General features: G+C 38.1%; 5 protein-coding genes and 3 long non-coding RNA genes across 11 annotated transcripts; 5 read left to right on the plus strand and 3 right to left on the minus strand.

The window, feature by feature from the left end:
- Positions 1-23,802: 23,802 nt before the first annotated feature.
- Positions 23,803-24,933, minus strand: LOC127101799 (uncharacterized). Its single transcript, XM_051039241.1, has 2 exons — positions 24,732-24,933; positions 23,803-24,128 (listed from the first exon to the last, which is right to left on the minus strand). The coding sequence occupies exons 1-2, from the start codon at positions 24,931-24,933 to the stop codon at positions 23,803-23,805; spliced, it is 528 nt and encodes a 175-aa protein (XP_050895198.1).
- A 39,297-nt stretch (positions 24,934-64,230) lies between these two features.
- LOC127105831 (uncharacterized) lies at positions 64,231-80,113 on the plus strand. Of its 2 annotated transcripts, XR_007795142.1 has the most exons (7): positions 64,231-64,337; positions 76,905-77,626; positions 77,789-78,895; positions 79,060-79,169; positions 79,256-79,459; positions 79,578-79,793; positions 79,933-80,113. It is a non-coding gene; the product is annotated as an uncharacterized LOC127105831 (long non-coding RNA). The 2 variants fall into 2 exon arrangements; XR_007795143.1 differs by lacking the exons at positions 64,231-64,337; positions 76,905-77,626; positions 77,789-78,895; positions 79,060-79,169 and adding an exon at positions 66,668-66,701 and having other exon boundaries at positions 79,175-79,459.
- An 8,847-nt stretch (positions 80,114-88,960) lies between these two features.
- Positions 88,961-91,350, plus strand: LOC127101800 (aldehyde dehydrogenase family 2 member C4). Its single transcript, XM_051039242.1, has 8 exons — positions 88,961-89,019; positions 89,142-89,589; positions 89,690-89,779; positions 89,993-90,166; positions 90,255-90,392; positions 90,542-90,679; positions 90,774-90,835; positions 90,942-91,350. The coding sequence occupies exons 1-8, from the start codon at positions 88,961-88,963 to the stop codon at positions 91,213-91,215; spliced, it is 1,383 nt and encodes a 460-aa protein (XP_050895199.1). The 3' UTR covers positions 91,216-91,350.
- Positions 91,351-92,794: 1,444 nt separating this feature from the next.
- LOC127101801 (RNA-dependent RNA polymerase 1) lies at positions 92,795-93,663 on the minus strand. Its single transcript, XM_051039243.1, has 2 exons — positions 93,079-93,663; positions 92,795-92,938 (listed from the first exon to the last, which is right to left on the minus strand). Exons 1-2 carry the CDS (start codon positions 93,661-93,663, stop codon positions 92,795-92,797), a joined length of 729 nt encoding a protein of 242 aa, XP_050895200.1.
- A 241-nt stretch (positions 93,664-93,904) lies between these two features.
- Positions 93,905-94,618, plus strand: LOC127101802 (zinc finger BED domain-containing protein DAYSLEEPER). The gene has a single exon (XM_051039244.1). The coding sequence runs from the start codon at positions 93,905-93,907 to the stop codon at positions 94,616-94,618; it is 714 nt and encodes a 237-aa protein (XP_050895201.1).
- A 6,621-nt stretch (positions 94,619-101,239) lies between these two features.
- LOC127106759 (uncharacterized) lies at positions 101,240-103,125 on the plus strand. Its single transcript, XR_007795483.1, has 2 exons — positions 101,240-101,802; positions 102,816-103,125. It is a non-coding gene; the product is annotated as an uncharacterized LOC127106759 (long non-coding RNA).
- Positions 103,126-136,346: 33,221 nt separating this feature from the next.
- Positions 136,347-140,822, plus strand: LOC127101437 (aldehyde dehydrogenase family 2 member C4). The gene is made up of 9 exons (XM_051038869.1): positions 136,347-136,558; positions 138,316-138,458; positions 138,555-138,938; positions 139,195-139,284; positions 139,379-139,552; positions 139,660-139,797; positions 139,880-140,017; positions 140,125-140,186; positions 140,297-140,822. The coding sequence occupies exons 1-9, from the start codon at positions 136,456-136,458 to the stop codon at positions 140,568-140,570; spliced, it is 1,506 nt and encodes a 501-aa protein (XP_050894826.1). The 5' UTR covers positions 136,347-136,455; the 3' UTR covers positions 140,571-140,822.
- LOC127101438 (uncharacterized) lies at positions 138,127-144,170 on the minus strand. 3 transcript variants are annotated; one of them, XR_007794633.1, is made up of 7 exons: positions 143,855-144,170; positions 142,345-142,428; positions 141,196-141,362; positions 139,848-139,994; positions 139,229-139,774; positions 138,676-138,885; positions 138,127-138,521 (listed from the first exon to the last, which is right to left on the minus strand). It is a non-coding gene; the product is annotated as an uncharacterized LOC127101438 (long non-coding RNA). The 3 variants fall into 3 exon arrangements; XR_007794631.1 differs by having other exon boundaries at positions 139,229-139,994; XR_007794632.1 differs by having other exon boundaries at positions 138,676-138,888; positions 139,229-139,994.
- Positions 144,171-144,179: the final 9 nt, after the last annotated feature.

The raw sequence follows: 144,179 nt of genomic DNA on the forward strand, positions 1-144,179 counted from the left end.
ACGCTGAATGATAAATGACATACCTGAGAAGATGATCGGAGAATCTACCGGTAAGCTTCCTGTCGCAACCTGAAAAATACAGTGCGCGAAAAAAACAACCGGCGAAAGAGAATGACAGGAGAGTCGCCACCGTGCGTTATTCATCCCAAAGGAGGGAAAGGAAACGCTCGAAGTAAACCTGAAAAAAGGAAAGGACAAGACGGGGTCTCGCAACCAAATATTGGGTTCAGGAGTCGGTTATGCGAAGGGAAGGTATTAGCACCCCTACGCATCCATAGTACTCTACGGGATCCACTTTTGTAGTTTTTTTTGTCTAAAGGGTGCGGGTTTACCTAATGTGTTTATTTACTAAAAAGGTTAAGAGAAATGACTCGCGCGGATGTCGCATCCACTGCATACGTATCTCATCTGAATATGAGAATCAGAGTCTTCGTAGCTCGGCTGACCTATGGGTTAGGGGATGTGTGCTCGCTAAGACATCGCGTCTTATGCCTACGTATCTCATCTGGAATGAGAATCAGAGCAAGCCGTAGTTCGGCTAACTACGGGGTTATGGATTGGGTTTTGGACGAACGACGTCACTACGCAATCTACCGGATGCTCGACCTTCGGAGACTTACTCGCCTGTAGTAGAAGGAGTAAACATGTTGCTTTGGGGTTTTAGGGTTTGGGATGCTCGAGGGCAAACAGGCAGTCCTTGACGAAGGAACCGCGCTACATGTGGGGATATGAATACAAAACACAAAACATGTATCTCAAAGTAAAATGCCACCCAGGGGCTCAAACATTGCCTCTTATCGAGGTCTTCCAGCTAAGAAAGCGATAAAGTATGAGAAAGGGAAAAAATTACCACACGGATAAAGATCCGAAGCTATAGCAGTTAAAGGGGCAAGAAACCCTGAAATGTCTCCAGCTGGACCGTCAAAGGAAATCAGTTAACACGAATAATCAGAATAAAACTCCAGGGGGTATCCCACAAATAAAGTGGGAAACCACGCGAGTGTCTCTACGAAAGCCATGTGAGCCCTCACAAAACTCGACAAAGGGTTAGAGCAGCAGGATGAAATCAAGAGAAAACAATGCCATGGAAACACAAGACAGGTTAGAATAAACAAAATAGGGTAACCCAGAGTTGCCCCTAAATCAAAATGTAACCACATGAATAATTCCATCAAAATTCACAAAAGGCTCACAAAAAAGGTATCAAATTCACCCATAATACCTCATACATTTAGAGCATTCAAATTAAAGGCATAAAGATGATGGATATAGGGCAAACCTGATTGGAGAGCTTGATTGAAATTGAGTTGCACCCGTGAGGTTTACAAGTTGATTTCCCTTCAGGGTTTGGAGGCTGCTCTGAACTCTGTTAGTTCTTCTCTCACTATCTTTTTCCTCGGGGTTTTGTTCCAAAGAAACCTCAGAGTATTTTGCTTCTCCTCAAAATCCCCCTTTGTTCTGTCTTCTTTCTCTCACTATCTTTTTCCAGTGAATCTCCCAGTGTAACTTCAAGTGTGTTTTCCTCTACTGAAACTTCAGTATTTATAGACTGATTTTCGTGGGTAATGGGCTCAAATGAGGGAGACCCAAGTCCAAAATAATTTGTTATATTTTATTTATTTATTTTATTTATTTATTTAATTAATTAATTAATTAATTAAATAATTAATTAATTAAATAATTTTTTTTTCTTTTTTTTTTTTCGTTTTTTTTTTCTTTCTTTTTTTCGTTTTTTTTTCCAGGAAAAATGAAGGGTAAATTTTGGGGTATTACAGCTACCCCTATTCAATCAACTGGAGACCCGGAAAGAAGATGGCAGCTGCTTTCGTGCTTTCGAGGTATCAAGGGATTGAATACAATAAAAGCCCAAAAATTTGCACTGAAGTGAAGTGAAGTAACAATGTCTGTCAGAATCGGCAAAGAGGTGGTCTTGAAAGAAGAATCCGTCTGGTACGGTGAGAGTCAGTCTGAATATCGAAAAAGAATGTTAAACTGGATACCAAAATAAATGGTAACACAGAAATAACCATGGCCTGAATGCCGCTCATCAGTCTGAATACTGGAAAGGATTTCGATCTGAACATCGGAAACTTGGCCTGAATGCCACAAGTCGCATCGACCTGAACGTCAGAAACTTCTTCGATCTAAACATCGGAAAGACTTGGCCTGAATGCCACTTCGATCTGAATATCGGAAAATTGGCCTGAATGCCACTTCGGTCTGGATACCGGAAAACTGGCCTGAATGCCACTTCGATATGAATATCGGAAAACTGGCCTGAATGCCACAAGTCGCATCGACCTGAACGTCGGAAACTTCTTCGATCTGAACATCGGAACACTGGCCTGAATGCCACTTCGGTCTGGATACCGGAAAACTGGCCTGAATGCCACTTCGGTCTGGATACCGGAAAACTGGCCTGAATGCCACAAGTTGCATCGACCTGAACGTCGGAAACTTCTTCGATCTGAATATCGGAAAATTGGCCTGAATGCCACTTCGGTCTGGATACCGGAAAACTGGCCTGAATGCCACTTCGGTCTGGATACCGGAAAACTGGCCTGAATGCCACTTCGGTCTGGATACCGGAAAACTTCATGCCTGTCAGCATTGGCAGAAATAGGGAATGATAATAGAGGCGGCGCATGGGCCAATGACACTTGCTGGGGATAACAAAGGTAAGTCATGAACAATCTTCAGTCTGAGTACTGGAAACAACTTCTAGCTTATCACTTGGGATACCGAGAATGTTTTATGCTTACATGCGTATGTTTGAATTTTTCAATGGCGTAATGCTCCATGAAAATGGAAATGCTACGCGATTTGGAAGGATGCAATGCAATATGATTCTACATGCAGGGATGCGAAATGCTGGGTAGAATGCCAAGCTGAGGCAAGGGGATCTACTGGGGAAATGATCACCATCTTTTGGACCCTGGCAAGGCTGTTGGAGATGCACATCGCAAAGAACTCTGTGGGGAGATGACTAGCCATGCGGTGTTCTGGCCATACCGAGACTCTGATCGGGGAAAGAATGACATTGGAAGCCTGCTGCTGAGGAAAGCTACAATGGTTCTGGCAACCACGATTTGCGAGAGATGACTCAGCAGGGGGAGCAAACACTGATACGGTACCGAGGTTCTGCTTCAAGGAAAGAAACCATGGATCTGGCATTGGGATTATCGATCTGGCATCGAACTCTAAGGAGCAGCCACTTCTGCTGGGAAGATACAGTCTGGCACTGTCAACTCCGCTGGGGATATATAGTCTGGCACTGTCAACTCTACTGGGGAGTGTATGTCCTGAAACAAACGCTTGGGGAAGTACAGTGGTGAGAACCTGCTGGGGATTGAAGAATCCAACACTCTGATCAGCTCTGCAGGGATAAGACACCAGATTCGTCTGTTGGCGACTTCACTGGGGAAGATATTCACGATCGTCGCAGGGGATTTTAATGGAATGCCCCGAGGGTATCTGTTCTGAATAGACGATCCAAAACACTTAAAATTTACAGCAATTTTAAATGTTTATTAAGCATGTACCTGTAAAGCCCTTATGTGTCATGATGCAATGTTTATCAAAAATTCGGACGTCATTTTTGCAAACAAAATAGTAAAATGAAAATGAAAACAGAGATATACTGAATAACATGATTTTATTGATTGAATGGCCTCTGAATAGGCATTTACACTAAGAAGCAATCCCTGGAAAGAGGTAATCGCACAATAGATAAAAACAGAAATTAATCTAATGGCAATGTGAAATGGATTTCTATTGGGTTCCAATTCTGCTATGACTTGCCCGTCTTCAAGATCCTCCAGATGATCAGCTTTCTGAAAGAGTGATTGGATTGTTTCCTATCCTTCAAAAATTTCCAGTCATTGGCACGAGATGAGATTCAGAACTACTCAGAACGCAGTCATTCGCTTAATCCCTAACTTCTGCCTGGATCGCCCTTTTCGGGTTTTCAATCCACCGGGATACCCATTTTTGCCTAAGTTGCCTTTTCAGGTTTTCAACTTACCGGGTGTACAATCTTTTCACTTTTAATCCCTAATTTTTGCCCGAACCTTTTCATTTTCTTGGTTCGTCGGGATGCCAATTTTTTTGCCTGGACTATTCTTTTTACTGTCCAACGGGTCTATTTTATGCGAAGTATTTTTTAAATGCGTCTGAGTTCACAGGGGAAGTGAAGTTTTCACCATCCATAGTTGCAAGCATTAAAGCCCCACCATCAAAAACCTTGGTGACAATATACGGTCCATCATAGTTAGGAGTCCACTTGCCCATGTGATCTGTCTGAGGAGGAAGGATCCTTTTCAACACTAAATCTCCGACTTGGAAACAACGAGGATGCACTTTCTGATCAAAGGATCTCGTCATCCGACTCTGATACAACTGCCCATGACAAATGGCTGCCATTCGCTTCTCTTCGATAAGACTCAACTCATTGAACCTTGTCCGAATCCATTCAGCTTCGTCTAGCTTGACATCCAACAAGACTCTTAGGGAAGGAATCTCCACTTCAACAGGTAGGACTGCTTCCATACCATACACAAGGGAGTAAAGGGTTGCCCCGGTCGATGTACGTACTGAAGTGCGGTACCCATATAAGGCGAAAGGTAGCATCTCATGCCAATCTCTGTACGTGACGACCATCTTCTGCACAATCTTCTTTATGTTCTTATTTGCCGCCTCAACAGCGCCGTTCATCTTAGGGCGGTAAGGGGAAGAATTGTGATGCTGAATGTTGAAGTTCTGACACAACTCCTTCATCATTTTGTTGTTGAGATTAGAACCATTATCAGTAATGATTCTTTCGGGAATCCCATAGCGACAAATGATTTCTTTCTTGATGAAACGGGAAACCACATGTCTGGTGACATTCGCGAACGACGCTGCCTTGACCCACTTGGTGAAATAGTCGATGGCAACAAGGATGAAGCGATGCCCATTGGAAGCAGTCGGCTCAATCTTTCCAATCATGTCAATGCCCCACATGGCAAACGGCCACGGCGAAGACATCACATTCAGAGGATTCGGCGGTACATGCACCTTATCAGCATAAATCTGGCATTTATGACACTTCCGAGCATACTTTAAACAATCTGATTCCATGGTCATCCAATAATAACCCGCTCTCAACAATTTCTTAGCCATTGCATGTTCGCCGGCATGAGTACCGAAGGAACCTTCATGAACTTCCTGCATTAACATGTCCGCCTCGTGTCTGTCCACACATCTGAGCAAAACCATGTTGAAGTTCCTCTTATACAACACATCGTCTTTGTTCAAGAAGAAACTGCCTGCCAATCTTCTCAAAGTCTTTCTGTCATTGTTGGATGCCCCTGCAGGGTACTCTTGATTCTTCAGAAAGCACTTGATATCGTGATACCAGGGCTTGTCATCGACTACCAGTTCAGCAGCAAACACATACGCGGCCCTGTCAAGGCGCATCACATCGATCCTGGGAGCATGGTTCCAACGAATTACCTTGATCATGGAGGATAGAGTAGCAAGTGCGTCTGCCATCTGGTTGTCATCACGAGGTATATGATACAATTTTACCGTTGTGAAGAAAGTCAAAAGTCTTCTCGTGTAATCTCTGTAGGGGACCAGAGTGGGCTGGAGAGTATTCCAATCACCACTCACTTGATTGATCACCAGAGCTGAATCTCCGAAGATGTCCAGAGTCTTGATTCTCAGATCAATGGCTTGCTCAATACCCAAGATACAGGCCTCGTACTCAGCTTCATTATTTGTGCACTCAAAAGTCAAACGAGCGGTGAAAGGCATGTGGGCACCCTTCGGAGTAGTAATGACAGCGCCAATTCCACTTCCTCTAGCATTGACAGCCCCATCAAACAACAAAGTCCACTTTTCGTTTGGATCAGGTCCCTCCTCAACAACTGGCTCTTCACAGTCTTTTATCTTGAGGAACATGATGTCTTCATCAGGGAATTCAAACTTCATTGGCTCATAATCATCAATCGGTTGCTCGGCAAGGTAGTCTGACAGAATACTCCCTTTGATGGCCTTCTGTGACGTGTACTGAATATCATACTCTGTTAAAATCATTTGCCAACGAGCGACCCTTCCGGTGAGAGTTGGCTTCTCGAATATGTATTTCACTGGATCCATCTTAGAAATCAACAAGGTAGTATGGTTCAACATATACTGTCTCAGTCGGCGAGCAGCCCAGGCCAAAGCACAGCAAGTTTTCTCAAGCTGCGAATATTTGATTTCACAGTCGGTAAACTTTTTGCTAAGGTAGTATATGGCATGCTCTTTTCGACCAGACTCGTCATGCTGTCCCAATACACACCCCATCGAGTTCTCGGTCACTGACAGGTACATTATCAGAGGTCTCTCAGGAACTGGAGGTATAAGGATTGGAGGTTTCTGTAGATACTCTTTTATCTTCTCGAAATCCCTTTGACAATCTTCATTCCACCTGATAGCCTGATCTTTCCTCAGCAATTTGAAAATTGGCTCACACGTGGTTGTTAGGTGAGAGATGAACCTTGCAATGTAGTTCAACCTCCCTAAGAAACTACGGACTTGCTTCTCTGTTCTTGGCTCTGGCATTTCCTGTATCGCTTTTACTTTGTCGGGATCCACCTCAATCCCTTTTCTGCTAACGATAAAACCCAGCAATTTTCCCGATCTCACCCCGAAAGTGCACTTGTTCGGGTTAAGTCTCAGTTTGAATTTCCTCAAACGCTCAAACAGTTTCTGCAAATTCAACAAATGTTCTTCTTCTGTCTGAGATTTGGCAATCATATCGTCCACATAAACCTCGATTTCATGATGAATCATATCATGGAACAGAGTCACCATTGCTCGCTGATGTGTTGCTCCGGCATTTTTCAGACCAAACGGCATCACCTTGTAGCAGAAGGTGCCCCATGGGGTTATGAAAGTTGTCTTTTCCATGTCTTCTGGTGCCATCTTGATTTGGTTATAGCCAGAAAAGCCATCCATGAAGGAGAATACCGAGAACTGAGCTGTATTATCCACCAAAACGTCGATGTGAGGTAATGGGAAATCATCTTTAGGGCTAGCTCTGTTCAGATCCCGGTAGTCGACACACATCCGTACCTTTCCATCCTTCTTAGGTACTGTGACGATGTTTGCAACCCATGGCGGATAATTGGTGACTGCTAGAAACCCTGCATCCAACTGCTTTTGCACTTCTTCCTTTATCTTGACAGCCATCTATGGTCTTGTTCTTCTGAGCTTCTGCTTGACCGGAGGACAACCTTCTTTGAGAGGCAAGCGGTGTACCACGATGTCTGTGTCCAGCCCAGGCATGTCCTGATAAGACCAGGCGAAGATGTCAACGTATTCTTGCAGCAATTCAATCAGCCCTTTCTTCACATTATCTTCCAAAGCAGCCCCTATTTTGATTTCTCTCTTGGCGTCTTCGGTGCCGAGATTAATCACTTCAACAGACTCTTGATGCGGTTGAATAACCCTTTCCTCTTGTTTTAATAACCTGGTAAGTTCTTCAGGGAGTTCACAGTCTTCATCACCCTCTTCTTCAGCTTGAAAGATTGGATTTTCAAAGTCGAAACGAGCCATAGCAGAACCGTTATCAATAGGATCCGGTGTTGTGCATCTGCATGAGTGATGGTATGTGCTTATGAGTGTGAACAAGAAGTGAAAACTAAACGAAACATTGCCATTTTTTTTTTATTTATTTTGAAAAACTGCAAAAATAGAAAGACAGGGAACGAAATATTTGAATGCAAAAAGATGTCCTTTATTTATGATAAAAAATGCAAGCGTCACATAGATGGGCCCTACAATGAGTCATTACGCCCTAGGCGGAACATAAGACTTGGACATGCATGAATAAACAAAGAAAATTACTCCTTCAGAAAAGTGACTTGGATAATCTCTTCAGAAGACCAATTGTTGATGACTTCACCCGGGATCCTCGGACGCACCCAGTTGTCAATGTCACAATCACTATCCCCATCTTCTTCGTTGACTGCAGAGACTTGACCATACTGAATGATGCCAGCACTGGAGAAAGTAATCGGCCCCTGATGAGTCTGAGGCGTTGAAGTACACACATCCGAAACATCGGAATCCATTTCAGTTACATCATGGATTACAGAATCAGTAGGAACAACATCTGCGAATTCATCAGTAGCATCTTCAAACCCTTCTTCCTCAACCCCTTCCGCAGACTCTTGGACAGACAGACCCTCAACCTGGAGGATACCTTTGTCGAGCAAGGCCTGAATACCCTGCTGTAACTTCAAACAACCTCCGCCCTGAGTAGCACAATCCAAACAACCCTTCCCACAACCGGGGAAAACGTCGGCCTTCAGCAAGCATCTTTTGACATCCGACAATGGAGTCTTCAGCTTCAACACATCCTTAATGGACTTGGCTTCTCCCTCTACCAAATTAACGTTCGCACCACCATGCTGGGGCATGGGATTGTTGACGACATTCGGAGCTGGTGCAAGGTCGATGGCCTTTGAATCTATGAGGTCCTGAACTACGTGCTTAAAAGCTTTGCAGTTCTCAATGTCATGGTCAGGTGCCCCAGAGTGGAAGCTACACCTAGCGTTGGCGTCGTAACCCACCGGAAGTCTACCAATAGGAGGAGCCAGAGTGCACAGTTGCACAAGTTGTAGCTGTTGAAGACTAGAAAGCAACTGAGCGTACGACATAGGAAGGGTGTCGAAACGCCGGTCCATCATCCTTTGCCTCTGTTGACAAGCGGGTCTGTTACCCGGTTGTTGCTGCTGTTGATACTGAGCTGGTTGACGTTGTGATTGTTGTTGTAATAGTGGTGTTGCAGCTGGAATGGTCACAGCCGCAACATACGGTTGCTGATGATAATTCTGAAAATTATTCCTCCGGTTATCCCTGTTCTGATAAGAAGATATGGCACTTGCATCCCCTTCTCTCCTCTTCTGTCCCTGAATGAACGACTTCTTCATCCCTGATGAGGATCCACCTCCACTTTGGATCTTGTATGTCTTTAGGTAATTCTCCACCCTTTCTCCAGTAGAGACCACATCAGCAAAGTTGGAAGCATTGCAACCTACCAGACGCTCCAAGTAAGGTTCAGGCAGCGTATTCATGAACATGTTGGCCATTTCCTTTTCCAACATAGGAGGCTGAACACGGGAAGCTGTATCCCTCCAGCGTTGAGCGTATTCCCTGAAGCACTCATTGCTTTTAAGAGACAGATTCTGAAGTTGAGTTCTGTCCGGAGCCATGTCTGCATTATACTGATACTGCTTCACGAAAGCCTCTGCCAAATCCCTCCAGCAACGGATGTGGGCTCTGTCCAGCCTCATATACCATTCCAAGGATGCCCCAGCTAGGCTATCCTGGAAGAAGTACATAAGTAGCTTCTCGTCATCAGAGTATGCAACCATTTTACGGAAATAGGCTTGCACGTGAGTTTTGGGGCAAGAGCTGCCATTGTATTTGTCGAATATTGGGACCTTGAATTTCGGTGGCACCCTCACACCTGGGACCAGCCCCAAGTCTGCAACATCTACTCCCAGAGGATTCTGTCCTTCCACTACCTTCAACCTTTCTTCCAATCTTCTAAACATGGGGTCCATGCCAAAGTCTTTCTGAAGCAAGGGGAACTGATCATCCTGACCATCCTGAATGGGTTGTTGACCGGAGGTGACATGTAGGATTGGGATAGGCCCCGGTCCATTGGGACCATTAGCCTCTCCAGCTGGAGGATCAACCAACGTCTCCGGTTGAGTAATAGGGGGATCCCTTTGTACCAACAATCTAAGCTTTTGCTGTCCTTGAGCCACCCCTTGAACCAAATCCATGAATTGATTCATGCGAATCTTCATCTCGGCGAGCTCTGCTTGTAGACTCTCCATCGCTCTCTGTTGATTCCTTCGGGTACCATATCGGTGAATGCCTGAGTCAGCTATCCTGCTAGTGGGACACCAAACAAACTGAGAACACTGTGGCGGTACCTGTTATGCAAGACATGCGGATGACTATGCAAATGCAATGACATGTTTATCAATTCCAAAAGTATTCTACCCCCTTGATTCCAGTCTCACATTTGATAAACAGTGTAAGAAGAAAACCCCGACTAGAATCAAGAAGAAGATTTAAACCTCCTTGAAAAGGATAAACATGTGTTAAATGATATGAATGCAAATGATGTGATGATGTGAATGCAATGCAGTGGCATGTCAATCAGGATTGCTGTATCTGCTTGAACATCTGTCAGGTTGCACTGTCTGGAGAGAAATCAAGAGCACACCAAACAAAGGTCATGGGATGGATCATGTTATCCTTAATATCAACCACCCATTTCGGCGGATTATGGTTTACACCTTATCAACACCCGAGTTTCATTGATATTAAGGATACCTGATCGGATCAACCATGAATCAAGGGTTTGTCACAAGTCACGAGCATGGAGTTTAGGTTAAGAACCACCCAAAAGGAGTGTACTAAGGTTTAAACCTGCCAAACATGTTCTACAAAAGGTTCCCGTAGTCATAATCCCATCTTTCGGATATTATTAGAGGAACGACTACTCGTATTCCAACAATATTCTCAAGAGAGACTCTTATGAGTGTAGTATCGCGTAACAATCGTATCAAATCTTACACTTGAACGACTTTCGCACTACGTCCTACGAATAGGCCAAGATGGGTTAGGTAAACTAAGGTCCTTGGCTTCTTAGGTCTATATTGGAACAAGTAATGTCTAACCACAACTTACTTATGTGACATTATTGATCTCAACATGACCTCCACCAAGTGAATGGGCTTGCAAGTCAACTCGCTAAGGAATACTCCACACAAGTTGACAGGACTATGCCATTCTCCTATCTTAAGTGCACTCGAGTTCGGGTATAGAACTCATCTCACAAAGATCACCAAGCAGCCATAGCCAACCAACAGATACAACAATGATATGTACACAATGTAATAAGGTAAACCAGGTAAATAAATAACTGTACAAAAGCATGAACACCCAATACACAAACAAACTACAAAAGCTAGGAGGGACTCGCTTAGGGAAGATGGACCAGCAAGAGGTCAACTTCTTAGGGTCCCCAGCAGAGTCGCTAGCTGTCGCAACCTGAAAAATACAGTGCGCGAAAAAAACAACCGGCGAAAGAGAATGACAGGAGAGTCGCCACCGTGCGTTATTCATCCCAAAGGAGGGAAAGGAAACGCTCAAAGTAAACCTGAAAAAAGGAAAGGACAAGACGGGGTCTCGCAACCAAATATTGGGTTCGAGAGTCGGTTATGCGAAGGGAAGGTATTAGCACCCCTACGCATCCATAGTACTCTACGGGATCCACTTTTGTAGTTTTTTTTTGTCTAAAGGGTGCGGGTTTACCTAATGTGTTTATTTACTAAAAAGGTTAAGAGAAATGACTCGCGCGGATGTCGCATCCACTGCATACGTATCTCATTTGAATATGAGAATCAGAGTCTTCGTAGCTCGGCTGACCTATGGGTTATGGGGATGTGTGCTCGCTAAGACATCGCGTCTTATGCCTACGTATCTCATCTGGAATGAGAATCAGAGCAAGCCGTAGTTCGGCTAACTACGGGGTTATGGATTGGGTTTTGGACGAACGACGTCACTACGCAATCTACCGGATGCTCGACCTTCAGAGACTTACTCGCCTGTAGTAGAAGGAGTAAACGTGTTGCTTTGGAGTTTTAGGGTTTGGGATGCTCGAGGGCAAACAGGCAGTCCTTGACGAAGGAACCGCGCTACATGTGGGGATATGAATACAAAACACAAAACATGTATCTCAAAGTAAAATGCCACCCAGGGGCTCAAACTAGGGGTGTTCAAAAATTTGGTTAACTGATCCAAATACTTAATATGAATTGAATTGAACCATAAAATACTTAAACCATTTAAATGGTTAGTAGATTGAATTGTTTATTTTAACCAATTCAATTAATCTAATTGAATTTAAAAACCAGTTTAAACTCTTATAAACTCTTTCCACAATTTTATCTAAAATATAAATACTATTATTTCTCAAATTCAATAAACTTAATAAATCATTATATTAAAATGATAAATATTTTAATTATAATCTTTTAATATTTTTTAGTCAGTTACTATTATCATAACATTTTCATTTTCACATTACGTGTTCTTCCCCAAATATGAAATATGAACCCTAAATCATCTTCTTTCCAATTCAAACTCAACATCAATTTCAATTTCACCTTCTATTTGTTTTGAATCGATTTCAAAATGATTCATAATTGTCTCTATATATTTTACCTTCTATTAAATGTTTATATATAACTGTTTCTATATATTTTACCTTCTATTAAATGCTTATATATATCAAAATCAATTTCACATTATATATATAGTTTAATAAATGATTATTAAATGTTAAATAAAATTAAATAATCAATGTCAATTCTAATTGAAAAATTCTAAATATATCAAGATCAATGTTTCTATATTAAGACTTATGAATCCAAATACGTACCAAAATTTCTAATACGAAGTATATACTAAAACTGATACAATAACACCTTTTTATTTTTGATTCTTTTTGTAATCACAAGTTTATGTAGTGTTTTTAAATGTGAAGTCAAATGTTCTGATATGATATAAGTGCATAACAGAAAAAGTTGTCGGCTGTGGCATTCGCTGTGATGAATATGAATTCAATTTTTTTTAAAACAAAAAAGAAACAATTTTTAAAAAATCCAGATTTGAATTCAATTTTTAAATTCAATTTTATTATAAAAACAAAAAAGAAACAGTTTTTTTAAATATATAAAAAAACCAGTTTGGAATTTGGTGAAAAAATTAATCTAATTTTTTAAAAAATTGGTTTTAAACTGGTTTAAATAAATTAAACTGGTTTAAAATTATGAACCAGTTCTGAATTGGTTTTAAACCGAATTGAATTGATTAAACAGATTAACCACTTTTTGCTAAAGTGGTTTTTAAAAACTGGATTGAACCATTAATATGGTTCGGTTCAATTCAATTCATGAACCACGAACACCCCTAGCTCAAACATTGCCTCCTATCGAGGTCTTCCAGCTAAGAAAGCGATAAAGTATGAGAAAGGGAAAAAATTACCACACGGATAAAGATCCGAAGCTATAGCAGTTAAAGGGGCAAGAAACCCTGAAATGTCTCCAACTGGACCGTCAAAGGAAATCAGTCAACATGAATAATCAGAATAAAACTCTAGGGGGTATCCCACAAATAAAGTGGGAAACCACGCGAGTGTCTCTGCGAAAGCCATGTGAGCCCTCACAAAACTCGACAAAGGGTTAGAGCAGCAGGATGAAATCAAGAGAAAACAATGCCATGGAAACACAAGACAGGTTATAATAAACAAAATAGGGTAACCCAGAGTTGCCCCTAAATCAAAATGTAACCACATGAATAATTCCATCAAAATTCACAAAAGGCTCACAAAAAAGGTATCAAATTCACCCATAATACCTCATACATTTAGAGCATTCAAATTAAAGGCATAAAGATGATGGATATAGGGCAAACCTGATTGGAGAGCTTGATTGAAATTGAGTTGCACCCGTGAGGTTTACAAGTTGATTTCCCTTCAGGGTTTGGAGGCTGCTCTGAACTCTGTTAGTTCTTCTCTCACTATCTTTTTCCTCGGGGTTTTGTTCCAAGGAAACCTCAGAGTATTTTGCTTCTCCTCAAAATCCCCCTTTGTTTTGTCTTCTTTCTCTCACTATCTTTTTCCAGTGAATCTCCCAGTGTAACTTCAAGTGTGTTTTCCTCTACTGAAACTTCAGTATTTATAGACTGATTTTCGTGGGTAATGGGCTCAAATGAGGGAGACCCAAGTCCAAAATAATTTGTTAGACAACTCATGAGAGAGAGAATTTTGACTGCTAGCTGTAACGTGTGAGTTGTCAGTTTGCAAAAGAAATCCAATGCTCAAATATATTTTGCTTTGAAAATAATAATAATAATTTATTATTAAAGAAAATGTGCTCATCAAAAATTTCTACTCAATATTTCAAATTAAATAATTAAAAAATCTCTAATTACTTAATTTGAATATTTGAACAAATAAATAAAATGACCAATTATAAATAGAAGTCGGATATAAATTTACTCGAAAAATTAAATTGAGTGCATTAAGATGATCAACGCGAAATATACTTATTGAAAAAATACAACGTTTCTTTAAATTTTGAAATAAATTTTCACCGGTTAAAAGGCTCTGACGATCAAAATGCGACTGAAAAAGTCGTCGAAAAATATAACGAGCATACCAGGTTAAACTACGCGAACTGTAGATTAATAATATTGGCGTCTGCAAGCTTGATTTCGAAACTTTTTACCCACTGGTTTTGTCCGTACTTGAGGAATGATTTAACTAATTTGTCTTTATTTTCAATAATTTATTCCAATTGATATTTTAGGTATTATTCATGATGAAATGCATGTGAATGATGCAAACTAAAATTAAAATCGAATTTATGGAAATTTAAGATGCCCAGACAAAATTGGGGTATGACAGACCAGTCCGGTGAGGTCCACCGGAGAAAAAGATCGGAGCCCTAGCTCCGGTGGTGTGGTGGCATGCTCCATCCATCAGATCTTCTCTCCATCTTCTAATCTCGGCCTTCGCTTCTGATTACCACGCGTGTACACACATTGACTGTGGTACATGATGGAGCGCGCATTTTGGGCATCAGATATGCCACCTCTATTAATGAGGGATATCTGATGGTCCTTGTTTTTTTGTATTTTCTGATTTTTCATTTAATTTCTTTATTTTGATTAATTCATAGTAATTTCATTTTTAATCCAAAAAATATAAGACTTTCACCAAAAATCTTTAAATATTTTTCTCTTTCATTTTATGAATTAAAATTATTTTTTGGATTAATTTTGATATTTTTCATGAATTAAATGTTTTTGTGCATATTCTTAATTGTTTAAAAATACTTCTACTTTTCAAAACTCATGAAATTTTTTGTCTAAGGTCCTTTGACCTTGTTTGACCTAGGATAAATCTCTTGGCCATTTATTTGGTGTTTTGAAGAGGTTTTAGGTTTTGACCAAACTAATTTGTATATTAATGTATTTTTAATTTGATTTTTAATTGATTAATTGTGTAAAAATTACGTTGAGCCATTGTTGGATTAAAATTATTGGATTTAGGGGATGGATGAAATGTACATTTCATCTCCAAAAATGAATAAATGATTTTAATTTGATAAAATCCTCCCCTGACCAATTTGTGTTTCTCTCATTTCCCTCCCCCTTCATCTTCATCCCTATTCTTCCCCATTCCTTTCATTGACCAATGAAATCGTAAGTATCCTAAGGCTAATTGGTTCATCAATGACCTTGTGTCAGATGAACCAATATAAGTATGGATGAGATAGGTCCATCCCTTTTGATCTTTTCTTTTAGTGTGTGGTATGTTTTAGGAGTTTGGTTCATTATACCAAATCTCTAACATGCATTAACACCTAAAGTTTTATTGCTCGACCTCAGATAGTTGTGACTTTTACATAAGTCCAATTACGATTGCTTGACATAGAGCTAAATTTGACACAAAAAAGGCATAGCATTCTAGTAAGTGAGATTATAAGTCTCCCATCTTTCATGGTATTGTATGGAAACTTGGTCTTTTTCTCCTCCTATGGAAGATGTCTTGGTTCAAGGATCCATGCTTGTGAATAGATGGTTGAGTGTTCTCCAAAGAATGACTTAATCAATTAAAAAGCAAAACACTACTAACAATCAATTAACCTTGACTAACATTTGACTAACTCTTATTAATAATTGCTTTACTTTAAAGTCATTTACTTTATGCAATTTAATTTTTAGTCATTTATCATTCATTGCCATTTACATTTCATTAAACTTGTTTATGTTTATGCCATTTTCACTTTGCTCATTTGAGCCATATCTTGTGATTGTATACATTTGTTTGTGCATTTTGATTTTGTTTGTACTCTTAGGACTTTAAAATACTTAATAAACAACAAATAACCCTAAAAAATGTTTGGTGGACTGTTGATCTTAATCCGAACTTTTGGACTTAGAAATAGGCAACATTCCCTGTGCAAAAAGGACTTGGCCAATGCCAACATTCTGAAACCAAGCTATTGTGTATTGAGCCTTCATTTGTGTCAAGCCCTGAACCCTATTTTCATTTGTTACTTTGTCTTGATGCTAATGGTTATTTTGATCTTGTGTCCGATGCTTTCTTCTGAGTTGTACAAGGAGTATTTCATCTGATACATGAGAAGACAAAGAAGACTGCTAGCTATGGGATTTTCTTGCTTGGATGTGGCTATATTTATTTGATGCCTTGATCTTCATGATGTTTGATATTGCTAATTGTCTGATTGATTATTGCTTGATTCAAAGTCCAAAGGGAAAATGGGTTTTCTATATGACATACTTGTCTGTTGGATTGCATCCCATTGGTCAGATCTTTTCAACTCTTAACTTTTAATTTTATGCTGAGGATTAGTCTATTCATCTCCTCTCACTTCTTAAATTTCAAAATATATCCCCCTTTTCAAAAAAAAAATCTTTGCTTGTGATTTCAAACTTAGACCTTATTTCAAATAGAAACTTTGGCCTTATGCCAATGAATTTTCAAACTCTTTTTCTTAAATCAAACTTGTAAATAAATCTAATCATATTGACTTAAAATTTCAAAAGACAAAAGGAACTAACAGCTTCATTCAAACTTTTGGGCCTTTTGTGCCTTTCTTATTAACCTTTTATTAAAAGCAACCCACTCATTGTGAAATTGTTACCACGAACTACGAGGTTTTGATCCCTCATTTTTATGTTGGTACGTAGGCACAAGTCTGAAGGTCTTGTCAAACACACAAATATAATCAATGAATTCTTTTCTCATCCCCACACTCTATTTTTCTCAAACATCATTTTATACCAAAAACACATACACACATAAAAAAGGACTCCCTAGGAGTACCTAGGACACTTTGGGTGCTAACACCTTCCCTTATTGCAACCAACCCTCTTACCTGTAATCTCTGACATTTTATTAGTTTTGATTTGAAAATTTATTATCTTTGGGTTTTGTTCATACTTTTCCCTTTTCCTTTGGAAACAATAAAAGCGCGGTGGCGACTCTGGTTTTATTGACGTCAAGTTTACCCATAGCTTGATGGTCATGACTTTACCGTTACATAAACGATAATGTACTCGGCCTCACAAGATGAGAGTGCAAATATTGATTCCTTCTTCGAACACCATGAGATTGGTGTCGCACCAAACATAAAGATGTATCCAGTTGTAGAATTTTAATCATATTTATCTCCACACTAATTAGAATCGGTAAAATCGAGCAAATTGCATTTTCTATCTGTATCTGCTACGGTAAAGAGAATTCCGCAGCCAATAAAACCTTTGACATAACGTAGGATCCTCTTGATTGTTTCCAAGTGAGATAACTCTGGCCTCCTTATGAATCTAATCACAATACTGACACTAAACGCCAATCCCGGTCGCGTATTCCACAAGTAACGCAAGGATCCAATCAACCTCCTATATTAAGTTGGATCAACATCTTGCTCATCCTCATTCTTGGACAACTATAACATTGGTTCAACTAGAGAAATGACAGCATTGCAATGCTCCATTTCAAACTTCGTCAATGTCTCAAAAGAATACCTTCTTTAGTGCATAAGCAGTCTTCTTTTGGACTTGTGGAACTCAATGCCAAGGAAGTATGTCATGAGGCCAAGGTCGATCATCTCAAGTTTTTCCATAAGTTCACTCTTGAACTTTGAAATACACTTTTCATTTTTTCCGTAATCAATTGGTCGTCCACATATAGACAAATGATAATTACTCAATCACTCGTATACTTCTTCACATACACTCAAAGCTCGAATACACACTTCTTGAAGCCAACATCCTTTAGAAAAGCATCAATTATTTTATTCCAAGATCTTTGAGCTTTCTTCAAACCATATAATGCTTTCTTCAACTTGTAGAATTTCTGCTCTTTGTCTTTTAACAATAAAACCAGAGGGTTGTCCTACATATACCTCCTCTTCAAGTGGTCCATTCAAAAATGCGTATTTAACATCCATTTGCTAGATAGGACAATTGTGGTTATTAGAAATACCAACAACAAGCCTAATGGTTTCAATCCTAGAAACTTGTGCAAAACCCTCATCAAAGTCCATGCATTCTCTTTGTTAAAAAACTTTAGCAACCAATCGAGTCGTATGCTTGATTATCTCACCTTAGGATTTGGTTTCACTTTGAACACCCACTTCACACTAATCGAATTATTTCCTTTTGGTAGATCAACTAACTCCCAAGTATTGTTCTTCTCAATGGATTCCGGCTCATCTTTCATAACACAAATCCACTTTGGATCACTCAAGGCCTCTTCTGTTTTAACGAGTTTAGATTCGTCCATAAGTGCAAACTGGATGAAATCACCATCATCATTGACTTTGTTGTCTTGGAACAGCTCAGAATCTTGGATTCTCTGAGGCAACCCTCTTTTCCTTGTTGACCTTCTAACATTTTCTTTATTTTGGGCTTCGACGACATGTTGTTTCTGGTCTTCCACTTTCCTCAAAATTGGAAATTTCGAATTTGTAACCAGTTACAGCTTTCTGGTAACCGGTTAGAGTCTGCATGTAACCGATTAACATTTGTTGGTAACCTATTACACCATGCTTCACTTGCTTCAATTCATCGATTACGGCATCCCGACTGATCATGTCCTCCTGTTTACAACATCAAATAGTTTGTAACCACCGGTAGAGTGATATCCAACAAGTATAATCACTTCTCCCTTGTCATCCAACTTATTTATAAGCTGACCCGGAACATATCGGTATGCAACGAAACCAAAGACTCTCAAATGGTTCAGATTCAGTTTGAATCTTGATCATGCTTCCTCCGGTGTTACATTTTCAAGCTTCTTTATAGGGAACCTATTCAATAAATAGGCAACTGTGGATACCGCTTCTCCCCATAAATCCTTTGGCAAGTTATTCCCCTTCAACATACTTCTAACTATGTTCTTGGTCGATCAATTATTCCTTTCGACCACACCGTTTTGTTACGGTGTATAGGGTGGTACTACCTCGTGTACAATCCCTTCTTGATCACCCCAAATTCATTTGAAACATATTCGCCTCCACCATCCGTTTTGAGCACTTTGAATTTTTGACCACTTTGCCTTTCAACCATGGACTTGAACTTCTTAAACACTTCGAATACCTCATCCTTTCTCTTGATTAGGTATGTCCGTAGCTTTCTACTATGATCGTTGATAAATGTGACAAAATACCTATTGCTACCAATAGAATCTACTTGCATCGGTCCACACACATCTGAATACACAACCTCAAGGTGATTCTTGGTCCTTCTGTCTGCATCCTTGTGTAATACCCCAAAATTTACCCTTCATTTTTCCTGGAAGCATGGGATTATGTTTTACACTTCATTAGCATCATATTAGGTCATACTCATTTGCATACTGCATTAGTGACATGGAGATCAGGTTTTGATCGATCACTCCTTAACAGAAGGAGCCCACACAAAGCAAGATTGAGAATTGGACTTCATTTTCTAAGTATACAAGTCTCAAGGGTCTCAGGGGGGTCCAAGTATCTTATTATGGTCCTCAGTTTATCAGTGAAGGATTCAAAGCTATCAGAGTGTTCGTCTGGATTTAATCAGAAATTACGGTTTCATGGCTACCTGCAACAGGAAATGTTTGGTTGGAAGTAGAGGAGCTCATCCAGGTCATGGTTAGAGAGGCATCTTGGCCTAGGAAGATTCACAATTATCTCAGAAAGACCCATTGGCAATCAGTGCAATCACTTCCTAATCATTTTGCCATAGAACTAGGGTTTGGTATAAAATCAATTTATTTATGATTCTTTGGGTGAAACTATTTTCCATGGCCCTCCATATGTCCACAAGGGTCTACATACAAAAAATCAGCTTTTTATTTGAGCTAGAAGTGCTTCAATTGATCAATGGAATCAGGAATCAGACAGTTTGGGAAAAGTCAACTGTGGGGCCAGAAAAGTCAACTCCTGACATTTTGAGAGTGGAATCTCAAAATCCATACCTAGGGGATCCTACATGTGAAATTTGATCAAGGTTGGATCATGGATTCATCATTTAATCAGGAATTGGAAAAGTTACTTAATTTGGAAATGGTTGACTTTCCATTTAGGGCAAGTTTTCATGATCGTTGCACTCACTTTAAGCCCATTTTTCATCAAGATAAAAGCTCCATTTGAAGATTTCTACAGCATGAAAGTTGTTCCTCTTGTTCCAAGCTTTCTAGAGATATAAAGTTTTCTCCATTTGGATTAGAATTGAGAAAGTTATGCTTAGTCAAAGTGAGACATTTTTTTAGGACACTTGGAAAAATTTCTATGTCCAAAATCTTCAAAATTTGTCAAGACTTCTTGGCCAGTTTTCTTGCACTTCAAGGCATTATTTGAAAATACTTTCTTCAAAATAATTGTATCTTGCCATGTCCTATTTCACATCCTTTTGGAATCATCTCATTTGGATCCATGGTTTGAGAGATACATCGATTTAAAGTGGGCACCATGACTTGATTTTCTAGGCAGATTTTGGGTCTGGCTGGCCCAATCAGATTTTCTAAGCATGCTGCACAAACCAGTCACGTTTTATTTTACCTCTTTTGGCCATGCATTGGACATCCATTCACTTAAGTTTGGCCCAAAATAACAACATTTTACACCTCACTTCACACTTTTATTCTTATGGATAAATCACTTATTAAAAAGCCCATGAGAACACCTAATCCACCCTATTTAAGAAGCTGAAACCCTAACCCTAAAGGAGCATTGGAATTTCATGGCAAGGAGGCAAATCTTCATCACATATCAGATTTCATTCCACTTCTATTTTCCATTAGGTAATCATCTCTTCCATGGCCATGTTTTGATATATCTACGCTTGCTTACCACGTTCATCACCATTAATCCTTCCATTTTCATATTTCTTTTTCTTATTTAAAATATTTTCTTCGTCCATAAAATTACCCAAAAATATTTTTCACTTTTCTTAACGTTTTATTTAATTTTATATAATTTTTATTTTCGTATTTTTTTAATATTAATATTTTATTTTAATTATTTATTCTAAATGGTCCATTTTAACACACTTTTTTTTATTGATTTTATTTTTATGATTTAAAATTATTATTAGCATTTGATTTTTGGGATGAAGGTTGACCACTGTCTCATGGTCAACCTAACCTTTTCTTGGAATTTTGTTTCACACTTTCAATTTATTCTTGATTTATTTCTAACCTAGTCTTATTAATTGACTTTTGGTTTGACCTATGTTTTGTTTTAATTAATTCACGTGCCAATTTTCATTATTTTTAAAATATTTTTGACGGATGATGATGTCCTGACCCCACCTTATTTAGTTTAATTTTTCATAATTTTCTTGATTAATTTGCTATTTATTCTTGATTTATTTCTAACCTAGTCTTATTAATTGACTTTTGGTTTGACCTATGTTTTGTTTTAATTAATTCACGTGCCAAATTTCATTATTTTTAAAATATTTTTGGGGGATGATGATTTCCTGATCCCATCTTATTTAGTTTAATTTTTCATAATTTTCTTGATTAATTTACTATTTATTCTTGATTTATTTCTAACCTAGTCTTATTAATTGACTTTTAATTTGACTTCTGTTTTATTTTAATTAATTCACGTGCCAATTTTCATTATTTTTAAAATATTTTTGGGGGATGATGATGTCCTGACCCCACCTTATTTAGTTTAATTTTTCATAATTTTCTTGATTAATTTATTATTTATTCTTGATTTATTTCTAACCTAGTCTTATTAATTGACTTTTGGTTTGACCTATGTTTTGTTTTAATTAATTCACGTGCCAATTTTCATTATTTTTAAAATATTTTTGGGGGATGATGATGTCCTGACCCCATATTATTTAGTTTAATTTTTCATAATTTTCTTGATTAATTTGCTATTTATTAGTTATTTTTTAAGTTGACTTGAATTTTCAGTTGACTTCTTTATGATCGATGTTTGACTTAGGGATTGCTTATGGAAATTGAAGAGATCTTTTGATCCTCCCTCGTTCATCTCATATGCCGTGTATTAGAGGCCTTTACCTTGATTTTATTTGGTCCTTACCTTATTTCCTGATTAAATTATTCAGTGGACCATTCGTGTGCATATTTTCATCTGTTTGATTCATCTGTTATCTTTTATACTTGTTTCTCTCATTCATGCTTTCTATTGCTTGATTATTTAACATGTTCATACTCCCATGCATTGTTTAAATGCTCCATTATTTGATTCTTTGGTTTGATTATATATTGTTTATTTATCCGATCTGATTGATAAATGTTGCCTACTTGTATGATGTATGAGGCATATATTCTTATTGTTTGTCTGCCATGAACAATCCCCATTCATAACAAATGTACCCCTCTCCCATAAAGTGTATAATATTTATTTCTTTATTTCTTTAGTCACCTGTTAATAATAGAATTAAAACGAACATCCGATAACCATTTCAAAATAAGATCAAAAGCTCGATCCAACGTCGAGTAATCATTTTCAAAACTTAACAGAACCAACACGCATTCATCCATCCTCTTGTAAGTCGATTGCCTCAGGCATCGCCATCTACCTATAAGTCGATTGCCTCTAGCATCGCCATCTACCCTTATCCGTAACTCCTCTCCGCGCTCCATCCGTCGACTCTTGTTCCGTTTAGGTAGCACCCATTAGGTAGAACCCTTTGTATGATAACATAGGTAGAATTCCCTTATTCTTTGCATGCTAACATTAGGTAGATGTCCCCCTTTGTAAATCCTAACACATAGGTCCATATTGCATGACAACTCTAGAGCAGAGCTTCCCCACTTTTAGACCTTCCGTGCGCCTCCGATCTTGTGGCATGTTAGTCCGTTCTATTGCAAAGAGGTAACTGCCTAAGACTCGATTCAGCGAGCTGCGACACCTATTGCTAGGACGTTGAACACACTGCCCACCCTCCTTTGACACAGCTGGTGTCCTCTTTTGTAAGTCCATGTTCAGATGGAGATCCTTAACCCCTAGTTAGCCGAACTACGTTTTGCTTTGATTCTCATTCCAGATGAGATACGTAGGCATAAGACGCGACGTCTTACCGAGCACACTTCTCTTTAACCCATAGGTAGCCGAGCTACGAAGACTCTGATTCTCATACTCAGATGAGATACGTAGGCAGTGGATGCGACATCCTTGCGAGTCATTTTCTTTTAACCTTCCTTTTAGTAAATAGTACTTTAGATATACCTACACCCCTTAGACTAGAACAACACTTATGAAAAGGGCTCCCTAGGAGTACCTAGGATGTTTTGGGTGCTTAAAACCTTCTCATTGCATAACCAACCCCCTTACCCAGATCTCTGACATTTTTACTAGTTTTTGATTCGATAAAACTTTTAGGTTTTTGTTCGCTTTCTAACCATTCCTTTGGATAAATAGAAGTGCGGTGGCGACTCGACTTGTATGGTTTACCTTGGATTTAGTCAATATCTATAATGGTAACGAAACCCCGCTACACCTTGCTGAATTTTCCCCTATGTTACTTCAGTTTCACACATTCTTCACAAATTTCAGCCGGTATATCGATCGATGGCAGCCCCGTTACCATTCTGTTCTTTTGAAAGTCTTTGAGATCTCTAAAGTTGAGATGCCTAAGACGATATTGCAACATCCACTCTACTCTACTTGCTGTAGTAGCAAGACATCAATGCTCCATAACCTTCAACTCAACCTTGAAGGTTCTATTGGCATCCATAGGCGCTTTAAGGACTAAAACTCCATTTGCATCCATAACACGCAATCCCTTATTTTCCATGTGAATCTTGTAACCCTTCTCAAGCAATTGGCCAATACTTAGAAGGTTACATTTGATTCCTTGAATGTACAATATATATTTGATCAAGGAATTTCCACCATCCCTTCTCATGATTAAAACATCACTGATCCCATCGGCCATTAGAATGGTGTCATTCGCTAACTTTACTTTGTTCTTCATGGCACGATTGATTTTGATAAACCAATCCTTTCTTCCTGTCATATGAGTTGAAAAAACCGAGTCCAAATATCATTCCTCACTGCATTTAAATCCTTTCAAACTCATCATTGCATCTTCCTCTTCATGCACCCGATTAACTGTATCATTCAACCGGCCACAACTCAATTTTTCAGCACTCTTTGAGCTGCTACAACTGTTGTCCCGCACCTATTTGCTGCTACAATTCCCTTTTGTGATCATGACCAAGACTGTATTTTCTTCATTGAACTCTTGTCTTGCAATCTCAACTTCATTCCCTTGATATTCCTTCCTGCTCACATTGCGTTCTTTTGCAAAATGACTGAACCGTTGGTACTTATAGCACTGCTCCTTGCTCTTGTCAAACTTCTTCCTTTCACCTCTAAAATTGCCTTGACCATTGTGTTTGTTGTAGTTGCTCTCACCCCTTTGACAAGACTAATTCTTTGAATTTTGGTAGTCTCTTCCACCAAAATCATGAAAATTTGGTTGGCTCTTCATGGGTCATTTTCTTTTCGATCTCTTGTCCTTCTCATTGAAATGAACTTGCAAAGCGATCTCTGCATTTGCCTTATCATTATTCCTATATTAAATCCTTTGCTCATGAGCCTCAAGAGAACTTTGTAGCTCCTCTTTGCTCATCGGCGCAAGATCCTTCGACTCCTCAATCGCCACAACTATATTGCCAAATATTGGTGTTAAAGAACACAAGATTTTAGTGACAACATATTGCTCCATAACATTTTCTCTGCATGCCTTCACTTTATTCACAAACCGAGTGATTCTCGTTGTGAAATTGTTGATTGTATCATTTTCCTCCATTTGAATCAATTCGAGCTGACGTTTGTAAGTTTGTAACCTCACCACCTTTGCCTTGTCAGCCCCTGCATAGGCCTTCTCTAAGATCTCCCATGCTTACTTTGACGATTCGCAATCACCAACTGTCACAAAGTTGTCGCCATCAACACATTGATGAATCAAGAACAGCGCTTTAAAGTCTTTCTTCTTCTCTTCTTTATGCATTGCTTGATGCGCTTCTGTTACATTCTGAACAAGAGAAGTGACATCATTCTTGATTACTTCAAGAACATCTTGGTAGCCAAACAACACTTTCATTTACTCGCACCATTTGTCGTAGTTCTTTGCAGCAAGGATGGGTAGGATTGCATGGATTCTTTCATTTGAAACGGAATTCATGTTGCACGCTAGGTGTTTGTGGATCTGAACTAAGTTCTTGATGCCAAATGTTGGAACAAGACACCACAAAATTGGTGAATAATGGTGGAAAAACTTCGGATGTGGAGAGTGAAATAGGAGAATTGAGAGAGAGAGAGAGAGAGAGAGAGAGAGAGAGAGAGAGAGAGAGAGAGAGAATTGAGGGTGAGATATTGGTGTTGCATTAACCTGGATGAGTATGCATCCATAACACTTATATATGAGATACAATACAATTGAGAATTGAAATGACCAAGTAAAATAACATAAATTACAAAATATCACGCTTGTAACCGGTTACACCTGACATTGAATTAAATTGGAATTTAAATCAGCTTCAGTGGTAACCAGTTAACCAAAACCGTTAATCGATTACACCTGCGAAAACATAATATTTCTGCTATTAGAATGAATCTCAAGTCTTACTGTGACCGATTACCTACACGTGTTAATCGGTTACAACACTTGAATTACTTGAAAAACATCAACATCTTCTTCTCTGGATGAGGAGTATTCGAAGCTTAAGTTATTGGAATCCATAGAAATTTCGTTACTGAATTGGTTGAAAGAAGACACGCCAATGCAAAAGGAAAAAACAGGGTGAAGAAAATTGAGTCATTATTTGAGTGCATTTTATACTAAAACTACGTGCTATAACTACTAATGTGTTTTGATCCAAAATAAAGAAAAGTCATGTCATCAAAGTGAGTCATTAAAATGATTATAGAAAAGAGACACTTGTCGCTTGATCTAACATTTAAGAGAATAAAGTTAACAACCATAGAAGAGAGCATTGATTTATAAAAAAAAGGCATACAAGAAAATTGATGAAGTCACCCTTCTCTCTCTTTAGTACTCTCATTAAGAGTAATAACTAAGTCTTATGCATGATTTTCTTCCACCTCACTCCATCTTTAAATTTAGAATTTGATTATTGATCCATTTGTTATCATATTATTTCTTTTTGGGTTGTTCATAAAATCACAATCCTTATATAATGCGATAACAAAAAGTTTTACTTCTCCATCCAACGCGGAAACCATGGTCCTCAAAAATTCGGTATGAGTTCCCAACCATGAATACCTTCAAGTATTTTCGCATTTCCAGGAAGTAATGCCAACAAAAGTGCAGATACTCCATCGATTATCCTAACAAAATTGTTCAATAACTAACAAGTAACAACTTTCACTAACCTGTAACAAAGTAACAAATTAAGCAATATTTTGGGCAAATCTTTTAGATTAGCAATTAATTAACACAAAAGAAAAACATGCTTAAACATTGGTGGATTGGATTGAAGTATAATAGAACCAAAAGGGAAATTTAACTTCATTAAACAATCAAATGATACCAATTAAGCATTCAACATAATATAATATCCTCAAAAACCCTCTTCATAATAATCTAATTACACTACAAAACTTCATACATAAACAAAAACAAATGTCCAACTTACTCTTTAGTGACGACAAGGACATGATCAACCAAACGTTGCATCATGGGGTTATTTTTTTTCATCAAAAGTTTTATTCTTTCTTGAAACCTCTTTCAAATCCAATCTTTACAATAACAAATCCCAAAAAAAAATGCAAACTCATTTTGTAAGCTCAAACACCACAATTAGCCTGTCATGTTGAATGGCATCTACATGACCGAGTTGCCCCTTATGAACAACAATCTCATGAATTAGAAAAACAACAGAAAAAACACAAATAATTAATAAATAATTTCAAAATGATAATAGAACTTAATATTCATATCTCGACGCTTTTCCATGTATAGAAACATCTTTCAATGTTCAATACAAGAATCGACAAGATAACAAATCCATGAAACCACACAAAAAATGAACACAACAACTCTTGCAAAACAGTTACAAAAATTGTTACAGTTAAGAAATTTTAAACACAAATCAGAACATAGAAGAGAGAATTGTTGATGCATAAGATGAAAAAGATGAAGATGGAAGAAGAGAGAGAATTGAATAACAAACTTCTACTACTTTTGCAAAACAGTTACAATGAATGATTATATACACTATTGAAAGTTACATTTATTTATATACATAAACAATAATGCCACGTATGCGAAAATAGTAACCTACACTAGCAATGTTAAGCTTAACAAAACAAATACTACTATTGAATATGGATTACTTCTAACACCATCTCTTAATTCATGTTCAACTAATCAAAATTAGCAACACCAGTTCCATCCCTAAAGTGGAAAAATTGATCAGTCTTGATCGCTTTCGTCAGAACATCTGCCAGCTGCTTATCGGTACTATAGTGGATAACTTCTAGCACTCCAATTTGATCCTGACTTTTCAGAAAGTGATACTTAGTCTCAATATGCTTGCTTATCCCATGCAGCACTGGATTCTTGGCAAGATTGATTGTAGACTTGTAACCAGTCATCAGCTTCAGAGATTTGTTTACCTTGATCTTCAGATCCTGTAGTAAATTCAGAAGTCAAATAGCTTGACATGCAGCCACATCACCTGCAATGTATTCAGCTTCACAGGTTGATAAAGCAACAACTAGTTGCTTCTTGGAACACTAAGAAATATGACATCCCAGATACTTAAACAAATATCCAGAAGTACTTCTTCTATCAACTCTGTCTCTACACCAATCAAAGTCTGAGTAACACATCAGCTCTGAATTAGCTTTTTCACCAGAAGAAAACAACACTCCATACTTCAGAGTTCCCTTAATATACCCCAGAACCCTGATAACAGTTTGGTAATGAGACCACTTTGGTTTACTCATGAACCTACTAACAATTCCAACTGCATAGAAAGTATTATGTCTGGTATTACAATACCTCAGAGATCCAACCAACTGCTTGAAAATTGTAGCATCTAAACCATCACCCTCAGGTTCAGAATCCAATTTGTGATTCGTTTCTGAAGGTATGACAACAACATTAAAATTCAGCAACTCAAATATCTTCAGAAGCTCAAGTTTATACTTCAGCTGATGCAAAATTATACCTGTCTCAGAGTACATAATCTTAATCCCTCAAAAATATGTCATATTTCCTATATTAGTCATCTCAACCTCATTCATCAACACCTTATTGAACTTAGTTATCTCATGTTCACAACTCTTTGTTAGCAATATGTCATCAACATATAGACATACCAGAATCACATTGCCTTCAGAAGTATGCTGAATACAAATGCCATATTCCATCTCACACTTTCATAAATGAAGATTTCACATCCAGATGCATCAAAGGCCAATTTCTATTTGTAGCTATAGCAATCACCAATCTGATTGTTTCATGTCTAGCTACAAGCGTAAACACTTCAAAGTAATCTAATCCAGGTTTCTGTAGAAATCCTATTGCTACTAACCTTGCTTTGTGTTTTCAAATTGATACATCTACCTTCAGTTTCACCTTGAAAACCCATATGACGATGATGGATTTCTTGTTCTTTGGAAGCTCAGTCAACTCTCAAGTCTTGTTTCTTTATATAGCCTCAAGTTATTCTTCCATGGCTTTCAGCCACCCTTTCTTCTTGAGCGCTCCTTCAGTACTAATTGGTTCAAAGTCTACTAACATGGCACATTGAATGACTTCTCCCTCGGAGTCTACTTCAGTGTCTTATAACATGTCAAACTCTACAAATCTCCTTGGTATTTTTCTGATTCTTTGTGGCCTCTGAACTTGTTCAGGATTTTATTCAGATGCTTGACCAACAAAATATGCTTGACCACCTCCAGAAGTTGGACCATCTTCAGAAGCTCCACCTTCAGGAGTTTTTCCTTCTCGAAAGTCTTGACCACCAGAGTCTAGATCATCATCAGAATCTGAATCAAAATTAGATCCACCTTCAGAGTCAGACTCGTCTTCAGCATCATAGTCACTTTCAGACTCCGAATCTCCTTTAGAAGTAGATTCCTTTTTAGACTCTGCTGTCATACGGTGAACTGACTTTTGTGTGTTTTGCTTTGGAAAGCAAATGTCGCGGATAGCAAGAGTCGCCACCGACTTTTCTTTTATCCAATAAGGAAAGGTGGAAAAGAACAGGAAAGACCTTAATTAGATTTTGGGTTCGGGAGGTACATTATACAAAGGGAAGGTGTTAGCACCCTTTGTATCCATGGTTATCCATGGGCTCTTAATTGCTGGATCACTTATGTCTGTCTGAAAAAATGTTTGTGAATTGCTTAAAAAATGTTTTGAAAAGAGAGTTTAACTTTGTAATGATTCTTGTACGAATGTATACAAAGTATTTATCTCGTTTAATTTTGAAAGCGGTTTAGAAAAATGTAACTTGGCAATGATTCTAGTACGAATGTATACCAAGTGGTGGTTTTCTAGTATTTGCAAAGTGTGAGGTATGAAAAATGTTTTAGGTTGTGGGCCAGCAATTAAGAGTTATACCCACCCAAGGTCTTTATGGGCATTTCCTATCCTTATGAGGGTAAAACTGTCCTTACTATTGAGAAGTAAGTAGTCTTATCCCTTTGGATGTAAAGGGACATCGTAGGGTCATCGTTTGGTCATTGAAGGCAATATTTGTAAGGATACCTTAGCATTCGAAGGGACGATCATCATTTAACCGCAGGCTACAACGACGGGACATCGCGGGACAAAATCATATATTCGAAGGCAACATCCGAGGGACTATGATTTATTTTATAGGGATATGATGATTTAACCGAAGGGTCTTTGCTAAGTGTATCCCCACGTTCGCGGGACATGACCATAATACCGTAATATCGTAAGGCAACAGAGAGAGGTCCAAGATCACATATTCAAAGGTAATGTTTTACAATCAATTAGGCAATTAGGGTGAATCCCCCATATTATAATCAATTAGGTAATTAGGTCCACATTAAGATCAATTAAATAAGTAGGATGAATCTCCACATTAAAATCAATTAGGTAATTAGGATGAATCTCCACATTAAAATCAATTAGGTAATTAAGATGAATCTCCACATGGGTATCCCACAAATAAAGTGGAATACCTAACAAGCTACCTTCTCCGGGAGCATGTGAGCCCTTACAAAACTCAGCAAACAGGTCAGAATACCAAATCAGGGTGCAATCGAGAATTGCACCAAACAAAAGGAACACAACGGTAGGACAGAATAAAACAGAATAGAAAAATCATAGAATAAAACAGATCCGATAAACATAGAACAGAACAGAAAAATCAGCGACTGCCACGTTCGCTGCTGCCTCGCCTAGCGAAGGCTTAGCGAACGCTCGCTACATGCTCGCTTAGCGATGGGCTAGCGAGCGGCTGCGGGTTTTGGTTTTGATAACAGTACAATTTCAGCAAGCTGCACACCCTATGGCATTCAATTACAGAAATAACATGGTCAAACATTCAGGATATTCAGGCATACTTAAACTCACATGCAAAATCTAATTACATATCTAAAAATTCAATCATGATGCATTATGTATTTAGAGATTACAAATTGGAAGCATAAAATAGTAGTGATGCGCAAACCTGTTTGCAATTGAATTGCAACGTTGAATTGGCAGATCACTTTTGGTATCGGATTGAGTCGGGCGGAGGTAACCTTTGTGCAGATGAATTGCCTTCAGGGTTTCCTTTAGGGTTGCTCTGAATTCTCTTGGTTAACCTCCAAGGTTTGATTGCTAGGGTTCCGATTCGTCTCCTTCTGTCTTCGTTCCCCTTTTTCTGACTGAAGTGGTGGTATTTATAATGCTCTTTTTGTGACCTAATGGGCTCAGAATGAAGCCCAGAATTTTCTGGTATTCGCAAGCTTCGCTAGGCGAGTGGCGTAGCGAAGGGTTCGCTAGGTGAAGGAATTGCTCGCCTAGCGAGCAAGCCAGTTTAGGCTATTTTTTGGATTTAGTCATCTGTGTGCTGGGTCTTTGTTCCTTTAAGGTCAATGTCTTGAACAATGAGTTGGAGTGCCTTGAAAAATGCCTGGTAATATTAACGGGCAAATTTTGGGGTATGACATCTGCAATATCTTTAGAAACTAACTCAGGTGTTCACACCGCACCAGAGTTGGATTGAGACTTGTTCCAATCTCACGCTTCTGATTCTTTCACAATGACATCTCTACTAAATTCATCCTTGTTAGTGATAGGACAATATAGCTTATAAACACATGCATTATGGTACCCTAGAAGCAACATGACTCTACTTCTATCATCTAACTTCCTTCTCTTAGCATCTGGGACATGTTTGTAACAAATAGAGTCAAAAATCGTAAGATGCTTCACATTTTGCTTATCTCCAGTCCACTTCTCTAAAGGAGATATTTCCTTCAGTTTCTTGGTTGGAAACCTGTTGAACACATATGATACAGTGGCAACAGCTTCTCCCTACAAGGTGTGACGTGGCTTCTTCTCTTTCAACATGCTTCTTGTCATATCAAGCAAAGTTCTATTTCTTCTTTCATCAAAACCATTCTGTTGAGGAATATATGGAGCAGTTACCTCATGCTTAATTCCATTCTCCTTACCGAAATTCTTTAACTCTGTAGAGTTGTACCCACTTGCACCATTAGTTCTGAGAACTTTCAGCTTCTGACCACTCTGTTTTTTAGCCTTCACCTTGAAATTCTGAAACTCATCAAACACTTAATGCTTAAACTTGATGAGTGTTACCCATGTCATTCTTGTGAACTCATCCGCAAACGACACAAAATATTTGTCTCCTCCAAGTGAAGATACTTTAAATGGTCCGCAAACATCATAATGTACTACTCCTAAAACATGCTTTGCTCTTGAGTCTACTTCTGATGAAAATGAAAATCTAGGTTGCTTGCCTTTCATACATATCTCACATGACTTCTCTGGCTTCACGATCTTGGGAATGACATATACCAACTTCTTAGAATTCAGATGTCATAAGTTTCTGAAATTAAGATGCTTCAATCTCTCGTGCCATAGCTCACTGTCACCATCAGCGCCTTCTATACTAAGGAATTTAGTTTTATATATCTCCATATTCACCTTGAATGTTCATTTGCTTCCCTGCTCATATTGCATAATCATCTTCTGATCAGAATCATACAACTTCAAGAGATTGTTTTCTATAGTAACTGAGAAACCTTTCTGAATGAGCTGACCTACACTCATCAAATTGTTCTTCATGCAAGGAACATACCAAACATCCTTGATCAGAACAATTTTACCATTCTTTACCTTGACTTTGACATTTCCCATACCTTCAGTGTTGAGATATTTATCATCAACGCATCTGATTTTTTCCTCTTGCTAGAGTCAAAATCAACCAGCCATTGTTTGTTAACAGTTAGGTGATTTGAGCAGCCAATATCCATATACCACCAGTCTACCAAATACGCATTATACGTCTCAGAAGCCATCAGTCGCTACCTGGATTTTCACAATAACGAAAACCGGGACCGAAAGAAATGCCAAAAAGATGGCAAGATCAGAAGAGTCTCCGCCGAATTTTACTTATGTGCCTCTATTAGAGAGGTGAAGGGAAATAGTCGATAAAACCCTAGAAAGAGATACACGCACATGAAGCGCTAGAAGGGGATAAGGAATCAGTCTCGCGTTCGAGACTTGGGTTCGGAAGTCGGTTACGCAAGGGGAAGGTATTAGCACCCCTCACGTCCATGGTACTCCATGGGAACCATTTAGGTTGTTTACGTATGCGGGGATTTATCTCATTATTGTTTTATTTTCTAAAAGAATGTGTTAAAGAGAGGGATTTTTTGGTTTTTTGTCATTGTGCTCGCCAAGGATTGTGGCTCTTATGCCTACATATCACTCATCGAGGATGAGGAATCAGAGCTTCGTAGTTCGGACTAGAAAATGTTTATGTGTTGGTTGATTTTACCTCGGAGAAAATGGTTTTTGGGATGGGTGCCCTAAGGCACAAAAATTAGGTTTGATGAGTTATGTTAATTTTACCTTGAACAAGGGTTTATGAAAAGAATGTTTGGGATTAGATCGCACTAAAGTCTAAGGGCGGAGGTGAATATTCTAGAGAACAAGCCAAGCATCTTGCATTCAAAATAATTCGAGTGAGGGTAGGAATGCTCTATTCTCACTCATTCTCCACCACTTAAGGCTCATGGTGCATAATACTAATCGTAGTTATTAAGTGTTTTAAATTTGATTAGGAAAATGCCGCTTGAAGTTGGATCAAGGGTTTGCTTATTTGATTGAGAAATTCGGCTTATGCAACATGAATGCAAAGTAACCAACTAGAAAATAAAGGGGCTTATTGTAAGGTAGCCCAAGAGAAAGACTTATGTGTGCAAAAAGTGACTTAAGCTAAACAAAGGATAATGATCTTACAAACATGTCCCCCTAGGGTGGTGCCATGATGCCATTCTTATAACCGGAATGCAAGTGCAGATGAAACCCAAAGTTCATAAAGTATCACAAAGATAATGAAAAAGGCCTCCAAGCAAAGGTCCTAGGATGAGATCCTCCAAGTCCAAGTGGATTAAATGAAATGAATTGTTTTTGGTCTTATAATTTTATCATGTTTTTGTTTTTTTTAAATGTAATGATAACAATAAAGTAAAGACAAATAATAAAATATGCATGATGAGTTTGTACAACGTAAATGATAATGAGTGCTTAAATGTAAATGACATAAAAGTAAATAACAATGAATAAAACAATAATAATAATAATAACAAAAGGTTAGCTATAATCAAAAGTTAGTAAAGTTAGGTTAAGTTAGGATTATGAACAATGGACCAACATTTGAGGGTTATCTATCCTTAGGTTAATAGATTCAAAATATGGCGCATCAACGGATAACTGATCAATTGATGCAAAGTATGGAACATGATCAATGGATCAACTTACCATAGATTTGTAAAAATGAAAGTTATTCAACCCTAAGTCCATCTATCAATAGATTGACAAAAGGAAGACTATGCAAAACTCAAGGTTGAAAGCTTAATGATTGGTTAAGTTAAGTTAGCAAGTTATAAGGACAAGGTATAATATTAACAAGGTCATAAGAGTTATTGTATGGTATAAACAAGTAAGTATTGGGTGTTAGTGGGTTAGTATAAACTAAGAGAAACAACAATGTATCAAATGAAATCACAAGTTAACAAATGCAAGGCCTCATCTACATGTCCAATGACCCAAATTGGTTTATGTAGGGACAACATATCCATGCTTAAAAGTACCATGGATGAACACTTGATCATCCAATGGTAGGTTTGAAGTATGGAAGATTTAATCAACCTTAACCAAACCAACATCATGACAAAAAGTAGATTTCATTGGTCCTAAGGTTCAAGACCTCATAAGTCCCTAAAAAATATCCAAATGACTTGAAATAAGACAAAATCAAATACTAGAGACAAAAATAACATGGGTCTATGTTGAACATTTTTTCAGAATAAATAAAATAAGTGGCATAAAAAATAAAATGGAAATAAAATGGTAAAATAAATAAATAAAATAAGTGGAATGGAAAAATAAAACAAGGGATTTGCACATGCCGGGGGTTAAACCCCTGACCTTGGGGTCATGGGGGAATCATTCCCCTCACCCACTGGGTCAAGCGCTCGGTGGTGTTAATAACCACCCCGAAACAAATAAATAATAAACATACTAAATAAATGGGATTCGCGCGCTAGCCATCCAATCAGAACACGACAACATGAACATTTGAATTCAAAAACGCGGGTATAACTTCGTCTTCTTCCTCGAACCACCTCAAAATCAAAACCTCCAAATACACATTTTTCATTAGATTTGATTTTGGAAACATCTTGCAAACATATATTTGAATCAACCTCCACACTCAGGAGCCATTGATTGGCTCTAAGTGTGGAGTATTTTCAAAAATTTCAGATGAACAAGTTAACCTAATTTAAAAATTAAATTCAAAATATGGTGTAATCAAAGATGGAAACTTAGGGTTAATGATCAGAAGAACATTATGAGTTGAATGGTAACTTGTTTGGATGACGGGGTGAATGGAACTACCTAATCAGAAATAACTCAGAGAGGTTTTTCGATGACACAGCTCATCTCAGGTGAGGCTTAGAGAAGATGAGTTAGGGCTTTGGAAAGTTTAAATGAATGTTGGTGAAGGTTTCTAGGTGATTGTTTATGGTTAAAATACTTTGAAAATCGAAAATGCAAACTCTGCTTTGGGAGCTTTGGTTCAAAAGTGCAGTAGAGGTTCTAGGGATTTTCAAGCTTGGAAAATGAAGGGGACACCTTCCTTTATTTATAGGGAAGGTGTGTGGATGGTTAGGTGAGAGGAAGAGTGAGGTTTGATCAGAAATGTGGAGTGGCTCAAAGCATGCTTTGGATTGACTCGGGGAAGCATGAAATAGTTGTGTTATGACCTTACTTGGAGCTCAGACCACTTTATCTTGGTCCCTTGCAACGATTTGGAACAACCAAAGGACTGGGTTTGGTCCCTTGCAATGATATGGGCTTAAAAAGAGAGAGAAGAAAGAGAATTGAATAAAAAACTTCTACTCTTCTTGCAAAACGGTTACAGTGGATGGTTATATACACTATTGAAAGTTACACTTGTTTATATACATAAACAATATTGTTATGTAGACAAAAATGCTAACCTACACTAACTAGGTTAAACTTAAAAAAAACAAATACTACTACTACTAAATATGGACTACTTCTAACAAGAACAACCTATGAAAAATAGTGGTGGAGAAACAGTGGTGTGGTGCTTCACCGGCCTACAGTTTGAAAGAATGAGAGTTAAAGACATTTTACTATACATACGAGAAGAGTGGTGATTTTGATGCTTCAATCTTTTTTATATGTTAAGTATTTTATTTTATGAAAATATTTTTGGCCTATTATTTTAATTTGATATAAAAATGTTTTATGAAGGGTACCAGGATCAATTCTCTCATGGCATACATTGTAACTTATAATTTTAGAAATAAATAAAACTTCTTATGTCAGGTGGACGACAACTGACTTAATAAATAGATTTCTTAAGTCAGTTAATGAACACAAGCGACTTAGGAAGTTTAATGCAAATCATATATTTTTATTTAATCTTTGTTAAGGAAGTTTTAAATGCACCCGGCCTAACTAAGTTACAAATATTTACGAAACTGTCACTGCGTCACTTTTTAAGTTAGGTGGCAAGTGAACAGACTTAAAAACCTATGCTAAAAATGTATTTGTGTACTAGTGGATCGTGTCTTCACTAGTAAGTTATGGCGTGAATTTTTCTATTTCATGGGACTTATTTGGATTTTAGAATGTGTATCACCCAGAGACCGGCAGTCAAATTGAAGTGCTAAATCATATCCACTAGTCTATAATTTGCACGACTCCATTTGAGGTGTGTTATGGTTATACTCTTCCTTTCATCACTTTTTATCTTCACGGGTCAACTTAGATCGCATCTTTGGACGACTCCCTCGTATAATGCAACCAATTACTTAGGGTGATTTGTTTCAACCTCACTAAGGCTCAAATACAAATGTGATCCTTGGCTAATGAGCATCGATCTAATCGTGCGTTCTTAGTGGGAGATTGGATCCTCCCGCTATAACCTTATCGCCAAGCATCTTTTGGTGGTCCTCCTCCTCCTAAGTTGAGTCATCGTTACGAGGATAGTGAATTCACCCGATCTTTCACATTTTGAAGTTGAAACCTTTCCATGGCATTCTTCCCTTAGCCTTAAATGTGTTTCCTTCCACCATTACGAGTACAACTATGACATCGGAACATGCTATGATTTTGGGAGCTCGTACTCTTCATACCACTATGCACACTAGTAAACAAGTGTTGGTACAATAGGCGGAAATTGTCATACCCCAAAATTCAGCATACCCTTCACAAGTTCATCTAGGTCACTAACCCTAAGCATTTGCATCTCCTGATAAGCATTCATCTCATCTACATATCCATTGTATCATAACACATTCCACTTGCATTTAAAAAGCATAAAATCATGGATTCAAGGGTTTTTATCACACATGAAATTGAATAGAATGTGAGTATTTCATCCTGGTTAAAATTCATCATGGAGCATAGCTTGAAGCCCTAAGTGTTGGGTGTAAGCATCATCAAGATCATTTCAAGTCCCTGAAACCCTAGTTATTGATTATGGCATTATCATCTATGGTGTGTGCATTCAAGATTGAGGATTCATCTGGTTCTTCTGGTCCATTATGGATATTTCATTTACTGGATAGAAATTCATGGTTTCGATTCATTGGTTAGGATTCATTCAAGGTGTTACGATTCGTGGCTGGATCAAGTATCATTTGGTTGGTTTGGCATGATTGAACTTCAAGTCTTGGAACTTGGCATATTTCGTCTGGTCTGAAGGCACTGTGTTGTTCAGTCAAGTCCATTTTCATTCATTCTATCGAGTCATTATTCAAGTCAATTCCATACAAGTCATTACACATCATCTCATCCAGAAATACACATTTTTACATAAGTTGACTTTTGGTCAACTATTGACTTTTTGGTCAACCAGTTGACCAAAGTCAACCACCTAGCCAAAGTCCATTTTAATCTTGGACCATTTTCAATTGTTTAAGCCAACTTTCATTCTTTAAAACCTTGATTCAAGTTTCAATTTCCATATTCATTTTTAATACAACCAGATTCCATAAACCATTACACTTTCAATTTCAAAATTTCATTCATACAAAAATTACAAACAAAATTCCCAATTAACCATTTCCATTCATTGACAATAATGACCATTCAATTCCAAATCCACTCATAAATACAATATTCCAATATTCCATACATGGTCAAAGTTACATAACCATTTCAAATATCATCCCGCTTTCCCTAACCTCCTCCCCTAAAACATAATTCTAACAATCCTGTCAACCACCCTTTCCGACAGATTCAACTTCTATAGTGAATTTATGCAGGATCCTCCTGTGGGACCTGTACAGGATCCTCCTGTGGAGCCTACAAAAGCAGCATCTACAGATCCACTGATAGGGAAGAAAGTCTACTAGATGGTCGGAGCATAACAGTCGTCTTTATGATGTTTACATAGTTGAGTATGACCCTGCCAATACAAACGACCAAACCAAGAACCTACATAAACCACACAAAAAACCTGCATAATTCCAAATCAATAAAAACTCCAAGCACAAAACTGAATTTCACAATCATAATAGATAACAGAAATCCAAACTAACTAACTTCCAGTTAAATAATTCATAACATAATTTTCTAACAAACTATAACAGAATTTCTAACCTTCTGAAAAAGGCTCCAACAGAACTTGAAATCCGATAACAGAAACAAAACAAAAAACCATTTTTCATAACGCAACCGGAAAGGGCCAACTTCGCAACTTCTCAACCTGCTTCCAAAGAAAATCTTCTTCACCCCTCTATCATCACATAACAGCTCTCATATAGCAGAACTTGCAATCAACCTTTTTCCAACCAAAACCGGCATTACTCCAAACCTCCCCAAACGAACTTCAACCACTTCAACCAATTTCATAACAAAATTCGATTTTTTCCAACTGAAAACCAAAACCTCTCGTAACAGAATTCCTAATAAACTTTCAACTGAATCAACAACCACAACAACTAGTTCTCAATAACCCATTCTCAATAGCCAACTCCAATTACAACCTTCCCTTTAACAACCATTTTTAACTTCAATCACATTATAGAACCGAGCTCTAAAAAAAACTCCCTCATGAATCTCCTTCAAAAAACGACATCACATTACAACATAACTCATCATCCTCACTTCTAACAACCGGTAGTATCGAATCTGCGACCAACTGAATCTTTCCATTCTAATCCCCCTCAACCTCCAACAATTCCCTCCTAACCTGTAAACACATAACTGTCATTGATTAATCCACTACCATTTGAATCGATTTTAACCATTGAGTATGTTTACATATTGTTGTATCATTCTCATTCATTTGACTTAATACCATTCTAACCCATTTGTTGCTTTGTGTTTCCGCATGTGATTTTGAGATTTAAGCTCACTCCTAGCTAGTCATGCTCCTAACCATTTCATTCTCATTCAATAACCTTGTATTGTTTGAAGTACCATGCCACTTGTACTCTTTAGGCATGATACATGGTTTAATAGTTTGTAACTTGTATTTTCTTTTCATTCCCTTATGTTGTATTGTGTGGATCCATCCCCCAATTGTGGGTCAAATGTCCCCCTACCCCATGGTCAAATGTCCCCCTACCCCAATTGTGGGTCAAAAAAGATAAAATATAAAATGATAAACAAAGCATTTCGAAAGAAACAAAAGGTACTTGATTCAACGTCAAGTTGTTTTCCGAATAAAACTCACACCATTGCAACATGAATACTTGATCCAACATCAAGTATCTCCCATCCATCCCATGCCTAATTATTCTATCATCTCTTCTCCATTCTCTTCTCAACCTCATTCTATCTCTCTCTTCCATTCTTTCACACACTATTTTCATAATAAATTCAAATACTTGATCCAACGTCAAGTTTCTTTTTCAAAACCATTTTCATAACAAATTGGAATGCAAAATGGGGTGTACGTGTTTGTACACAACATTCAAGTACTTGAGTTGTCGGCCGTACCTAGCCGGAGGACCCGACACTTGACTTTCCCCCTTAAAACATCTAATGATTCAAACAAGTTAGATCTATGTGCTATGAGGGAGAAAAAGAGTAGTTAGGACTCCATGGTCCTCTCGATTCCCAAGTACTCTGACTATTTCAGATACTTGTCTCCCTCTAAGTTCCAATGATTAGACTTGCCAAACTCTTTTCACAATTCAAATCTCTTTTTGGATGAAAAAGAGTGGTTAGGATAACATTATCGTCTCAACTTCCGAGTTATTGGACTGTTGACTATATCTAGCCTAGGGTCTGATGCTTATCTTCGTACATAAAATCAACCCCAACAAATCAAATCATCTTTTGCCTTGGTGCACTCATCAAAACCTTTCAATAAGAACATGTTATTTCCGTTCTACCGTGAACGAAGCTTAAGCCTCCATGTGCGAGCAAGTAATGTTTAACTGCTAGAGTGCGAACCAAGCATATCCACTTTACCGCAAACAAGCAAATACTTTCCGCTCCCATGACAGAGTATACAAGCAAGTGAACAGTAGCACATGAACGTTAATATTGTTTAGTAAAAACAACCAAACAAATGTTCCGTTTGTGAGCCGAACTACGGAACTTTGACTTTCTTATTGCACGTATGAGGATACGTACGCACAAAGACCCAAATCCTTGGCGAGCACACTAATTTAAAACTTATTTTCCCCCATCTTATTCTTTCATCCCATTCTTTCATCTCATTCTCGATAGCAAGCAACATACAGATAAACAACATCCATACGCATTTGATACGAGCAAGTGGTTCCCATGGAGTATCATGGATGTAAGGGGTGCTAATACCTTTCCCTTGCATAACCGACTTCTGAATCCGCTCTTGATTGCAAGACCATTTCTCTTATTTGGGGTTTTATCGATATTTTCTCTTTCCTTTGGAATAAATAAAATCTGGTGGCGACTCTATATTTTTCAAGACGCTTCAAGAATGACCGCAAATGAAGCTACTTAGGAGGATCTGGATAACTTCGTATGTATGTGACTGACATTAAACCTTAACAACAAGGTTGTCTTAGAAGGGGTAGAGATAATACACGTACAAGGGCTTCCAACAAGGATAAGAACCAAGTCTCCGATTCAATTTTGGGTCGAAGAAAACGAGCAACAAAAAGATTCATCTTATTTAATGACTTCAATTAAGGGCGAACATAAGTGTAGCTCGTACTTTTCACCTTATTGTGCTTCTAGAAGGATTTTACTCTTATTTGTTAATGAGTTAGTTTTATTCTTTACCACAATGACAGTAGATCCCATTGTTTAGAAGATTTACACTTATTTTTATTTAGTAATGATTGTCGCATTACGCGAAAAACCGGCGGGAAAACAAGAACAACAGAGCCGCCACCGTGCGTTATTTATCCCAAAAGAGGGAAAGGAAACGCTCAGAGTAAACCTGGAAAAAGCATGGTCTCGCGACCAAAGAGAATGGGATCGGGAGTCGGTTATGCGAAGGGAAGGTATTAGCACCCCTACGCATCCGTCGTACTCGACGGGATCCACGCACAATAGGAAGGACAATGGTTGCTAAAACACTGCTCAAAACACACACACTGGCTGAAAGAGACACAAGAAAACAAACAAGACTGACTCGGCAGGATATCGCATCCTGGGCCTACTTAGTCTATCAGGCATAGACATCAGAGTCAAAGTAGTTCGGACTGGGGAAACAACACATGCTCGCTAGGATATCGCATCCTATGCATACGTATCTCCTTTGGACGGAGGAGAATCAGAGCATGCGTAGCTCGGCTAACACGCACACAAACAAACACAGGCAAAGGCAAACGTGGAGCCCGAAAGCCAATCACTGGACTTACATCAGCATCCGAACCAACAAACACACACAAGGAGGCAAACGTGGAGCCTGAATGCCAATCACTGGGCTTACATCAGCATCCGAACCAAAAACACACACAAGGAGGCAAACGTGGAGCCTGAATGCCAATCACTGGACTTACATCAGCATCCGAACCAAAACGCACACAAGAAGGCAAACGTGGAGCCTGAATGCCAATCACTGGGCTTACATCAGCATCCGAACCAAAACACGCACACTGGAACCCGAATGCCACTCGATGGACTTACATCAGCTTCCAAGCACACAACAGCACAAAACAAAGACACAGGCAGAAGAAAGGTCTCGATTGCAACTAGGGCAAGAGAAAAGAATTAGTGTTAGTTGTTAGTCAAACTCGACAAGACATCGCATCTCGTGCCTACGTATCTCATCTGAACATGAGAATCAGAGTTGCCGTAGTTCGGCTAAACTATTCCTGTTGGTTTGTGTTTTTTAAGTGGACAACGTCACTACGCAATCTACCGGATGCTCGACCTTTGGAGACTTACTCACCTGTAGTAGAAGGAGTGGACGTATCCTTACGAGGGGATAATGTTTGTTTGTGTTTTAGGAAGGCTCAAGCAAGAAAGGAAGTCCTATATGAAGGAACCGTGCTACCTTAATTGACATGCAAACGAGACTACGCGGAGTCTAGCAAACCTAGGGGATACAATCACACCACACAAACATATACAGCATGAAATAAACACACCAACAAGGGGCTCAAACATCAAGGCTAGGCTTTAGTCGAGGGGTCATATCAACCTCAACAAACAAGCCTCTGTATCGGGGTAAGGTTAGCTCTTAACCTTGCCATTGAGGGGCTAAGGTGAAGCTGATGAAGGGTGAGTGAAGATAAGACTTCACAGCTCTTATCCCTGGCCAGGGAGAGCTTCAGACAAAGGAGCGTGGGTCCAGAATGGAGGGACCCTTCTACGCTCAAGACTCTGACTCGATTGTGCAACAGCACAAGATCTTGGGTTTGTGTCCCAATGCGTCAACACACAGCCGTGTGAGCAGAGGGACGACTCACAGAATAGTGGGGGATAGATTGCATATTCCTTTGATCCACCAATTGCCTCATAGAGGTCTTCACCTGCTTGGCACAAATGTAAACAACCACAAACATCGCCTCTTAAGGAGGACTTCAGACAGTTGCCTGGCCAAGTAACAGGCCAGGTCTTCCAGACTACATGGAGAATAGAAGTCCTACCTCAAGTGGTTTAAAAACCAAGCAGCTGCAAGCAAGTTCTTAGAGAACTGTAAGCGACTAAATGTACCTGAAATCAATCAAGTATCATCAGTACTCAGACAAACCAACAATAAACAACAAAAGTCAATCTATACAGACAACACAAGTTAATGCACATAAGTGCAAGCTATAAGCTCAAGCTCAAGCATCAATCCCTACAAAACAAATATATGTTAGTTTATAAACATCAACCAAACTCAATTCAAATTGCCTTGAAGCAATCTCCTTAAGCATTGTGCATTTCATCCTGAAAATCCACACCAAATGTGAGAAACAAGACCACTAGGCCAAGCCTAGGGTCCAAAGGGGAGAAAAAAATCTAAACAGCAAGTGATTCTACACTAAAATCAAATTCAAACAAATTAAAAGCAAATGCAATTGGTCCCATGCTCATACCATTCACCATTATCATTTCATGCACATTTTAACATCAAACTAGGTCAAATACAACACCAAAAGTCCAAACAGAATGACTTCAATACAAAGCATACCAAAACAACTCCAAAAATCCTCAAATAATTCACACCTAAACAGGACACATTCAAGGTATAGCATGTCAATTTTAAGCTCAATTGGACAAAAGGAACTAGGTCAATGAAAATCAAGAAATCCAGACACAATTATTCAAGCCAATTCATAGCATCAACACAAGCATTCACTTCAAAAATTCATAAAACAGTGACAACATATTAGAAATGAATGGGACCAAAACAGGGATGTCCTACAATGTGTCTACAACCAGCATACCAAATTTCACATTCATCCAAAACCATAGGAGAATTTCACACAAGATTAACAAACATGTGTCACACAAGGTTGCATAATGAACCAACAGAGAAGAAAAATATCAATCAAATTGAAAATGCCATAGAAAAATCCAGAAAAATTCACCATCAAACATTATATGTAAATCACCATCAACATGTCTAGAATGAGCTCAAAAAATTCCAGGAATTTCTTTTAATGTATGAGCATTTCACAATGAAAATGGCAAAACATGTAAAAAATACACACAAGTCAAAGATCCCTAAGCCAGGTCAACATTTCACCATGCACAACTTTTGAAACCATGCCTATAAAAAACTAGAGGGAATTTGGGAGCTATCAAAAAAATCCTCACTATTTTTGGACTTGTAAATATTTTTTTATGAATTTTCTAAGATCAAATGAATTATGTAATATTTATTTAGGTGTTTTATTAATTAAATGAAATCAGTGGCAATTCCGTAATTATCTCCTGCCTGGCCAAAACGCAGGCGTTTCACTAAACGTGCTGTCACGCGCTGATTGGTTGGATTTTGCGGGAAACATGAATTCAAATTGGAACAAGCCTGGCACGGATCTACGCATGAAAATTTCCAGAAAATCTTCATCATCAACATCATTTTTCCAGAAACGCCATGAACATCAAGAACATCCAATCTCAACGAAAATTTACAAATGGATAGTCATTGGAAAGGTCTCATCATCAGGATTCCAAATACGTACACGATTTATCCTAATTCTTCCTAAATCTCCTGGATCGAGCGAATTAGGTTTTAACATCAACTCTTAAAATCAACATAACTCATCCTATGTTTCACCAATCCAAAAACTAATTGCAGCATGATTACCTACGTATAATACTCTACCAAACGCATATAATAACTCATCAAATCATGAGATTCGAAATCTCACCTTAAAGTGAAGGCAGTAGTGATTCTCGATGTTACAAGGCGTGGCTGGCAAAAACAGATGAAGCACGAAGCTGAGGAAGATGACTGGAGTGTTTAGCTTGATCCAATGTAGCTTCTAGTGGACAAAATTTCATTTTGCCATGGATGCATCAAGAATGGACAGTGGAGATTCGTGGAGATTTTGATGTTGCTTTTCCAAAACAGTTGAAGAAGAAGAAGAATGGAGATGGCAGCAAAAAGAATCACACGATTTGATGGAGAATTCGTGGAGAAATCTTGAAAAGTAGTGATGAAGTTCTTGATGAATCTTGGAGAAAATGGAGAGGTTTTTGGAGAATTTTTGGAACTGGATCTGAGAATTGTGATTATCTTTAGCATTTCAGTTATAATTAGAGCTTTATACTCTTGCTTAATCACTTTGTTAATCACCAATTAACCAAATGCACTTGATTAGCATAATGTCATTTTTCAATGCAAGGGCAAAATTGGTATTTCACATAAGGGCTCATGACAGCTGTGTGACAGCTCAGACATCTTCTAAATATCATTTGTGATGTGTTGGCTTTGGTTCCATGGCAATTGGCATTGTATTTCTCATTTTCCATATGCTATGCCAAAAAATGCATTTTCAAGTGAAGTTCAAAAGTGACCTAGCCAAATATTGGACCTTGAACACTTATGACCATTCAAACCATTTCTAATTGGCATATGTGAGGTGTTGCAAAAACTCCCATGCCAAAATTCCAATTATTTCTCAACTTGGACCATTTTGCCCTTGGACTTTTAATTGTACACTTGAAAATTGACCTTTTGCATTGACCATTTTTGATGAATTCCAATTATGCACCATGAAAGTACATGTCAAATGGAGTTTGCTCATAAAAAGATCATCCAATTTGGACACTCCATGTGAAAGTTATGCCACTTTGATTTCGGGAATTTTCTGAAAATGATTGGACCATATCTTGCTAACCACACATGGGAATTTCAAGTTCTTGGACTTTTTGGAATGGTGAGATCAAGATCTTCAACTTTAATGTTGGACAAAATTCCATTTGAAGCTTGTATGATGAAGTAATTTTGAGGAGAAAAAGTTTCCATTTTGGGCAGCTGAAATTACAGGTCACCTACCATTTTAGGAAACTTCTTGTCTGACCTCCAATTCTTCAACCTTGGTCTTTGATATGTCAAATGAGACTTGTATGGACATGAATGAGGCCTTTCAAACCATCTCACACCTTCCAATCCATAAAATCAGGCACAGTTGACCACAGTTGACCATAGTTGACTTTCTAGGGTTTCTGAAGAAATTCAGCTTGACTGTTGAGCTTGATAAATCCACCCTAGGGCTTTGTCTCAATGAAAATGGCACTTGCTTGCTTGCTCAACTAAATCTCCTGACCAGTTGACCTAATCTTGTCAGTGGGCTTGCACTTGGGCAAAGGACAATGCAATGTTATGCAATGGACTATGTTATGTTAATGACCTAATATGAAAATGAATGTACAAAAGGTAGGGTGCAAATTTGAGGTGCTACAGCTGCCCCTATTCAATCAACTGGGAACCCGAATGGATGAGAGCAACGGCTGTCAGACTTTCAGGGTAAACAGGGATTGAATACCAAGTACCGTAGAAATTTGCACACTGCTGGGAATTTTCTTCTTGTTTTTGTTGTTTTCTTCAGGGTAAAGCACATCCAGACATCGACACACGATGAATGGGAACAGAAATCATCTCAACTAGATGCCAACGGACAACTAGGAAACACTCAACGTTTACCAAAACCAACGGAGAGGTAACTTAACTCTACTGGGGATAACCAGGAAAGGATACAACCATACGTCAGCGGACGCAATGGGAAAAACTCAACGTTTACCAAAACCAACGGAGAGGTAACCAATCATTAATGAATGACTGGAAGGATAATGATACAACCATACGTCAGCGGACGAAATGGGAAAGACTCAACGTTTACCAAAACCAACGGAGAGGTAACCAATCATTAATGAATGACCGAAAGGATAGTGATACAACCATACGTCAGCGGACGAAATGGGAAAGACTCAACGTTTACCAAGACCAACGGAGAGGTAACCAAACATCATAGGATGAATGGGAAGACTCGACCAGACGTCATAGGACGAAAGGGAGAAGCTCGACGTTTATCGACACCAACGGAGAAGGAGAAAACTCAGCCAGACGTCATAGGACGAAAGGGAGACTCAACGTTTATCGACACCAACGGAGAAGGAGAAAACTCAACCAGACGTCATAGGACGAAAGGGAGACTCAACGTTTATCGACACCAACGGAGAAGGAGAAAACTCAACCAGACGCCAGCGGACGAAAGGGAGACTCAACGTTTATCGACACCAACGGAGAAGGAGAAAACTCAACCAAACGCCAACGGACGAAAGGGAGACTCAACGTTTATCGACACCAACGGAGAAGGAGGAAACTCAACCAGACGTCATAGGACGAAAGGGAGACTCAACGTTTATCGACACCAACGGAGAAGGAGAAAACTCAACCAGACGCCAGCGGACGAAAGGGAGACTCAACGTTTATCGACACCAACGGAGAAGGAGAAAACTCAACCAGACGTCATAGGACGAAAGGGAGACTCAACGTTTATCGACACCAACGGAGAAGGAGAAAACTCAGCCAGACGTCATAGGACGAAAGGGAGACTCAACGTTTATCGACACCAACGGAGAAGGAGAAAACTCAACCAGACGTCATAGGACGAAAGGGAGACCACAACCGGACACCAAATAGGACGTCTACTGGGGATTCTGGCTGGGAAATCAACCAGACATTAATGAATGACTGGGAATAGGGTATACAATCAGACGTCATCGGACGAATGAGAAAAACATAACGTTTATCGAAACCAACGGGGAGGTAAATCCACTTGGGGAAGGGTACAACTAGACGTCATAGGACGAATAGGAAAAACTCGACGTTTATCGACACCAACGGAGAGGAGGAAACTTCACTAGGGAAGGGACGACGTTACGCACATCGAAGGATGATGTTTATCGACACCAAAGACGACCAGACACTACGCATGACTGGGAAAGCACCGAAAGATGGTGTTTACCGACACCAAAGAAGCAACACACGCGGGTGCTGACAGGATACTGACATCTACATGTGTCAAGGCAAGGCTAAAACACTTGCAGGGGATCTCACTGGGGATCAAGGTCACAACAGCGAGCAAACAGGAAGGAACACCAAGGATACCGGGTTGTAGGTATGAAAAAGGTGATCGACCAAAGCGTGAATTGGTTTGTGTTCCAAAACACTCAACATCCTGAAGAGGGCTAGAAAAGCAGTCTTGTTAAAGGATGGATATCCGATTCCACAAGGAATACGAATCTTACTCGACTGGGGAGGACGACTTCGACCCAAGAGCGCATGAGACATATTACCTACAGCCGTCGGAACGTAGATAACATACTCGCATGGAAGATTGTCCATAACCGGGTTGGTTGTTAAATGGATAAATCAACCGACATCATCCTGAAGAGAGCAAAAGCAAACTTGTTAAAGGATGGACATTCGATTCCACAAGGAATACGAATCTTACTCTGCTGGAGAAAACAATCAAAAGACTGACCAGAGAGTGCATGAGATATATTATCTATAGCCGTCGAAACGTAGACAACATACTCGCATGGAAGATTATCCATAACCGGATTGGAGGTTGTTAAATGGATAAACGACTGACATCATCCTGAAGAGTGCAAAGGCAAACTTGTTAAAGGATGGACATTCGATTCCGAACAAAGGAATACGAATCTTACTCGACTGGGGAGGACGACTTCGACCCAAGAGCGCATGAGATATATTATATATAGCCGTCAAAACGTAGATAATACACTCGCATGGAAGATTATCCATAACCGGGTTGCAGGTTGTTAAATGGATAAATCGACCGACATCATCCTGAAGAGAGCGAAAGCAAACTTGTTAAAGGATGAACATTCGATTCCGAACAAAGGAATACGAATCTTACTCGACTGGGGAGGACGACTTCGACCCAAGAGCGCATGAGATATATTATCTATAGCCGTCGAAACGTAGATAACATACTCGCATGGAAGGTTATCCATAACTGGGTGGGTTGTTAAATGGATAAGCGACCGAAAAAGAAAGGCATCGGGGTACCAGGAATAGGTATGCAAAGATGACCAATCAAAAGAGGATGAAGTTGCTTACTCGGAGCAAATATCCAAAAGGAAGGGGAAGACCCATTGGGGACAATACTGCTTGATCAAGGCCAGTATCCAGAGGGGAAAAGAATATCAATACCGAAAACCGGATACTGATAACTGCAAAGAGGGGATTACATCTACCGGTTAGTAGGCAGAAAACCACGGAAAAGTAACCAGTCATCGATAAGATGAGCACACAGGGTTAACTCCACCAAGGGGATGAAAGTGGGATTTTACAACTACCGATTTGTAGGTAGAAAACCACAAAGATAGGACTTACAACTACCGGGTTGTAGGTAGAAGCCAACATACAGTCAACGGGGACCCAAAAGGCAGACTGAAACAAGACTCATCCTAATGAGGAAAGAACTCAATAGGGAAAACCCATCCCATTAGGGAGGGAACGGAAGCAACCGTCACCCACGAGGATGTATCTCAGTGGGGAAATGGCAGGAAAGGATTGACACTTTCTGCTTAAGGGGTAGACTCTACATGGAGAGATCAGACACACCCACATCTGCTAGGAGACTACTGGGGGGAGAAACAAGTTTTTCTTTCACCAACGGATGAGGAAATAAACCTCTCTGGGGGTACCAATCCTGAGTGTCGTCAGGAGCAACTGTAGCGAAAGCGCTGTACAGACGTCGAACAAGAAGCTGCCTCTGCCGGGGAGACGGTCTGATCGGGTTAACACATGAATGCATATGTTTGAATTTTTCTATGGCGTAATGCTCCATTATGAATGGAAATGCTACGCCTTTGAGGATGCAATGATTACTATATGCAAAATGCAAAATAAACTCCGGCTAGGGAGCCGAACTGATCAGATACTCCAACTCTGTGGGGAGACTTTGCTGAGGAAATCTGCTTGAAGAATACTCCACGGGGAAAGCCTTGTTGGGGAAATGCTTTGCGGAGAAAGCACCGACTTCTCACTCATGCTGGAGAAAACAAAACTGATGCCGGGACAGGATAAACTCTGCTGGGGAGCATCCTTCACAATCCAAATCCACTCGGGGACTCTGCTCGGGAAGCAAATAAACAATACTCCGCTGGGGAAGTAGACCAGGCAACTCTTCAGGGATAGTACTCGCCAGGGAGTAACAAGACATCTTTACCAGAGATTGATAAAGCGACTTCACTGGGGAAGATTCCACCAAACATTAGGTAGAATAGCTCTGCTTCGGGGAATAACCACTACTCCACTGGGAACGACCCATCTAATCCACAAATGGGGATAAACTCAGCTGGGGATGCAACTCTGCTACGGGAACTTGCCCAATCCACTGATGGGATAACTCTGCTGGAGAAATATTTCATGAAACCCGCTCCACTCGGGGAACTGCTGAGGAAAAACCCACACCTTCCTGATAAGGAGAACCACTCTGGTGGGGAGAGTAACAACTCTGTTGGGGAATGATGACACATCATGTCATACTGGAAATAAACTTCCACAACCCTGCTGGGGAGAAACACTCACGGCCATGCTGGGGATAACCACATCACAAACCCGACTGCTGGGAAACAACATCCTCATGACAAACTCCGCTGGGGAAACCCTCCTGGGGAAAACATCTACCAGTCACTCAGCGGGGATCCTCAACTGGGGAAACCTGCCAACACAGGCCTGCTGGGGGTATGCAATCCTTACATCTGCTGAGGAAAGAAGATACCATCCACAGACACCTCTGCAGGGGAACACAGCTCTGACAGATATCAAACTCGCTCGAAGAAGGACCTGCTGGGGAACATGCTCACAGATGACGACCTGCAATACAGCAAAACACAATGCCCCAGGGGTACATGGACAAGAGACGCTCAAGTGTCCTCAACATTCAAAATGACTTTCAAATGTTTCATCCTTCTGCAAGTTATTGTTAAGCCTTCATGTTTTATTATATGCAATGTTTATCAAAAATTCGGACGTTTTTGCAAACAAAACAGTAAAAATAAAAAACAAGCGAGCTATTTATCTGAATAACAACTTTTATTGATTGAAAATGTGCCTGAAAAGGCAAATACATTGGGAAGCAATCCCTAGAAAGAGGTAATTGCGCACAAAAGGAAAACACACTATCCTAATGGCAATGTGAATACGGCATCCACTATTTCCCAATTCTGTTATAACCCACAGATCATCAGTTCTCCTCCCAGCTTCCTTGCTTTCTGAGAAGACTGACTGGACCGATCACATCTTTCGAGATGGCAGACGAATGAAGCGCGATGAAGTACAGACAACTCAGACTGTAGTCTTCGCTTTAATCCCTCTTTTGGCTGGATCGCCCTTTCGGGTTTTCAATCCACCGGGATACCCATTTTTGCCTAAGCCGCCCTTGCGGGTTTTCGACTTACCGGGTGTACACATTCTTTTCATTTTATTCCCTAATTTTTGCCCGAACCCTTTTCTTTCTGTTTTTTTTTTTTTTTTTTTGGTTCGCCGGGATGCCCCTTTTTGCTTGGACTCTTTTATTCTTTTCGTCCAGCGGGTCAATTCATGCGAAGTATTTTTTGACTACATCTGAGTTAACAGGGGACGGGAAATCTGCACCATCCATAGTTGTAAGCATCAAGGCTCCACCGGAGAAGACCTTCTTAACAACATATGGACCTTCGTAATTAGGAGTCCACTTGCCCCTGTTATCTGTACCGGGAGGAAGGATCCTCTTCAAAACTAGATCACCAGTTTGAAATGTCCGAGGACGCACTTTCTGATCAAAGGCTCGCTTCATCCTTCTCTGATACAACTGCCCATGGCACACAGCTGCTAGCCGTCTCTCTTCGATAAGGCTTAACTCATTAAACCTTGTACGAATCCACTCGGCTTCGTCCAGCTTGACATCCAATAATACCCTCAGAGAAGGGATCTCCACTTCAACTGGTAGGACTGCTTCCATACCATACACAAGGGAGTACGGGGTTGCCCCGGTCGACGTACGCACTGAAGTACGGTATCCATGCAAAGCGAAAGGCAGCATCTCATGCCAATCCTTGTACGTAACGACCATCTTCTGCACAATCTTCTTGATATTCTTGTTTGCCGCCTCTACAGCACCGTTCATCTTCGGTCTGTAAGGAGAAGAATTGTGATGTTCAATCTTGAAATCTCTGCACAGTTCTTTCATCATCTTGTTGTTGAGATTCAAACCATTGTCAGTGATGATTCTCTCAGGGACTCCGTAACGACAGATGATTTCTTTCTTGATGAACCGGGCAACCACTTGTTTGGTAACATTGGTATAGGAAGCCGCTTCCACCCACTTGGTGAAGTAGTCAATCGCAACCAGGATGAAGCGATGTCCATTCGAAGCAGTAGGCTCGATCTTCCCAATCATATCAATGCCCCACATGGCAAACGGCCAATGCGAGTTCATGACATTCAGCGGGCTTGGTGGTACATGCACCTTATCAGCATAAATTTGACACTTATGGCACTTCCAAGCATACTTGAAGCAATCGGATTCCATAGTCATCCAGTAATAACCGGCTCTCAACAGTTTCTTTGACATTGCATGACCACCAGCATGGGTACCAAACGAACCCTCGTGCACTTCTTGCATCAACATGTCTGCTTCGTGTCTATCCACGCATCTGAGCAAGACCATGTCGAAGTTCCTCTTGTACAGCACATCATCCTGATTCAAGTAAAAGCTTCCAGCTAGCCTTCTCAGGGTTTTCTTATCATTCTTCGATGCACCTTCAGGATACTCCTGAGTCTTGAGGAAGTTCTTGATGTCATAGTACCACGGTTTCTCATCAATCACAACAGACTCGGCTGCAAACACATACGCAGGCCTCTCGAGTCGATTCACCGCGACATGTGGCACATGATTCCACCAATGAACTTTTATCATAGAGGATAAGATAGCCAAAGCATCCGCCATCTGATTCTCATCCCGGGGGACATGATACAATTTAACCTTCTTGAAGAACGTCAGTATTCTTCTGGTGTAATCTCTATACGGAATCAAATGCGGCTGGTTTGTATTCCAATCTCCATTGACCTGATTGATCACTAGAGCGGAATCTCCAAAAATGTCAAGCGTTTTGATTCTCAAATCAATGGCTTCCTCTATTCCCATGATACAAGCCTCATACTCAGCTTCGTTGTTGGTGACATCAAACGTCAATCTGGCAGAAAAAGGTATATGAGCACCTTTGGGATTGATCAACACTGCACCAACACCATTACCATTCACATTCACAGCCCCATCAAACATCAATGTCCACTTGTCATCAGGATCCGGTCCTTCCTCGACAAGAGGCTCTTCACAGTCTTTCATCTTCAGATACATGATGTCTTCATCAGGGAACTCAAACATCATTGGCTGATAGTCGTCGATTGGTTGCTCGGCAAGGTAGTCTGACAGGATACTACCTTTGATGGCCTTCTGTGACGTGTACTGAATGTCGTATTCTGTTAAAATCATCTGCCATCGAGCAACGCGCCCGGTGAGAGCTGGCTTCTCAAAGATGTACTTCACTGGATCCATCTTAGAAATCAACAAGGTAGTATGGTTCAACATATACTGCCTCAGTCGGCGAGCAGCCCAGGCCAAAGCACAGCAAGTTTTCTCAAGCTGTGAATATTTGATTTCATAGTCGGTAAACTTTTTGCTAAGGTAGTATATGGCATGCTCTTTTCGACCAGACTCGTCATGCTGTCCCAATACACACCCCATCGAGTTCTCGGTCACTGACAGGTACATTATCAATGGTCTCCCTGGAACTGGAGGAATCAGGATTGGAGGTTTCTGTAAATACTCTTTAATCTTGTCAAAAGCTTTCTGACAATCATCATTCCACTTGATCGCCTGATTCTTTCTAAGCAATTTGAATATTGGTTCACACGTGGCAGTTAGGTGAGATACAAACCTTGCAATGTAGTTCAATCTCCCTAAAAACCCACGAACCTGCTTTTCTGTTTTCGGTTCAGGCATCTCCTGAATAGCTTTGACTTTTGCTGGATCGACCTCAATCCCTTTCTCACTGACAATGAAGCCTAACAGCTTCCCTGATCTCACCCCGAATGTACACTTGTTCGGATTCAGCCTCAGTTTGAACTTGACCAATCTGTCAAATAACTTCTGCAAATTTACCAAGTGCCCCTCTTCTGTCTGCGACTTCGCAATCATATCATCCACGTACACTTCAATTTCTTTGTGCATCATGTCATGAAAGAGAGTCGTCATTGCCCTCTGATAAGTAGCACCGGCATTCTTCAGCCCAAATGGCATCACCTTATAGCAGAACGTGCCCCAAGGTGTAATGAATGTCGTCTTTTCCATGTCCTCTGGCGCCATCTTGATCTGATTATAGCCCGAGAAACCATCCATGAAAGAGAATACCGAGGATTGAGCCGTATTATCCACCAATACATCAATGTGAGGTAATGGGAAATCATCTTTCGGACTTGCCCTGTTCAAATCCCGGTAGTCGACACACATTCTGACTTTGCCATCCTTCTTCGGCACCGGAACGATGTTGGCTACCCACGGTGGGTAAGTGGTTACTGACAAAAACCCAGTATCGAACTGCTTCTGAACCTCTTCCTTGATTTTAACTGCCATATCAAGACTCGTTCTACGAAGCTTCTGCTTGACCGATGGACAATCATCTCTGAGAGGTAGTCTATGAACCACAATATCAGTATTCAGCCCAGACATATCTTGATAAGACCAGGCGAATATCTCAATATACTCTCTCAGCATCTCAATTAACCTGCTCTTGACCTCAGGTTTCAAAGCAGCCCCAATCTTGATGTCTCTTCTGGCGTCCTCAGTACCAAGATTCACAATCTCCAACTCCTCCTGATGAGGTTGGATGACCCTTTCCTCCTGTTTCAACAATCTAGCCAATTCTTTCGGGAGTTCACTGTCTTCATCAATCTCCTCTTCAGCTTGGTAGACGGGATTGTCGAAATCATACTGAGCCATAACAGATTCGTTCATAGTGGATGCCATAAGATCACTTCTGCATGTTTAATGCTTTATTTTAGAAAAAGAGTTCAAAAAAGTCACAAAAACAAAAACATTGCCATTTTTATTTTTTGAAAATGAAAAACAAAAATAGAAAGACAGGGATCACAAAATTGTTTGCAAAACGTCCTTTATTAATGATAAAAATTGAAAACATGTGGCCCTACAATGAACCACTACGCCTTGGGCAGAACGTAGGGTTTTATGCAGAATGAAAAAACAAAAGAAAATTACTCTGTCTGAAGAGTAACTTGGACTATATCCTCTGCAGTCCAGTTGTTGATCAGCTCCCCTGGCGCACTCGGGCGGACCCAGCAGTCGAGATCAATATCACTGTCGACATCTTCACCCTCAGTAGCAAAGACATCACCATGGTTCATCAGCCCAGCGCTGGTAAAAGTACTCGGACCTGCTGCCCCCTGCTCTGCTCGGAGAGGCTCATAACCAATGCCAAATTTATCTTCTTTGACAGGCAAGTCCACCATCTTGCCCCAGCCCTCGGCCTTACCAGAGTCAACCACCTCCTTAGCCTGCTTGTAGGAAGTGATAGAAGCACATGGCTTCCTCTGCTCAGCATAGGCTACCTTTTCAAGCGCTACAGTCTCAAACGCCTGGCACAAAGTCTCATGGATCTCGCCATCCACCTCGACATATTTGAACGAGGACAGATGACTCACCAAGATGTCCTCTTCACCGCACACGGTCACAATCTGACCGTTCCAGACGTATTTGAGCTTTTGATGGAGAGTCGACGAGACTGCCCCAGCTGCATGTATCCATGGACGTCCCAAAAGACAACTGTAAGCAGGCTGGATGTCCATGACATAGAAGACGATATCAAACTCCTCCGGACCTATCCTTATAGGCAAAGTGATTTCACCAAAGACAGAACGCTTGGATCCATCAAATGCCCGAACCACTAGGTCGCTTGGCGTCAGCACAACCCCTTCAATCGGTATCTTCTTCAGTATCTGCTTCGGCAGCACATTCAACGAAGAACCCGTGTCCATCAAGACGTGAGACAGTACAGCCCCCTTGCATTCCATAGTGATGTGCAAGGCCTTGTTGTGATTCCGGCCCTCGGGTGTCAAATTAAGATCTGTGAACCCCACACCATGTCGGGTACTCACATTGGCCATTACACCCTCAAGCTGATTGACAGAAATCTCCTGAGGTACGTACGCCATATTCAACATCTTCAGCAAGGCGTCTCTATGTGCCTCAGAGCACAACAGCAGGGAAAGGATAGAGATCTTGGAGGGAGTTTGATTGAGCTGATCTACAATCTTGTAGTCACTCTTCTTGATTATCCGCATAAACTCTTCCACGTCCTTCTCAAACGAGCCACCAGGCACATTTGCTTGGGTAGGAGTTTCATCAACTACGGTCTATTTGCCCTTAGCTCTAGCAGATGCCTCAGCATTGGCATCCCTCAACTGTTGAGGCGCAAACAGCCGACCACTGCGAGTAAAACCTCCTGGTCCACCCACATTGTCCACAGCTGGACTCACAACCACAGGAGCTTTACTGGATGGCGCACTAATTGTCACAGGCGCTTGATTCAAAGGCTTGACCCTGTTCTCAGCCCTTCTGTTGCTTCGGTAGGCATTGTCGTACCTCCAAGGCACGGCATTAATGTTCTCGGCCCTTCTAACCGGAGCGATGATTGTTGTTGGAGTATTGGTAGCAACTGGTACCGATATGGTAACTGGAGTACCACTTGTTGTAGGTGCACGCCCTTCAGATGGTTTGAAGAAGATTGTGACAGTAGACACTGCCCCACGCTCTCTGTTATCAACCCGGCCAAACTGAACACAGCCTCGATCCATCAAACTCTGGATACCAGCTCTCAGTATTTCACACCCATCAACTGACTCTGCAAAGCTCAAACAGTCTTCACCACAGCCCGGATGAACACCACCACTCAGCAGACGACCCTTAACCACCATCAGAGAAGTCTGAATCTCACTGACATTGACAACCAAATCCTCAGATTCGACCCCTTCAATACAGTTCACCCGGTGAGCACCATGTGTCGGCATAGGATTGTTAACAACATTGGGCACGGGAGCAAAGTTGATCGTCTTAGCATCGATCAGGTCTTGGACTTTATGCTGAAAAGCCCGGCATTTCTCAATATTATGCCCTGGTGCTCCCGAATGGAAATCGCACCGGACATTTGCATCATACCCTGGTGGCAAAACAGTTGGTGGAGCCATGGTTCTCAATTCCATAAAACCCAATCTGAGCAACTCAGGCAGTAGCTCAGCATAGGTCATGGGCAAAGGATCAAAACGTCTATCAGGCTGCAGCCTCTGCCTCGGCTGATAAGGACGTTGCTGCTGTTGCTGTTGTTGTTGTCTAGGTTGTTGCGGCGGTTGACGCTGTTGAGGTGCAGGGATGGTCACTGCAACAACCTGCCTGTATTGATGCTGATTTCTGTTCGGACCTCGGCGGTGTTGAACAGCGCTAGTTTCACCTTCTCTACGGCGAGGTGCCCCAGAGAAAGGTTTCTTGGATGAAGAGGAACCCACATCAGTGATTTTCCCAGCCTTAATCAAACTCTCGGTCCTTTCACCACAAATCACTACATCAGAAAAGCTCCCAAATGGGCAACTCCCCATTCGGTCCATAAAGACACCCTGCAGTGTGCCAATGAACATATCTGTCAACTCCCTTTCCAGCATAGGGGGTTGAACTCTTGCAGCAAGTTCACGCCACCTCTGGGCGTACTCTTTGAAGCTCTCATTATTCTTCTGGCATAGACTCTGCAGTTGAGTCCGGCTAGGTTCCATGTCCATGTTGTGCTTATATTGTCTGAGAAAAGCTTCTCCCAGATCCCTCCAACACCGGATAGAATCCCGCTTGAGTTCCATGTACCAATCCAAAGATGCCCCAGATAGGCTATCTTGGAAAAAATACATCCACATTTTCTCGTCATCTGTATATGCCGAGATCTTCCGATAGTATGCCTGTACGTGGGTGCGAGGGCAAGAAGTACCGTTGTACTTGTCGAAGGTGGGTGCTTTGAATTTGTGGGGAATCCTCAGACCTTCAACCAACCCCATGTTCGTGACATCGAACCCAAGAGAGTTCTGGCATTCCATCGCTCTAATTTTCTCAGCCAGGGCATCAACCTTCCTATCCCTGTCTTCCATCCTACCAACATCTCCATCATCTTCACTCATCATTGTGAACATGTCCTCTTGTCTGTCGACAAGAGGAGCTGGATGACGCACCGGAGCCCTGGCAGCTCTGGCATTAACCTCTGCAGCAAGAGGCTGACCATCAACTCTTATCCCCCTGAGTTCTTCTCCTGTAGCATAACCATGAAAGGGAGCAGCAGCGACATTAACAGTTTCATAACCAGGTGGAGCAACAGGTGAACCACGGTTAGACGCCTGAATAACCGTTTCCTGTCTCTGAACCAAAGCACGGAGCTCCTCTTGACCCTGAGCAACCCCTTGCATCATAGTCAAAAACTGGGCCATGTTCGCCCTCATCTCAGCTAGTTCAGTCTGAACCTGATCCATACTTCTGCGCTGATTTAGTCTTGTAGAATACTGGTGAGGTCGCTGATCCGCTATCCTGTCTGACACAGGAACCAGAGTGAGAAGTCGGCACAAGAACACCTGTTATGCAAATGTTATGATCATGATGCTAATGCATATGATGCACATGATAATGATCATTTCTCAGGCATTCAAAGAGCCTGATTCATCTCAAGAAACGACAACCTGCAACAACACAAAAGGATATAAGGCTCAAAATTTATTTTTTACCCACCCCTTCTTCTTGATGATCTCCAATTCCTATGTTCAGTTAATTCAATACACGCATTCGACTTCCAAGAGGGTTCGAAGGTGTGATGAGGATTCAAGACGAATTTTCTTGAAATGGCAGTCACCTTATTTTTTGTTTTGTTGAGGATTTAATGACCTCTTTTGATTGATTTTCTTTATCCCTAATTTTGCCTGGACCGCTTCTTTGAAGCTTTTGGTCCATCGGGATGCCCTAACTTTTGCCTAAGTCATCTTGTGGTATTTGACCTAAGGGCTTTTATTATTTTTTTTTTTAAAGGTATTGACTGCCACATTATTGGTGGATAAGGATCAACCAACACTAATTTTAGCTTTTCTCAACTTCTTCGACACTTCAACATGTGCGCGAAGGATAACATGTGGTTGAACCTAATTGGAGGGTGTTCATATGGACGGTTTTTTTTGAAAGATCGGATGCATGATCAAACTATCTGAACACAACTACCCTGCCCCAGGTTAAGATTAAGGGTTTTAGATCCGAAATAAACACCAACTTCTAGGCTCAAAGTGGTTGACTAGGGATTAACTCCTTATCTCTTCGGTGTTTGGGGATTTGAAACAATGCCTTACATCATCGACAAGGTTTTACTCAAAAGCATACCACAACAATTTCAGGTGTTTCGTTTTCATCATCCTCCCTCCAATCTTTGTTAACACAACAGTTTGATGAACAAAAGTGAATGAGAGGAGTATTTTTGTTTTTTTAACATAAATGAAAAACGAGTGAATACGAATGGATCAATTCAAAAGATGCATAAACATTTCATTAATCTTACCAATTCAAATAAAACAACAATGTTTAAAAGCAAATAACAACCAACATGCAAAGAAACTACAAAAGAAGTGTTGAAACAACCAAATGATCGCCAACTTTAGGGAATTGACTTCTTCAAACTTGAAGGTTGGGATCAATAAGCTTTTTGACATTGGCATGATGATCTTCAAATTCTTTTCCTTCAATCTCATCATTGAACGCCACCCTCTTGGATCCACTACTCACTTCTCCTTTTCTTTCATTGGTATGGGTCGTGACATTGGAAATCCAAGACGGTATCTCAATGCTCTTACCAGGAAACAATGATAGCTCATTAGCCACATCCCTGACATCTTCCTTGTGGAACAAAACCTTGAGGGGTCTCAAGGGTCCTTTCCCTTTCTCATTACCTGGCTTAGAAATCAAAGCATATGTGCCTGAGCCTTCCTCCTTGAGTGTTGGTGACCTTATGTCAATTAATCCTTGCAGCTTGAGCTTAAAACTCATGCATTCCTCGATGGAGTGCCCCATTGTCCCAGTATGGTATTCGCACTTGATCTTCGGGTGATCTTCTTCAAAAACTAAGCTCTTTTTGTTAATCAGTCCTCGTACCAAGGCTTTTAGCGCAAAGCAAGAATCTAGGTCATGTCCCAATGCCCCTTTATGGAATTCACATGTTGCATTTGGATTGTACCATGGCAGGTATGGTGACACAGGCGTGAGAGCTCGAGGTGTCACCAAAGCATTTTGGATCAATTGCGGGTAGAGCTTGCTATATGGCACCGGAATTGAGTCATTGTGATCCTTGTTCCTCTTGTTCTGATTCTGATTTTTGTTCTGAACCTGGCTTTGGTGACTTTGAGGAGCAATAGCCAGAGGATGTTGATGATGACGTCTTGAGGGAGGTCCATATACTGGTAAATGAGGAGTTGCCACATAGAACTTCCCTTGACTTGGGGTAACACCAGATGGGTGCGGGGTAGTAGCTCTCTTTGTTGCAGCAGTGTATATTGGGTGACCCTCTTTTCTCAACAAGACTTGCAGGGTTTCCAAGCCCCATCTCATTTGGCTCTTCAAAAGATTAAGTTCCCCCTTCAATGCTTCTTGGCTTTTCCTTAGCTCGTCCATCATCCCCTGAGACATGGTTCTTTGCTCTTCGCGTGTTGAGAATCACTTTGCTTCACGGACAAAAGATGGATGAGTTTTTTTTTGGTATTTTGTTTGGAGAATGACATGCATTATGATGCGATGCAAATGCAATGAATGAATGCAATGCAAGCCATGCATATTTGTGTTTTTTCTTCAATACACGGGTTCAAAAGTCCGAGGTACTGATAAATTTGATTGCTTTTCCAAAATGGGGTTCTCACCGGGTATGATCTAGGGCTTTTGTTACAAAGGATCCCCAGAGTCATTGATTCACAAGAATGTTTGACGCTTACGGGAAATACTTCCCGGTCGTCAACTCCATCAAGGGAATCTATTCTGGGTGAGGTTCTCGTACCGACTCTTACGAAGTATACACCTCGCGAGTCCGTACTACGCAACCATCGACTGGGTTCTAGACAGGGTACTCAGAGTCATGGATTCGAAAGACTGTTTGGCGCTTACGGAAAATACTTTCCGGTCATCAACTCCATCTAGGGAATCTATTCTGAGCGAGGTTCTCGTATCGATTCTTACGAAGTATACACCTCGGGAATCCATACTACGCAACCATCATTTCTAGTTGGCCAAAGGTTCAATGTTCTAAAAGGTTCTTAGAGTCATGGACCCTTTTGAAACATTGAAGCTTACGAGGTATACACCTCGGGCGACAATATTTGCAAAAGAATCTACTCTAAGTGAGGTTCTCGTACCGACTCTTACGAAGTATACACCTCGGGAGTCTGTACTACTCAACCATCATCTTATCTTATGTTTTTTCACTCTAGACTCGGGTGTAGAGTCTTTCCCACATGGTTTGCAATCAAATACCCAAGTACCAACAATCACAATAGAACCAATATACAACAGATATCAATATAACAATAAAGATATTAAAAGCAATAAATAAGGGAAAAGCCATAAAATTAAACAAACAAAGGCAAACAAACGTCCTAACTAGGCTTGACTCACTTAGGGATAAACTTTCCCCAGCAGAGTCGCCATCTGTCGCACCTCGAAAAAATGGGGATACGACTTCAAAGCGAAGCGCGATCGCACGCTCGCAATGATGGACTGAACAGAGTCGCCACCGAACTTTATTTATTCCCAAAAATGGGAAAAGGAAAATATCGATAAAACCTCTAAAAGAAAGGATAAGATATGGTCATCGCAACCAATATCAGGGTTCGGGAGTCGATTACGCAAGGGGAAGGTATTAGCACCCCTCACGTCCGTTGTACTCAACGGGAACCATTAGGTCAGTTGTGTGGGTTAATGTTAGTTTGAAATGTTAGGCTTTTCAATTTATTAGGTGGGAAAGAAAGAATAAAAGAAAGGAAAATGTTTTTGGATTTTTGACGAAGGACTAAACCTAAGTTTTTTATTAGTGGGCCTGACAAGATTTACAAATCCTGCTCCTACGTATCTCAACAGAGAAATCAAGGCTTACGTAGTTCTGGGTAGAAAAATGTTTGTTTGTTGGTCGATTTTAGCGAAAGCTATATTGTATTAATCGACGAAAACATTGTTTTACCCAAAACAGATGAGGAGTGGACGCATACCACACATCGAACGGATTTATAGATCTACATTCGGAAAAACGTCGTTTATCTCTACTCAACAATCGTGGCCGAAACATTGTTTTGTATCACTTAAGACAATATATCTTTCATTTATGAAAAAGGTTTTTGATTAGTCGCACAGCGGCGAGAGAAGAGTTTGATTGGTTGGATGTATTTTGAGTGATGGCGAGAACTTGGATGAGCGAGATATACATCTCGAATCCTAGCCTCAGGAGTGCATGGTATACACCATGTTCCATTTCCATCTTTATTGAAAAAAGTTAAAATAGGAATTAAGTATTTTGGAATTTGATTGAGAAAGGGTTTGAAGAAACCGCATTGACAATTTTAGATGATGGCGAGAGTTAAGATTGGCGAGGCATACGTCTCGAATCTTAACCTCAGGAGTGCGTGGTATACACCATGTTCCATTTCCACCTTTATTGAAAAAGTATTAAATAAGATTTAGGTATCTTAGATTTGATTGAGAAAGGGTTTGACGAAACCACATTGACAATTTTAGACGATGGCGAGAGTTAAGATTGGCGAGGCATACGTCTCGAATCTTAACCTCAGGAGTGCATGGTATACACCATGTTCCATTTCCACCTTTATTGGAAAAGTGTTAAATAAGAATTATGTATCTTGAGTTTTGTTGTAAAAATGACTTGACCTAGATCAAGTATTGATGGACGTTTGAGAAATTTGAATGAGTGTTTGAGAAGACAAAGTGGATGAATTTGGATGATGGCGAGAACTAGGATTGGCGAGATATACATCTCGAATCCTAGTCTCAGGAGTGCGTGGTATACACCACGTTCCATTTCCATCTTATTGAAAAGGGTTTAGATAGGGATTAATATTTTTGAGTTTTTTATTATGAAAATGGCTTGACGTTGGATCAAGCATTTGATGAAGTTTTTTTTTGAATGGAATAGAATGAGGTGAAGAAATGGATTGATTTGTTTATTGAGAAAATACTCGACATTGGATCGAGTCTTATTTTTGATCTTTTTTGAAATTGTTGATTTTATTCTTGTGTTAGTAGCTAACTAAACAGTCAAAGAAATAAAACAGTACAAGATTATTACACATCGGGGAAGTGGGGTACATCTTGTTAAATGGGGATTAAAAAATCGTGAAATAATTAAATCGGGCCCAAACAACAAATAATGCAATGCATGAGTGTAAGTGCAAGAGAACCGGCTCATTGTAAGAAAGCCCAAGAGTAAGCGATGTGAGGTTGATGGCGATGCTTAAAAGCAATCGACTTACAAGGGTGTGAAAATAGGCTCGATATTAAATCGAGAAAAGTATGATTTTTATAGTTTTCAAATGGTTTCGAACACATGATGCAATTAAAAGAAAAACAAATCTATATTATTAAACAATAATAAAAAACTATGAGTAATAAAGCATAAATATAAAAGAAAATATTAAAAGAAAAAAAACTACACATAGGGGAATCAAACCCACTACACTAAAGACCTAGAAACCACTCACCTCCACCAAACCACTTACTAACTAATTGTTATTTTAATACTAATTTAAATATATAAACTAAGATAAACTAAAAAAATAGGATTAAAATAAAAAACTAAATAAAAAATAAAACTGTTAGTCTACTAGCAATTAAACCCAGCCGCATGGCTGTTGGGTTTACAATGGGGAATAAATTGAAAACAGAAAAAATAATTATTACCTAATGAACTTTAAATTTCAAAAAATTCTGTTAAAGAACTAAATTAAAGAAAAGAATTAAATAAAAAAAAGAATAGTAACGTGGCCTTTCTCTTCATCCTCTCCCTCTCACGAATTCCTCTCACTCCTTCGCTCTCTACTTCTCTCAAAGCTCTCTATCTAAAGCGAGCAACGATCAAAGGTAAGAAGAAAAAAAATCCAGCGAAAACTTACTTCCGGCGACGGCAGTGACTCAGGTAAACCTCGAATCCCCTTCTCTCGTCTCTTCTAGCTTGGTTCGGCTTCGATTTTGGAATTAACCTCTTTTCCTTTGAGATCGCGGCCGCCTCCAAGCTTTAGGGTTTTCTTTTTCCGTCCTCTCTCTCAATTTTTTCGTCTATTTATCCTCACAGGTTAGGGTTTGATTTGATACTCAAAATTTCAAAGAAGCAAATTCCAGAAGTGCTTTTTGATGCTCAGAATTGTGTTGTCCTGTTTATTGTTAAGTTCGAAAAAGGTAAACGGACCTACACTTTCTCTTTGCAATTTGTCTCTATTCCAATTTGGGAACTTCGAATTTTATCACTTAGTAATTATTTTGTGTTACTGCAGTGAAATTTGGAGTAAAAGTTTCTTCAAAGTAATTGAAGTTCCCTCAGATTTCTTCAAGTCAGTGGATAAAACAGCTTCTTGACTAATCTTTGACAACTTTTTAAGAGAGATCCTCCGTGCAAAAACTTCAAACCAGCGTGAAAATAGGTCTCATTGCTTTCAAAACCAAATCCAGAATTCTTATAGTAAACTGCACTTTCTTTTAGTCTTGCGGCATCTTCCAGGGTGCCAACGGCAGTTTGCTTAGCACTTGTTCTCACAGGATTTGACACGGTGAGTTGTTGGCCAGGTGCAACACTTCCAGAACTACACTTAATTAAGACATTGCCGCTAGCATCAGCAGAATTTCTCACTAACTTGGTCAAACCACCATTGTCTGCAGAAGCTGGATGTTCATTAGAGATATCCCCTTTTAATTTTGGAAGTAGTGCTAGGCAATGTGCAAGTTTCTTCCTCATATCATGACTGCATCCTCCAATGATGCAGCAGCCTGCAGTTGTGATAAGTCAGCCTGTAGGGTTGTTGCCAACTCCGCAACAGATGTATTTTCATTTGAAACAACAAAAACTGCATACATCAACTCTTCAATAGGATCTTCACAAGACTGCTCCCTGTTGGACACAAAACCTTCAAGCCTTGAAATTTTAAACCGATCCTCGGGATACAGTATTTTGTCTATAGCGGCAACCTCCTCCTCAGAGAGTTTCTTAAATTCTTCCAAGGTAAAGTTCACCAGACAAATTCCCCACCAAGGTTCAATAGGAAAATCTACAGGTTGTGTAGGCAAGAGTTCTTTTGCAATTGATTTGTTTAGTTTCCACATGATCTTCTTAGATCTTCACTTTTTATTATATCAACAAATTCATTTCTCCCAATTCCTACAGGTCTTAAAGCATCTGCTGCACTAAAATTTGGAATGCTGTCATAAGGTTGCTCGTTTTTCATGGCTTCAAAAATCAATATCACAATAATATCTGAAAGGAGACACCTTCATTATACGGCAAACATACTCTGCCAAATGATAAGGAAACAACTTCGGTGCCATTCGTTTTTGGTAGCTTGAATCCGCTTCAGTAGATCCTCCCATGGATACTCTTTGTTAGTCGCTTTTTTTTTTTGCAACCGTTGTTCCTCAACTGTAACTGGAGCATGCGCAGTGAAGATTGGAGGTGAGGGAAATCTAAACGAAATCAAAAGCATGCCGGTAACCTCCCTGCGGTACCGACGAGCAGATGAATTGGTTGAGGTAATCAACAGCATGTTCAATAAGCAGTCTTCGACACTTGGAGATATCCAACTCCTGAACTGCTTCAAAGATTAAGGTATCTAACAGTTTTTATGGGAATTCATAATTCTTTCTTATAGGATGTCCAGAACTAATACAGCACTGTTCTATAATCTTCCTTTGCATTGGATCCGTGACATATGAAGCAGGTATGAGTGACAGTGATAGTTGTGAAAAGATTAAAATTTGTGTCAACTTTGATATCCGTAGTGATGTTTTTGTTCTTCAACTGGGTATTAACATCACCCAAAAACAGTTCACCCTTCTTTGTCCCTGAGGATGTTATAGCAACTCCAGTAGGTGAGTAAGTGCTGATAGTGAACTTCTTGTCACTGTGATAATCCTTGTACAACAGATCTCTGGCTTTCTTGTTGATGTGCGGTTTTGACCAATGTGATTAATTTTTGCAGGTTATGGCTGGTGTGATCGGTTAAGTGTGACAGAAGTGTGGATTGAGGAGTTGTTGATGAAGTGAAAGGTGAGTGTGAGGGTGTTATTCAGTTGGAAATTTTGTAATGGGTTGAGGGATTTATGGAGAGTTAATAGAGAGTTTGTTAGAGGAGGGAATATGTGATTGTAAGCATTCCGTTCAGTGGAAAATTCTTTGTTGGAGTTGTTGAGGGAGTTATATCGCTCTGTCCAGCCGTATCCCAAATTTGCAGTTTGACGGTTTTTCCTTCAAGTTCCAATGGCTGGGATAATACAGGTGACATTATACTTAGCTGTGATTTCATTCAATACAGTTGTATTTCCACTTGAGGATTTAGATTCTGCACTGCCGTTGATGAGCTAGAGCATATGCCATGGCTTTCTCGCGTTTTGCTGCAGCCTCCTGTCTCTTTAATATTTTGGTTTGAATTTCTTCAACAGATCCCAACACTGTCACCCCAACCTTCTTCAATTTCTCGAACACGGGCTTCGTTTACAAGCTGTTGCTGAAGTTTCTGTTGTGGGGAGCCAAATGATTATCAGCGGTTACGGTGAGTTTTTTTCGATGCTGTCATGTTCTTTCCAATTTTCTGTTGTGGCCTTTGTAACCAAAATATGGATTGCTGTGATATTGCAGGGTCACAGTTGTGCTTGCTGTAATGACAATGCCGACATTCACTTACGGTAATTTGAGTAATTCCATTTGGCTTGCTGCTGTTATGCTATGTTTTTTCTGTCATGGAAATTTTGCAGGTAGTTTTGATAGCAGCTCCAGATATGTTTTCCATAATCAATAACAAATTCAGCAGTGCCTCTGCTACCAAACTCAGCATCATTTGTGGTACTGAAGCAATCTTTTGCATTATGTTCCATGATATAATAACTACCAATTTGCAACAAACTGATACTTAAAAAATCTATCAGATGAGAACTCAACCAAAACATCTTTTTTTTTGCAGGTAGGTTTTGAATTAAACCGCGTATCTTTCCTGGGTGATGTAGAGCGCAACAGAGCCGGGGATACCACGTTCTCGTTTTTAAGGCCTCTACAAGTAACCATACAAGATATATCAAGAGAACTCGAATTGTCACAATTTCTGTTCTCTTTCGATTCTCTAAAGGAATTAGAGCAGGCATTCAGCTCGTAGACAGAAGTGTGAAACTCGTCCTTTGATGTATTTGCTGATTTCTTAATAAGTTTTTTTCTTTTTTTTTTCTTAACGGAAACTTGCTCTTCATTATTACCATTGAAACAATATTTTGAAAATTCTATTGTTTTGTCCCCATAAACATCACATGGACATGAAACTCCAGGCTTCCCGTCAAACAACAAAATGTAAGGCAAAATTGTAGCTTCAACAACAAAACTTGACTTGTCGGACCTCACATTATTAGGATGCTTTTTCTTGTGGAGGAAATTTGTGAGATACTTGGAGACAACTAAAGATCATTCTGCATGATAATGATTCACTAAATTCCCATTGATCCACAAGTCCGTCAATGTCATCCATAATAACATCACAATTTGTCAGCTCAAATATGTCATTGGAATTCCAAGTCAGGGGCAGGTCTGGTATAAGAACGTCAATGCCACTAGCTGCATCAACCAATCTTGTGACAAGGAGCAACACCCAGAGTCTTGTTGAAAATAGTAATGACTGAATGAACTTTCCTGTAAGTTGAAAGAAGCAAAATGGTTCCCATATGATATGAACTGCAATGAATTGTTGGTTCAGCTACTGCTAGCTCGTATTGTAGGATATGAACGTGATGCATTGTTATGCTTGAATGTTAAATGGACATGGTATGTATGTATGAAAATGAGTTTGGAAATGTTTGAAAGTTAAATATTATCGAATAATATGAAATGAGTGTATGTACTATTTTGATTTGAAATGCATTATGGATACAAAATGGATTTTGGATTTTGGATTTTGATTATAAAAATGGATGTGGATTTTTAGGAATAATCCAATATTAGTTTGAATATCAATTTAATTACTAATAACAAATCAGCAAAAAACCAAATTAAAAACAAATTAATCTATAATTCATTTAAAATTACTTGGATATCAACTCTAACATTCATTTGGAAATAAAAATCGATTAGAGTTTTAATCATTAGTAAAAATAAACAATTTAAGATTAAATTGACAATTGGAATTAAACTTAATTTGAAATTAAAATTAAAAAAAAAAAAAAAAAAAAAAAAAAAAAGAGTCAAGATATTAAAATCCATTTTATACTGATGAATGTATGCAAATGAACCTTAGGCCAAGTGCCAAACAAAAATAAAAAATTCAGGACCAAAATCGGGGTATGACAGTTGCCCCTATTTAAGCGTCTTCAACTAGAGAATATGAAGCAGAACGTTCTTCATATGATCATAGTGGGAGATGGTTAAATACTAAAAAGACCCGGATTTTGATCCTGAATCCCTATGACATGGTGTGATATGATATGCGTGGATGCATGATTCTTTTTTTTTTTTTTGTAAATTTTTTTTTATCTGCTAGGGATATGGTGGACCCTTAACAGGAGACGCTACTAGACAGACCAAACTGTGGGGAATGTTGATGGTCCACAGGAAGACAGGCAAATGGTAAGGAACAACTTGCTGGGGAGACAGTCCTGCTGGAGAATCAGGCACACACTGGGGAGTAATCAAAATGAGATTTGATTAATCGATACTTAGAATACAAGGGATTTCGGTAGTAAGTTCACACATGACTTACCGAACCCGAATAAAGGAAAAGATGCTACAACAGGTTCATATATGACCTGACAACGCTGGGGAATAATCAATGAGAAAACTCTTCGGAACAGGTTCATGTATGACCTGACACCGGAATAAGGGTTCAACAACAGGTTCATACATGACCTGAATGGTATTGAACAAACAGAGAAAAAACTTCAGAGCAGGTTCAAGTGTGACCTGACACCGGAATAAGGGTTCAACAACAGGTTCATACATGACCTGAATATGATTAAACAAAGAATCTTCAGAGCAGGTTCAAGTATGACCTGACCCCGGAATAAAGCTCAATGACAGGCTCAGATATGACCTGAATAGTATTGAACAAAAATTGGAAAAACTCTTCAGAGCAGGTTCAAGTATGACCGGACCCCGGAATAAAAGCTCAACAACAGGTTCAAACATGACCTGGATAGTATTGAACAAAGATTGGAAAAACTCTTCAGAGCAGGTTCAAGTATGACCGGACCCCGGAATAAAAGCTCAACAACAGGTTCAAACATGACCTGAATGGTATTGAACAAAAGTTGGAAAAACTCTTCAGAGCAGGTTCAAGTATGACCGGACCCCGGAATAAAGCTCAACAACAGGTTCATATATGACCTGAATAGTATTGAATGAAAACTGGAAAAACTCTTCAGAGCAGGTTCAAGTATGACCTGACCCCGGAATAAAGCTCAACAACAGGTTCATATATGACCTGAATAGTATTGAACGAAAACTGGAAAAACTCTTCAGAGCAGGTTCAAGTATGACCTGACCCCGGAATAAAAGTTCAACAACAGGTTCATACATGACCTGAATGGTATTGAACAAAAATTGGAAAAAACTCTTCAGAGCAGGTTCAAGTATGACCTGACCCCGGAATAAAAAGTTCAACAACAGGTTCATACATGACCTGAATAGTATTGAACAAACAGAGAAAGAATCTTCAGAACAGGTTCATGTATGACCTGATACTGGAATAACAACAATTGGACTCTAACCGTAAGCAACGGACTACAACCACCCTTTAACGGATTTTGCCAACAACAATTGGACTTGAAAATGACCGGGAAAACCGGATGTTGGTTTAGGGATACCAAAGACAAGCTGGAATTAGAGGTCAAAGGATCTAGGATCGACAACAAGACCTGGGTCAATGCAAAATGAGCACGAAGTACATTTCGGCTATGCATGATTTGAATTTCCTTTTATGCATGATATATGAATGATCATGATTATGAGAATGCTGACACTGGGCAGACTGGGAGTTTGTAAAGGCTTTTTATGGAAGCTCATGATTCCTCAACACCGAGAACTCAACCAAATATTTATGATAGATGTTGTCAAAGGAGAATTCTATCCAGCTTGATAGCCACAACTTAGCCAATGAGATCCTTTTTAAGGATCAACGAATCGTGCTAGCATAGTTTTCAGGCACTCGTCTTAAACTCAATAGTTGTTGACGTATGGCAGAATTTGTTTGAGCAGTTTGAAAGCACGAAGAAAGAAGTTCTGCCCCTCTGTGGCTCATCTTGCCCCAGTTTGTTGGGACTTTGGAGATGTTCACTTTGAAAGTGAGTTTGGAAACAACTTTCCATGAGACTACCTCGAGATGGCTTGCCCAAAGTGTTTGAAACTTGCAATGGTCCGAACTTGACTAACCAAATGCTGGAATGGTAGACTCTTGATTGACTGTCCTTTGGATAGTTGGACTTACCGAGCTCTGAGGTAGTTTGCCCCAGTCCAAGTCTTGAAGCAGATTACTCTTGGCTAGATGACCCTTAGGGTGATTAGCTCGAATTAACTGATGCTCAAAGTGATTTGCCCCTGAATAGACTTCTTTCACTCCATCAAGTTCCTCAACTGTGTATTGAATTTCTTTGATGCTAAGTGTTGACTCGCAAATAAGATTGTTCATTCAAAAATGGTAATTTTAATGCAGTGTTTATGCAGAAATTTGAAATCAAAATTTATTGATATGAACGGGTGAAATACAGTGAGCGGGTCAATGATAAGAACACAATGATGATCTAGTCACTCACAGTACGCAAGTTGGTGCTATCAAATGATTAACAAAAATAGTTTGGAGTCAAGTTAACACAACCTTGTTATAGTATGCTTTCAAAATAAACCCTGCCTCAATTAGGTCTTTTAAGGGTTGTAACATGGTCTGGTTCACGGTTTTTTTGAAACAAAAGGATATAAGGCTCAAAATTTATTTTTTACCCACCCCTTCTTCTTGATGATCTCCAATTCCTATGTTCAGTTAATTCAATACACGCATTCGACTTCCAAGAGGGTTCGAAGGTGTGATGAGGATTCAAGACGAATTTTCTTGAAATGGCAGTCACCTTATTTTTTGTTTTGTTGAGGATTTAATGACCTCTTTTGATTGATTTTCTTTATCCCTAATTTTGCCTGGACCGCTTCTTTGAAGCTTTTGGTCCATCGGGATGCCCTAACTTTTGCCTAAGTCATCTTGTGGTATTTGACCTAAGGGCTTTTATTATTTATTTTTTTAAAGGTATTGACTGCCACATTATTGGTGGATAAGGATCAACCAACACTAATTTTAGCTTTTCTCAACTTCTTCGACACTTCAACATGTGCGCGAAGGATAACATGTGGTTGAACCTAATTGGAGGGTGTTCATATGGACGGTTTTTTTTGAAAGATCGGATGCATGATCAAACTATCTGAACACAACTACCCTGCCCCAGGTTAAGATTAAGGGTTTTAGATCCGAAATAAACACCAACTTCTAGGCTCAAAGTGGTTGACTAGGGATTAACTCCTTATCTCTTCGGTGTTTGGGGATTTGAAACAATGCCTTACATCATCGACAAGGTTTTACTCAAAAGCATACCACAACAATTTCAGGTGTTTCGTTTTCATCATCCTCCCTCCAATCTTTGTTAACACAACAGTTTGATGAACAAAAGTGAATGAGAGGAGTATTTTTGTTTTTTTAACATAAATGAAAAACGAGTGAATACGAATGGATCAATTCAAAAGATGCATAAACATTTCATTAATCTTACCAATTCAAATAAAACAACAATGTTTAAAAGCAAATAACAACCAACATGCAAAGAAACTACAAAAGAAGTGTTGAAACAACCAAATGATCGCCAACTTTAGGGAATTGACTTCTTCAAACTTGAAGGTTGGGATCAATAAGCTTTTTGACATTGGCATGATGATCTTCAAATTCTTTTCCTTCAATCTCATCATTGAACGCCACCCTCTTGGATCCACTACTCACTTCTCCTTTTCTTTCATTGGTATGGGTCGTGACATTGGAAATCCAAGACGGTATCTCAATGCTCTTACCAGGAAACAATGATAGCTCATTAGCCACATCCCTGACATCTTCCTTGTGGAACAAAACCTTGAGGGGTCTCAAGGGTCCTTTCCCTTTCTCATTACCTGGCTTAGAAATCAAAGCATATGTGCCTGAGCCTTCCTCCTTGAGTGTTGGTGACCTTATGTCAATTAATCCTTGCAGCTTGAGCTTAAAACTCATGCATTCCTCGATGGAGTGCCCCATTGTCCCAGTATGGTATTCGCACTTGATCTTCGGGTGATCTTCTTCAAAAACTAAGCTCTTTTTGTTAATCAGTCCTCGTACCAAGGCTTTTAGCGCAAAGCAAGAATCTAGGTCATGTCCCAATGCCCCTTTATGGAATTCACATGTTGCATTTGGATTGTACCATGGCAGGTATGGTGACACAGGCGTGAGAGCTCGAGGTGTCACCAAAGCATTTTGGATCAATTGCGGGTAGAGCTTGCTATATGGCACCGGAATTGAGTCATTGTGATCCTTGTTCCTCTTGTTCTGATTCTGATTTTTGTTCTGAACCTGGCTTTGGTGACTTTGAGGAGCAATAGCCAGAGGATGTTGATGATGACGTCTTGAGGGAGGTCCATATACTGGTAAATGAGGAGTTGCCACATAGAACTTCCCTTGACTTGGGGTAACACCAGATGGGTGCGGGGTAGTAGCTCTCTTTGTTGCAGCAGTGTATATTGGGTGACCCTCTTTTCTCAACAAGACTTGCAGGGTTTCCAAGCCCCATCTCATTTGGCTCTTCAAAAGATTAAGTTCCCCCTTCAATGCTTCTTGGCTTTTCCTTAGCTCGTCCATCATCCCCTGAGACATGGTTCTTTGCTCTTCGCGTGTTGAGAATCACTTTGCTTCACGGACAAAAGATGGATGAGTTTTTTTTTGGTATTTTGTTTGGAGAATGACATGCATTATGATGCGATGCAAATGCAATGAATGAATGCAATGCAAGCCATGCATATTTGTGTTTTTTCTTCAATACACGGGTTCAAAAGTCCGAGGTACTGATAAATTTGATTGCTTTTCCAAAATGGGGTTCTCACCGGGTATGATCTAGGGCTTTTGTTACAAAGGATCCCCAGAGTCATTGATTCACAAGAATGTTTGACGCTTACGGGAAATACTTCCCGGTCGTCAACTCCATCAAGGGAATCTATTCTGGGTGAGGTTCTCGTACCGACTCTTACGAAGTATACACCTCGCGAGTCCGTACTACGCAACCATCGACTGGGTTCTAGACAGGGTACTCAGAGTCATGGATTCGAAAGACTGTTTGGCGCTTACGGAAAATACTTTCCGGTCATCAACTCCATCTAGGGAATCTATTCTGAGCGAGGTTCTCGTATCGATTCTTACGAAGTATACACCTCGGGAATCCATACTACGCAACCATCATTTCTAGTTGGCCAAAGGTTCAATGTTCTAAAAGGTTCTTAGAGTCATGGACCCTTTTGAAACATTGAAGCTTACGAGGTATACACCTCGGGCGACAATATTTGCAAAAGAATCTACTCTAAGTGAGGTTCTCGTACCGACTCTTACGAAGTATACACCTCGGGAGTCTGTACTACTCAACCATCATCTTATCTTATGTTTTTTCACTCTAGACTCGGGTGTAGAGTCTTTCCCACATGGTTTGCAATCAAATACCCAAGTACCAACAATCACAATAGAACCAATATACAACAGATATCAATATAACAATAAAGATATTAAAAGCAATAAATAAGGGAAAAGCCATAAAATTAAACAAACAAAGGCAAACAAACGTCCTAACTAGGCTTGACTCACTTAGGGATAAACTTTCCCCAGCAGAGTCGCCATCTGTCGCACCTCGAAAAAATGGGGATACGACTTCAAAGCGAAGCGCGATCGCACGCTCGCAATGATGGACTGAACAGAGTCGCCACCGAACTTTATTTATTCCCAAAAATGGGAAAAGGAAAATATCGATAAAACCTCTAAAAGAAAGGATAAGATATGGTCATCGCAACCAATATCAGGGTTCGGGAGTCGATTACGCAAGGGGAAGGTATTAGCACCCCTCACGTCCGTTGTACTCAACGGGAACCATTAGGTCAGTTGTGTGGGTTAATGTTAGTTTGAAATGTTAGGCTTTTCAATTTATTAGGTGGGAAAGAAAGAATAAAAGAAAGGAAAATGTTTTTGGATTTTTGACGAAGGACTAAACCTAAGTTTTTTATTAGTGGGCCTGACAAGATTTACAAATCCTGCTCCTACGTATCTCAACAGAGAAATCAAGGCTTACGTAGTTCTGGGTAGAAAAATGTTTGTTTGTTGGTCGATTTTAGCGAAAGCTATATTGTATTAATCGACGAAAACATTGTTTTACCCAAAACAGATGAGGAGTGGACGCATACCACACATCGAACGGATTTATAGATCTACATTCGGAAAAACGTCGTTTATCTCTACTCAACAATCGTGGCCGAAACATTGTTTTGTATCACTTAAGACAATATATCTTTCATTTATGAAAAAGGTTTTTGATTAGTCGCACAGCGGCGAGAGAAGAGTTTGATTGGTTGGATGTATTTTGAGTGATGGCGAGAACTTGGATGAGCGAGATATACATCTCGAATCCTAGCCTCAGGAGTGCATGGTATACACCATGTTCCATTTCCATCTTTATTGAAAAAAGTTAAAATAGGAATTAAGTATTTTGGAATTTGATTGAGAAAGGGTTTGAAGAAACCGCATTGACAATTTTAGATGATGGCGAGAGTTAAGATTGGCGAGGCATACGTCTCGAATCTTAACCTCAGGAGTGCGTGGTATACACCATGTTCCATTTCCACCTTTATTGAAAAAGTATTAAATAAGATTTAGGTATCTTAGATTTGATTGAGAAAGGGTTTGACGAAACCACATTGACAATTTTAGACGATGGCGAGAGTTAAGATTGGCGAGGCATACGTCTCGAATCTTAACCTCAGGAGTGCATGGTATACACCATGTTCCATTTCCACCTTTATTGGAAAAGTGTTAAATAAGAATTATGTATCTTGAGTTTTGTTGTAAAAATGACTTGACCTAGATCAAGTATTGATGGACGTTTGAGAAATTTGAATGAGTGTTTGAGAAGACAAAGTGGATGAATTTGGATGATGGCGAGAACTAGGATTGGCGAGATATACATCTCGAATCCTAGTCTCAGGAGTGCGTGGTATACACCACGTTCCATTTCCATCTTATTGAAAAGGGTTTAGATAGGGATTAATATTTTTGAGTTTTTTATTATGAAAATGGCTTGACGTTGGATCAAGCATTTGATGAAGTTTTTTTTTGAATGGAATAGAATGAGGTGAAGAAATGGATTGATTTGTTTATTGAGAAAATACTCGACATTGGATCGAGTCTTATTTTTGATCTTTTTTGAAATTGTTGATTTTATTCTTGTGTTAGTAGCTAACTAAACAGTCAAAGAAATAAAACAGTACAAGATTATTACACATCGGGGAAGTGGGGTACATCTTGTTAAATGGGGATTAAAAAATCGTGAAATAATTAAATCGGGCCCAAACAACAAATAATGCAATGCATGAGTGTAAGTGCAAGAGAACCGGCTCATTGTAAGAAAGCCCAAGAGTAAGCGATGTGAGGTTGATGGCGATGCTTAAAAGCAATCGACTTACAAGGGTGTGAAAATAGGCTCGATATTAAATCGAGAAAAGTATGATTTTTATAGTTTTCAAATGGTTTCGAACACATGATGCATTTAAAGAAAAACAAATCTATATTATTAAACAATAATAAAAAACTATGAGTAATAAAGCATAAATATAAAAGAAAATGTTAAAAGAAAAAAAACTACACATAGGGGAATCAAACCCACTACACTAAAGACCTAGAAACCACTCACCTCCACCAAACCACTTACTAACTAATTGTTATTTTAATACTAATTTAAATATATAAACTAAGATAAACTAAAAAAATAGGATTAAAATAAAAAACTAAATAAAAAATAAAACTGTTAGTCTACTAGCAATTAAACCCAGCCGCATGGCTGTTGGGTTTACAATGGGGAATAAATTGAAAACAGAAAAAATAATTATTACCTAATGAACTTTAAATTTCAAAAAATTCTGTTAAAGAACTAAATTAAAGAAAAGAATTAAATAAAAAAAAGAATAGTAACGTGGCCTTTCTCTTCATCCTCTCCCTCTCACGAATCCCTCTCACTCCTTCGCTCTCTACTTCTCTCAAAGCTCTCTATCTAAAGCGAGCAACGATCAAAGGTAAGAAGAAAAAAAATCCAGCGAAAACTTACTTCCGGCGACGGCAGTGACTCAGGTAAACCTCGAATCCCCTTCTCTCGTCTCTTCTAGCTTGGTTCGGCTTCGATTTTGGAATTAACCTCTTTTCCTTTGAGATCGCGGCCGCCTCCAAGCTTTAGGGTTTTCTTTTTCCGTCCTCTCTCTCAATTTTTTCGTCTATTTATCCTCACAGGTTAGGGTTTGATTTGATACTCAAAAGTTCAAAGAAGCAAATTCCAGAAGTGCTTTTTGATGCTCAGAATTGTGTTATCCTGTTTATTGTTAAGTTCGAAAAAGGTAAACGGACCTACACTTTCTCTTTGCAATTTGTCTCTATTCCAATTTGGGAACTTCGAATTTTATCACTTAGTAATTATTTTGTGTTACTGCAGTGAAATTTGGAGTAAAAGCTTCTTCAAAGTAATTGAAGTTCCCTCAGATTTCTTCAAGTCAGTGGATAAAACAGCTTCTTGACTAATCTTTGACAACTTTTTAAGAGAGATCCTCCGTGCAAAAACTTCAAACCAGCGTGAAAATAGGTCTCATTGCTTTCAAAACCAAATCCAGAATTCTTATAGTAAACTGCACTTTCTTTTAGTCTTGCGGCATCTTCCAGGGTGCCAACGGCAGTTTGCTTAGCACTTGTTCTCACAGGATTTGACACGGTGAGTTGTTGGCCAGGTGCAACACTTCCAGAACTACACTTAATTAAGACATTGCCGCTAGCATCAGCAGAATTTCTCACTAACTTGGTCAAACCACCATTGTCTGCAGAAGCTGGATGTTCATTAGAGATATCCCCTTTTAATTTTGGAAGTAGTGCTAGGCAATGTGCAAGTTTCTTCCTCATATCATGACTGCATCCTCCAATGATGCAGCAGCCTGCAGTTGTGATAAGTCAGCCTGTAGGGTTGTTGCCAACTCCGCAACAGATGTATTTTCATTTGAAACAACAAAAACTGCATACATCAACTCTTCAATAGGATCTTCACAAGACTGCTCCCTGTTGGACACAAAACCTTCAAGCCTTGAAATTTTAAACCGATCCTCGGGATACAGTATTTTGTCTATAGCGGCAACCTCCTCCTCAGAGAGTTTCTTAAATTCTTCCAAGGTAAAGTTCACCAGACAAATTCCCCACCAAGGTTCAATAGGAAAATCTACAGGTTGTGTAGGCAAGAGTTCTTTTGCAATTGATTTGTTTAGTTTCCACATGATCTTCTTAGATCTGCACTTTTTATTATATCAACAAATTCATTTCTCCCAATTCCTGCAGGTCTTAAAGCATCTGCTGCACTAAAATTTGGAATGCTGTCATAAGGTTGCTCGTTTTTCATGGCTTCAAAAATCAATATCACAATAATATCTGAAAGGAGACACCTTCATTATACGGCAAACATACTCTGCCAAATGATAAGGAAACAACTTCGGTGCCATTCGTTTTTGGTAGCTTGAATCCGCTTCAGTAGATCCTCCCATGGATACTCTTTGTTAGTCGCTTTTTTTTTTTGCAACCGTTGTTCCTCAACTGTAACTGGAGCATGCGCAGTGAAGATTGGAGGTGAGGGAAATCTAAACGAAATCAAAAGCATGCCGGTAACCTCCCTGCGGTACCGACGAGCAGATGAATTGGTTGAGGTAATCAACAGCATGTTCAATAAGCAGTCTTCGACACTTGGAGATATCCAACTCCTGAACTGCTTCAAAGATTAAGGTATCTAACAGTTTTTATGGGAATTCATAATTCTTTCTTATAGGATGTCCAGAACTAATACAGCACTGTTCTATAATCTTCCTTTGCATTGGATCCGTGACATATGAAGCAGGTATGAGTGACAGTGATAGTTGTGAAAAGATTAAAATTTGTGTCAACTTTGATATCCGTAGTGATGTTTTTGTTCTTCAACTGGGTATTAACATCACCCAAAAACAGTTCACCCTTCTTTGTCCCTGAGGATGTTATAGCAACTCCAGTAGGTGAGTAAGTGCTGATAGTGAACTTCTTGTCACTGTGATAATCCTTGTACAACAGATCTCTGGCTTTCTTGTTGATGTGCGGTTTTGACCAATGTGATTAATTTTTGCAGGTTATGGCTGGTGTGATCGGTTAAGTGTGACAGAAGTGTGGATTGAGGAGTTGTTGATGAAGTGAAAGGTGAGTGTGAGGGTGTTATTCAGTTGGAAATTTTGTAATGGGTTGAGGGATTTATGGAGAGTTAATAGAGAGTTTGTTAGAGGAGGGAATATGTGATTGTAAGCATTCCGTTCAGTGGAAAATTCTTTGTTGGAGCTGTTGAGGGAGTTATATCGCTCTGTCCAGCCGTATCCCAAATTTGCAGTTTGACGGTTTTGCCTTCAAGTTCCAATGGCTGGGATAATACAGGTGACATTATACTTAGCTGTGATTTCATTCAATACAGTTGTATTTCCACTTGAGGATTTAGATTCTGCACTGCCGTTGATGAGCTAGAGCATATGCCATGGCTTTCTCGCGTTTTGCTGCAGCCTCCTGTCTCTTTAATATTTTGGTTTGAATTTCTTCAACAGATCCCAACACTGTCACCCCAACCTTCTTCAATTTCTCGAACACGGGCTTCGTTTACAAGCTGTTGCTGAAGTTTCTGTTGTGGGGAGCCAAATGATTATCAGCGGTTACGGTGAGTTTTTTTCGATGCTGTCATGTTCTTTCCAATTTTCTGTTGTGGCCTTTGTAACCAAAATATGGATTGCTGTGATATTGCAGGGTCACAGTTGTGCTTGCTGTAATGACAATGCCGACATTCACTTACGGTAATTTGAGTAATTCCATTTGGCTTGCTGCTGTTATGCTATGTTTTTTCTGTCATGGAAATTTTGCAGGTAGTTTTGATAGCAGCTCCAGATATGTTTTCCATAATCAATAACAAATTCAGCAGTGCCTCTGCTACCAAACTCAGCATCATTTGTGGTACTGAAGCAATCTTTTGCATTATGTTCCATGATATAATAACTACCAATTTGCAACAAACTGATACTTAAAAAATCTATCAGATGAGAACTCAACCAAAACATCTTTTTTTTTGCAGGTAGGTTTTGAATTAAACCGCGTATCTTTCCTGGGTGATGTAGAGCGCAACAGAGCCGGGGATACCACGTTCTCGTTTTTAAGGCCTCTACAAGTAACCATACAAGATATATCAAGAGAACTCGAATTGTCACAATTTCTGTTCTCTTTCGATTCTCTAAAGGAATTAGAGCAGGCATTCAGCTCGTAGACAGAAGTGTGAAACTCGTCCTTTGATGTATTTGCTGATTTCTTAATAAGTTTTTTTCTTTTTTTTTTCTTAACGGAAACTTGCTCTTCATTATTACCATTGAAACAATATTTTGAAAATTCTATTGTTTTGTCCCCATAAACATCACATGGACATGAAACTCCAGGCTTCCCGTCAAACAACAAAATGTAAGGCAAAATTGTAGCTTCAACAAAAAAACTTGACTTGTCGGACCTCACATTATTAGGATGCTTTTTCTTGTGGAGGAAATTTGTGAGATACTTGGAGACAACTAAAGATCATTCTGCATGATAATGATTCACTAAATTCCCATTGATCCACAAGTCCGTCAATGTCATCCATAATAACATCACAATTTGTCAGCTCAAATATGTCATTGGAATTCCAAGTCAGGGGCAGGTCTGGTATAAGAACGTCAATGCCACTAGCTGCATCAACCAATCTTGTGACAAGGAGCAACACCCAGAGTCTTGTTGAAAATAGTAATGACTGAATGAACTTTCCTGTAAGTTGAAAGAAGCAAAATGGTTCCCATATGATATGAACTGCAATGAATTGTTGGTTCAGCTACTGCTAGCTCGTATTGTAGGATATGAACGTGATGCATTGTTATGCTTGAATGTTAAATGGACATGGTATGTATGTATGAAAATGAGTTTGGAAATGTTTGAAAGTTAAATATTATCGAATAATATGAAATGAGTGTATGTACTATTTTGATTTGAAATGCATTATGGATACAAAATGGATTTTGGATTTTGGATTTTGATTATAAAAATGGATGTGGATTTTTAGGAATAATCCAATATTAGTTTGAATATCAATTTAATTACTAATAACAAATCAGCAAAAAACCAAATTAAAAACAAATTAATCTATAATTCATTTAAAATTACTTGGATATCAACTCTAACATTCATTTGGAAATAAAAATCGATTAGAGTTTTAATCATTAGTAAAAATAAACAATTTAAGATTAAATTGACAATTGGAATTAAACTTAATTTGAAATTAAAATAAAAAAAAAAAAAAAAAAAAAGATAAAAGAGTCAAGATATTAAAATCCATTTTATACTGATGAATGTATGCAAATGAACCTTAGGCCAAGTGCCAAACAAAAATAAAAAATTCAGGACCAAAATCGGGGTATGACAGTTGCCCCTATTTAAGCGTCTTCAACTAGAGAATATGAAGCAGAACGTTCTTCATATGATCATAGTGGGAGATGGTTAAATACTAAAAAGACCCGGATTTTGATCCTGAATCCCTATGACATGGTGTGATATGATATGCGTGGATGCATGATTCTTTTTTTTTTTTTTGTAAATTTTTTTTTATCTGCTAGGGATATGGTGGACCCTTAACAGGAGACGCTACTAGACAGACCAAACTGTGGGGAATGTTGATGGTCCACAGGAAGACAGACAAATGGTAAGGAACAACTTGCTGGGGAGACAGTCCTGCTGGAGAATCAGGCACACACTGGGGAGTAATCAAAATGAGATTTGATTAATCGATACTTAGAATACAAGGGATTTCGGTAGTAAGTTCACACATGACTTACCGAACCCGAATAAAGGAAAAGATGCTACAACAGGTTCATATATGACCTGACAACGCTGGGGAATAATCAATGAGAAAACTCTTCGGAACAGGTTCATGTATGACCTGACACCGGAATAAGGGTTCAACAACAGGTTCATACATGACCTGAATGGTATTGAACAAACAGAGAAAAAACTTCAGAGCAGGTTCAAGTGTGACCTGACACCGGAATAAGGGTTCAACAACAGGTTCATACATGACCTGAATATGATTAAACAAAGAATCTTCAGAGCAGGTTCAAGTATGACCTGACCCCGGAATAAAGCTCAATGACAGGCTCAGATATGACCTGAATAGTATTGAACAAAAATTGGAAAAACTCTTCAGAGCAGGTTCAAGTATGACCGGACCCCGGAATAAAAGCTCAACAACAGGTTCAAACATGACCTGGATAGTATTGAACAAAGATTGGAAAAACTCTTCAGAGCTAAGCCACAAATGAGGTTTCAAATGAGAAATAAATGGAACGAAGTTGAGATGTGTGAATAATGTACAGTGAATGTCTCTTTTGCATCGGCAATTTCGTTTTCAATGACCTTAGAAATGACCCTTGTTTGTTAACCTAACCAAGTTTCAACCGAAAAGCCCTTAGTGATCTTCATGCTTCCACATTACCATTTATAATTGTTAGACATTGTATGAATTGAATTGATTTCTTCATTGTTTGTTAGAGAGTGAGATTATTCCCGCGGTTGCAAACGCGTAATTTCTTCAATCCTTATTCGAAGAGGAGAGATAGGGTGATTCATTCAAGATAATATTGTTGTAGATAGATACATATTTCGCATTGCTACTAAGTCTTAGTTCTTGTGTATTATTTCATTCGAACCGTTGGAAATTTGTATCTGCTGATTCGCTTGTGTTTGAGCCGTTTTATCCAACTTCGGAGAAACCTTTCTCTTAAAGCAAATCCTCTTGTCCTTCAAGAGGAATACTTTGCTTGAGGACAAGCAAGAATCTAGTTGGGGAGAGTTGTTAGATACCCAAAAGTGCTTATTTGAGCTATCAAATATGGGTATCTTTCACTCCATTTCCTTGCTAAAGTGTTCGAAACCACCTTTGTTTTAGATGAGATGCAATACAATGATAAACGATCTTGGTACCTTTGATTTGTGTGTTATTGTGCAGGAAGTAGGCATGAAATAATAGAAAATGAAGACACAAGAAATTTGGCAAAGGGATCAAATAAAACAAGCATTCATCAGCTTGCTCGCTAGGCGAGGGCTGTGGCGAAGGACTCGCTAGGCGAGCGTCCAGCGAGAGACCAGCGAAAAGCTCCAATATTTTACAGTGGCAAACATCACCACACTCGCTAGGCGAGCTTCCAGCGAGGTGTGTGGCGAACACGTCCAGACTTGGTGAAAAGCGCAGCCAGCACTCACTCGCTAGGCGAGCCTTTAGCAAGCTCCCAGCGAGCATTCCAGTAGCAAAACCTCTCAAGCTCGCTGGAGCGAATGTTGAAGCGTGACCTTCACTAGGCGAAGGTTTTGTTCGCTAAGCGAACATGTCAGTCTGGTAATGGTTGTTTCTCTGAGCGCAGGTGCCTCAGGTGCCTCATTTAGGGGCTCGCTAGGCGAGCCGTTCTGCTCAGTAGCAGCTCTATAAGTAGCAAGGGCTACTTTTTGGATCCATACCTTACTTTCCATACTTTTGTACTTTTTTTTAGATATTTTCCAGCATTGTTCTAAGGATCTTTTGTGACCTAGAAACCATTTCTCTTCATCTCTTAACAATCTTTCACAAAAAGAAGGTGGATTCCCATCCAATCTCGATTATTCGACTCGGATGTTGATCAACCTTCTTCCGAAACTTGTTGAACAAGCTACCATGAAAATGAGTAGCTAAGTCCTTCATTTTGTCAAGGTTAGATGTAGATGATCATTAGCTTTGTGTGTAAATGTAAGGATCTTCATTTGTAAACTCTTTAATGGTGAATATATGGTGAAAACTTTGTTCTTATTGAAAACTCTTTGTGTTGGTTTATGATCGAGAGATGTTTACCAACTCTTAACCTAGGTTTTCATCCAATCTTGTTTGTTAGCTAGAGATAGTAATGAATGATTTTGTTCACCATAAGGTTGAACCAAAAAGTTGTCATTTTGATAGATTGTGTTAGAGATAAACAATGGATCAAAATGGGAAAACTCACAATGTGTGTTAGAGATAAACACATTGGGAGGACTTTGTGAAATAGTTTATCATCTAAAGGAGTTTATAATTTTTGTTGATTGAACATATACATGCAAAGTGATCGTCGAACCCTAACTTTGGCAATATTTCTCAAATATTCAAACCAAAACTTTTACCGCATTTTAGTACACTTGTATGCAAGATACCGTGACAAACACCAAACCCCATTGTTACCTTAAGCTAAGAATTAAAACAACTGTCGAAAGGCGGTGATATCTCACAATCCCTGTGGAGACGATAACAAAAACCCGACACTTAAAATTACATTCAACACGCGTGTGGTTGCTCCGGTTGGTAGACTTTGAACATGGTTTGAGTGTGAGTTGCTTGACCTTCTCATTTAGTTTGGATTTCCCTTAGGCCTCAGGCCCATTCATAATACTCTCCACACCACTTTTCTGTTGGATGCACTCATATGGCCAAGGCTGAAAGCCAATGGGCCCTTACATTTGGGCCTTGCGCCCTTACTACTTTGCACATCTCCAATTCTATCTCTACACCCCAAGCCCATTTTATATTTATCTTTTATTTTGCTCATCTTTTTTATTATTTTTTTAGCTTATTTTTTTTTAAATCATTCTAATCTTGTACTTTTGTTTTTTTTATATCTTGATTTATTTTTTATTTCCCTTTATTTGCGCAATTTTTTTTACATTTTATTTGCCTTTTATTTGCCTTTGTTTTAAACCATTGTTTTAAATTTTTTAGGAGATTAACTTTTGTGTTAATTCTCTAACATGTTTGATGCATAGATTATTATTGACCGACCTCAGGTAGGCATGGCTTCTACATAAGCCTACTTACGATTGCTTAACATAACGCTAAATTGTCCCAATACAATCAACTGATTACTAACCTTTATCATCAACTATTAACTTGTTAACTTTACTTTCTTATCATTTAATTCTTGTCAATTTAATTTTATACTACTAACTTCTAACATTTACTTCTATGCTCCTAACTCCTAACATTTTTTTATCTTATTTTACTTTATTCCTTTTATTTCATCATGTTCTTGTTAAGACATCCTTAATAAATCAAACCTAATAAAGTTTTTAAAGGATTGAATCACACTTTGCCCTAAGCTTGGAGGTTTGGACATGGACTTGTGATGACCATTGAACTTTGACCTAAGCTTGATTTGGAGTTACATTGGACCTAAGGACTTAAGGACTTTGTGTATGACCCTATCTCAATATGGAGATCATCATGGACTTGTGAACTTGATTGCAGGTTTTCTATTCATGTAGCTTTATTTCTTATATACATTTCCTTATACCTCTTGCTTATTCATATTCATCTGTTTAGGTTAGCACACACATGGCTTTCTCTAGGGATACCTAACAATGAGACTAGGCTCAGTACACTTGCACCCAAATGGCTTTCTCTTAGGCTACCTAACAATTTGACCCTAGGTTAGTCTTTGTTTGAACATGCATTGTGTTTTTCTACCCATGTCATTCCCTCTGATTTAGCTTGATCGAATTCCATTTGATCAACTACATTCTATAACTTTGCATTTATTCCCTTTGTCTTTGTCAAGTGACCATAAGTCCCTTGGTCACTTGATAGGACTTGTCTCTGTTTACTTTGGAGTTTAACCTCTCAAAAAGTACAAGACCTCAAGCACCATTCAAGGCATCAACCATCTGCCTCATCCCCACAGATCATCCTTGTGAACACGTTTCAACAACTTGTCAGACAATGACAAGGATTGTATGTCATGAGTATTAAGCAATATAGAAGGGGTGTGAGGAAGCACGTACATCCTCATTCTAAATATTTTGGGTACGGGATGAATGACCCAGTTACTCAAAGTATTTATCTCTATTCATAGACTTTAGTGCAATTCCATCCAGTTCACTGTCAATTATGCAACTAGCCATGTAGCTCCTCTTTTCAGCTCCTATTGGTTTAAAAACCATTGCAATTCCCTTCTCTTTTTGCACATACCTTTATGGTTAACCCTTTTTCCTTGGTTTTGACACCACAATTCAGGTTGACACCTTCATTGATTATATACCTTTATCTTTCTTTCTTAGGTTGACACCTTCATGGTTATATACCTCTTTTGGGACACACTTTTATGGTTAACCCCCTTCCTCTTTTGGTACACACCTCTATGGTTAACCCCTTTCCTTCTTGGGACACACCTTTATGGTTAACCCCCTTTCCTATTCAGGTTGACACCTTCATTGGTTATACACCTTTCCCCTTTCTTTTGGGACACACCTTCATGGTTAACCCCCTTCTTTCTTGGTTTTGACACCATAATTTGGATTGACACCTTCATGGTTATATATCTCTTTTGGGACACACCTTAATGGTAAACCCCCTTCCTTTTTTGGATACATCTCTATGGTTAACCCCCTTCTTCTCTTGGTTTAAACACTATTCCCTTACCATATCAGTCCCAATGCTTTGGTAAGATCCTTGTCATGTCAGTCCCAGTGCTTTGACAATTTTCTGCTTTCTTTCCTTACCATGTAAGTCCCAGTGCTTTAGTAAGCCTTTCCTTTTGGTTTAAACACCGCCCCTAATCATATTTCTTTGTAGTCTTTGTTCCACGAATTATGAGGCTCTGACTTTCTCATTGCAATATGAGAGTACGTAGGCATGAGGGCCCCAATCTTCCTCGAGCACTCTTATTTCTAACCCATTTTTTGTTTTGCAGGTACATGAAGATAGCAACATCCATTCAAGCAAGAGCATTCAAAAAGGTTCCCATGGAGTCACATGGATGTGAAGGGTGTTAACACCTTCCCCTTGCATAACCGATTTCCTTACCCGTTTCTCTGTTCCCCTTGGGTTTTATCGATAGTTTCCCCTTCATCTTTTGGGATAAACAAAGTTCGGTGGCAACTCTGTTGTGTGTTCGGTCGTGCGACGCGTTCGGGTACATTTCGTCGGGCTTTAACAAAAAGCGCTTGATAAGAAAAAGACCCGTGTCTCAAAATCAATTGTTCAAAGAGTTAAGTCAAAATGCTATATCTCAACAACCGTGTTTTGTCCAAGTTAATTAAGTGTTTTAAGAATGAAGGAAAGAATGAACGATTAACCCAAAATGTGTGGCTTGGGACCGATCATTTGAGGGTTCCCATCGGAATTCTAGATTCCAACGGTCCTCTTCTTTCATGTTTATTTTAAAAGAGGTTTTAACATTGTATTTGATTTGGTTTTGAAAATGGTTTGAAATTAATTGAAAGTTGTTTTGAAAGTAGCTTGAAGTTAATGAGATTTTAAAAACTATCTTGATCTTGATCAAGTGTTTGTTGTAAGAAAGCCCAAGAGTGAGCCACGGGACCGGAATCCAACCAAAATCGGAAGCAACTGAAATTGGCGCTATGTTAAGCTCATTTAGAGTGGATTCATGTAGGAATCACTCAACAAAAGTTTGATCAAAAATCTATGCATCCTAGCAATTTTTGAAGGTTAAATTAAATTTTAACTCAAAGATCGCTACGCACTAGAACCTATCGAATAATTAATCAAATAATTCATTTAAGCTTTAAAATCCATTAAACAAAATTAAAATAACCAATCATTCAATTAAATCAAATTATATCTACTAAAAGAAATAGAACACAATACAAGGGTGTGAATATAATAGAAAGGTGTAAAAAAGAAAATATGGGTCTAAGCCCAATTCAAGACCTAATTAAACAAAAAATAATTATAGTAATAAAATAATAATAATAATAATAATAATAATAATAATAATATATAAATCTAAAAAAAGAAAAGGAAAAAATAAAAAAATAAAAGAAAAAAGAGAGCAGACACTGTAAGGGGGAAAGAGAGATATTTTTGAAAACAAAAGTAAACCTCCACTAGAAATTGGACACATGACAATGATACTCTTTCCATTTTAACACATTATGGAACAAAAGCAAACAATGAAAAACGATGACACTAATAGCAGAAAATAAAACTCTGCTCCTTTCTTTCGCCAGCTTGGTTTCAAAAGAATAAAATAATGGAAATTTTCAAAAAAAAAGCTCTTCCTCCATTGATGCTCTCTTCTTCCTCTACTCTCTCGTGTGTCTCTCTTCTTAGCTTCAAGACACTCATCCCCAACAAGAAAAGCCAAGAACCTTCTCAATCCTATGAGGATGAGCGAGAACAAGTGAAATGAAAACAGAGACAACTATGGCGATATGAAAGAACCTTCTCGATCCTGTTAAGGGTGAAATAAGGTTTGGAGGAGGTGATGTGAAATTAGATGGAGGTGAGAGAGCAAAATAATAATAATAATATACAACAATGAGGCTACCTTCAAGTTTCTCCCAAAGTTCTTTGCCTGACAACGTGCCAAGAACATTCACAAGAATATTCTTAGCCAAATGTATGTGAATTGTACTCGTAGCTCTCAAATCTAGTTCCTCCCACTTCTCGTTGTCCATTTTTAAAATGCTTCCTTTCAAAATGCCTTGTGTAATCCTAACTGTATCAAAACATCTTTGACTTGATTTTTCCACAAGGAAAAATTGATTCTTTCATCAAACTTCTCTAAGTCAATTTTCACTGCACATGAAAAACTTAACATTGCAACCAAAATCTTTACTGCAGAAAAATAAATTCTCAACCAACACGTAATATACAATTTCTTTTCTAATGTGGAAGATCAGATAAAACTGCATAAGTAAGAGATACACATATTGATCATGAGGGGGCATCCATACTTGTTCAAGAACAACCATATAAGTGAGAGATACGTCAATTCACTACAAAACTTGAAGACATTAGGAATATGAGTCATCTCATTTATAAATTGTTCAATTTCCATTTTTCCAACTAATATGAGACTTATATCTCACATTGTATCACAATATATAGGAGTATTATATCTTCTTTTTATTTTTTTGTCTTAAATAGTCAATTCATCATTAAAATTGACGTGTTTTTGTTTTTCGTTCGAGTATTTTTTTATATATAAAATGCTTAAATGTTGAATTTTATTTACTTTTAATTCTTAAAGTTAAAATTCGTAAAAAATCGGCAAATTTCTTACAAATTTTAATTTTAAAAACTAAAACAAAAAAAAATTAATATTCAGGAATCATTTACATAAAAAAAAATATAAAAACAAAAATAAAAAACATGTCAATTTATAAAAATTAATCGATTATTTAAACCTTATTTTTTTAATACTCTTGTGCATATGAATATTCTAAGTTTGTTTTTCTCTTTTTAATCTTTTCTATTTATGCATTACCTTTCTCTTTTTTCTTTCTTTCTTATCTCTCAGAATATTGTGATCAAATGTCTATTTTCTGAATTCTAAACTCAATTCTAAATAATAAGTGTTTTTTATCATTGTAACCACATATACATTGCAACGACCGCAATGAGACAATCACATCTTGCAATTTATAACCATGGGACTCACTATCCTCTACAGATTAAGCATTTTCTTTCTTAGAATGTTGAGCAATTTGTTACTTATGATCATTTTCTTCTGTATATGTTAGAGTACCCTTGTTCTCCCTATAATGAGCTTAACTTATAAAAATATTATTCTTGAAGAAAAATACAGTAATGTATCTAACTGATTCTTAGAGAAAAAACATGTGTCCTTTTATCACTTTCATCTTATTTTAATTTAGCTTCATATGATTATCAGGAAAGGGCAAAAATAATGATGAAATTCGCGAACCTAATCGACGAAAACATAGAAGAGCTAGCAGCACTTGATGCCATTGATGCAGGAAAGTTGTACCATATGTGTAAGGCTTTAGACATTCCTTCTGCAGCAAATACACTACGTTACTTTGCAGGTGCTGCTGATAAAATTCATGGAAATGTATTAAAACCTTCTCGACAGTTCCATGCTTATACATTGATGGAACCGATTGGTGTTGTTGGACACATCATTCCTTGGAACTTTCCTACTTCAATGTTCTTTGTTAAGGTTAGCCCTTGTTTGGCTGCTGGATGCACCATGGTTCTCAAACCTGCTGAACAAACACCTCTCTCCGCTTTGTTTTATGCTCATCTAGCTAAATTGGTAATGTTTCATCAAATCAATGATTTCTATATAGTACTCGGTTCGTCTCATATTACGTGTCTCATATTCGGTTCGTTGTTCTTTCTTTCTCTTTTTTAAGGCTGGAATCCCGGACGGAGTGTTGAATGTAGTACCGGGATTTGGAGAAATTGCTGGGGCTGCAGTTAGCTCACACATGGACATTGATGCGGTAATTTAACTATTTGTCGAACATATGAGATTTGAAAGAAATATTTTTAATTTGGGTAACTTGCGTCGCAAGCTTTGTTATTATGGAGGATGATAATGACAGTCAAATGTAGTTGCTGCGGCCTAAATCGTGATCGTTGAGACGTCAAAAGTTTATGTCCTGACCTTGGAATCGCGCGCGCTCATGACTAATTGGTTGGTGATGTATGTTTAGGTAAGCTTTACTGGTTCGACACAAACCGGACGAAAGATAATGGAAGCTGCGGCAAAGAGTAACTTGAAACAAGTTTCACTTGAATTAGGAGGCAAGTCACCACTCATAATCTTTGATGATGCTGATATTGAAAAAGCTACTGAACTTGCTCTTATAGGCATCTTATTCAACAAGGTGAAATTGCTTTCATGAAAATCCTCTCTTTGGTTTTCTAAAGTGTCAATTACCAACCTTACATGTTTGTTGCCTTTTGTGACAATAGGGAGAAGTGTGTGTCGCAAGTTCACGAGTGTTCGTTCAAGAAGGAATCTACGAAGAATTCGAGAAAAAATTGGTCGAAAAAGCAAAAGCTTGGGTTGTCGGAGACAATTTTGATCATAATGTTCAACAAGGACCTCAAGTAAGTTTGACCTCGTGCGAAACACCTAGCGTTCGACAAATTCTAGAGTTTTCTTGAGGCACACTCCACGAATTATATTTACTTTGAAACATTGTTATATTTAAGATCCTCCAATTTTTTATGGTAACAATCTTGTGTACAATGTATAGGTTGACAAGAAACAATTTGAAAAAATTCTTTCATATATAGAACATGGAAAAAGAGAAGGAGCTACCCTTTTGACCGGCGGTAAAACCGTCGGAAACAAAGGATACTTCATTGAGCCAACAATTTTCTCCAATATAAAGGTGAGTAACATTAACAAATCCACAACCAATTTGGACATGTTTGCCAAAACTAATAACTAACCATTGTTCTATTCTGTAAAATTGTTTTGTTTAGGATGATATGCTTATAGCACAAGATGAAATATTTGGTCCCGTGTTGGCACTGAAAAAGTTCAAGTAAGTTTTTCTCTTTGACATCTCTGAATAAAAATGCGTGTCAGACTCAGACACCGATTGTATTTAATTTTTAAAAATTATTACTGATGTTATATCGTGTCTGTAGGACTATTGAGGAAGCGATTAAGAGTGCTAATAATACGAGATATGGATTAGCGGCGGGTATTGTGACAAAGAATTTGGATATAGTAAACACTGTGTCAAGATCCATTCGTGCAGGAAGTATTTGGATAAACTGTTATTTTGCTTTTGAAGATGATATTCCATTTGGAGGATATAAAATGAGTGGATTTGGAAGAGAATATGGATTGGAAGCACTTCATAAGTATCTACAAGTTAAATCTGTTGTTACTCCCATTTATAATTCTCCATGGCTATGAGTAGTTTTCGATGTATTTTGGAAAGTGACTAGTTTCCAACTTTCTTGCATAACCACAATTTATCTACTGTGTTTTTTGTTAGTGAATTCAGCTAATCTACTTTTATATGACATTAAGTTGTGAAAATGAAGTTTATTATGATTTTGTACATATTTAAAATGCATGATCTTGCAAAGAGGATGGTTGCATGGTTTGTTGAATCATTATAATACGACACTGTTTCTTCATTGCCTCGTCATCGGAAGGAATATCTTCGTCTACAAAACCTAGACCCTTCCAAATTGCAACAAGTTTGGTCTTTAAACCCAAGGGTGGCAATTGGATCCGTTAACACAAAATCCATCCAATCCATCCATCAAAAAATCCATCCAATCCATCCATTAAATAAAAATTAAATTAATGGATTGATCCAATCCATCCATTTATAAAAATGGATTGGATCAATCCATCCAACACATTTTGATGATCCAATGAATTTTTTAATTTAATTTTAAAAAAATAATTTTTTTCAAATATTAAAAAAAATTGAAAAAAAAATCATTTTTTTTTGAAAAAAAAAAATAATTTTTTTTTCGAAAAAGAAAAATATATTTTTTTTGAAAATTAAAAAAATGATTTTCTCCAATCCAACGTGTTCTCTCTCCAATCCAACCAAGAACCCTAATTTTCTTCCCCCAATTTCTTCTTCCCCCAATTTCTTCTTAACAGCTTGCTCCGACGTGGTGGCTCAGGTAACGACTTCCTGTGATCTTCTTATTTTGGTTGAACACGATTCGGAAGAATCCATTGTACTCTCTCTTGTTAGGGTTTGTATTTTAGTTGAAGCGAGTAATTCATGTGAATGGGAACTAAACGAATTAGCTGTTATTTTATTATGATTTTTGTGCTCTTTTACTGCCGGTTTTTGTTCTGTTTCCAAGGCATTATTGTTATCATTTACATTTAATCTGTCCCTAGAAATTGGATTGCTTTGTTTACATGATTCGTACTGTATGTAGAAATTGTGTTGTTTTGTTGCACGATTTGTTCTGTGTAGAAATTGGGTTGCTTTGTTTACATGATTTGTTCTGTTCTGTGTTGAAATTGGGTTGCTTTGTTTACATGATTTGTTCTGTTCTGTGTTGAAATTGGGTTGCTTTGTTGACATGATTGGTTCTGTATGTAGAAATTGGTTTGCTTTGTTTACATGATTTATTCTGTTCTGTGTTGAAATCGGGTTGCTTTGTTTACATGGTTTGTTCTGTTCTGTCTGTTGAAATTGGTTTGCTTTGTTTACATGGTTTGTTCTGTCTGTAGCAAAACAGTAAAGGTCTCATCCTTGTGATGAGTTAATTAAGAATAATTTTGATCGGGTTCTTGTTGGTTTTGATCTTTAAGTTGGCGGTTCATATTTTAATGATCTTGTTTGGGTTTTAATTGATTGTCTTCAAATTCTCTTTTGACGATTATCAGAATTTTGGATGAAGCACTGTCATAGGATGAGATCGGTACCGGTTACCGAAATCTCTAGCTGCATATTTTCTATATAATTATAATCAATTTTGGGTGCTTGTTGTTCATATATGCTTAACACATACATTCATTTATGGTTGCTTGTTCCAACAGTTCGAAGGTGCAACTTCTTGAAAGCGTAAGACCCTAGGAAGTTCTCAGCGCAAAATAATTGTTTGTCTTTCACGTTAATAGAAAGTGCAGTTTCTGCATTATTCATTATCATTCTTGACTGCAAAATAATTGTATAGCAAGTAATTTAAATTAGTTTCATTTAGCTATACAAATTCATATGAATTTATATTGCATTATCATCCACAATAAGATACAAAACATCAATGTGATGAGAAACATTTTCAACATTCTCCAAACCTTCATTCTATAAATTCTACTATTGGCTTTATCCTTCTTTATCTGAACAAGAATATCATGAACACACAATGGAAAACTTAGGAAATGATCCTTATTAAGCCCTTCATTGTAACATCCCCAATAACTAGAATGATATGTTACATAATACCATGCAGAAGCAACAACATAAGAATCATCATAATCACCACTTTGAGAATTTGATTTACTTTTCATCTCATTGAACCAATTTCTAGCTTCATTTCTTAATGACATCACAGCATGGTTTATTCCTTCTTTATCTTTTCTGTCATTGAATGATTTTGACATCTTCAAAATATTTCCACTAATTATTTCTGCTTCTGTTTCTATACCATAGTAATCCATTAAGTTCAATAGCTTGGAATCATACATGTGTTTGTACTCACAAGCGATCTTTAAGTACTTTTCAAAACCATTAATTTTTGTGTCATGATCATATAGCTTCATTGCTGCTTTTTTAGTGAAGGATTTCTTGTGGCTTTTTTGTTGCGCGACGTTCTTTACTTCGCGGTAAAGCTTTCCGATTATGCTGTTTGATTGATAAGTTGGTTTGTTTTGCCTTTCCATGAAATCTGGATATTGTTGTACTTGTTTTGCCTTTCCGATTATCAGAATTTTGGATGAAGCACTGTCATAGGATGAGATCGGTACCGGTTACCGAAATCTCTAGCTGCATATTTTCTATATAATTATAATCAATTTTGGGTGCTTGTTGTTCATATATGCTTAATTAATATTTATTTTATTGGATAATTTAGTTTGATTTCCTTTAACACTCACCTTTAACCATTGTCAAATTATAGGAAATATGTCTATCGAAGGAGATGAACCCGTAATTCAAATTGAGGACGAAGTTGATGAAAGTTCAGTCCCTAGTTCAAAAAGAACAAAAACTTCTATGGCTTGGGAATTTTTTGAAAAGTTTTTTGACGATAAAGGGCTCCCAAAGGCAAAATGCAAAAATTGTGATAAAATTTACATGGCTAGAGATGGTGGTGGCACTTCAAATTTGATAAAACATTCGCTGAGATGTGTTGGAAGAGGGAATAGATCTTCTTATCCTCCACTTGATCAAGAAAAGTATAGGGAAAAGATTTCTGAGGTAATTGTCAAACACAATTATCCTTTTACTTTTGTCGAACATGAAGGGATAGTTGACTTACTCTGTTTTTTGCACCCTGATGTTAAGTCAATTTCTAGAAACACTGCAAAGTCCGATGTTCTTAAGCTGTATAGAAAAGAAAAAGAAAAATTAAAATCCTATTTACAGTCAATTCCAGGAAAAATTTGTTTAACATCCGATTTATGGTCTGCAATAAATACAAATCAATATATGGTTTTGACTGCACATTTTGTTAATAGGAATTGGGAGTTAGAGAAAAAAGTATTATCTTTCATTCATTGTCCACCACCTCACAGCGGTTTTAAGTTGGCTGAGAAGTTAATAAGTTTGTTAAAGGAGTGGGGTATTGAGAAAAAAATATTCACAATTATTTACAAACTGTATTCACAATTACTTTAGACAATGCATCTAACAATGATGTTATGGTGAATATATTGAAGAAACATTTATTATCAGGATTAAGATTGATAGCTGAAGGAACATATTTTCATGTTAGATGTGGAGCACACATCTTAAACTTAATTGTTCATGATGGTTTAAAGGTGATAGATGGATCTTTGGATAAAATTAGATTGTGTGTGAAATACATAAGAGGCTCAGAGGCTCGAAAATTAAAGTTTGCATCTTGTTTAGAGCAACTCTCAAATGTGACTTCTAAGCAAGTTCGTCAAGACTTGCCTATTAGGTGGAATTCCACTTATCTGATGCTTGAGACTGCTATAGGTCAACGAGAAGCTTTTACCCTCCTAAGTGATACTGATCCCTACTTTGATTGTTTATCAAACGAGGAGTGGGATAAGGTAAAAAACATAGCTGATTTTTTGAAGCCATTTTATGATATCACAGTTTTTTTTTCGGGTAGCACTTATCCAACCGCCAACCTCTATTTTAGTGGTGTGTGGAGAATTCATATGAAAATCAAGGAAGTTGCATGTGTTGATCATAGTGAGTTTGAAATACAAAATCAATTATGTTGCATGGCTAGAAGAATGGAGAAAAAATTTGATAAATATTGGAATTCTTATAGTGTTGTTCTATCATTTGCTGTCATCTTAGATCCTAGATATAAGTTGCAGTTTGTTGAGTGGTGCTATGTGAGGTTGTTAGGTAGTGAGGGAGTACAAGTTGCAAAGTTGATTTTAGATAAGTTGAAAGCTTTTTTTCAAGAATATCTCAAGTCCTCGAATGAGACAACCGCTTCATCTATACAAAGGTCAATTAGAGGTAGTCCAAACATTCCCTCAAATGACTTACAGGATTTTGGGACTTACGAAAGTAAATTGTGTGAACCATCAAAAAATGAGTCTGATTTGGAAATTTATTTGAATGAAAAAAAAATTAACCATGAGGAATATGCTGATTTGGATATTTTGCAATATTGGAAAGCAAATGAGGGTAAATATCTCAAACTTTCTATATTGGCACGTGACCTTTTGAGCATTCCAATTACTACAGTTGCATCAGAATCAGCATTTAGTATAGGTGGACGTATACTTGACAAGTATCGAAGTGCTCTTATACCTGAAAATGTTGAAGCATTAATGTGTACACATGATTGGCTTTGTGGAACTCCAGGTTAGTATCTACAATCTTTCTATTTGTATTTTTTTTTCATTTATCTTCTTTTATAATTAATGTATGTTTAATTGTTTTGTACTTTGATTCTCTTTTGTAGCGGCAATTGATTTTGATGGACCCGATTTTGTTGAGGACCTTTCATCCTTCTTTTCCATAACATGAAGTTACTTGAAGATGTGATTTATTTTGGGAGAACATTCTACAAAGATTTTATAACTTGAAGTTTGAATGCTTGAACTATTAGAATTTTATTAGTAAAATGATGTATTGGTATTTTACCTCTTTCGATAACCAATTTTTTTTTGAATCCCACTTGTTTGGTGAAAATTATATGATTGATGATTCAACTTTGTTGAAAATTATATGCTAGATTTATTAGTATTTTACCTCTTTTGATGTTGAGGTTTTTCATTTTAGAGGTGGTGATTTGGAATTATTTGGTGAAAATTATATGATAGGTGATTCAAGTTTAGTAATGCATGTTTAATTATGGGAGCTACAAGTGGAATGCCCATCTTTAGAATGTTCAACAAGAGAATATTTCGGTGAATCGTGATCTTTAGATAGAAACAATTTCTATATTATCGTAGAACTAATATTAGTTGTATAATTGAACTACTTAATCGATTTAACAATAATATAATGTGATGTTTTTTACTTTTCATTCTACAAATTCAAGTAACAAGTTATTTATGGTCAAATAATTTTTTTATCTAATGTTAAAAAAATAAATTTTTTCAAATATCAAATTTTTTTTTTCGAAAAAAAATCTTTTTTTTTTTAAATACCAAAATTTGATTTTATTTTCGATTTTTTTTTACGAATATAAAAAAAATCGAAAATAAAAAAAAAATTAAATTATTTTTTTCAAAAATACAAAAATATATTTTCTTTTTTGAAAAAAAAATAATTTTTCTCAAAAAAAAACTGATATTGTTTTATTAAAAAAAAGTAAAAAACTTTTAAAAAAAAATAAATTTCAAAGAAAAATTAAATAAAATGGATGGATGGATATCCATCCACTAAAAATATGATAATGGATGGATTGGATGGATTTTTATTCTTAATGGATGGATTGGATTGGATATTTTTAAAAAACTTTTAGTGGATTGTTAATGGATAATTGATTGTTTTGATCCATCCATTAACGATCCAATCCATATCCATCCAATCCATCCATTTTGCCACCCCTATTTAAACCCTCATCCTCTCGAGAAAGATCACAATATTTGAATAGATATGTCCTCGGACTCTCTAGAAAGTGATTATCCCTCCAGTACTTCAAACACTTGTCCACACGTTTCAAATCCGGCAAAGCATTTGAAAGTAAAAATGAGGTACATCTCGGAACACAATCTCTATTACCTATAAGTCTCTCCAGAAATACACACAAACTCATATGGGCTTCGCGGTTGTGGGGGTAACCAAATAATATATATCCTTAAAACTTTTGAAACTCTCTTTATAGACTTTGCTCATTTTCTTCATTTGTCTTAAGGAAAACATTCCTTGATACTGGTCTTTCATGGTCGAGTTACTTTGTAGGTTGAAAAGGTGAAAGAAGAGCTTTAAGATAGGGATGTCATTCCTATATTCACACCAGTAGTGAAAGACCTTGACTTAAGCTCAGCTCACGGGTGGAGTTGTGAATGGGAAATCTTCAATAACCCTAACTTTAAACTTGTTGAAGGGAAGCTTGAACCCCATTATAGAGAACATAAATTCGTGAAGGTGTTACCTTGGATTTTTCGACATGGTTATAAATGGAAATTAAGAATAAGTGTGTCACTTGGTGTTACCTTTGAAACGATGTGTGTGACAAGTGTGGTCGAAGCACCTGAAGATCGAGGAGCGTTGGTAGTATCTGTGGACTTAGTGAAATTTTAAATGCTCTAAGTTGGTTATTTGGTTTGATTGAAAGATCGGGAATTGAATTATAACATGTGGTTACTCGAAAACACGTGGAGGCTCGTCAAAGATAATGGTTGCATGGAAGTAAAATGTGTCGTGAATTGTTTAGCCGATCGTTTGTATGTGGTTATTTTATATTAGTATATAACGGGACACCTGTTTATATTATAGGGGTCCGCAATTATACTCATATTTCTACATACTCAAAATATTTACGCAATTGAGGAACGAGTGAAGAAGATGTATGCATGTGTTCCACATTTATAAATTCCAAGCACTTTTACATTCAAGCCTTTTTCTACATTCATTTACATTTCGATCATTTATCATTTTATCTTCATTTTAACATTTCAATTTCAGTTATCTTTGTCTTCAAAATCTTTTACATTCCAAGTCTTGTCAAAATTTCACACTGTTATCTTTACATTGTATTTTCGATTTCAATCATAACATGGTGTTCAAAGGTTTAACTTCACAAAAATATATTCCGGGAGATTTTCGAGTTTGACTCCTTAAGTATTAATAGAAACTTGTTTTATTTACCAAATTTATCAGTAAACAATTTGGCACGTCTAGTGGGACCCTTTTTATGTGAATTGTTGATTTTATTTCGAAAAAATATCATTTATTTTTATTAACTTCTCATTTCTGAGTGCACATGAGACTAAGAAGGGGTAAAATAACAAAGAGAGAAGTTATGAATTTTATAAGGAGATACGTCTAGGAGGATGGTTATTCCTAGAAGTAACAATGGAGAACAACCCTCTAATAGCACTGGGATAAGCATGGTCGCTACAATGTCAACTGAACCAATCCTTTTGAGTTCTAGCATAATAGCCATACCGTCAACGACAGTTGCGCTATCAACTCTACCAGAAGGAACATTTTTGTCTCCAATAGCCCATAGTCACCCGGTGACTCCTAGACCTATTATGGCGACAGAGGCTAGGCCTTTCGCCACAAGTTCCAAAATGCCCATGTTGGGACATGAACAACCTTATGGGATGCCAAGATCAATGATGGCAAACCTACAAACTAATCCTGCAACATTTGCTGATAGTATTGCAAATACGTATTCGCCAATCTTGGCGTCTGGATCGGCCATAGGTAACCACGGTTGAACCATGCCACCCCGGTTGTGAATGAGATTTGGTTCCTAGGCAATGCCAACGTTCACGACGAATCTCATAATGGCAATGAGACAGCAAATGAATGAGAGTAACCATGGCATGGTAAATACTCTTACCCAATAGATGGGTATGATATTCAACCCATTGATTCAAAATACAAATCAGATTTACCAACAGTTGGCAACTCAAATAAATTGAATTGTTTATTTTTTTTGCGCTACCCCAGCGTAAGGTCGACCTATTATACAACACCAAATCATTAGGCAACAAGTGGTGCTCTAGGTGGTCGAACAAGAGATACTTATGGAAGTAGGGTGTCCACCTATCGTGATGGTTAATCGAAACCAAGACGCTAATCAGGTCGTTAATCAAGTTCGACAAGGGAATCTCTTAGTAGAGAATAACCTGGCGACCATCGTCGAAAGAAGAATGGCTCAAAATGGGGTAAACATGGCCTGAAATGACCAAATTACACATCTCCTCTATCAGAGTACATGTTGCAGTTTGAACTGTCAAGGGGATGGAAAGTCCTTAAGTTTACAAAGTTTGTTAGATACACTAATGAGTCTACCGTCGACCATATTTGTCGATATCTAATTGAGGCGGGAGACATGGCTAACAATGAGAATCTAAGGATGAGATACTTTCCTAGTTCTCTCACAAAATTAGTATGCTCGCCAAGGAAAAAAATAAGTTTTAAATGGAAATAAGGAAGTTTTAAATGGTTAAATGGTTAATGGAAAAAAATAAGTTTTAAATTAGCATGCTCGCCTACGTATCCTCATCGTGCAATAAGGAAGTTAGAGCTTTGTAGTTTTGAGTATAAAATGGAGTGTGTGTTAGTTGTTTTTAGTAGACAGTGTTAACGTTCGTGTTCTAGAAGTTAACTTTTCTTGTATGCTTGCGCATGGGAGAATTAAACATTTGTTTGTTTGCGGTAGAATGGATGCGCTTGGATTGTATTCTTGCAGTTAAACATAACTTGTATGCTCGCGCATGAGAGGCTTAAGCGTTATTCTTACCATGGTAGAATAGAAGTAACATGTCCTTCGAGAAAAAAAATTGATGCCCTAAGGCGGAAAATTGGATTTGATGAGTTGTGGTTGATTTTAGACTTGGAGACAAGTATCAGACCACAAGCTAGGTACGACTGACACTCTGAGTACTTGAGAGTTGAGAGGACAGTTGCATCGTAACCCCTCTTTTTCATCCAAAGAATTTATCTTTATGAAATTGTTTGGCGAGTTTAATCATTGGTACTTAGAGGGGGACAAGCATCTAACCCTTGGCTAAGTATGACCAACAATCAGAATACTCGGGAGTTGAGAGGACAGTGGCATCCTAACCATTCTTTTTCACTCTCAGAGCACCAGATTGAACTCGTTTTATTGTTAAGTGTTTTGAATGAAAGTCAAGCATCGGGCCACGAGCTAGGTACGAACGATAATCCAAGTACTTGAGTGTTGTGCACAAGTACGTACACCCCATCTTTATCTTCCAGTTTATTATGAAAATATTTTGAAATTGAACTTGATGTTGGATCAAGTGTTCGGATTTTATTTATTATGAAATGTATGAGAATAATGGGATAGAGATAAAGATATGAGAATGAAATGGATTGGATGAGGTACTTGACATTGGATCAAGCACTCGTGTTGCTTTCAAGTGAACTTTATTTGGAAAAAGCACTTGACGTTGGATCAAGTGCGTTTTTATTCTTTTGAAAAGTTCTTTTTGTCGTTTTGATTTTATCTTGTTAGTTAACATGCAAAAGAAAATAATAAAGGAAAGGGAGATCCTAAACTATTGCATGTTCATGGAATTGGGGGGCACTTTACCTACAATGGGGGGATGAATTACAACCCATACAAGAAATGGAACGATATTCATACAAGTTTACATTAATATCATGTCTAAAACAATCAAGTGGCAATGGTACTCCTTAAGCATAATCACAATCATGCAATACAAATGAGATATGGATATAACGAGAATGCAAATTAGAAATTAGGTCTAAAGTTATACATGAATCAAAGTTAGGCAAAAGGATCACATATGGCATCATATGATCAAATGGGATTTTAAACCAAAGAATTAAATCTAATGGACAATTAAAATTAACCATAAAGTTAATGGGAGGTTAACATCCTAATGGCATTCAAAACCTATCATGGTTAATCAAGGACCTAGGTTAATCATGCTTTCTTTTCAAGGTAATTAACAAGTCAATTTCAAAGTGATTAAAAATCAATTAGTCCTCATCAAAATCATGAGTATTAATCATGTTAATTCTGATTTTTCTATGTGAAAAAATTCATTAAACCAATTAAAAGAGAAAGAGTAAAGATTAACACAAGAAAAAAGATAAAGAATATACAAGAAATAATACAAAAGAGAGGGGAGGTGTAAGAGCTGAATAGGGTGCAAAAAGGATTAAGGGCGCAAGAACCATTATTGAACCCCGAGTCACTTGCCTTGAATCAGAGGGAGGTGTGGTAAGAAAATCATGGTGGCCCATGGTGAAGTGGGAGCCCAATTATGCAAATGAGGGATGGAAGAGTATCATTCCATGTTCAGATGATTCAAATTGAAAATGAAAAACATGCTCTGAACTTCACCACACCCGGCCTGAGAGCCACCTTCCTCTGTCGCCTCCGGCGGCACCGGAAAGCCAAACCATGAAAACCCTATATCATCCCACTCGTTTGTGTCTCCTCTATTTGAATCTAGCAACAATTTCACACAATTCCAACCCTGAAGCCTAAACCGAATCGAAATTGTGCAAGAACCCTAGGTACTAAAAAGATAAATTAAATCTTCCTCTCAAGGAATCAAAGCTCAAGTGGTTGGGGCTTTGATTCCCCACATCCTAACTCACATCTCGATGACAATCTTGAAGCAAAAGAGATGGAAATGAGGATTTACCCTACCGGAGGCTCTAAAGGCGACGACGGTGAACTTTAAGTGAGTTTTCTTGCTCTGATATTCTTCTTCTCGTTATTCTCCTCTTTATCTACTCCTTTCTACACCTTCTTCTGTTGAATTCTGATGGTGTTTGTGTTCGAATTTGATTGAGTTCTAAGATTGAGGGATTGAATTATGTGTTTGGGAGGGATCGAGAGAGTTCTCTTTATGAATGAAGGTGATGGGGGTGAATTCGAATCCGAGTCTAAATTTGATTGGATGATGAAGGTGATTTGAGGTTGTGATGAATGGAATGATGAATCTGGGGGGCTGAAGTTTGATAAACGGAATTGAGAGACTTGATGAATGATCCTGATGAATAATTTATATAGTGAGAGTGATGGACTGGGCATGTCTTGGACAGCTTAGGGGTTGATGAAATTTAGTTGGGTTAGTTAGAAGTTAGTTGTGAATTCTCTTACAGCAGTTAGTGAGAACTTTTGATTAACTCTGTTATGTTAGTTCTGCAGTTGTTGCTGATTTCATGTTACGTGTTAACTAGGGTATTGATGAGAGTTAGTGAAAGCTTTTTATGTTAGGTCTACTAGTTGACATTGTTGTTAGAATGATTTGTTGTCTACTAGTTGACATTGTTGTTAGAATGATTTGTTGGTTTTTTTGTTTCAGTTTATGATGCATTATCGTTGTTGTGATGTGAACTGTTATTATGATGAATGTCTGGCTGTTAATGGTAATTCTAGTTTGTTTGAGTTCTAGCCTGCTACTGAATGATGGTTATGCTTGCAATGAACATGTTGGTATGTGATGTTGATGCTGCTAAGTGACCCTGTTATGAATGCATAATAGTGAGTTGTTGCTAGTGTTGATTGGAATCAAAATCATGTTATGGCTGTTTTGTATTGTTAATGTTTAACATGGGTTTGCTATGGCTTGGATGAATGATTGGCACTTGTTTGAATGTATGTTATGCTTTTTTATGTTTGGTAGTGGTGATATGTATGATAATGTATTGATTGGAATGGTTAATGATGATGCATTGGATTGTTTTGTAGGGTTGATGCACACATGAAAGAAGGATGGAACAAGGCCTAAACATGTTGTTCATCTAACTTGCATTTGAAGTTTTGAATTATGGAAATCATCAAAGATCAAGAGTGAAAGAAAAGATGACTTATGGAAAAGTGAAAAGAAATTAGGGTTTAGGATGGGCAAAAATAATCAGTTAACCAAAAAGTCTAACGTAGGTAAAAAGTTGTATTTTTGTTGGCATGGAATGATTTGCAATGACTTTGTGATGTATTCTAATGCTATTTTGTAATGAAATCCTCTTTATTTGAAATGCAAATGGACTTGGAAATGAAACGGACTTGAGTGAAACATGGCTTTTGAATGAAGTGAACTTGAATGAAGCATGACTTAATGAAATGACTTTGAATGGATGATTTAATAGAATGAATTTGAATGAAGAATGCACTTGCACAAATGAACCTTATATTAAAACAAAAGGCATATGAATCATTCCATTAAAATTAATGAGATGAACCTTGTAATTCCATGGAAATGGACTTTAACAAATGAACCTCAACCAAGCAATTAGGACCATGAACATATAAAGCTTTGCATGAACCTTAATCAGGCATATGAATCCTTCATGATTGACCAAATGAATCTGATGAATCTCCAACTTAGATGCACACACAATGGATGATAGTGCCACAATCAGAAATTAGGGTTTTAGGGATTGGTTGATCATGATGATACTTGCAATCCAATATCCAAATTACCAATGCCATGACCATAACCATGGTCGAAGAATTAGGGTTTCATACTATTCCCCATGATAAATAGAACCAAGATGAAAGGCTCACACATACAAGCATGCCATGGAAGAACCCAGGCTTACGACTTAGCCTTCATTCAATGCTTTGTGTGATCAAGACCTCTGAATCCATGATTTTATTTCTCAATGCAAATGAATGTACTATGATGCTAATGGATATGCAGATGAAATCCCAAACCAAAAGGTTAGATGAAAATAAAAAGGGGAGGGAAAATTTTGGGGTATGACACTTATGTACTTATGTCCAAGGCTCCCCAGCAAAGGTGGATAAAGCCTATTGGTAAGGAGCAGGCTGGAAATTCTAAATAGAGAAACTTTGAGATGTGTCGAGGTTCCTTGTTGACTTATCGAGAGAAATTTCAGATGTCGGAAAGGCGCTTATACGGGCCTAGTAATTACGAAGGAAAAAAACCCATGTCAAGGTTACAATGGAGAAGGTTCCAGAAAAAGAAAAAAGCTGAGAGGGAGGCGGCAAAATCAAGCAGCAACAAATAATATCAAAGTCTAGTGGCGCCAAAGTCAAGCAACAATAAACAACATCAAAGTTAAACAAATGAACAGGTGAAAAAACCAGTGGGGAGGAAATTGTTTTCTCCTAAGATAAGTCAGTCGAAGAAAAAGGTGAAAGAGGAGGTCCCGTCGAAGGAAGACAAATTGGTAACAGATAATTTTGACTTTGGGTCAGGAGATAATTTTGACGTGTTATGCAACGTGGTCTCCGTGCTTATTAGGGAGTACGATTGTGTGACAGGAGTTGATGAGCCTTCACAAGTAGCATGTGCTAATGCTCGATATTCAGCTTTAATTTTTATAGGTTTTATGTCGAATATGTTACCTCGATTTTCATGAAAACCAAGATAAATACTCTCTAATTTTTTTACTATTTTTGGAACCAAAAAGCTTATTTTATAAAGATTTTATGTCAGATATGTTACCTCGTTTTTCAGTATAACCACGATAAATATTCTTTATATTTTTTGTTCCCTCAGCGTCAGCCTCATTCACTTCTCGAGCCCCAGCGAAAGAACATTTCTTCTCTAGCCAACGAAAGAACACTAATTCTCCAAGGAACCCTAGAGAACAAAAAAACTCTCTCACCATTATTCTTTGGTATGTTACTATTATTGTTGCTGTTCTTGTTATTGCTTTGGTCCATTACTGTTGTTCTTGTTATTCTCCATTATTGTTGTTCTTGTTGAGAAGCTTTATTTTTGTTGGTTGTGTACTATTTTTATTTCCAGAAACTTTATGTGGTTATGGATCATAGTTAGATGAAATTTAATATATTAAGTATAGAGTATGAGAATGGATTGAAACTATTTCTTGATCTCGCTGAAAAAACTTTCCTGACAATATTTGAAAAAAGAGGTCGGTATTCTTTGATCTTCCATACTGGTCTAGTCTCGATGTAAGACATTGTCTTAATGTGATGCATACGGAGAAAAATGTATGTGATAGTCTGACTGGAACACTTCTCAATATTAAAGGCAAGACAAAAAATAGTAAGAAATCCCGCGAAGATATGGTTGTGATGGATATACGACAAGAGTTAGCCCCAAAAGAAGTAGGAAATAAAATCTATTTACCCCTAGCATGTCACACTCTTTCTAAAAAAGAAAAAAAAAATATTTTTGCGATTTTTTGTAGGGTATCAAAGTTCCCAAATGGTACTCATCAAATATGAAGAAACTTGTGTCAAAGAACGATCACAAATTAGTTGGCTTGAAATCTCATGATTGTCATGTCTTGATGCAATAACTTCTACCAATGGCTATGCATTTTACTAAGAAATGTAAGGGTAACTATAACCAGATTATGCTTATTCTTCAATGCTATGTTTAGTAAAGTTATGGATCCTGGAAATTTAGATGACTTGGAACACGAAGCTGCAATTATCTTGTGCCAATGAAAGATGTTTTTTCCTCCATCATTCTTTGACATTATGGTTAACTTAGTTGTTCAGCTAGTAAGGGAGATTAGAATCTGTGGTCTAGTTTATTTACGGTGGATGTATACGGTAGAGCGTTACATGAAGATTTTTAAAGGGTATACAAAGAATCATCACCGTCCGAAAGCTTCAATCGTAGAAAGGTACACCACAGAAGAAGCTATTGAGTTTTGTACAAACTATTTGTCCGAAAATTCCTTTATAGGAAATCATGAGTCTCGTCATGATGGATTTTATGATGGTAGAGGTATTCAAGATTTAAATGTTAAGACATTTTTCCCGAGAAGTAGTTCTTCAAGCACATTTGCATATATTGAATAAACTTAGTGAAGTTCAACCTTACTTAACCGCTCACAAAAGTCTTTTAAAGGAAAAATTACCCCGGATGGATGAAAAATGGTTGTTGACAAAGCATTACAAAAGTTTCATAAATTGGTTTAATGAAAGTATTTCTAAAGAGAGTAGTGCATCGAATCTTTGCAAATGGTTGTCACATATGCCTAAGTTTAATGTAATTACTTGAGTGCATATGACATTTCTAAATATTCGTTCTATAGAAAATCAAAGGATAATTGATGGGAAAATAGCAAGTGTACTATTTTTCTCACTGTAGTAATAAAAGGGAAATTCCCCGTTTGTCGATCTCAAGGACTGCTTGACGACACAGAGTTTATAGATTGTTTCAATTAGACAAAAGCCTTTGGTTTTTGTGTTGTGATTAATTATACTACCAATTGCAGATAAATAAAACAAGTAAAAAGGTTGAGCGAGATACAAATGAGAGACGATTGCTAGGGTTCGGTGAATGAAACTTCTTGTAACAGATATAATTTATGAAGGTTTAGACAATATTCCTGTCCAATTAATTCCGGTCCTCAAGGTTATCTATTCCTAATTCCTTAGTGAAAAGACCTTTGATTATGTAACCTAATTACTATGTCCATAAATAATTAAGTTCATACTCAAGCATTCAAATATCAAGAATTACCGGTCAGATAGAAAATCCCTAGTCCTAGGTTATTTTTACTATCCAAAGTTCTTATCCAGATCAATGAATAATCGCTGTCCAGCTTAAACTATTCATATTAATCATCATTCGTTGGTCCGACGAATAAAGCATAAAGAACAGTAATAAGAACAAATCTATGGAAAATAAGAAATAATCAATGCATTCATAAACATCAAATCTGTCACATTCCGAATCAGGGTCACCCCCTAGCAATGGGGGGTTTAGCTACTCATAATCGAAATAAAAACAAAGATTAACATTGTTGTCATTACAGAATTTCGTGAGGAATCAATCTTCAATCGTCGGAAAACTCTTGAACATATGAATCCTTTGATAATCGTAGAGTCTCCAGCTCTCAAAACGCGTCTTTTTTCTCTCCAAATCGTCCAACCCCCGGAAAATCGTGTTCTGCCCTCTTAATAGCTATTCAGTTGGACTTTTCCTGATTTTGTGCTCCATACGCGTACTGAGTTGTCCCATACGCGTACTGCACGTAAGACAGCCTCTGATACGCGTATTGCCCAGGCTGGTACGCGTATTGCCCAGGCTGGTACGCGTACTGCCCAGTCCCATACGCGTATCACCAGAGGCTTGCTATTTTGCTTGATTTTCCATCCCTCTAGTCATATGCGTATGCTACGCGTACTGGGCAGGTCCATACGCGTATCATGTAAGGCCATACGCGTATGGACAGCAGGTTCTCCAAAAAATGATTTTTTCTTCCGTTTTCTTGCTCGGGCTCAATTTCGCATCTGACGTTTGATTCCCTGAGCTTCCAAACTAGTTTTTTTTTACCTGCTAACATACCAAAAAGTGTAAAATATCCTCAAGAAACTCATAAGTAACAACACACTTAATATTATAGAATTGAGCTTATATCTAACTAAAAATGCTTCAGTTTACACAGTTTACCTGACTTATTTACGGTTAAATAGTGGAATGTCTAGCATAAATGGTGACTGATCACAACCCCAAACTTAGCTTGTTGCTTGTCCTCAAGTAACATTTTATTACCATCAAAGATCATGTCACCCCAAACTTACTGTAAAACAGTTCTTACCACAATACTGCTGAAATCTTTCGCACTGGACCTCTTGATGTTTTTCAGGTTTTCTGATTCTTCCACATAGCCAACGAGCTAGAAACTCTTTCCCTCAGAGATATGACTTTACCTGTCAGCTTATATCACACTCTCACCAAGTCTCTCTGGGTTAAAGTGTTATCACTCTCAAATCACAATATGCAATATCAAATCAGAAGTTTGAATAAATTCTCTCATCCTATCAACATGTACAATCACACACACTATTTGAGGTCTTTTAGGATTGTAACGGGGCTTTGGTTTAGGTAGGGTATGAAATTGGAACAAGGGTTTTTTTTTTTTTTTGGGTTGTAACGGGGTTTTGGTTTAGGTAGGCTATGAAATTTGAACAGAGGTTTTTGGTTCAGAGTACATGAAATCATTCTCTCACTACGTTTCTTTTCTATTATTCTTGTAGGGTTATGCAATCCTCTTTTCCTTTTATCTATAGTGAATGTAGCATCTTTCAAAAGCTGTTCTTTTATTGTTTTTCGCTTTTCTCTTTCTTTCTTTTCATGTTGTTGTTGTTTTTTTTTTCTTTTATACGACATTCACTTACTATTCATGTACTGCAAAGCTACCCCAAACTTAAAGGTTGCTATTCCAACAGCAACCCCAAACTTAGATAGAAACGTAGAGATGAAATCAATTCTCACATACTCTGAACAGGGTAGGATAGGTACAAGGTCATGGCTTTAGAAAAAAAAACGGGTATATCAAAAATAAATGATTAACAGGCTCAACAGGGTAAAACAATGGATAATAATAATAATGGGATGGCTAGAAAGGCTCTAGGTGATAAACAAAAAAAACATGCCTCAGTGTGTGTATTCGTACAGTAATAATAACAAAAGAACATACGCAAACCAAGATTGATAAAGACATACCTGATATCTCTCATATGATGATAAGTGTTTGGCTTTTTAGGATCTCACCAGGACGGGTTAAGCTGACTTGTTCGATCATACCTCTGAGTTCAAAGCTCATGCTCGTGGTTCTGATGTTAATCTTAACCAGTGCGTCCAATCATAAACAACAGTATCTACAGTCAGGGGACTGAAAGAGAGGACGCCCAAGTAGTTGGTGTAAGTGATCAAGAAAACCAATAGCCAGACATAGTCACGTATCTAACGAAATAAACAGGAAAATGGAGGTAAACCAAATCAAATTCATTAGAATAAGCCAACCCATAATAGGTGATTACATCAAAGCAACAGAAATTAAAAACTGAATAAATAAAAAAAAAACAAAAATTAAACAAAGAAAACCAAAAGTACAAAAAAAACATATTCAAAGTCAATCACTCCGTCCACCGTCCTGCATATGGGTATCAAAGTTAATCATATCTGTCGGATCCAACATAGTGTGCCCTCGTGCGAAGGCCGAGATAGGCGTCAACGTCTCTGTGTGGCCCAACGGAGTATGCTGCTGCAGAGGTGGTGTTTGGTGCGGTGGCTGCTGCGGAATCTCTCCCCCTATCTGAACTGGCTGGTTCCACCAAGGAAAGGTGAACTGGCCAAAGTGAGGTGCTGGAGGCGGTCCGGAGAATCTATCTCTAAAGCGCTGTGCCTCCTCCCAAAGATCTGTCTGATGAGTAAGAACTCTCCCTGACAATCCATACTGAAAGCAGAAGTCCTGCATAACACAAAACTGTGACATCTGCATCCGGTACTCTCTGGAGTTCTCATCAATCGGAGGAGGCTGAGGTGGCTGTGTCTCTGCTGCAGTCGGCTGAGCCTCCTGGTGCGGAGCACTGGTGCTTCCCTCCCTGTCTCGTGGTCGCCTCAGAGGTCGGGGCAGATCATCTGTGACCGTCCTCTCCTTCATCCAATGGGCGTTCAGCGGTGCAGCCGTTCGCAACATCAGTGAATCAGAGAAATCCGGAACACCAGCTTTCTTGCACAGCAGGTAAATCACAGTCGCATGGCCTAAGGATTTCTTTGGCGACTGAGCGATGTCATCCATATCAGCAGCGATGATCTGTCCAATATTCACTTGTTTCTGATGCAGGATCTGATGAAGAAGTAGAGCACGCTCTGATATCAATTTCGACCCGCTCCGATTAGTGCTCAAATTATGATGAATGAAATATGCCAATGCCTTAGGAATCGGAGCTAGATCAACTACCATAATCTTCGCCGGAGAGATTTTTGAAGTGGGTGCCCAATCGTGACCTGGCCTAATCAGTGAGTTTTTCATATCAGTGTATGGCCAGTAGTTCTTGTCAGACCGTTTCATTTCGGTAAACGGGCAAACAGACTCATAGAATTTGCATTTCAGCACACTGTTAATCGTCTTCCCATCATATTTGATCACTTTGCCCCTTACCCATGAAACGAACGCTGCATTCCCTGTGGGGTCTTCTTCATCAGATGTTACCCGTAGTGCATTAGCGTAGAACTCCCAAATCAGATCAAGTGAAACCGGTTGGATTTTGTCATTGAAGTAGATTAACTTCTGCTTTTTGAGAATATTAGTGACCTCTGGAAACGTATCATTCTGATACATCCAGTGTTTTTCTTCGACCATGCTTCGACTCTTGATTTGCTCATATCTATCTTCATGGTATGTGGTACGGAGTGGGTTGACCTCGTTTGGTGATTGAGACATGATATGGATTTGTAGACTGAATGAAAGAGAAGAAAACAGAGAAAAAATCAAAGCAATACGCACAAAACACGTAACGAAAACAGTGAGAAAATGAAGTTCGTATGGACAAAAACTATATAAGCATGCCCATAAAATGATACGCGTATGATACGCAGCCAATACGCGTATCTGGCTCCCATACGCGTACCATACGCGTATTGATCTGCCATACGCGTATCATACGTTGCTTAAACCAGTGCAAAACGTGATCTGCGTAACAGATCATGTATCAAAATGTGATACGCGTATGGCCTGGTCCATTACGCGTATCATACGCGTATTCTTCTCTTTTACGCGTATCATACGCGTTTCACCAGAGGAGCGCATTTTTGTTGTCCAATACGCGTATCATGAGATCCATACGCGTATCATGAGATCCATACGCGTATTGGCAGTTTCTGAAGGTGAGAAAAACAAGAAATGGGGGGTTTGAATTGTTTGGAAAAATAAGCGCTTTTCAAAATGAAAATCACACAAGGATTTTATACTGGTTTGCTTATAACACAAAGCTACTCCAGTCCACCCGGCCAAGGTGATTTCTGTAAGAACAAAAATTGTTCTACAACAGATTCCATGATTTTGATGATAACAAAGGATGAAACCAAAAATGGCACCCTAACGAAAAGTTTCTAAGTGTGCAGGGTTCTAAAGAAAGAAGAAATAAATCTGATGATGTCATCAGATGCACAACAAGATCAGATACAAATTATCAAGTATCAGAAGCATCTAAAGTGGAATCTCATTCAAGAAGCTCTGACTCTGGACAAAACTGCAAGTATCAGAAGCATCTGAACATGAAGTAAAGTCTAGAAGCTCTGACTCTGAACAAATGCCTTCTGTAAATTCTGAAGTTATCAGCGCCATCTGAACTTTCAAGAGATAACATCAGAAGCCAGTTTCTCCAGATACACAAAGACTCTAATCAGAATTGTTAATCATGATGAAGTAACGTTTAAGCCAAGTTAAAGTTCTGCAAATGGATTTCCTCAATTAGAAAGAGACGTTAATCTCCACTTCCAAGAGAGAAGATACTAATTGTGGTAAGTAGTCACTTCTAAGTGAAAAAGTCTACTGCAGAAGCTATTAATGGAATGGCGTAACTACATCTCAATATCCAACAGATTCAACGCTACTTCAACTCTACTTCAACTCTACTTCAACTCTACTTCAACTCCTATAAATAGAGAAGAAATCTCATTCAGTAATAAAAGAAATCACTAGCCAAAACTATACTGAAATCATATCACGCTCAAGAAAAACATCCTTGTTCTTCAAAGATTTTCACTAAGCTTTTGCTTATCAAGTGAAAAATTTGTTCTTAAGTTTGTAATATTTGCTTTCTTAGAAGCACTCTAGATTACACATCTTGTATCTAATTTTTATTTGATTTCCTCAAGTGACTCTTTGTAGTCTGTAGACTTGAGAGGACTAAGAGATTTTCTTCTCTCTTAGGGGTTGTTTGTAATCTTTCAAGATTAGTGGATTAAGTCCTTGTTGAAGGCGAAATCACCTTGGCCGGGTGGACTGGAGTAGCTTTGTGTTATAAGCGAACCAGTATAAAATCATTGTGTGATTTTATTTTGCAAAAGCGCTTATTTTTTCAAACAATTCAAACCCCCCCTTTCTTGTTTTTTCTCACCTTCAATTGGTATCAGAGCTCCGGCTCTGTTATTGATTTTCAAATCAAACACTTAACCGTGTAGAGAGATCCAGTGCGAGAAAAACAAATGGCCCACTCAAATGAGAAAGATTCTTACAATGCCAAGCCTCCTGTTTTTGATGGAGAAAAGTTTGATTACTGGAAAGATAGAATCGAAAGTTTCTTTCTGGGTTATGATGCTGACCTCTGGGACATTGTCACAGATGGATACAAACCTCCAACCTTAAATGGAGCTGAAGTTCCCAGAAGCAAAATGTCAGAAGATCAGAAACGTGAGTTCAAAAATCATCACAAGGCCAGAACAATACTTCTAAATGCTATATCATACAACGAATACGAAAAGATCACCAACAGAGAGACGGCTAAAGATATACTTGACTCTCTGAAGATGACCCATGAAGGAAACTCCCAAGTCAAGGAGACGAAGGCTCTGGCGTTGATCCAGAAATATGAAGCCTTCAAGATGGAAGATGACGAAGCTATAGAAGCTATGTTTTCCAGATTCCAAACTCTTATTGCAGGTCTTAAAGTGCTAGACAAAGGATACACGACTGCAGATCATGTTAAGAAGATAGTCAGAAGTCTGCCAAAGAAATGGAGACCAATGGTTACTGCTCTGAAGTTATCAAAGGATCTGAACAATATCAGCCTTGAAGAACTTGTTAGTTCTCTCAGAAGCCATGAGATAGAACTAGAGGAGGATGAGCCTCAGAAAAGGAACAAGTCAGTGGCGCTGAAGTCCAGACCTGAAAGACGGAAGTCAGACAGAACCAAAGCTCTCCAGGCAGAAACTGCAGATACTGATGACTCTGAACCTGAAGACTCTGATGATGAAGAAGAACTGTCCTTACTAACCAGAAGAGTTAAGCAACTCTGGAAAAGAAGGAACAACAACAACTTCAGAAGATCAAGACCCAGAGGGGATAGATCAGAGTCAACCTCAAAAGGTAAACCTAATAAAGATATTACCTGTTTTGAATGTAAAGAAACAGGTCATTATAGAAATGAATGCCCCAAGCTGAAGAAAGATAACTCTAAGAAAGAAAGCTTCAAGAAAAATGTCTTCAGAACAAAGAAGGGATTAATGGCCACCTGGGACGATAGTGAATCTGAATCATCAGAATCTGACTCTGATGAACAGGCCAACGTAGCTCTTATGGCTACCACATCCAGCAGCTCAGATGAAGAATCTGAAGAGGTATTTTCTGAACTTTCTAGATCTGACTTAGAATCATGTTTATCAGAAACTCTTACCTCTCTTCAGAAATTAAAACAAAAAGTTAAAAACATTAAAGGCCTTCTTAAAGCAAAATCTGAAGAGTGTAGTAAACTTGAGACAACAATTCTAGCAAGAGATGATACAATCATATCTTTAACGTTAGAAAGAGATGAAGCTAAAACGAAAAGCTCAGAATTAGAAGAAGTGTTGTCTCAAGCACCACAAACTTCAAATGAAATTATTTATAAATATGAAGAAGCCTTTCAACAATTTCTGAAGAATGGGATAAATAGGAGTATTATGGCATCCATGATTTATGGAGTAGGTCAGAATAATAAAAGGGGAATTGGGTATGATTCTGAGGAAAATCAAACCTCTACCAGTAACCAAATTAAATCGCCTTTTTCATACCACTACACACACACACAAGAACACAAATTTAAAAATGCTAGAAGACCCAAAGTTGTAAGAAACTCTGGGAAAACTAATCTGAAAGGACCCAAGAGATTCTGGGTACCGAAAGATAAGATCATCTATGTTGCAGATATCCTATGCAGCAAAGTTCAGACACCAGTCATGGTACCTGGACTCTGGATGCTCGCGACATATGACGGGAAGAAAGTCTATGTTCCAAAGCCTGGAACTTAAAGACGCTGGATTTGTAGGCTTCGGAGGAGATCAGAAAGGAAGGATCAGAGGCTCCGGAACTATTGGTAATGGTACTCTTCCCTCTATATCTGATGTTCTTTATGTAGAAGGATTAATGCATAACTTGTTATCCATAAGTCAATTAAGTGATAACGGTTATGATGTAATCTTTAATCAAAAAACGTGTAAAGCCATTAGTCAGAACGATGGCTCTGTCCTTTTCACAGGCAAGAGGAAAAACAACATTTATAAAATAAATCTTTCTGATTTAAAAGATCAAAATGTTAAATGTTTAATGTCAGTTCACGAAGAGCAATGGGTATGGCATAGACGCTTAGGCCACATTAGCATGAGAAAACTTTCTCAGCTAACTAAACTTGAGTTAGTCAGAGGCTTACCTAAACTGAAGTTTTCTTCAGATGCTCTGTGTGAAGCTTGCCAGAAAGGAAAGTTTTCAAAAACATCTTTTAAAAAGAAAAATGTTGTTTCTACCTCCAAGCCTCTGGAGCTTCTTCACATTGACTTATTTGGTCCTGTGAAAACAGCATCAGTCAATGGAAAGAAGTATGGACTAGTAATCGTTGATGATTACAGCCGCTGGACATGGGTAAAATTCCTAAAGCACAAGAGTGAGTCTCACTCTGTATTCACCAGTTTCTGTTCTAAAGTGCAAAAAGAATTTGACTCTAAAATTGTTAGAGTCAGAAGTGATCATGGTGGAGAATTTGAAAATAAAGATTTTGAAGAATTATTTGATTCTAATGGAATATCCCATGATTTCTCCTGCCCTAGAACTCCACAACAAAATGGAGTTGTAGAGAGGAAGAATAGGACACTCCAAGAAATGGCCAGAACCATGATCAATGAAACAAATGTAGCAAAGCACTTTTGGGCAGAAGCTGTAAATACAGCGTGTTACATTCAGAATAGAATCTCTATTAGACCTATTCTGGATAAGACTCCCTATGAACTGTGTAAGGGAAGAAAATCCAACATCTCATATTTTCATCCTTTTGGATGCATTTGCTTTATATTAAATACTAAAGAACATCTGAACAAGTTTGATTCCAAAGCACAAAAAGGTATTATGTTAGGATACTCAGAACGCTCTAAAGGCTACAGAGTATACAACACAGAAACCAAAATTGTGGAGGAATCAATTCATGTTAGATTTGATGATAAGCTTGACCCTGAAAAGTCAAAGCTAGTTGAAAAGTTTGCAGATTTAGAGATCACTCTGGTAGAATCTGAGAAAACTCCAGAAGCAACTGTCACTCCAGACTCTGAAGAAATTAAATCTCCAGAAATTCCAAGGAAAGTCAAGAGTCGTAGCAACGTATCTGAAGATTTGATTTTGGGAAACAAAGATGAACCTGTTAGAACCAGATCTACCTTCAGAACGTCTGAAGATTTTCCTCTGGGACTAGTGTCTCTGATTGAGCCTACGTCCTGTGATGAAGCTCTTCAAGATAATGATTGGGTGGCAGCTATGCAAGAAGAGTTAGATCAATTCTCCAAGAATGATGTCTGGGATCTCGTTCCTAAACCCAAAGGCACTCATGTCATTGGAACCAGATGGGTTTTCAGAAACAAACTGAACGAGAAAGGAGAAGTTGTCAGAAACAAAGCTCGACTGGTAGCTCAAGGTTATAGTCAACAAGAAGGTATTGATTATAATGAAACTTTTGCTCCAGTCGCGAGGTTAGAATCTATTCGTCTCCTTGTATCTTTTGCTATTAATCATTCTATCAAATTATACCAAATGGATGTCAAGAGTGCATTTCTTAATGGTTATATTTCAGAAGAAGTGTATGTTAATCAACCTCCTGGTTTTGAAAATTCAAACCTTCCAGAACATGTTTTCAAACTTAAGAAATCCTTGTATGGACTTAAACAAGCTCCCAGAGCTTGGTATGAACGCTTAAGTAATTTTCTTCTGGAACAAAATTTTATCAGAGGGAAAGTTGATTCTACACTCTTCTGTAAAAACCTTAATAATGATCTCATGATATGCCAGATTTATGTTGATGATATTATTTTTGGTTCTGCTAATATCTCTGTTTGCCAAGAATTTTCTAAGTTAATGCAGGCAGAATTTGAAATGAGTCTAATGCAAGAACTAAAGTTCTTTCTGGGAATTCAAATCAATCAAACTCCAGAAGTCACGTACATTCATCAAAGCAAGTACATTAAAGACGTTCTGAAGAAGTTTGATATGACTGAATGCAAATCTGCAAAAACTCCTATGCATCCAACTTGCATTCTGGAGAAGGAAGAGGTAAGCAACAAGGTTTGTCAGAAGCTCTATCGAGGTATGATAGGCTCTCTTCTCTATCTGACTGCTACTCGTCCTGATATTCTCTTTAGCGTCTGTCTTTGTGCCAGATTCCAATCAGATCCTAGAGAATCTCATTTAACAGCTGTTAAGAGAATTCTTAAGTATCTGAAAGGAACTCCTAACCTGGGCCTGATGTATGAGAAAACATCAGAGTATAGGCTTTCTGGTTATTGTGATGCAGATTATGCAGGAGATAGAATAGAACGAAAAAGCACATCTGGAAATTGCCAGCTTCTGGGAAACAACTTAATCTCCTGGGCTAGCAAAAGACAGTCAACTATCGCTCTATCAACTGCAGAAGCAGAATACATCTCAGCATCACTATGCACAACTCAGATGCTCTGGATGAAGCATCAGCTAGAAGATCTTCAGATCTTTGAGAGTAACATTCCTATCCTTTGTGATAATACTGCTGCTATTTGTTTAAGTAAGAATCCCATTCTACATTCCAGAGCCAAACACATAGAAATAAAACATCATTTTATTAGAGACTATGTTCAGAAAGGGATAGTAACGCTGAAGTTCATTGATACAGAACGTCAATGGGCAGATATCTTTACTAAGCCTCTAGCTGAAGATAGATTTCGTTTTATATTAGAAAATCTGAACATTAAAAATTGCCCTGAGTAAAATTTGGCTCTGAACATGTAAAATGAGACTCTGATAAAAACAAATACACTTCTGCCTCTGACTCTGATACTTCTACCAAGTTAAGAAGATATCTGAGTTAGAAATCTTCAGAAATCCCTTGGTATTCCTGAAGATCAGATACATCAACACGTGGGGAACATGCGTCTAACCCTAGAACTTCTAGACAGCTGTCAAAAGAAATCAAAGGTCAGAACGCTTGAAATCTCCTCGAGCAGTGTGCTTACTGTTGGGATTAGACATTCATTTATTAGCTATAATCATTTTTCCCCCAAACGTGCTATTTTGGTTTTTGTGTTAACGCTGGTATGTGTGTCGTTTTGCATGCGTTTTTACTTAGGTATATAAACACTTATGGGCATTAACTTGTGTTGTCTGTATAGATTGACTTTTGTTGTTTATTGTTGGTTTGTCTGAGTACTGATGATACTTGATTGTTTTCAGGTACATTTAGTCGCTTACAGTTCTCTAAGAACTTGCTTGCAGCTGCTTGGTTTTTAAACCACTTGAGGTAGGACTTCTATTCTCCATGTAGTCTGGAAGACCTGGCCTGTTACTTGGCCAGGCAACTGTCTGAAGTCCTCCTTAAGAGGCGATGTTTGTGGTTGTTTACATTTGTGCCAAGCAGGTGAAGACCTCTATGAGGCAATTGGTGGATCAAAGGAATATGCAATCTATCCCCCACTATTCTGTGAGTCGTCCCTCTGCTCACACGGCTGTGTGTTGACGCATTGGGACACAAACCCAAGATCTTGTGCTGTTGCACAATCGAGTCAGAGTCTTGAGCTTAGAAGGGTCCCTCCATTCTGGACCCACGCTCCTTTGTCTGAAGCTCTCCCTGGCCAGGGATAAGAGCTGTGAAGTCTTATCTTCACTCACCCTTCATCAGCTTCACCTTAGCCCCTCAATGGCAAGGTTAAGAGCTAACCTTACCCCGATACAGAGGCTTGTTTGTTGAGGTTGATATGACCCCTCGACTAAAGCCTAGCCTTGATGTTTGAGCCCCTTGTTGGTGTGTTTATTTCATGCTGTATATGTTTGTGTGGTGTGATTGTATCCCCTAGGTTTGCTAGACTCCGCGTAGTCTCGTTTGCATGTCAATTAAGGTAGCACGGTTCCTTCATATAGGAGTTCCTTTCTTGCTTGAGCCTTCCTAAAACACAAACAAACATTATCCCCTCGTAAGGATACGTCCACTCCTTCTACTACAGGTGAGTAAGTCTCCAAAGGTCGAGCATCCGGTAGATTGCGTAGTGACGTTGTCCACTTAAAAAACACAAACCAACAGGAATAGTTTAGCCGAACTACGGCAACTCTGATTCTCATGTTCAGATGAGATACGTAGGCACGAGATGCGATGTCTTGTCGAGTTTGACTAACAACTAACACTAATTCTTTTCTCTTGCCCTAGTTGCAATCGAGACCTTTCTTCTGCCTGTGTCTTTGTTTTGTGTTGTTGTGTGCTTGGAAGCTGATGTAAGTCCATCGAGTGGCATTCGGGTTCCAGTGTGCGTGTTTTGGTTCGGATGCTGATGTAAGCCCAGTGATTGGCATTCAGGCTCCACGTTTGCCTTCTTGTGTGCGTTTTGGTTCGGATGCTGATGTAAGTCCAGTGATTGGCATTCAGGCTCCACGTTTGCCTCCTTGTGTGTGTTTTTGGTTCGGATGCTGATGTAAGCCCAGTGATTGGCATTCAGGCTCCACGTTTGCCTCCTTGTGTGTGTTTGTTGGTTCGGATGCTGATGTAAGTCCAATGATTGGCTTTCGGGCTCCACGTTTGCCTTTGCCTGTGTTTGTTTGTGTGCGTGTTAGCCGAGCTATGGGTGCTCTGATTCTCCTCCGTCCAAAGGAGATACGTATGCATAGGATGCGATATCCTAGCGAGCATGTGTTGTTTCCCCAGTCCGAACTACTTTGACTCTGATGTCTATGCCTGATAGACTAAGTAGGCCCAGGATGCGATATCCTGCCGAGTCAGTCTTGTTTGTTTTCTTGTGTCTCTTTCAGCCAGTGTGTGTGTTTTGAGCAGTGTTTTAGCAACCATTGTCCTTCCTATTGTGCGTGGATCCCGTCGAGTACGACGGATGCGTAGGGGTGCTAATACCTTCCCTTCGCATAACCGACTCTCGATCCCATTCTCTTTGGTCGCGAGACCATGCTTTTTCCAGGTTTACTCTGAGCGTTTCCTTTCCCTCTTTTGGGATAAATAACGCACGGTGGCGGCTCTGTTGTTCTTGTTTTCCCGCCGGTTTTTCGTGTAATGCGACAGTTGGCGACTCTGCTGGGGACATCGCAGATGATGTTGACCTGTGCTGGTCCATCTTCCCCGAGCGAGTCTCTCCTAGCGCTCTCTAGGTTAGGGCTTTGGTTGCTTTTTGTTGTGTTATTTATTGCATTCATTGTTTATTGTTTGCATGTATTGTTTGCATTAATGTTTGCATCCATTCATATTCATCTGTTGTGCTGGCTGTACTTCTCTGTTTGGGGTGGGTGTTACTCGAGGTAAAAGGCCCAATACCCAGGCTATGAGTGCAATCTAGGAAACCTAGGAATAGAGTGAGTCATGGGAAGCGGGTGGTATGCGCCACTTAGCGGAACATCGACGTCACGAGCAGTTCAGACCCTGGTGGGGTATCATCGTTGCATACTTCAGGTGTGTATATGATGGTATTCTGCGAAAGGTTATTTATGCTGCGTTTCTTTCGACCTTACCCTGGCCTAGATGACACCCGTGAGTGGGGAGGGAATGATCATTTTAACAGGTACAGATGGTGACTGTTGGTGACCTGTTGGTGACTAGTTGCTGACTCAGTGTGTTCATGTTGGTGACTCAGTTTCTCAGATTGGGTTCAGATGACAGTTGACCAGTTGACTTTGGGTTTCAGATGGCAAGAGTATAAAGCTCTAATTATAACTGAAATGCTAAAGATAATCACAATTCTCAGATCCAGTTCCAAAAATTCTCCAAAAACCTCTCCATTTTCTCCAAGATTCATCAAGAACTTCATCACTACTTTTCAAGATTTCTCCACGAATTCTCCATCAAATCGTGTGATTCTTTTTGCTGCCATCTCCATTCATCTTCTTCTTCAACTGTTTTGGAAAAGCAACATCAAAATCTCCACGAATCTCCACTGTCCATTCTTGATGCATCCATGGCAAAATGAAATTCTGTCCACTAGAAGCTACATTGGATCAAGCTAAACACTCCAGTCATCTTCCTCAGCTTCGTGCTTCATCTATTTTTGCCAGCCACGCCTTGTAACATCGAGAATCACTACTGCCTTCACTTTAAGGTGAGATTTCGAATCTCATGATTTGATGAGTTATTATATGCGTTTGGTAGAGTATTACACGTAGGTAATCATGCTGCAATTAGTTTTTGGATTGGTGAAACATAGGATGAGTTATGTTGATTTTAAGAGTTGATGTTAAAACCTAATTCGCTCGATCCAGGAGATTTAGGAAGAATTAGGATAAATCGTGTACGTATTTGGAATCCTGATGATGAGACCTTTCCAATGACTATCCATTTGTAAATTTTCGTTGAGATTGGATGTTCTTGATATTCATGGCGTTTCTGGAAAAATGATGTTGATGATGAAGATTTTCTGGAAATTTTCATGCGTAGATCCGTGCCAGGCTTGTTCCAATTTGAATTCATGTTTCCCGCAAAATCCAACCAATCAGCGCGTGACAGCACGTTTAGTGAAACGCCTGCGTTTTGGCCAGGCAGGAGATAATTACGGAATTGCCACTGATTTCATTTAATTAATAAAACACCTAAATAAATATTACATAATTCATTTGATCTTAGAAAATTCATAAAAAAATATTTACAAGTCCAAAAATAGTGAGGATTTTTTTGATAGCTCCCAAATTCCCTCTAGTTTTTTATAGGCATGGTTTCAAAAGTTGTGCATGGTGAAATGTTGACCTGGCTTAGGGATCTTTGACTTGTGTGTATTTTTTACATGTTTTGCCATTTTCATTGTGAAATGCTCATACTTTAAAAGAAATTCCTGGAATTTTTTAAGCTCATTCTAGACATGTTGATGGTGATTTACATATAAAGTTTGTGATTTTTGAATACCTGAGGAGTGAGATATGATTTTTTGAATCTAGGTGTGACAATTTGTGTCACACCTAGCTAGGTCAAATTCATGAATTCTTTTGCCTGGCCTATGATTGCTGGATTGGATTGAAATTTTGCATGGATGATCATTGATATGTTGAGATGTTATGTGAATTTTTCTGGATTTTTCTATGGCATTTTCAATTTGATTGATATTTTTCTTCTCTGTTGGTTCATTATGCAACCTTGTGTGACACATGTTTGTTAATCTTGTGTGAAATTCTCCTATGGTTTTGGATGAATGTGAAATTTGGTATGCTGGTTATAGACACATTGTAGGACATCCCTGTTTTGGTCCCATTCATTTCTAATATGTTGTCACTGTTTTATGAATTTTTGAAGTGAATGCTTGTGTTGATGCTATGAATTGGCTTGAATAATTGTGTCTGGATTTCTTGATTTTCATTGACCTAGTTCCTTTTGTCCAATTGAGCTTAAAATTGACATGCTATACCTTGAATGTGTCCTGTTTAGGTGTGAATTATTTGAGGATTTTTGGAGTTGTTTTGGTATGCTTTGTATTGAAGTCATTCTGTTTGGACTTTTGGTGTTGTATTTGACCTAGTTTGATGTTAAAATGTGCATGAAATGATAATGGTGAATGGTATGAGCATGGGACCAATTGCATTTGCTTTTAATTTGTTTGAATTTGATTTTAGTGTAGAATCACTTGCTGTTTAGATTTTTTTCTCCCCTTTGGACCCTAGGCTTGGCCTAGTGGTCTTGTTTCTCACATTTGGTGTGGATTTTCAGGATGAAATGCACAATGCTTAAGGAGATTGCTTCAAGGCAATTTGAATTGAGTTTGGTTGATGTTTATAAACTAACATGTATTTGTTTTGTAGGGATTGATGCTTGAGCTTGAGCTTATAGCTTGCACTTATGTGCATTAACTTGTGTTGTCTGTATAGATTGACTTTTGTTGTTTATTGTTGGTTTGTCTGAGTACTGATGATACTTGATTGATTTCAGGTACATTTAGTCGCTTACAGTTCTCTAAGAACTTGCTTGCAGCTGCTTGGTTTTTAAACCACTTGAGGTAGGACTTCTATTCTCCATGTAGTCTGGAAGACCTGGCCTGTTACTTGGCCAGGCAACTGTCTGAAGTCCTCCTTAAGAGGCGATGTTTGTGGTTGTTTACATTTGTGCCAAGCAGGTGAAGACCTCTATGAGGCAATTGGTGGATCAAAGGAATATGCAATCTATCCCCCACTATTCTGTGAGTCGTCCCTCTGCTCACACGGCTGTGTGTTGACGCATTGGGACACAAACCCAAGATCTTGTGCTGTTGCACAATCGAGTCAGAGTCTTGAGCGTAGAAGGGTCCCTCCATTATGGACCCACGCTCCTTTGTCTGAAGCTCTCCCTGGCCAGGGATAAGAGCTGTGAAGTCTTATCTTCACTCACCCTTCATCAGCTTCACCTTAGCCCCTCAATGGCAAGGTTAAGAGCTAACCTTACCCCGATACAGAGGCTTGTTTGTTGAGGTTGATATGACCCCTCGACTAAAGCCTAGCCTTGATGTTTGAGCCCCTTGTTGGTGTGTTTATTTCATGCTGTATATGTTTGTGTGGTGTGATTGTATCCCCTAGGTTTGCTAGACTCCGCGTAGTCTCGTTTGCATGTCAATTAAGGTAGCACGGTTCCTTCATATAGGAGTTCCTTTCTTGCTTGAGCCTTCCTAAAACACAAACAAACATTATCCCCTCGTAAGGATACGTCCACTCCTTCTACTACAGGTGAGTAAGTCTCCAAAGGTCGAGCATCCGGTAGATTGCGTAGTGACGTTGTCCACTTAAAAAACACAAACCAACAGGAATAGTTTAGCCGAACTACGGCAACTCTGATTCTCATGTTCAGATGAGATACGTAGGCACGAGATGCGATGTCTTGTCGAGTTTGACTAACAACTAACACTAATTCTTTTCTCTTGCCCTAGTTGCAATCGAGACCTTTCTTCTGCCTGTGTCTTTGTTTTGTGTTGTTGTGTGCTTGGAAGCTGATGTAAGTCCATCGAGTGGCATTCGGGTTCCAGTGTGCGTGTTTTGGTTCGGATGCTGATGTAAGCCCAGTGATTGGCATTCAGGCTCCACGTTTGCCTTCTTGTGTGCGTTTTGGTTCGGATGCTGATGTAAGTCCAGTGATTGGCATTCAGGCTCCACGTTTGCCTCCTTGTGTGTGTTTTTGGTTCGGATGCTGATGTAAGCCCAGTGATTGGCATTCAGGCTCCACGTTTGCCTCCTTGTGTGTGTTTGTTGGTTCGGATGCTGATGTAAGTCCAGTGATTGGCTTTCGGGCTCCACGTTTGCCTTTGCCTGTGTTTGTTTGTGTGCGTGTTAGCCGAGCTACGGGTGCTCTGATTCTCCTCCGTCCAAAGGAGATACGTATGCATAGGATGCGATATCCTAGCGAGCATGTGTTGTTTCCCCAGTCCGAACTACTTTGACTCTGATGTCTATGCCTGATAGACTAAGTAGGCCCAGGATGCGATATCCTGCCGAGTCAGTCTTGTTTGTTTTCTTGTGTCTCTTTCAGCCAGTGTGTGTGTTTTGAGCAGTGTTTTAGCAACCATTGTCCTTCCTATTGTGCGTGGATCCCGTCGAGTACGACGGATGCGTAGGGGTGCTAATACCTTCCCTTCGCATAACCGACTCTCGATCCCATTCTCTTTGGTCGCGAGACCATGCTTTTTCCAGGTTTACTCTGAGCGTTTCCTTTCCCTCTTTTGGGATAAATAACGCACGGTGGCGGCTCTGTTGTTCTTGTTTTCCCGCCGGTTTTTCGTGTAATGCGACAGTTGGCGACTCTGCTGGGGACATCGCAGATGATGTTGACCTGTGCTGGTCCATCTTCCCCGAGCGAGTCTCTCCTAGCGCTCTCTAGGTTAGGGCTTTGGTTGCTTTTTGTTGTGTTATTTATTGCATTCATTGTTTATTGTTTGCATGTATTGTTTGCATTAATGTTTGCATCCATTCATATTCATCTGCTGTGCTGGCTGTACTTCTCTGTTTGGGGTGGGTGTTACTCGAGGTAAAAGGCCCAATACCCAGGCTATGAGTGCAATCTAGGAAACCTAGGAATAGAGTGAGTCATGGGAAGCGGGTGGTATGCGCCACTTAGCGGAACATCGACGTCACGAGCAGTTCAGACCCTGGTGGGGTATCATCGTTGCATACTTCAGGTGTGTATATGATGGTATTCTGCGAAAGGTTATTTATGCTGCGTTTCTTTCGACCTTACCCTGGCCTAGATGACACCCGTGAGTGGGGAGGGAATGATCATTTTAACAGGTACAGATGGTGACTGTTGGTGACCTGTTGGTGACTAGTTGCTGACTCAGTGTGTTCATGTTGGTGACTCAGTTTCTCAGATTGGGTTCAGATGACAGTTGACCAGTTGACTTTGGGTTTCAGATGGCAAGAGTATAAAGCTCTAATTATAACTGAAATGCTAAAGATAATCACAATTCTCAGATCCAGTTCCAAAAATTCTCCAAAAACCTCTCCATTTTCTCCAAGATTCATCAAGAACTTCATCACTACTTTTCAAGATTTCTCCACGAATTCTCCATCAAATCGTGTGATTCTTTTTGCTGCCATCTCCATTCATCTTCTTCTTCAACTGTTTTGGAAAAGCAACATCAAAATCTCCACGAATCTCCACTGTCCATTCTTGATGCATCCATGGCAAAATGAAATTCTGTCCACTAGAAGCTACATTGGATCAAGCTAAACACTCCAGTCATCTTCCTCAGCTTCGTGCTTCATCTATTTTTGCCAGCCACGCCTTGTAACATCGAGAATCACTACTGCCTTCACTTTAAGGTGAGATTTCGAATCTCATGATTTGATGAGTTATTATATGCGTTTGGTAGAGTATTACACGTAGGTAATCATGCTGCAATTAGTTTTTGGATTGGTGAAACATAGGATGAGTTATGTTGATTTTAAGAGTTGATGTTAAAACCTAATTCGCTCGATCCAGGAGATTTAGGAAGAATTAGGATAAATCGTGTACGTATTTGGAATCCTGATGATGAGACCTTTCCAATGACTATCCATTTGTAAATTTTCGTTGAGATTGGATGTTCTTGATATTCATGGCGTTTCTGGAAAAATGATGTTGATGATGAAGATTTTCTGGAAATTTTCATGCGTAGATCCGTGCCAGGCTTGTTCCAATTTGAATTCATGTTTCCCGCAAAATCCAACCAATCAGCGCGTGACAGCACGTTTAGTGAAACGCCTGCGTTTTGGCCAGGCAGGAGATAATTACGGAATTGCCACTGATTTCATTTAATTAATAAAACACCTAAATAAATATTACATAATTCATTTGATCTTAGAAAATTCATAAAAAAATATTTACAAGTCCAAAAATAGTGAGGATTTTTTTGATAGCTCCCAAATTCCCTCTAGTTTTTTATAGGCATGGTTTCAAAAGTTGTGCATGGTGAAATGTTGACCTGGCTTAGGGATCTTTGACTTGTGTGTATTTTTTACATGTTTTGCCATTTTCATTGTGAAATGCTCATACTTTAAAAGAAATTCCTGGAATTTTTTAAGCTCATTCTAGACATGTTGATGGTGATTTACATATAAAGTTTGTGATTTTTGAATACCTGAGGAGTGAGATATGATTTTTTGAATCTAGGTGTGACAATTTGTGTCACACCTAGCTAGGTCAAATTCATGAATTCTTTTGCCTGGCCTATGATTGCTGGATTGGATTGAAATTTTGCATGGATGATCATTGATATGTTGAGATGTTATGTGAATTTTTCTGGATTTTTCTATGGCATTTTCAATTTGATTGATATTTTTCTTCTCTGTTGGTTCATTATGCAACCTTGTGTGACACATGTTTGTTAATCTTGTGTGAAATTCTCCTATGGTTTTGGATGAATGTGAAATTTGGTATGCTGGTTATAGACACATTGTAGGACATCCCTGTTTTGGTCCCATTCATTTCTAATATGTTGTCACTGTTTTATGAATTTTTGAAGTGAATGCTTGTGTTGATGCTATGAATTGGCTTGAATAATTGTGTCTGGATTTCTTGATTTTCATTGACCTAGTTCCTTTTGTCCAATTGAGCTTAAAATTGACATGCTATACCTTGAATGTGTCCTGTTTAGGTGTGAATTATTTGAGGATTTTTGGAGTTGTTTTGGTATGCTTTGTATTGAAGTCATTCTGTTTGGACTTTTGGTGTTGTATTTGACCTAGTTTGATGTTAAAATGTGCATGAAATGATAATGGTGAATGGTATGAGCATGGGACCAATTGCATTTGCTTTTAATTTGTTTGAATTTGATTTTAGTGTAGAATCACTTGCTGTTTAGATTTTTTTCTCCCCTTTGGACCCTAGGCTTGGCCTAGTGGTCTTGTTTCTCACATTTGGTGTGGATTTTCAGGATGAAATGCACAATGCTTAAGGAGATTGCTTCAAGGCAATTTGAATTGAGTTTGGTTGATGTTTATAAACTAACATGTATTTGTTTTGTAGGGATTGATGCTTGAGCTTGAGCTTATAGCTTGCACTTATGTGCATTAACTTGTGTTGTCTGTATAGATTGACTTTTGTTGTTTATTGTTGGTTTGTCTGAGTACTGATGATACTTGATTGATTTCAGGTACATTTAGTCGCTTACAGTTCTCTAAGAACTTGCTTGCAGCTGCTTGGTTTTTAAACCACTTGAGGTAGGACTTCTATTCTCCATGTAGTCTGGAAGACCTGGCCTGTTACTTGGCCAGGCAACTGTCTGAAGTCCTCCTTAAGAGGCGATGTTTGTGGTTGTTTACATTTGTGCCAAGCAGGTGAAGACCTCTATGAGGCAATTGGTGGATCAAAGGAATATGCAATCTATCCCCCACTATTCTGTGAGTCGTCCCTCTGCTCACACGGCTGTGTGTTGACGCATTGGGACACAAACCCAAGATCTTGTGCTGTTGCACAATCGAGTCAGAGTCTTGAGCTTAGAAGGGTCCCTCCATTCTGGACCCACGCTCCTTTGTCTGAAGCTCTCCCTGGCCAGGGATAAGAGCTGTGAAGTCTTATCTTCACTCACCCTTCATCAGCTTCACCTTAGCCCCTCAATGGCAAGGTTAAGAGCTAACCTTACCCCGATACAGAGGCTTGTTTGTTGAGGTTGATATGACCCCTCGACTAAAGCCTAGCCTTGATGTTTGAGCCCCTTGTTGGTGTGTTTATTTCATGTTGTATATGTTTGTGTGGTGTGATTGTATCCCCTAGGTTTGCTAGACTCCGCGTAGTCTCGTTTGCATGTCAATTAAGGTAGCACGGTTCCTTCATATAGGACTTCCTTTCTTGCTTGAGCCTTCCTAAAACACAAACAAACATTATCCCCTCGTAAGGATACGTCCACTCCTTCTACTACAGGTGAGTAAGTAGTTGTCTCTGAGAGATTTCTTGATTAACATGTCCTTATAAAAATAACACAAAGCTATATATTGACATATTTTTGGTATTTTGGTTAGGAAACAAAGAAAAACAAAGTATGATACAATCAAATATGCTTGGTGATCTCTCTTAATGCAAAACCAATGAATGATGGGTAAGGAGGATACCAAGGTGTGATCCCAAAGCCAATGCAAATGATGAGATAGCATGAGGGATCTTAGGGTCAAAATTGGGGTCTTACAGCTACCCCTATTTAAGGACATTTTGGATGAGGATGTGAAGGTTAAAATCTTCAGATCAACTCAGCAGAATGGACTTAAATAACAACATCTAGAAACAAATTTTGGTCCCTAAGAGACCTCATGATGCATATGATATGAATGTTAAGATAATCTTTGTGGGGAAGATATTGCCACAAAGGAAAAGAATCTGGAGATACCAAAAATCCACAAGAGCATAATGCATTCCATAAGGAAAACTAACTGGGGAAACATAGACTCTGGGGGATAACAGTTGTGCATAGGTCAGGCTATGACTTAAAAACTGCTGGGAGACGCGAGGGATTTTCCATGAAAATAAATCAATGGAAAGACTCGGTTGGGGAACCAGGAAAATCTGCAGGGGATAGGAATAAATCAGAACAAAGCTGAAATACTCAAACCAAATAGGGGATGACGATTTCACTGAGGAAATACGCGCTCAAACTCAACTGGGGAAGAACGAACTTCAACACAGGAGTAAAAGAGAGGCATTATCTACTATCGGTTGCTGGGTAAAGAGATAATACACTCTACCCGAGGGACATCTGTTACCGGTTAGGGTAAACATATCAAGGATGACTCGTTGAGGAAAAAGAGGTGTATCCATTACCGGCTACTGGGTAAGAATAACCTACTGGGGAAGAGAAGATCAAATAGGATTTACAACTACCGGTTACTGGGAAGAAGACCGAAAAGAGAGTATCTGTCACTAGTTAAAATGAACATATCAAGGATAAACTCAAAGGAAAAATATTTGTCATCAGCTAGGATGAACATATCAAGGATAGACCACCTAGGGAATAAGGAAGAATATCCGTTACCGGTTAGGGTAAACATATCAAGGATAAACCGCCGGGAAGAAATAGGAATTACAACTACCGGTTATTGGGTAGAAAACCAAAGATAGAGAATATTTGTCATCGGTTAGGATGAACATATCAAGGATAGAGTCAGCAGAGGAAATAGGATTTACAACTACCGGTTACTGGGTAGAAGACCACAAAAATAGAGAGAATCTGTCATCGGTCAGAGTGAACATATCAAGGATTAACTCTGAGGGGAAAAATAGGATTTATATCTACCAGTTACTGGGCAGAAGACCGCAAAGAGGAGAAAATTTTTCACCGATTAAAGTGAACATATCAAGGATTAACTCTTTGAGGGAATAAAAGCAGAGATTACGACTAACTTTTTACTGGGGTAAAAAACCAAAAAGGAAGAATATTCGTCACCGGTTAGGATGAACATATAAAGGATAAACTGTCGAGGAAACATGAAAACGAATCTGTTGGGGAAAACAAAGGAAATATATTACATTTTACCGGGTATTAGGCAAAAGTAATGTACTCAACATTAAGAAGAATATTATCAGTTACTGGGTAATAGACTCTTGGAGACCAAAAGATCTATCTAGGTAAGAACTAGAAAGAAACGGTCAACCAAAGACTCAACCCGATGAGGATGTAACTAAGGGGGAGTGGTTCCATCCAGATAATAAATTGGGGAGGAAACTGAAATAATCATCATCCATGAGAAAATAAATCGGTGGGGAATGAGAAAGGTTAAACTCTCTCTACTTAAGGGGCTGACACTCTACAATTGAAGGAGGACAAACACATCGAATCTGCATGGGAAAATAATATCACCAAAGTAGGGGACTAGGAGAAAAATCAATGCGATAAGATGCACAATAAAATATATGATGTTATGTTTTATGCATGAATATACATGTATATGGTTATGATTATGCTGATAAAACAGCGCAAAGTATACAAATAACAAAGATTCGAATCATCACTACAACATTCGGCTAATCTCAACAAGATGGAAACACCAACTGGAGAATCTGCTAGGGAAGAAAATAAATCATCTAGCTCTGAATAAATCAACTATGACTGGGGAAAGACACGGAGAACATGCTTCCAATCAATCATAGCAAACTTTGCAGGGAGAGAGCGTTGCTGAAGGATGATCAACCAAACATGTCGAGGATAGAGAAGGATCTATCGAGGAACCAAATTGTCAACACTGCGGGGGAATTTTAAGTCAACACCATTTCAAATGGGAGACAAAGGGGACAAACCAATGCTGCTCAAAACCAAATACATCCGTAAATGAGGGTACTTTCATCAGAAGACGAACTCTGTCGGGGACTCAAAAGATAAAACTCTAAATGAGGAATCGAGCAAATTGTTGGGGATGCTGTGACTTGTCAGAACAAACTAAAGACCATCAATTTCCTCAATAATCATCAATTTTTTCTTGGAAATTGCGAAATAAACCAATTCCAAGGCAAAGATAACCGGCTCTAACTCACACAGGGGAGAAACTGCCGCAGTTATGCAACACACAGAGATGCAAATGGGAATCTGGAGACTGAATAAAGGTTCCGGATATCCAGGGTCCAATCATTCAAATCACAAACTGGGGGATACAAAACATGAGCACCTCAGCTGGGAATATGAATTTGCAAAGGGGATCAATCATCGACTCAATCGGGGACGAGACCCATCAACTCTACTAGGGATGAGAAATTACTCGGGGAGAAACTCATCGACCGAGTCGGGGATAAATGATGAACTGTCGGGGAGGGAAATAGTTACCAAACAAACTTGCTTGGGGAAGACCAGCAATGCTTTTATTGTTATTGACATTCCTTGCTGAAATCGATTATTCTCAAAGCGAATGCTTTTATTATTATTTTAAGAAAAATAATTATTCATTAATTTATTTCAAAATTATCATCATAAAAATTCAATTTTATTTAACAGAAGTAAATAAGAATAGAAATAATTGGATAAAAACTCAACTTTATTTAATAGAATGGTAGTCCGCGAATGGCGGGACTCCATGGATCTTTGCAAAGTTTTGAGAATGGTAATTTACATGGAAAAGGGCTACATTGAATACAATGATTACTACTCTCCCTACCAACTTTGAAATCCGTTGTGCTCTTGTCTTTGGTTGAAAATGAAGAATCAGAACCAAATGACTATTCATAACTGCTTCAGAGATCAAGACTGGCTGAATACAGTTACTTGCCATAATCCCTAATTTTTGCCTAGATTGCCCCAAGGTGGGTACTCAATCTACCAGGATAAATTTTCTGTTTTATGTCTCTAACTTTTGCCTGGACCTCCCTTTCGGGTTTTCAATCCACCGAGACGCTTATTTTTGCCTAAGTCGCCCTTTCAGGTTTTCAACTTAGCGAGTTGTTCTTTTCTTTTTTTAGGCAAAGTATTTATTGACTACATCGGCGTTCACAAGACAAGTGAACTCTTCATCATCCATAGTTGTAAGAATCAAATCACCGCCTGAAAAGGCACCCTTAACAACATATGGGCCTTCATAATTAGGAGTCCATTTGCCCCTAGCATCAGGTTTTAAAGATAGAATCTTCTTGAGCAAGAGGTCACCTTCTCTGAACACACGAGGCTGAACCTTCTTATCAAAAGCTTTCTTCATTCTCGATTGATATAACTAACCATGACACATGGCAGTCAATCTCTTCTCTTCAATCAAATTTAGCTGGTCATATCTGGTCTAACACCATTCATCTTCTGTCAACTTGGCTTCCATCAAAACACGCAATGATGGGATCTCAACCTCCACGGGGAGCACAACTTCCATTCCATAAATGAGAGTGAAATGGGTTGTCCCTGTTGAAGTGCGGATGGATGTACGATACCCATGCAAAGCAAATGGGAGCATCTCATGCCAATCTTTATATGTCACAATCATCTTCTGAATAATCTTCTTAATGTTCTTATTTGCTGCTTCAACAACCCCATTCATCTTAGGTCTGTAGGGAGAAGAATTATGACGTGCAATCTTTAAGTCTTTACAAAGAGCTTCCACCATATTATTGTTCAAGTTAGATCCATTATCAGTAATGATCTTACTTGGCACGCCATAACGATATATAATATGATTCTTGATAAACCTTACAACAACTTGCTTGGTCACATTTGCATATAATGCCACTTCAACCCACTTTATGAAATAGTCAATAGCCACCAGAATGAAACGATGTTCATTCGAAGATTTGGGCTCAATCACACCAATCATATCAATTCCCCACACGGAGAAGGGCCATGGAGAGGAAATAACGTTCAACAGTGTCGGAGGAATATGAATCTTATCTGCATAAATTTGACACTTGTGGCACTTCTTCACAAACTTGCAACAGTGAGATTCCATTGTCAGCCAATAGTAACCTGCTCTCAACGTCTTCTTTTCCATATCATGTCCATTGGAATGAGTACCAAAGAAACCTTCATGGACTTCATTCATCAAGAGGTCTGCTTCGTGTCTATCCACGCATCTAAGCAAAACCATATAGAAGTTTCTCTTGTAAATCACATCACCATTCAGATAGAAGTTGCTAGCTAATCTTCTCAAAGTCTTTTTATCTTTCAAAGATGCCCCAGATGGGTAGGTCTGACTTTGAAGGAAACATTTGATATCATAATACCATGGCTTTTCATCTTTGACTTCTTCAATGGAAAATACATGAGATGGCCTATCAAGACACATCACAGTCAAATTAGGAACTTCATTCTAAAAATTTACCATAATCATAGAAGTCAACGTTGCAAGAGCATCTGCCATGTAGTTCTCATCTAGAGGGATATGATGGAACTTAACCTTTGTAAAGAAAGTTGAAATCCTCCTTGCATAATCTTTATATGGTATCAAACCAGGTTGCTTCGTATCCCATTCACCTTTGATTTGATTCACAACCAGAGCTGAATCTCCATAGACGTCAAGATATTTAATTCTGAGATCAATGGCTTCTTCAAGCCCCATAATGCAAGCTTCATACTCAGCCATATTGTTTGTACACTTGAAGGTCAATCTAGCTGTAAACATAAAATGAGTGACGTGAGGAGTAATAATCACTGCCCCAATGCCATTACCATACGAATTAACAGCTCCATCAAATACCATGCCCCAACGGGAACCAGGTTCTGGCCCCTCTTCAAGCAATGGTTCATCACAATCTTTCATCTTCAAGTACAAAATCTCTTCGTCGGGAAAATCATACTGCACTGACTGATAATCTTCGATGGGTTGGTGAGCCAAATGGTCAGCCAAGAACTACCTTTAATTGCTTTCTGAGATCGATATTCAATATCGTACTCAGATAACAACATCTGCCAACGGGCAATCCTCCCAGTTAAAGCAGGCTTCTCAAAAATGTATTTGATTGGATCCATTTTGGATATCAACCAAGTAGTATGATTTAACATACACTGGCGCAGACGCTTAGCAACCCAAGCTAATGTGCAACATGTCTTCTCAAGCATAGAATACCGAGTCTCATAGTCAGTGAATTTCTTATTGAGGTAGTAAATTGCATACTCTTTCTTTTCTGATTCATCTTGCTGACCAGGGACACATCCCATACTCTTATCAAGCACAGTCAAATACATGATCAATGGTCTTCCTTCAACAGGCGGAGACGAAATCAGAGGCTCAAGCAGATACTCCTTGATACTATCAAAAGCTTTTTGACAATCGTCGGTCCAATCACAAGACTGATCTTTCTGAAGAAACTTGAATATAGGTGCACATGTGGCAGTCATGCACAGTCAAATACATGATCAACTATCTTCCTTCAATAGTTGAGCATTTTTTCCATTTTTCCTTTTCAGTTGCAACCACAGTGTCAGATTTTGTGGTGAGGTGATCCTTGTAGCCTTGACGATGAACCCATAATTTTATATCACCGATCCAACTATCGTAATTGGACCTAGTCTATTTTCTGTTGAGAGTGGAGAAGTCACATAGTTAGAAAGATGTTCTTCGAGTTAGAGGAGTTAGTAGGAGCTGCCATAAGTTCTTGAAGGAAGAGAAATATTGCACGAACAAAGGTTGTTTGAACTAGAGCACGGTTTTTCATGAGTTGAAAATGAAAACTAAGACCAGATCTGGAATAAATGCAAGAAAGCGAGTGGCGCAGTGGAAAAGTCGCCAGAATCGACTGCCAAATGCGTTGTCACATGCGGTTCAGGTAGGGAAGCATGAGACCCACACGTGGAGATAGGGGCGACATGTGTGAGAGGGTACGTAAGCATCTGGCGGTGAAGAATTGGATAACATCCAGATCGAAGGAGGCGCTTCTGTCGGTAGGGTTGGTTTTCCGGAAGATCGCCCAGAATAGTAGCGTTGGTGACGGCAGTGTGGTAGTGATAAAAAATTGATGCCAAAAAGAGTTACCACAGTGAAAGAAAGTCAAACCGGGGTTGGCACACGATTTACCAAAAAAAATTATCACTGAAAGACAGTAGGTCAATCGGATAAAGTATGGTGAAAGATTGTCTCTCAATAGGATATAGATACCATATTGAAGCATGAGAGAGTGAGAGACATTTGAATAAATTGTGTGTTAGAATAGCATTATAGAGACTTTATCATATAGTAAAATTATAGCTTATACAATTAATAACATGCGGAATATGCTAAGGTACATTATATTCTATTCTAAAACAGATTAAGGAATATTCTATATACAAATATTAACAACGTCCAATCCCACTATGTCACACTGGCTTGCAGCAAAAGATGATTTTGAGGTATTTAAAAGGTACAACTGCTCTTGGGATTTTTTATAAGAAAAGAGAAAACAACTTGAGACTCACAACCTTTATAGATAGTGGTTATGCTGAAGACTTAGATGACCGAAGAAGTACCTCTAGGCTTATGTTTATGATGAGGTCGGGAGTTGTTTCTTGGTCCTTAAACAAACAAACAATAATTGCTCTTTTGACTACTGGAGCAGAGTAAATAGTAACAACGTTGTGTGCTTGTCAGTGTGTTTAGATCAAAAGGGTATTGGAGAAATTTGGAGTTAAAGAGAAGACAATAGCTACGATTATGTGTGATAACAATTCACTCTATAATTATCCAAGAATCTAGTGTTTCATGAAAAAAGAAAGCATATTAATATAAAGTTTCATTTCTTAAAAGACTTGGTGAATGATGGAGTCGTTGAACTAAACTACTGCAACTTTTAGTCTTTATTAGCTTAATGGAGAAAATGTTAGAGATTATTTGATATTTATAAGTTAGTCTTTATTTTGTTATCAAATCCCGTCTTTATTAGATTAGGGAGGAAATGTTAGAGATTACTCGTTATATTTATGTTTTAGCCTTTATTTTGTTATTAAGTCTTAGTCTTTATTAACTTAAGAGAGAAAATGTTAGATTATTTGTTATATTTATGTTTTAGTCTTTATTTTGTTATCAAGTCCTATTCTTTATTAGCTTAGGGAGGAAAGGTTAGAGATTATTGGTTCTATTTATGTTTTAGTCTTTATTTTGTTATCAAGTCCTAATCTTTAAGAAGAATATGTCACTTATGAAATCCTAATTTTTAGGGAGAATCAATTTTTTCCCCTAATATCTTTGTAACCACATTGTAGGCTTGTAAATGTGATTTTTGCCACTTTTCCATTATGTGGAAAAGCTATAAACAATCTCTGTATGTTCCATTTAATAAAGAATTTTTCTTTCAACTCTCTCTTAGTCTCTAAGTTTTTATAGTCTTAATAAATTTTAAATATAATTTAAAATAATGGGTATAATTTTCTATTATCAACCAAAAAATTTAATGACAATCACACTTATAATCTTTTGTTAATCCAATCAAAATCAAACAACTAATAATATCTTAATTAGCTTTTCCTATTTTTGTTCAATTATATGCTCACCTAATTCATAAATAACCACATGTTCTTTACTTATTTGTCACTTCACTTTCTGCCATTATATCTTAATAAATAAATAAAAACTTCACCTTCTGCCATTATATCTTAATAAATAAATAAAAACTTCACCTTCTGCCATTAAGTTTTGTCTTCTTTTTCCTACAATTGCTTTTTAGATATATATATTCTATTTCCTTCAATTGCTTTTTAAATATTCTATTTTCTACCATTGCTTTTTAGATATATAAAGTGGCAATGATGTAAATAATTCATATTTATTAATTTAATAATGCTACTCACGCCTGATCATACATACACTGTCAAAATTTACTCTATATTATTTAGTCTTTTTTACAATAATTAGTTATAGTTTAATCCTTTTTTGGACACTAGTCTTATTTTTAATTCACACACATAGTGGATGTACACACGTTTCTATTTTATTTATGTTCCCTAACTTATTTGAGAGAACAAATTAATAAAAACGTGCAACTATTTGACTATGTTAGAAAACTCCTTTTTTTCTTATTTGATTATTTTATCACAAAATAGTAAAAATTAAATCTAAATTAAATTTATAAAAACAAAAATATTAGAGATGAATTTCACCTAAATTTTATTCTTAACTATTACTTAGATTTTGATTATTAAATTTAGGATTAATAGATATTTTGCCGTGAAAATCCAAATAAAAAAATATTTGAATTTTCAGATAAAGATTCACGTGTTTTACCTCCTCAAAAGTTTACACATCAATAATTTATTAAATATCACGTGATTTTTAAGTATTTATTATATCTATTTTTGCTCTGGTTGAATTGATGATTTTTAAAAAATCCCTTTGTTATATCGTTATTTTTTATGATTAAATTTATTTAAGGGGTCAAAAGAGAAATATTCCTCTTTATATGGTAGATGCTGAATTCAAAAAAAAAAAGTTTAAAAACTTTTTTATATAATGGTAAAATACCTATTAACCCATGAAATGAGCATGATGATTATAGGCTATAAGCCACTAATGATTTTCTTAATGTGTATATATAGTGAATAACAAGAGATAGCTCATCATATCAACTATCTTAATTTCTAGCTATATTCACTAATCACTATCAATCACACAACATGTCTGATCTTAACTCCAGCAACAACACCTCCTTGTTCAAAATACCAACCATCAAGTATAACAGACTCTTCATCAATGGAGATTTTGTTGATTCTGTATCAGGTTCTTAGAATTTATTTTCTATCTTTAATCTTGAAATCTGTTCTAATGTTCATCAAAAATAGTTTAATTCAACTTTTTTATGAAACGCAATAGAAAAAAGAAAGGATATCTATTGATAATAATATTGTTATATCATATTCAGCACAAACAAACATTAAAGAATATCGAATAAATATTACGTTAATATAAAAATTGATGCATTTGGTTTTGCATTTTGTATATTTTATGATAATTTTATAATTATACTATTGTTCATCAAGTGTTAACAAGCTACTCAAGTTAAAAGAATTATTTTTGAAATTGATAATAATTTTAAAGAAAAATATCAGTAAAATAAAATTACTCAACTATGATTATAAGTTAAAAGATAAAATTACTTGACTATCACTATAAGTTAAAAGTTAAAATTAATATGATTACAAAATTATAGTTTGAATAATTATTCTTTAAGTATTATTTTAGATATTTTATTGTTTTATTAAAATTTTATTTGAATATTAAAATTTTAAAAGATTAATTTTAAAAATTGTGATTTCGACTATATTCTAATCTTATGCTATAAAATATTAAAATTAATCTTTCAATTTAAAAAAAAAAACAAATATACAAAAATTTATAATATTTAAAGAAAACGATTTTATAAAATTCATATTTAAAAATACAAAAATGAATCTATTTTTTTAAATTGAAACAAATAGACTCAATATCAATATCACTATTTAAACCGCTAACACAAATAAATAATTTTTCTTCATTGCAAAAATATAATTTTCAACAAGTTGTATAACTACTTTTTTTTTTTTACTACAAATTCAATCTTTTGAAATTTACACTGATAATTCTAGAAGATATAATAATATTATGCATTAATTTTCTTAAAAAAATTGTAAAACATTCACGATCATGATAAAAAACAAAAATCTCAAAAACAAATTGTATAAAAGTGTTTTGAAGGGGGTTTTAGAGTTGTATATCATATGGTAATTGTAGGAATATGTCGGATTGACTCAATGGTAAGATAGTCAAATCAACTGTCTCAAACTTTTGAAATATAATAAATTTACTTGATAAAAAAAAATTCAAATTCTACTAATTTTCAAAAGTTAAACTAATATTATTTCAATAAATATTTAAAAGCTCGAGTTTAATCTCAAAAAAAATGTTTACAGAAGTTATGGGCAAATTAGTGACGGGTAGGTCAACACGAAATCAATTATTCATTTTTTTCATTTTTTCCAATTTTAAAAATTCTCAAATCAAACCCAAGTGTTCTTAAATGAGTACACATTTGTACCAATCACTTATTTTACGGCTAAGAACATATAAAAAACATGCAAATTACAATCATCATTTCAAACATACTAATTTGATCATATAATTCTTAATTCTACAACATGCAAATCTAATTTAAATTAGTAAAAATGAAAACAACTTGAAAAGCAAACAAATATGGACATAACCATAAAATACAATAAAATGTAAAAGTAATTGAATGTAAACATGAATAAAACCTAAAGTGCTGGGAATTAAAATTACAAAAGCTTAAACAACTTTAAAAATTGTTTACATGACTTCTAAAAATAGTTAAGTAGCCTCTATTACAATGAAAACAAGTCAAGGTTACACCATTTGTTTATGATCATGTTTTTACTCAATACTCATATTTAAAGATCAAGATAGTAACAAATATAAAACTATAGTATTATTTCTTTTTCATATAACACTGATAAAAAAATGGAATTTTAATGGAAAATTAGGAACAACATTTGAGACAATAGACCCAAGAACAGGAGAGGTGATTGCAAGAATCAGTGAAGGAGCTAAAGAAGACATTGACATTGCAGTTAAAGCAGCGCGCGAGGCATTTGACTCGGGTCCATGGCCACGAATGTCTGGTTTCGTAAGTTACTTATTCTTTTTCTTTTTGTCAGATTGAATATGTTGTATTCACTTTCATTTCCCTCTAAATTAATGTTGTGGTAATAATTATAACCAGGAAAGGGCAAAAATAATGATGAAATTTGCAGAACTAATAGATGAAAACACAGAAGAACTAGCAGCATTAGATGCAATTGATGCTGGAAAGTTGTACTATATTGCAAAGGCTATAGAAATACCTTCATCGGCAAATACACTACGTTACTACGCAGGTGCTGCTGATAAAATCCATGGTGAGGTATTAAAATCTTCTGGCCAATTCCATGCTTACACATTAATGGAACCAATTGGAGTTGTGGGACATATCACTCCATGGAATGCGCCCAGTTCAATTTTCTTCGTAAAAGTTAGTCCTGCTTTAGCTGCTGGTTGCACCATGGTCCTCAAACCTGCTGAACAAACACCTCTCTCAGCTTTGTTTTATGCTCATCTAGCTAAGCTAGTAAGTACCTACATACTAAATAATATTGTCAATTAACGAGTTCCACGCCAATGCACGCACACGCTAATGTCACACTTCATTGTGACGAGTCGTTGTGCCATTAGTCAAGCAATGCCATGCAGTAACTCGTGGCATAGACGGGAAGAGCAAACAATTAGATTCTCCCAATAGCGTGGACCTGTGCACGCATTAGTGTGTCTACGCTTTGGCGTGGTGATTAGTTTGGACCTTCACTAAATATTTTTGTTTTTCAAAGGCTGGAATTCCAAATGGAGTTTTGAATGTAGTACCTGGATTTGGCCCAACTGCTGGTGCTGCAATTAGCTCACACATGGACATAGATGTGGCAAGTTAATTATATATGTCAAACATTTATAAGTTCAATTACCAAGTTGGTAACTAACTATGACTGCTAAGCCCTTTGATTTTTGTATCTTCAGGTTAGCTTTACTGGTTCGGTTGAAGTAGGCCGCGAAATAATGCAAGCTGCAGCAAAGAGTAATTTAAAACATGTTTCACTAGAACTAGGAGGGAAGTCACCTCTCATTATTTTCGATGATGCTGATGTCGACAAAGCTGCTGAGCTAGCTCTTTTCGGTCTCCTAACTAACAAGGTGAAATTGAAATTTTGTCTTCCTAAAACCCTTTCCTTACAAAGAGCATCCTCTGTTTACATCTTTGCCTAGTCAATATTTTATTTCTAAACTTATGGTTTTTTCAGGGAGAAGTTTGTGTCGCAAGTTCCCGTGTGTTTGTTCAGGAAGGGATATATGATCAAGTCGAGAAGAAGTTGGTGGAGAAAGCAAAAGCTTGGATTGTTGGTGATCCTTTTGATCCTAAAACTCAACAAGGACCTCAGGTAAAATCAATATACAATTGCTTGCAAAAAAAGTCATATAAGGACCTTACTTGATTGGTTTGATAACAGTTGTCTGTTGTAGGCTGATAGGAACCAATTTGAAAAAATTATTTCCTATATTGAGCATGGAAAGAGCGAAGGAGCAACACTCTTGACTGGAGGTAAAGCAGTGGGAAGCCAGGGCTATTACATTGAACCTACAATTTTCTCCAATGTAAAGGTAATTAGTTATATTCCGTCAAAGTTTCAATTTGGTATTTTTATCACATCGTCGTGGTTTTTTCTTTCCTTCTATTTTATTAAAAACATTGAATAAACCTATATTAGGAGGACATGCTAATAGCAAAGGATGAAATATTTGGCCCCGTGATGGCACTAATGAAGTTTAAGTAAGTTACATTTTAATTCTATATTCTTTTGCTCTTTTAGTACACCATAAAGAGTTTAGGGGTGTTTCGGTGAATGGTTGATTTAAGTATGACATGTGAATAAAAAACAGGACTGTCGAGGAAGCTATTAAGAGTGCTAACAATACCAGATATGGCCTAGCAGCAGGCATTGTGACCAAGAACTTGGATATTGCAAACACTGTGTCAAGGTCAATCCGGGCCGGCGTTATTTGGATCAACTGTTATTTAGCCTTGGGAAATGACATTCCTTTTGGAGGATATAAAATGAGTGGATTTGGAAGAGATTTGGGATTAGAAGCTCTTCACAAGTACTTACAAGTTAAATCTGTTGTAACACCTATTTACAACTCCCCTTGGCTTTGAATGTTTTCTACGCCTATAAAATAAAATCAACCAGTGCATCATGCATGCATATGTGTATTTATGTAAGCTATTTTGCTATTTTCCCTCTAATGGGAACTGGCGAATATAAGGACTGATTCTGTTTACGTTCAGTCCAAGTATATTTATTTACAGACATATCCAAAAAAATAACTTGTAAGTTTGCAATACAAAACATATGGTAATGGCAACAGCATATTTTCAGACCTAATAAATATGATTTTTCACTCTAAACTTCATGTCCTAGAATCCTAGCAAATGATAGCATAGCATATGAAAACCTGGAAGAATGGCAACATAATGCTATAGGTAAAATTCAAGGCATTGCATACAGGTAAAATTCCAAGGCACATAAAACTATGTTTCCGGTAATCATCTATGGCTTCTGATTTCATATTACTAAACTTTCTTTCCTTAAATTTTAAAACCCAACCACAGCACAGTACGGGGCCTGCAAGGCTACATACACCAATGTGGTTAAAAAGCAAACATTGGTACTAGATATACCAATAAGTGATATGTACTAGATGTTTGGCATTCATTCTTCATTTGACTCAGCATGTGAATTTGAAATCCTGACATAATGATGAGTTATGGAAAATAATACCTGTTAGTGATTGGAAGCAATGAAGATCAAATGTGTCAGCTTGGAGTAATTCAATTCCTGCACAACCAGAAACAGGTGATAATTGCTGAGATGGCATGCATTGAATGCCATAAGCTAGCCACCCGTAAGCTATCATTGGTGTCCATGCGTCCAGAAGACCCATAATCCTTGTTGTCAAAAAGGAAACATAATTTTAAATCATATTTTACAATAAGTTTAACTCAACTGCACCAACAGCAACAGCTTTCTTTGTGTGGATGGGGTTCGTTATAGTTATATGGATTAAATGATGCGATTGTGATTTCTCGAGGCTATTAATTAGCACTAGGTATATAGACCGAGGTCCACGGACCTGGCCGTTTAACTTGTGGCCCGTGCGGATTTTGGACCACTTTTCTTAGTCCATTTAAATTTTACCTCATGAGTTGGACTGCTTAGACCGTGAGTTATGCGGGTTAAATCTATCGATTCACGGGTTCATTCATGATTCATCTAAAACTTACTTTTAAAATCATCTACACCTTTGTCCCTTATAGTTTTGCCTATCATAATCCTTTCATTAAAAGAATATATCTAAGCAGTACAAAAAAATACAAATGATGCTCAAGTTGGTTTAGAGTATATATATTGAAATTATTTTTAAGTATCATTTAAGTTTTTTTAATACTTGGTATTTACAACTTAAAAATTTTAACTTATAATTATCAATAGTAATTATTTTAGCTTTAAAAAAATCTGAAATTTTATATTACTATTTTAAAACTTTTTAAAACAAAAGTAATCATTTAATTTATTTTGCTATGGCTGGCGGGTTACCATGGAGTAACATGGGCCAGCGCATCACAACTCGTTAATAATTGCGGGGGGGCCAACCCGAACAGTTTAATGTGCGGATTTGATGGGGCGAGCCAACCCGTATACCTAGCTCTACTATTAATCAATGTCTTGTCTAATAATCTCTTTAAGAATCTTTCCTAGTCTTTCTAAGTATTTTAGTCATCTTTAATAAAACTTGTCGGCTGACGCTCACCCTACAAAATAGTGACCTGATTAACAACCCAACTTACCCATCAAACAGAGGTACTAGTTTTGAGGAACAATACAGAACATTTATAGTAGCAGCAAAGAAAAAAAATAGAACAGCAGAACCTTATAGTAGATCAATCCACTGGACTTATTGAAGATGTAATGACTGCAAACCGCTGCCATTCCCAGAGCCTTCTTAGAGGGAATCTGAAATACCAAATTTAAGAAATTTAACTCAATTAAAATTCTGTTGCAGAATTTTATGATACAAAACAAGGAACATTTGAAACAGCTTGTATTATATTGATTATTTAAAGCATATTGTCCCTGCTACACCTACATCACATATAATAGATCCACAAATTAGAAGCATACCATCAAACTTTTTGAATTATTATAAATTTTTGTACGACCAAGCTGAACAACCCAAACCAACATCAGTGATTATTACGTGCATATATACAACCAGAACGGTCGCGTTCACGTTGCAGTCACGTAAAGGCTTTCGCGATTTCGATCAGTATGGGTGTCGCGACACTAATCGCGATCGTCGCAGTGTGAACTAACCACAGTTTATTCTTTAATATAAAAACGGTGATAACGGTATCGCTATCGGCAACTGCCGAAACTGTTTTGTCACGGCCGTTTTTGCAATCGCGGATAAAAATCTTGTATACAACATCAACATTAACCGAGCTTTATCCCACTAAGTGAGGTCGACTACATGACAATGGGCAGGGTTTTTGTAAGGTACTATAGTAACCGTCCCCATTCCCGCAGTTGAACAAAATAACGGACCCGAGCTCATACAACATTAACACCCGTATCCGTACCCTATAGGTATGTAAGTGCCCATACCCGTATCCGTTACCCAAATTTCTAATAAAAATTAATATATCAAATATAAAATATCATATTATTTTAAGTTTTTAAGAACATTAAAAAAAAAATTTTAATTTATTGTTGAATTATGAAATAAATGATCTCTTATATTAAATATGTAGTTGTTTAAAATTGATAAATATTTATCTTTATATAATAATATAAATTAAAATATATAAATATATATTATGCGGGTATGAAGTGGGGTGGATACTAAGGTGCCCATATCCGCACTCATCTCCGTTTAGTTAAGTGGGTAATTACTCATGCCCGATCTCAAATTTACAGATTTTTACACGATCCCTTGTGGGTATTTTTGTGAGTATCTATTGGGGATGGGCCAAATTGTCATCAGTAAATTACACCATAATATTCTATCGAAAATCTTGCTTATATCCCATTCATTAATCTCGAGATGAAATACTGGTGGCTATAAATCATTGCTATTTGAATTGTAAAATCATAATCAAGGCTTAAAAAACTTATTCATATCTCATATGGTTTTGTGAAAATTTATGAATTAAACTACAGAAACTTTGAAATCTGAAACACATTCTAATGGAAATTTTGCTATGCTAATAGAGCAAGATCAAAGTTACATGTTGTCATATTATGTGCTTAGCTCTAGGTATATGGAACATTTAGCTATTTACTATGATGTAAACTGAAATTAATGTGTATACATATGGGAGGAAGAACATTACTGTGAACTGAAATTGCTAGAAAGAACGAGAAGAATATGCTGTTCTACCTTAAGGCGTAGTCAGAGCAGAATGGAGATCGGAGGGTGGTTGAAGGCGGCGTTGGTGTGTGGTTGTGATTGTGCGGTGGTCGTGCTCGCCGGTTGCAGTGCAGTTCGGTGACGGTGTCGGTTTTCGGAGGTAAAGATCACCGCCTCGGCACCACAAATAAGTAATGATTTTTTCTACCGTTAAATTTAAACTTTTTAAGTAACTTTTTTTTTTAGTTTTTTCGATACAAATGGTTAGGGTTGCTTCTAGGTCGAGAGTTCAACTAATTTCAAAAGAATTTTTTTTTGGTTGTTGTTATAGGGGAAGAAGGAATCACGAGGAACA

Source organism: Lathyrus oleraceus, chromosome 7 (genome assembly GCF_024323335.1).
Source record: "Lathyrus oleraceus cultivar Zhongwan6 chromosome 7, CAAS_Psat_ZW6_1.0, whole genome shotgun sequence".
NCBI classification, from domain to species: domain Eukaryota; kingdom Viridiplantae; phylum Streptophyta; class Magnoliopsida; order Fabales; family Fabaceae; genus Lathyrus; species Lathyrus oleraceus.

Bases quoted from the DNA above. Each gene is read 5' to 3' on its own strand.
- LOC127101800 (XM_051039242.1), top strand. From the start codon at position 88,961: ATGGGACTCACTATCCTCTACAGATTAAGCATTTTCTTTCTTAGAATG. The intron at 89,590-89,689 runs GTAATGTTTCAT...CTCTTTTTTAAG, and splicing joins ATGCTCATCTAGCTAAATTG to GCTGGAATCCCGGACGGAGT. The intron at 90,836-90,941 runs GTAAGTTTTTCT...TCGTGTCTGTAG, and splicing joins TTGGCACTGAAAAAGTTCAA to GACTATTGAGGAAGCGATTA.
- LOC127101801 (XM_051039243.1), bottom strand. From the start codon at position 93,663: ATGGAAAGGCAAAACAAACCAACTTATCAATCAAACAGCATAATCGGA. The intron at 92,939-93,078 runs GTTTGGAGAATG...ATTATTTTGCAG, and splicing joins GTAGAATTTATAGAATGAAG to TCAAGAATGATAATGAATAA.
- LOC127101799 (XM_051039241.1), bottom strand. From the start codon at position 24,933: ATGGAGGAAAATGATACAATCAACAATTTCACAACGAGAATCACTCGG. The intron at 24,129-24,731 runs GTTCTCTTGAGG...CTCATATGACAG, and splicing joins GAGCAAAGAGGAGCTACAAA to GAAGAAAGGATTGGTTTATC.
- LOC127101802 (XM_051039244.1), top strand. From the start codon at position 93,905: ATGTCTATCGAAGGAGATGAACCCGTAATTCAAATTGAGGACGAAGTT.
- LOC127101437 (XM_051038869.1), top strand. From the start codon at position 136,456: ATGTCTGATCTTAACTCCAGCAACAACACCTCCTTGTTCAAAATACCA. The intron at 136,559-138,315 runs GTTCTTAGAATT...ATGGAAAATTAG, and splicing joins TTTTGTTGATTCTGTATCAG to GAACAACATTTGAGACAATA. The intron at 140,187-140,296 runs GTAAGTTACATT...AATAAAAAACAG, and splicing joins ATGGCACTAATGAAGTTTAA to GACTGTCGAGGAAGCTATTA.